At 46.6% G+C, this 141,259-nt stretch overlaps 5 protein-coding genes and 1 long non-coding RNA gene across 13 annotated transcripts in view; 3 read left to right on the top strand and 3 right to left on the bottom strand.

Moving 5' to 3' along the window:
- GRHPR (glyoxylate and hydroxypyruvate reductase) overlaps nt 1–9,155 on the top strand; it is a 9,558-nt gene extending 403 nt beyond the window's left edge. The window contains exons 2-9 of one of the 2 annotated variants that reach the window (XM_059141354.1): nt 1,355–1,485; nt 2,470–2,542; nt 3,098–3,214; nt 4,467–4,555; nt 5,711–5,815; nt 6,497–6,632; nt 7,912–8,042; nt 8,821–9,155. In XM_059141354.1, the coding sequence (XP_058997337.1) occupies nt 1,355–1,485; nt 2,470–2,542; nt 3,098–3,214; nt 4,467–4,555; nt 5,711–5,815; nt 6,497–6,632; nt 7,912–8,042; nt 8,821–8,942 (904 nt within the window). In that variant the 3' untranslated portion in view covers nt 8,943–9,155. Of the gene's footprint in view, nt 1–1,354; nt 1,486–2,469; nt 2,543–3,097; nt 3,215–4,466; nt 4,556–5,710; nt 5,816–6,496; nt 6,633–7,911; nt 8,043–8,432; nt 8,648–8,820 lie in introns of those variants that run through there. The other variant, XM_059141353.1, reaches the window with a different exon arrangement.
- An 846-nt stretch (nt 9,156–10,001) lies between these two features.
- ZBTB5 (zinc finger and BTB domain containing 5) lies at nt 10,002–24,034 on the bottom strand. Of its 4 annotated transcripts, none has more exons than XM_059141349.1 (2): nt 23,849–24,034; nt 10,002–14,483 (listed from the first exon to the last, which is right to left on the bottom strand). In XM_059141349.1, exon 2 carries the CDS (start codon nt 14,477–14,479, stop codon nt 12,446–12,448), a length of 2,034 nt encoding a protein of 677 aa, XP_058997332.1. In that variant the 5' UTR covers nt 14,480–14,483; nt 23,849–24,034; the 3' UTR covers nt 10,002–12,445. The 4 variants fall into 4 exon arrangements, with proteins under 4 accessions (XP_058997332.1, XP_058997335.1, XP_058997334.1 ...); XM_059141352.1 differs by lacking the exon at nt 23,849–24,034 and adding an exon at nt 23,782–23,836; XM_059141351.1 differs by lacking the exon at nt 23,849–24,034 and adding an exon at nt 23,674–23,756.
- Nucleotides 24,035–24,111: 77 nt separating this feature from the next.
- LOC131812207 (uncharacterized) lies at nt 24,112–30,426 on the top strand. Its single transcript, XR_009346282.1, has 2 exons — nt 24,112–24,417; nt 30,213–30,426. It is a non-coding gene; the product is annotated as an uncharacterized LOC131812207 (long non-coding RNA).
- A 3,948-nt stretch (nt 30,427–34,374) lies between these two features.
- Nucleotides 34,375–52,875, top strand: POLR1E (RNA polymerase I subunit E). The gene is made up of 12 exons (XM_059142293.1): nt 34,375–34,559; nt 35,129–35,232; nt 36,827–36,903; nt 38,828–38,913; nt 41,338–41,396; nt 42,160–42,304; nt 45,294–45,401; nt 46,001–46,097; nt 48,070–48,203; nt 49,121–49,202; nt 49,967–50,098; nt 51,299–52,875. The coding sequence occupies exons 1-12, from the start codon at nt 34,484–34,486 to the stop codon at nt 51,456–51,458; spliced, it is 1,260 nt and encodes a 419-aa protein (XP_058998276.1). The 5' UTR covers nt 34,375–34,483; the 3' UTR covers nt 51,459–52,875.
- A 15,327-nt stretch (nt 52,876–68,202) lies between these two features.
- Nucleotides 68,203–136,668, bottom strand: FBXO10 (F-box protein 10). 3 transcript variants are annotated; one of them, XM_059142019.1, is made up of 12 exons: nt 123,704–123,819; nt 120,986–121,104; nt 94,034–94,624; nt 90,275–91,108; nt 85,848–85,997; nt 83,462–83,598; nt 79,313–79,383; nt 76,928–77,080; nt 75,490–75,759; nt 73,477–73,790; nt 72,203–72,384; nt 68,203–70,026 (listed from the first exon to the last, which is right to left on the bottom strand). In XM_059142019.1, the coding sequence occupies exons 2-12, from the start codon at nt 121,058–121,060 to the stop codon at nt 69,852–69,854; spliced, it is 2,952 nt and encodes a 983-aa protein (XP_058998002.1). In that variant the 5' UTR covers nt 121,061–121,104; nt 123,704–123,819; the 3' UTR covers nt 68,203–69,851. The 3 variants fall into 3 exon arrangements, with proteins under 3 accessions (XP_058998002.1, XP_058998003.1, XP_058998004.1); XM_059142020.1 differs by lacking the exons at nt 120,986–121,104; nt 123,704–123,819 and adding an exon at nt 136,551–136,668; XM_059142021.1 differs by lacking the exon at nt 120,986–121,104 and having other exon boundaries at nt 123,704–123,979.
- On the bottom strand, nt 130,705–141,029 carry TOMM5 (translocase of outer mitochondrial membrane 5). Of its 2 annotated transcripts, XR_009346362.1 has the most exons (3): nt 140,812–141,029; nt 136,551–136,846; nt 130,705–130,947 (listed from the first exon to the last, which is right to left on the bottom strand). XR_009346362.1 is itself a non-coding variant. In XM_059142022.1 (2 exons), exons 1-2 carry the CDS (start codon nt 140,930–140,932, stop codon nt 136,812–136,814), a joined length of 156 nt encoding a protein of 51 aa, XP_058998005.1. In that variant the 5' UTR covers nt 140,933–141,029; the 3' UTR covers nt 136,217–136,811. The 2 variants fall into 2 exon arrangements, 1 of the variants encoding a protein (XP_058998005.1); XM_059142022.1 differs by lacking the exon at nt 130,705–130,947 and having other exon boundaries at nt 136,217–136,846.
- Nucleotides 141,030–141,259: the final 230 nt, after the last annotated feature.

Below are 141,259 nucleotides of genomic sequence, written 5' to 3'. Positions count from 1 at the left end.
GTCTTAGCCGGCCTTGCCAAGTCGTGCCTGGCCTGGACGGTTATGGAGTTTGGGAAGGCTTAAAGAAAGTTCTCTGTGGCCTAGCCTTGTCCAATCCTGTTGCAGTGACACAACTTTTTGCGGGCACTTTTTGCAGGGCCCGCAACTCCCCTGGGCACGTGCAGTGCAGTGCGGGTGAATGGAAAGGCCTGGGGAGAGGGGAGGCGGAGGGTGATGCAAGATCCAGACTGTTAATCCTTTACCCTAGAGCTCACTTTTGGCAGGGTCAGGGACCTTCGCAGTCACTGGCCTGGTCCCTTTGGACAGTTGGCAGGGGCTTCTTGTGACCCTTAAACTGAAGATCATATGCTAGGTTTTCAAGTGCTTCTTAGACATAAATGCTTAATCCTTGCAACACTCTGAAGTTGGTCCTATAATTCCCATTTTACAGATGAGCAAACTGGGAGAGGTTAAGTGCCTTGCCCAGAGTCACAGCTGCAGTGTGGCCGAGCTGGGATTTAAACTCAGCTCTGTCTGACCGCGGCGGAAGCACTGTGTCCTCCAGGTCTGCACTGCCAGTGTCCGGCAGCGAGAATGCAGAACCCAGGCTCAGAAACCAGGGCCATGCAAAGAGATTTGTTTGTTTTGTTCAATGTAACGAAACCTTTGCTGCCGGCCTGCCAAGTTGCAGGCACTGAGGAGGAAGGGAGAGGGCAGAAGGCAGCTGTAGCATTGAGTGCTGTGCCCATGGGAAGGAGGCTACATGGAGGCCTGTGCCCAGGCTTGGTCTGCCAGGTGCTGCAGCAAGGGCCTCTGGGAGGCACTAGCTGCCGTCCCGTGTGTTGCCACATGTGATGCTGCACTGATTTACATGGCAAGGACTGGGAGGCTGGGCAGCTCCTCTGGAAGCACCTCCACGGCTCATGAACTGTGGCAGAAGTGGCCTTCCTGGCAGGGTGCAAGTCGGAGATTTTCCCGTTGCATGGACTCCCAAGGACAGGACATTCAAGCCTCAGCTGGTGCAGGAATGGCCCACCTCAAACCGGGGCTCCCCACTGGCCATGAGGCCTCCTGTGAGGGAGATCAGGTTCTTCCTTGCTTTGAGCTGAGAGCTGTCCCCATGACTTTCTCCTTTTAGTCCAGGCTCTTGTCAGGCCTTGGTGACCTCCACTCTGTGACAGCCCTTTACAGCCACCCTCTTGAGTCAGTTCTGAGGCCGCCCGTGCCTGACCGTGACCCAGGGGTCCTGAGGCGGGAGCAAGCAGAAGGCAGTGGTTCTCACTCTGAGAGGGAGTGTAGTCCCAGGGGGTCTCTGGAAGTCTGGGGGCATCTGTGGCGCTGCCCTGCTTTTGAGTGATCTTTCTTGTGTCTTCAGCTGTGAGGTAGAGCACTGGGATTCGGATGAGCCAATCCCCGCCAAGGAGCTGGAGCGAGGTGTGGCGGGGGCCCATGGCCTGCTTTGCCTCCTCACTGATCGAGTGGACAAGAGGCTTCTGGATGCTGCAGGTATGTGCTGGGCAGGGCTGGGGAGGGTTCCGAGGGCGTCTTGGCCCCATAGGGCATATCAGTCCGCTACAGCTGGCTCCTCACACACCCCTGCAGGGACCTGTCTGAGTTCCGAAGGCATTCACTGCCAAACTAGTCCTGAGGAAGCAAGTGTGTGCAGCTCCGTGTGGCACAGGCATTGCTCCCCTCCTGGCCACAAAGCCCTGGAGGGAGCTAGGAGGGCAAAGACTGTGGTGTGGAGGGAGCGCGTGAGTCCCTAGGCCCTCATCCAGCCCTGCCCCAGCCTTGCTTTATGACCTGGAGAAAGTCCCCGTCCCTTCTGGGCTCATTTGTATCGTGCAGGAGGGCCCAGCTTAGGGCCAGGCACCAGCAGGCACCCAGAATGTTAGCTCCAGCCATGGGGCCCAGCCCTGGGCCAGGGCAAATGTCACCCTAGAAAGCTCTTGGGAGGAAAGGCTCAGACATCGAGGCTGCTGGATGGGGAGGGCCTGCGTGAGTCCGTGCCGAGCCAGTCCATGCCCCAGCCTTGGCCCTGGAGCTTTCCACGCCCGGCCCTGTGGAGAGTGTGTGTAAGGGTCGCACCCCCAGCCAAATCTCAGTGGACACTTCAGTGTGTCCACAGCAAGGCCCCAGGGGGCGGTCATAGGAGGCTGGAGGCTCACTGAGGGACAGTCCCGTGGGTGAGCGTGGAGGTCTGAGTGTCTGAGGCCTCAAGGCGAACCGCAGCTCTGTCACTCGGCAGCCTGTGACTGGGGGCCGGCCACCTCCGCTCCCTGAGCTGCAGAGTCTGCCCACAGAGGAGTCACGTTGGATTGTTGAGTCTGTCAGGTAGGGTTGCTTAGGATTCTAGCCCAGGAACAGAGATGTCAGCCTTTCCTCTTGTTCTCAAAAAATAAAAATAAGCAGATGGCCCTGTGATATCCCTGGGGGTATGGGCTGGACTCCAGGAGGAGAGATACAAACAATGCTCTCTCTGCACCACAGGATCCAATCTCAGAGTCATCAGCACCATGTCTGTCGGCGTTGACCACTTGGCTTTGGAGGAAATCAAGAAGCGGTAAAAGCAGCTTACGCTCTGGAAGGGTCAGGGGAGAGGGCCGGCCCGCAGAGTGGGAAAGGGCACTGAGTATTCATTTGCTCGTACCCTCCTCCGCCCCCCAGTGAGACTGTGAGGGGCCTGCCCGTTCGCTCTGTCCGCATGAGCACAGGGCAGTTACGACAGGCCGCGAACGGTCGGACGCTGTGGGTAACTACATCTGTCAGGTAGCCCCCTTGCCCGTTCAGCCTGGTGGCTGATCTTGACCACAACCCCTTGAAGTAGGAAAGGTTCGTATTATTATTAATTCTCCCATTAAGTGAGGAGATTCAGAAAGGGCGAGTAGTAATTTGCCCCAGACTTGGGGCCCTGATCTTTCATCTTTGTGTCCTGCGCCAGGCGGGAGATAAGCGAACCGGAAGGAGGGCAGTCAGTTCCTGAGTGCTCCTTTACAGCTCGGAGCTTCCCGGTGGGCAGTGCAAAGAGGGAGGAGAGTGGCGGCATGGAGAGGTCCCAGAGGTAGAAACTGGTGAAGGTGCCTGAGGCCTGTGTTGCCACCAGATCTTTGCTTCGTAGCGGCATCCGTGTGGGCTACACCCCAGATGTCTTGACAGACACCACGGCAGAACTTGCCATGTCCTTGCTGCTCACCACCTGTCGCCGCTTGCCAGAAGCCATGGAGGAGGTGAAGAAGTGAGTGAACCCCAATGGGAAAGTTGGCTGTGCTTGGCAGCTGTGTGCCTGAGGCCCTGGCGTCCCCCTGGCCTGGATGTGATCCCTGTCCACAGGGGGGCCTCTTCTAGTGAGCAGGGACAGACCCAGCCAGACTGATGAGGGGCAGAGCTGAGCTAAAGACACGTGTGTGTGAATGGTGGCTTTGAGGGGAAATCGTGAGGGAGAAGGATAGGGAGAGACAGATCAGTCTTGTCCGGTTGGGGAGGAAGTAGGGGCAGGGGCAGGAGCATGGAGTGTAGGCTTCCCCTGAGAAGTAGCTGGTGGGCATCATCGCTCAATGCCAGTAGCTCGGAAAGCTGACAGTGGTTTCACAAATCCTTTGGTAGTGAGACCTGGCCAGAAATGACAGGAGGCCATCGAAGGCCTTTATTTCTCTCCCTCTGTGTGAATGTTCATGCTTTGCCGCCGGTAAACCCATGTGTTTGATAACAGGCAGCACCCTAGATGCTGCCGAGGGTATGGGATAGAACAGACAATATGCACCAGGAAACCTTTCTGAAATCGGAAAATTGCAATGCCTGGCCTGAGGGTTTCGGATCAGGGGTTTGGGTCTGTGCATCCAGGCTTAGAAAGGCACTACAGCTGCTGGGAGGTGGGCAGATGGGCCAGTGCAGGCCCTCGGGGCTTGTGGACCAGGGTTTGAGGCCCCGGGCCGGGGCCGGGGCTGAGGCAGACACTGAGAGCATCATATCCTGCTCACCCTGCTGCCCCAGGAGTCGGCACCCTTCTCAGAGGTGGCTTAAGGCAGCTCTGTCCCCCTGGTGTGCACGCAGGGCCGTGGGGTGGGCCTGGGGCTTTGTGTTGCTTCCCTGGGGCACTGGGAATATTGGTTTTGGAATCCCAGATCCTGAGTTCACAGCCTGCTGCTCCCACCTCTGCCCTGGCTGGGTGTGACCTCAGGGAGGCCACCCTTGCTGGTCTCAGTTTCCCCATCTGCAAAATGGGATGAGAACTTCAAAGGCCACTCCCAGCCCTCAGAGGCTGTGCCGTCCAGTGCCATTAAGGGAAGAGTCATTCGAGAGCTGCTCATCCACAGCGCTCAGTGGCTGTGGTGTAACTCGTGCTATGGGCTGTCCTGTAGGCTGGAGAGCAGAGTCTTCTACCTCTTGGGCCCCAGCCCCTGCCTGGGGGTCCTGGGTCTGTGTGTTCACAGAGAGCCTTCATCTTTGCCTGAGGCCGGGCTCTGACCTCCCCCATCCTCTCCCCACAGCGGTGGCTGGAGCTCGTGGAAACCCCTGTGGATGTGTGGCTATGGACTCACGCAGAGCACCGTGGGCATCATCGGGCTGGGGCGCATCGGTGAGGCCCCCAACTTCCCACTGGCCCGCCCCAGCAACCTTGGTGTCGCCTGTGTCTCTGGTGCCTGGGGTCTGGGTGTTGACCATCCTTTGGAAAGAGTGGCCACCCTGGGCTGTTCCCAGTGCACTTTGCATGCAGTAGGGACATCTAATGGACAGACCCCGCTTCCTAAAACACAGGCAAAAGCAAAAAATAAAAGAAATGAAAGCAAGAGTTCCTTAAGAACTTGCTAGGTGATGGAAGCATGTTGAGTCGGGATTCTTTATGGTCACAGCTCCATACAGAATGGAGGAAAGCAGTAATGGCTGGGTTGGGGCCTTGAGGAGGGCTTCCTCAAGGCTCGAGCTCCCCCAAGCCTGCCGGAAGGCATTTTGCTTGTAAAGCTTTAACTTGGGAACCAGAGGATCTGGGGGCAGAGCTTACCTGTGATTCTGCAGACGGGCCAGAGCTAGTTTTCTCCCAGGGGTCCCTGCTTGGAGAAGTCTGGCCTGAAGGCTTGAGCTCAGCCAGGCAGCTGTCTGGTTCTCCGGCATCTTCCTGGTCCAGAGGCGAGGGTGAGGGTGGAGAGGTTGGACAGTCCGGCCAGCTAGCAGTGCCTCTCCCGCTGGAGAGTTGCTCGGAGGAACCCACCAGCTTTGGGGCACATTCTGATTCTGGAAACCCAGCAACCCAAGCCTGTCTTTCGAGCAGGACATGTGACAATGTCTTAAAAGCTTTGGGGTGAGTTGGCATGCCACTGGAAAGTCCTAAGTCCTAAGAAGAAGTCCTAAGAAGTCCTGGGCTGCGTTAATAAAAGCAAACAGTCCAGAAGGAAGGAGGGGACTGCTTTGTCAGACTACTCTTGGGGTGCCAGGTCCAGTTCTCAGGGATGGTTAGCAAATGGCTCTCATGGTACCCAGGGCCAAGTCATAGCCACAGAGGAGCTCTGGTGCTGTCTCCAGGTCTCTGAAGGGCTGTCACATGGCCCCCCAAGGGCAGCATGGGTCTCTGGGGGGCTGGCTACACTGGGACAGGACCAGTTAAAGTCAGAAGTGTGCTGATGGAAGGACACCCCCCACCACCACCACCCCAGGGACTCTCTGTCCCTGGAGCTGCTGAGTTCTGCTCCTGCCCTCTGAGGGGTTAGGGACAAGCCAGGACTCTCTTTGCCTCCAGGCCAGGCCATTGCTCGGCGCCTGAAGCCATTTGGCGTCCAAAGATTCCTGTACACGGGGCGCCAGCCCAGGCCTCAGGAAGCTGCAGAATTCCAGGCCGAGTTTGGTAAGTAAAACCTTTATTTCCGCAGGAGCCCCATCTGAGCCCAGTAGAGGGGTGTCTGTTTCCGTAGCGGCAGCATCTTGGGCAGGTGTAGCTGGGGCCCGTGGTTCGCTCAGGTACTAGCTAACCTAGCTAACTGGGGCCTGGTCAGAGAGTGCAGGGATACACCCAGGCCACACAGGGAGTTCTCACTGTGCCTGAGGGCTCTCCAGGCTTCCTGTCTCTCAGAGTTCCTTGTCACCACTGTCCCTGCCTGGGCAGAGCACCAGGGATGGTGACAGATATAAGGGATTGCTGGGAGCTTTGACACCCAGTTTCTCTAATAAACCGGTGAGCACTGTTCCCCAGCCTTGTGTCCCATGGATCTAGCCCCCTGTCAGGGGGCATAGTGTTGTGAGCAGAGGGCAGCTGGATTTTAGCCATTCCTCACCCCCTTGGCACACTGGGGCCTTCCCGTCCCTCTCTGGCCTTAGTTTCCCCATCTGTAAGACCAGAAGGCTGGATAAATGATGCAGTATACCAGAAGCCCACCAGGAGGGATAGTTATCAGAGGTTTTGCGGGGACGCAAGGCCTTCAGGAAGCATCTTGGGAGTTTGGCAGGGGGAGGCGAGGGTCTGGTCTCCCATCCTTTTGCTGTCTCCATCCTGGGACTTGGCGTCTCATGGAGCCCTGCCCTTCCCCAGTGTCCACCCCCAGGCTGGCTGCTGAGTCTGATTTCATCATCGTGGCCTGCTCCTTAACCCCTGCAACCAAGGGGCTCTGCAACAAGGACTTCTTCCAGCAGATGAAGAGCACAGCCGTGTTTGTCAACATCAGCAGGTTCACTGCGGCCGCCCAAGCTCCCTGGGGCCCCGAGAAAGCATAGAGGGGGGCTGTCCCTGCTGCCGTGATCCCCGTGGGTTGTCCGTGACACCTTGGGTGGAGCCTCCCCCTCTCTAAACCGACCCATCAGCTAGACCCAGCTCAGAAGTCCAGTAAAGGCCACCAGAGAGTGCCCTGGGCTGGGAGGAGTCGCCACAGAGCAGGTGTGGCTTGTCGGTCTGGCAGTAGCACGTGGCAGACGTGGTTCAGGGAGTGGAGGCATGATAGCAACGAGTTACCAGCCAACCTCGGGCAGTCTGTGTTCTCTACTGCGAAGAGTTGGGTGTAACGATCTTAGCAGCCCTTTGGAGGCCAACCACCTATACACTAAGTCTGGGCCCGAGTTAGTGACAGCTTGAACCTTGGTGCTTCTGGAAAGATAGACTCAAACCCAACTTAATTCGGTTTACCACAGTGTCCCCAGGGTGCCTTCAGGCCACTGGGCATGTTACGGAGGCAGACCTCCCCTTTCTGCCGCTCCAGACACAGCCTGGTTAGTGCCCTTTGAACCTGCTTAAGTCAGTTTGGAGGCAAGTAAAGGCAAATGAAGGGATTTCTTGGGGTCCCCCTCATGTCACTCCAGAGGCCCCTGTATTTATGAATGTCTAGCCACAAAGGAGGTGACCTGGAGGGGGCGTGAAACATGCAGGGGTGCAGGGCTCGTGCTGACTGAGCATGTCTCAGTCTCCGTGTGCAGAGCACCTGCATGAACCCAGGACTGGGCGGGGTCCTGTGCATTGTTGCTGATTGCACAAATATTACTTTGGGTGCAGCATGAAGTCTTGAGCCAATCGTTAGTGACAATTCAGTGACTCAGTCACAGGAGGGAGGGCTGCTGACTCGGATGTAGGACAACTCGATGCCATGGTTCCTGCACGTTCTCAGGCAGACACCCCTGGACAGGGCCCCACACTGATGCAGATCGGAGGCCCTGTTCCAGCACTAGTGGGTCGGTAAGCTCTCATCCTCCCAGCACGCCTAGGAGTGGGGTGTATTCTCCCCGTCTTACAGAGGCAGGTTACACCCTGGCCCAAGGTCACATAGTTACCGAGTGGTAGGGCTGGGCTTCTCAGTGTTTCTGTACAGACTTACTGTAAAGAAGTAGCTTATCAGACTTTCTGCTTTAAGAGTCAGTGCCTGGTCCCGTGGGGAAATCCATTCCGTGGGTGGTTCTGCCGTAGAGGCAGCCTGCGGGGAGGGAGCTTGGGGGCAGCCAAGGCACCACTGTCCTTCCCAGGGGAGAAGTGGTGAACCAGGACGACCTGTACGAGGCCTTGACTAGTGGGCAGATTGCGGCTGCTGGGCTGGATGTGACGACCCCGGAACCGCTGCCCACAGACCACCCGCTCCTGACCCTGAAGAACTGCGGTGAGAACTGTGATTTCCCGATGCGGAGTCACCCGGGCCCGAGGGAGTTAGAGGTGGTCTGGAGGTGCTGGGTGCAGAGCTGCCGTGAGCGGCACCAAGCACGGGGACACAGGCGGACGGGAGATACTGAGGCTGTTAGTGACACCGGACACGGGGCGGGGCATCCTAAGCACTGATGCTGTGGGGCTGAGGATCACACCTGGATGCTTCTTAGCCTCCCCAGCTACTCTACCTGGTTAACAGCTCTTTATATTAAGTTTTGTCTCCCCAGGGAGCTAGTGTGCCGTCTCCAGACTCATATAGGGGCTGAGCCAGATCCTGTCTTTTGTGTACACTCTGGGATGGAGGTCCTTAGCTGCCTGTCCATGGGGAATGCCCCCATTATTGTAGCCCTTGGAAATTCCACTGTCCCCACCGTCCTCACCAGGCTGAAAGGAGGAACATTGGCGCTCACGTCTGGGCTGTTGCCCACAGCTGGGAAAACCATCCCATCCCCGCAGGCCCAGCACTTCAGCTCAGTGCCCTGGATACTGCTTTTGAAAGGTGCTCTTTGGGGACAAGTGACCTCACTCGTATCTGGGTTTCAGTAGCCCCAAGTCCCTGTATAATTCCCCTGACCCTCAGCCCCATAGGAGTGGAGCGCATAAGGACAGTGGCCAAATCAAAGAGCACTAAGCAGGTTCTCTTTATTCTCACTGACAACCCCTGGTCAGGAAAACAGGGCCCACTTTAAGACTCTGGAAACACCCTTACCTCCCTCTGTTCCTCCCCTTTCCAGTGATCCTGCCCCACATTGGTAGCGCCACCTATGGAACCCGAAATACCATGTCCTTGTTGGCAGCTAACAACTTGCTGGCTGGCCTGCGAGGGGAGCCGATGCCCAGGGAGCTCAAGCTATAGGACAGGAGCCGCTGAGGGTCAGGAGGCCCACTGTGTCCCTGGAGTCTGTCAGCGGAAGCTTGATCTGGACCCACAGGATGGGAGCCAAGGGAAAAGTCTGATCTGTTCTGATCCTGCAGAAGGAAGACTGGTGCTGATACACAGGCTTGCTGCTTTTGTGGTTGGAAACATCTGAGCCAAAAGTATGTGATCCTATTAAATAATTCTCTGAGACAGTGTGGGCCCGTAACTGGGAGAAGCTAACAAGGGCATCTGCTTACCTTTCTAAAATCAGGGCATCTGGTGATGTGTGGGCTCTGCTCTGCCCCCAACCCTCCCCCGCAACCCCTGCCAGCATGTGAGCTATCAGAACCCATCCAAACCACCTTACCCCTCATGTCCTCCTCGACTCCTTCACTTGTCCCTCACCGGCGATGGGACAACCGTGGCCCAGTGGTGACCATGGCACTTGCTATCTAGACCATCCAATTAATATACATGGCCAAGAGAACCAGGTAAGGTCACAGTACTCTTACTGTTTTGGCCAAGAATAATTGGCAGTAGGGGAGTTTAATTTTTATTTAAAACCCGTTTCAGCACCTTCACACTTTGCTCTCTTTGTCCATCCCCTCCGCCCCTGCCCCCAGGTGGATGCCCTTGTTCAGATCACCACCTGGCTTACTGCTTTACTCCTCCTGAGGCCAGGCCTCCTGCATGGCCAGAGCCCTGCTCCTGCCGAGGGATTCAGGTTCCGGCTCCTCCCCATGGCCAAGCCCCGCCAGCAGATGGAGCTTTCAGGCAGGTATGGGAGCAGCAGAAAGCGCAGGGTGAAGCAGGCTGTCCAAGAGGAGGACTGGGTGTGCTGAGAACACCCGTGGCTTCGGGCCAAAGACAGTGCAGGGAGAGCAGAGGGACTGAATTGAGGGCAGTGACAATAATTGTGATGGACACCATTAAGACTGTTTTGGAGGAGGTTTGGTTTTTTTAAAAAAGTACTGGTCAAAGCAGAGTTAGGGGAGAAAGCCATACTTCCCTTTTTTCTTTCAACCTTAATAACCTAAGCAAAGAAAAAACACGTAGTTAGTTAGAGGCATGAATGTGACAAATTTTTTATTTCAAAATCTCGAATTTTGACCAGCATAGCACCACTGACTTGGGTGCCCTGATAGAACCTTGTGACTTGCCCACCAGAAATGACCATGCCAGGCTATAATTAAGGCTAACCAATCAAAATTCAGGTACCCAAAACCAGTTCTAATTCAGGTAGAAACTATGGATCACAGGAACCCTGAGACTGGTTTTGCAGGGAACCTCTGAATTATTTTTAAGTTTTATAGCATGTATGAGGACACTGGCCCAAAAGCTTGCTTCTCACATGTAGAGACCGATCAACTAAGAGGTAGATGAGAGATTCCAGAATCCATCTAGCAGTGGAGAGACGGGGCTCCAGGCGCTGTATCAGAGACAGTCCCGAAAGCCAGGACCACTGAGGCTGAACTGAGGTGAGGCGCAGCCGCCTGGCCTCTCCCCGCCAAGATGGAAGGGAAGGAAGGAGAGTACCCCTGCTCTTCCCGCTGCCACTGGCTCCTCTCCCCAGGCCCAGGCAGGGACTCTCTTGTGTTCCATGTTGACCCACCTGCCTCCCAAGATTAATCTTCCCATAAGACGCTGGTCCCCACATCTAGTATAGGTGTGGATAAGGAACACCCCCACATCCAATCAGAACACGACTCTAACAACAGCCGCACGCACAACTGCATTTCACACGTGATCCCGTTATCCTCCAGCAGTCTCTTTCCCACGTCTGCTGGAAAGGAGAGGAATCACAGAAGTTTCCTTTTTGGCTTTCCTCCCTGGGAATCCGTTCACAGGAGATGCTAAGCCTGACTATGAACAATGTGAATTTATCCACAGACAGATGTGTAAATGCACACACTAGATTAAGGGAAGAAAACGCATGCTGATTGTTTTGGGCTACACGTATTTTGCTTTCTAAACAGTTCTAAGTAAGAACCGAAGGACTTCTTTTGATTACGCACAGTGGTTTGGTGTCTCTGAAAGAGCTGTGTAAAACATGAACTCAAGTTCGCATGAATTAGGCGGAATCCATGAGCTCTCCAGAGACCCCCGGATGCACACAAGCCCAGGCTGGGCTTTGCACAGGTGCCACTGGCAGCCCTGAGAAGCGAGGCAGTGGAACCCACGGAGGCCCCGGGCAGCAGCCCAACTGTGTCCTCCATCTCGGGTGCTACTCGGTGACTTCCATGCTCTGGGCTCCCAAACTTTCTTATAAAGTCTGGAAAATATTTATCTGGGAATAACACTACTATGTTTGGATTTTAAACAATTTGAAACATTCTCGGTCTTAGGTTGGGGCAACAATGATAAAAGCTCAGGGTCTAGACTTTAAGACTACAGTATATAAAAGTGATAAACCCACGGTGGAAAGAGATTAGCATCATTTTTGGTTAGTTTGCAATAGAAACAGTTAATGCAGGCCTGGACAAGAATGCCACGTGGGGCAGGGAGCGCGGAGAAGCGGAGAAGCAAAGCAGAGAGCGGGCCTGTCGCAGGTGAGATGTGTCAGGCTGGATGGGACCCCAAAGCCTGGACGCAGCCAAGGGTGAATGCACCATGAAAAGATCCCACAAAACAGGACTCCACATTATTAGAACAAAGACAAACACTAGCTCTTCTCTGACTTCCAAACATGGAACTGTAACATATGTAATACAAGTTGGGTAAAATACCGCTAAAACAGCACAACAGAAACAACACCTTACTTGCCACTCCCTACAGTCCATACTCAATTTACAACTGTGTTTTTAAAACCAGGAAAAACTATTAAAACATCTAGCCAGCAGTAGTGTTTTCAAAAGTATGTACACCTAACAGTCCAGAGAATGCTCGCTCTGGACCCAGTGTCAGCACCATCAAAGTGCAGTGCCTGTGACTGCAGTGGAGACGAAAATTAAAAATACAGTACTGAGGCCTAGGCCTAGCTCATGATATACTTTAAAGCATTCGTGGCGGACAGGCATGTCCTTAAGGGCCTTCCTTTCAGACAGGCACAAGCTCGCCACTGGTTACACGTAAGTGCGTTCTGCATCGCTGTACAGGTATATAATATTCCCTTCAGAGGATATAGGAAAGTTACTTAATGCTTCAGAGTTTTACAAAAATTGCTAAAAAAATTTTTTTGCACTTCCATTTTTAATTTTTTAAATGTGCCACTTTTAACGCCATGAATTACAAACTACTTTCTGACTGCTTTACTCAGCCCTAAGGAAGAACTCGGTTTCAGGGATCACGTCCCTCCAAAAGCCTGCATCTCGTTCCGAGAAGCAGCAGCGGCACAAGTGCTCCGCATGTGAATTCTCCACTTACTAGTCACCGGAATTTGCACGAGCCGTCGGGGGGGGGGGGGGCCGGAAGCCTCAAACCCGATGGCGTTCACCACCAACCAGAAGAGCCGTCCGCTTCAGTCGGACAACAGGCACCGGCCCGACATCGAGGGGTGGGGGTTAGAGCAAAGTGCTGGGGAGGTTGCTGCTCTGCCAGCGCAGACACGTGGTCTTTGAGTGTTTATACAGGTGGCTGGACTGACTGAACCTCTTGCCGCACTTGAGGCAGGCGTAGGGCTTTTCCCCTGTGTGAACTCGGATGTGCTTCTTGCAATCCGTCAGGGTCAGAAAAGTCTTGCAGCAGATTTTGCAGGCGTACTTGCGAGCGCCCTCTACAACCAAGACGTTGTGCTCTGACAAGGCCTTCTTGCACTTAGACAGGACATCGGCGGATGCCCTGGTCAACTGTGGAGGGCCAGGCTGCGAAGGATGGCCATTTTCAAAGGAGGACGTGGCTGCGTTCATCATTAGCTGGGAACTGGCTGAGTTTTCTGGGATCTGTGAGCTCCTGACAGACGTTACGACTGGCATTTTGGGAGCTATGCGTCGGTAGTATGGAAAGTTACTGGCTCCTCCTCTCGGGGAGCCCATCATGACCCTGGAGAAGGAGGAGTGGAGACCCAAACCAGACCTGGAAAAGTCCATCCCAAACTGTTCTCCTCCTTGGTAGCCTGAGGTCTGCACGCAGGGCAGGCCCATCACTTCTTGCATAGGCCTGACGAAATGGGAGTCTGCAGGCTCGCTGAACGGGTTCTCCACGTGAGAGCCAGGGGCCGAAGAGGGCCCGCCCGCAGGCCCAGCCTCTGGACTCAACAGGTAAGGGGCCTCCCCCTCCAGCCTACAGTCACTAGTAGTGTTTGGGATATTATCATCATTGTTCTGACTTGCACTAAAGTTACTCCCTCTGCTCTTGTTAAGAAAATTTGAAATGCTGAAAGTGGATTTATGCTCCAGGTTATTCGTGACTTCCAAAATATGGATGTCACCTACCCTGTCCGTGCTAGACTGGGGATCTGAAAAACTCCGATCACTACTTTCAGGGCTGAGGTCTATCTTCTCGGCACTGACCACAACCCCTTCCACTTCCACGGATTCACTGCCTTCTGCTTGGGAGGTCACATCGCTCACTTCATCCTGAGGCTCAGGAGAGCTCAGGGGCTCAGACTTAACCACCACTCTCATGTGCTCCTTCTCTCCAAGGCCAACCTCGGGATTTTCACATTGAAAACCACTTTTCTCGGCGGCAGCTTCCTGCTCAAAACTAGTCTCAACCTGAGTTGCACGAGAGGCCATGGACAACTGGGCCATGTTGCCAGCAGTATTGTCGGACTGGCTGGGCACCTGGGCGTCTTCTTGAGCACCAAAAGACTGGTCAAACATGATGGCACTGTCTTCCTGGTTGTCGGCCATTCCGTCAGCCTTAGGGTTGTCCACGATTTTCAGGGAATCGGGTGAAAAGAACTCCTCCCGAGAGTGAACCCCCGATGGCCCATTCTCTGGCGTGACGTCAGCAATGGAAGACTCATCCATGGCAGGCCGGAGGCGCTGCCTGGCCCGCTCCTCTGCGGACTGCTTGCGCTTATGAAGGCGTCTCATGGGGAAGGGCGTCCGTTGGTCCAGGTTACTGCGCAGTGAGGAGCTCATGGGGGCCGGCTGCTCCTCGCCACTCTGGCTGGAATTGAGGGCTGAGCTCACGATGCTTAGCCCCAGCTGCTGCAGCATAAAGGAGCGCTGCATGCGAGCACTCTGCTCCTGGACGCGCTCGCTGGGGGGAGACATGGGCAGCGTCCTTGTCGTTAAGTAATGTTTACATGCCTTAACAACAGAGTTCAAATGCAGGTGAGAGGCTGCCAATAAGACATCCATAACATTGCTCTCCCCCAGCATGAGCGTGGAGGTGTACATCATGTCAATCAGTGCGGCAAAGGCCTCCGCTGTCACTACCTCGCTGTCCAGCTGGATCATGTTCATGGTCTGATCTCCCTCTGCCACTGAGAAGAGGGCTCGGAAATGCGTGCTGCATGCCGCCAGTACCGAGCGGTGGGCTTTAAAATGTCTGTTCCCCACGACAATGACACAATCACAGAGCTGCCCGTGAAGTCTCTGGTAGTTCAGCTGCTGGAAGATCTGTTCAAAGTGTCCAGGAAAATCCATGATCCTATAGAAAGAACAAAGAAAGAAAGCATTAAGACCTTAGAAATGCTGAAGCCAAAGTCAGAGCACAGAGGATGTGATGAAAAGAGACGTGGACAGCCAAGCTTGGACCTTTTTTTTTTTTTTTTTTTTTTTAAAGATTTTATTTATTTGACAGAGCGAGATCACAAGCAGGCAGAGAGGCAGGCAGAGAGAGAGAGGAGGAAGCAGGCTCCCTGCCAAGCAGAGAGCCCGATGCGGGATTCGATCCCAGGACCCTGAAATCATGACCTGAGCCGAAGGCAGAGGCTTAACCCACTGAGCCACCCAGGCGCCCAAGCTTGGGCCTTTTAAAGCTTTTGATATTTCTCATGATGGCACACAGACTAAAAACCTGTCAAATAAGGAACAAATGCCAATTCAGCTAACAAGCCCAGAAGCAAGAAGACACATGGTATCAGCTACTGGCTATTTACAGGCTCCCCTTCACTCTTCGCAGGACCCACTTTTAACACTTAGGGACCCATGTTAGAAAAGACCAAAGTGTAAGTGGTGGAATGGCTATCCTATGGACGTGAATTACAATTCTGCACTCCCTAAGGACAGTGAATAACCTCCATGAAATTCCAGTCTTCTAGCAACCTTAAGAGTGAGAGAGGCAGATCAGTATTAGTGGGTAAGGTTTCCAGTTACAGAAGACGGTAGATTGCACACATGCATTTGCCCTCATTAAAAGGACTAAAGTTTTTGGATTTGCTGTTTTTTCAAAGATACAATCCCACAAGGAAGAGCAACAGTAGCATTTTGGTAGCAGGTGACCAGGTAAAGGAATGAGTCCGAACTGACTCAGCATACCCAGAGAGCTAAATGCAAACCTGGCAGTGGAGAAAAACCACCTGACTTACATAGAAGCCCCCTACCCACCCAAAGGCTCAGGAATTGGCTGCAGGGGTGCCAGGGAAGCAGACTAAAGGTAGGGCCAAGACAGAAGGACTGGCTGGAAATCTAATAAACAACCTATTGGAAGGGCGCCTGGGTGGCTCAGTGGGTTAGGCCGCTGCCTTCGGCTCGGGTCATGATCTCAGAGTCCTGGGATCGAGTCCCACATCGGGCTCCCTGCTCAGCAGAGAGCCTGCTTCCCTCTCTCTCTCTTTGCCTGCCTCTCCATCTACTTGTGATTTCTCTCTGTCAAATAAATAAATAAAGTCTTTAAAAAAAAAAAAAAAAAAAAAAAAAAACAACCTATTGGAAGCTCTAGGAGAGCTCTTATGTGCTGGGCTTAGGGACCTACCTGCATCCCCACGACTGTTTTAGGGAAGCAAAGAAGGAGGATTTTGTTTTGTTTTTTTCTGTTTTTCTATTCTCTATTGACAGGCTAGATGCTGATTTATCCACCTAACATGATTATGCATAAAGTGGGTTGAGATAATTCACAAACGGGAAATGAGACTGCTATCAGAAAAGGAGAAAAGACAGAGAGCCTACATGAGACACTAGGCAACAAAGTGATCTGGTCAGTATAAAGGACAACCCACACCTAATTCATGTTTCATGTTCTTTATAAAAACTAGTCGCTCGAAATAAGGCAATGTGTAAGGCAGACTGTACTTTCCAAGAGGCCTGGCCATATACTAAGATCACGCATCAGCATGCTTTCTTGCAGTGTGACACTGGCACTCCTCTCATCCAGAGGTGGGGTCCGTGTTCATTTGCCTTGAAGCCAGACAAATCTAGGACCACAGCAGAAATTACAGTGTTTTTCTTCCATTCCCACTGACTTGGGAGCTGGGTCGTAAAAGGCAACAGAGCTTTTGTCTGCTCTTTCTGGCTTGCTCTTGGAACTCAGCTGCCCATGCCGCGAGGAAGCCTAGCTGAAGCCTAGGTGACAGCTGGCACTCACTCCTAGGCAGGAGTGTGCCTTCAAGGTGACTTCAGCCCCAGTCACGGTCTGACTTCAACCCCAAGACAGACCCTAAGAGAGAGTCATCTAGCTGAGCCCAGGCAACCCCTAGAACTGTTCAAGGTAGTAATAAAATGATTTTTGTCTCAAGCCATGGAACGCTGAATGGAAGTGAGCTGTTACACAGCACCAAGTGACTACAGTAACATGAAGCTTGTTAATGCTTCCTCACAGATAAAGAGGCAAACACTTTAAATACTACCTCCAAAGGACACTTTTTCTTGTGGGTGGGGGACGGTCAGCCTACTACGTCTTTGGGGGAAATCACTTCTCACCCATTTTTAGTGCTTGTGGTGCAGACCAGACTGCCCTGAACCTTTGAGTTTCAGGAGTGAACAAATAATCCAGGGAGATCTGGCCCCATGACTCCGGTGATTATTTTAGAGATGGGTATGTGACCCCAGCCATGCCAACTAGCATCTGCCCTGGGACTCTCTTCACCCAGCTTGCAAGTTACAAGATAGATGTGAGTCTAGCACTGATGGTGGCCACTGTTGCCTGTCTAAAAAGGAAGCCAATACAAAAGAAAGCAATACCCCCAAAACAATGTCCTGATGACAGCAAGACCCTGGGATCCAGCCATGACTGTAAGGGCCATCACCCTAGAATTTCCTATTTCATGAGCCAGTGAATTCCCCTTTTATCTTAACCTGGTCAAGATAAACATAAGGTTTAACACAATTTCAGAAAAACCTAAGTAACATGGCTATCTTAAAACCTTTGTGGATCTAGAAGGGGTATTTTTAAAAAAAATTCTGTTAGTTTGGGAGATATAAAATGTGTTACTTTCAGCTCTGATGGAAGAGAATCGTGAATCAAGATCATGGTTATTCAAAACTCCCAAGCATATGTAGCCAACTCAGAGGTCCAATGTAAAAGCCATAAAAAAAAGAGCTCGAGCTGGAAAAATATGTGCTTTACCAAGAGCTATTGTCTGAAGCCTTCATGCCAAGGAAAAAAGCTTCAGGTCTCTCTAAAAGATTTCAAAATGTGACAATCTGAGTCTATAGAGTTGGAAGAGATACAGCAAGTAATCTGCCAATTTGTATATGTCTGACTCATAGCAAATATACAGTACAATATTTGTTATCTGCAGGAACAGATTTTTAGTAATTTCCAAACTAAATATAATTAAGAAAATATACTTATACCACTCTCATTTTATTAACATGAATAATCAAGAGGTGACTGTTTTCTCAATAGATTTACTTTCCTAATAATGCTTTACTTAGACTAATAAAAAAGTTCATTTGTGTTTGAGGAGAATAAACCAATTAATAGCACATTTTAAACTATTTGACTTATATATTGATTTATCCACATGCTTTTCAATAATATACTGACTTGGTAAGGAAAAGCACACCTACACTCAAATACCATCTATATAATACCGTATCGAGTGATTTGCTGCCTGAATGCCAGGCAGGCCCTGCAAAGTTGCCACCTGCAGGAAGTGTCTTAACAGTCTAAGGGATTCTTAACATTCAATATCCCTAATCTAGATAAGACCCTAGCAGAAAAGAATAACCAAAAAGAACTTTTCCTCCACTTTTAGAGATGATATAAACAAAAATAAGTGTAAGCGAGCAAAACTAGGCAAGGTCCCAGACAAGCAGTCTAGGATTTTTGACAGAGCTCCAAGTCCTGGAATCCTGGCACGTTTGCCCATTGTTCTGATTTGACTAAGTGGAAGTAGGGAATGGCCAGGACTAGGTGGGCACATAGGTGCCAGCGTCAACCCCAGAACTCGATCTGTCAGCATTGGCTCATTTTATCATCTCTGTTGCCGCTCTGTCAGGGCTGGCTCAGAAACTGGACAGATCAGGTCTAGGGAAAAGGGACTGTATCAAGGACTAAAAAGCATGAACTCAAGCCAGAGCCCGATCCCTTACCATCTCCCCTACCCTCCAACTCTCCCTGCTCTGCCACCTTGTTTTCCAGTTCAAAATTCCTGACGATTAGCTGACCTAGAACTTCATGATTCTGTTTGAATAAGGAAATGTTTTAGTGCCCTACTTACATTCCTAGTGCAAACTCAAATGCTGTTTCTACTAAAACAGCTTTTTGAGGGCAGGGATTGCATTTTCTCTCTCCCCCTGCAAAGTGTCTGATACACAGCTCATTAAATTATTTACTGAACGAGCACGGACTGTATAATGATGAACGACACCACCATATTGCCCAACAGTCATTTTCCTGAGAGTCCCAACTACTCTAAAATCAGCCAAAACTCAGAAAGTCTCTGAATATCCAAAATAAAGATCAAAGTCTACGTATAAAGAGTTCCTCATAGGAAAGCCCCTCAAGCGTTTACATAGTCTTTTGTCTTAGAAACAAAAAAAATTCAAGTTTTTCTAGTTTCCTAACTGATTAAAGATGAGCAACAGCAATTCCAGAATGAGGGCAAGAGGCGGCTCCGCGTTGACAGCTGCAAAAAAAGGGCGACAGCTGACCCACTAAAGGAGAAAAGCCCAGCAACTTGGGAGCCCTGTACTGGAGGCGCTACACAACTCTAGAGATCACAGCAGCCCATGAAGATGCTTGTGTAACTGGTATACAAATTCATTCATTCCATGTTTGGAAGTGCTTGCTTTGCTCAAGGTTAAGTGCTATGGAACAGAGACTGATATAGCATAGTCCTGTCACGGGTGCTTACTGGAAACACGACACCTACAAATAACTATTACCAAGTGGAGAGCACTAAGTGCCACCTAAGTTGAAGTGTGCTCAGTGGCTCAGAGAAGGCAGACGTTATTTCCAGCTTCTTGGTGGCCCTGACAACAGAACTGGGTACAAGTATGCACTTGGATAAAAGGAGCTATAAAATACATTCCAAACGGAGGCAAAAGTGGGTAGAGGTTTGAGGTGGGGGAGGCAGCGCATCTGTTCTGGCTGGAGAGCAGGTAAGGCTAGAAAGGCAGGTATTGGATAGCGAATGCTCATAACTGATATTAACGATCACCACATGTTGTCGGAAAAGTTAAGAAAGAGGCATATAACTTTCAACTGAAGACTATCATCACTTTTCAGGTAACTTTTGTAAAAAAAAATTTGTTTAAATTCCATTTTTGATGGCTTGAGCACAATAAGAATCAGGGTTCTTGGTTGCAACAACAGTTTCTAGCTAACCTAAGCATAACAGTAAGCTGCTGAAAGAACTGATGGCAAGACTGGACACCTGAGCTTGAACTGCGCAGCAGGAACAATCTGGCCAGAATGCTGTCTTTGCGTGTGGCCACAGCCACTTCTACAAGAATGCTTACGCTACAGGGGACCAAATCTCCCCTTCCCTTCATATTGTTTCAGTTCTCGAATACGTGTCTTTTTTAACATTATGTGAGATGAAATGGAAAGTACACGCGAAGTAATTGCGCTGCACACTAAAATGCAATGCAGGGAAAAGTCCTTGTGCAGTTTCTGAGTTGTAAGCTAAACTAATTGCCTTTTTAATGGAGCACCATTATAACTTGGAAGAAGAACGATAAATTATGGTTATTTAGACATTTAGACTTGGGTATTTGCCAGACATTCTTTAAGGAGGAGTGAAATGAGCTTGTCATTTCAAGGAAAACAACTTACATTTTATTATAGATATAATAATACATTATAGTATTTGTTGCCTATGATAAAATTTCAGCTTTCAGGGGCGCCTGGGTGGCTCAGTGGGTTAAGCCGCTGCCTTCGGCTCAGGTCATGATCTCAGGGTCCTGGGATCGAGTCCCACATCGGGCTCTCTGCTCAGCAGGGAGCCTGTTTCCTCCTCTCTCTCTCTGCCTGCCTCTCTGCCTACTTGTGATCTCTCTCTGTCAAATAAATAAATAAAATCTTTAAAAAAAAAAAAAAATTCAGCTTTCAGGTAAAAATTGGAAATTTGGGAAATTTATGTCACTGAGAGTTTCCCAGTTTCCCAGTGCTCAAACCCAGTGAGATCACTGGTGATATTAATAGAAGGTGATTTTTTTTTTAATATTATAAATGCATCAACATTTGGAAGATCTGCATAAGCCAGTGAATGAGTATGTTCCAAATGACCAATGTTATAAAGTGTGATGTTAAAAAATAAGTTATGGATTAAAAAAATTCAAAGTGCAAGATACAAACGAATGTATTTCAATGTAACAGAATATGAAAAGTTTGTTGACATGGTTTCAGATTACACACTGCTACTAACCAAGCACTTAAGAAAATACCATTTGCTAAGCTCTGTTACAGTACCAAAACATCCAGAGTTATTTGAAAAAGCTACGAAAATACTCTTCCCTTTTCCAAGTACATATCTGTGTGACTCTGGGTGTTTTTTGGTATACTTTAATCAAGACTGTATCACAACAAATTGAATACAAAAGCAGGTAAGAGAATCCACCTGTCTTCTTTTAACCTAGACATGGAAGAGATTTTCAAAGAAATGTAAATCAATACCACTGAAAATCCTGGTGTCCAGATCTTGGATTCAAAGACAATTTTCTAACAAAAGGAGTTAGTGCTCTTTGGAGAAATGGCTGATTCTAGTACTGGGGCTGAAAATATACAAGATAAGCCTGCAGTATCTTACAGTGTCAAAAACTCAGGAGATGCTTCAAACAAACATGAAAATGGAAGTATTTGAAAGGGACATGGGACCCAAAAGAAGCGCTCCCAAAGGCCAAAACTGGAACAACATGAGCAAAAAGATAAATAAAATAGCATTGGATTATACCCCAATATATAAATATCCATAGATCCATACTGATATAGACTGCTTACAAAAATAAATGGGAGAGAAGTGTCAAATCTCCTGTGCAGAAAAATCCCAAGTAAATTACATAAATACTCTACCCTCAAAGAGATGGATGGAGCCCAAGTCCCAGCTCCTTGATATGAGCCGTGCATAGAGCCTTCCTTCCAGGGTACAGCACAATATGCCTATTACAGTACAAAAAAGTCAGTACTCCAACACAATTCCTAATCTGTTGGAGCTGTCAGAAAGATAAATCAAAGCTTTTAGCATATATAACTAATCAAATGAAAGGCTCCCCCCCAAATTGGACCTTGAGATGAAAAGCCACTATTCAGTGATGAAAATGATGAAAACAACTGTAAGAACCACAGTTCACTCAGAAACAGCTGGTCTGTTAGCATATGAGAAGTTCACTTCATACTCAGACAAAAGGTGCAGTGTAGTGTTACATTGCAGCCCACCTGCTACACTAACAAAATTTGGCTCCTACTGTTCAATGTCCATATTTGAGAAATGTTCAGTACAGTAAAAGAGAAATATGTTTAAAACTGACAGAGGAGAGAAGTATTTGTTCACAACAAATATACATTTAAAAAATACAAGTTGAAAGCTAACACTGACCCAATATCTTAAATTTTCTTTTTCCCTTTCCAAGGAGAAACAGGAAAATTCAAGATACTGTGTGGGCACTACAGCAAGCTTTATCTCACTCTACGTAATACAGTTTTAAGTTGCACCCCCACCGAAGAATTCCAATTCAATATAATTTATGTTAACTACTTTATTTTTTTAAATATTTTTAATTTTATTATTATTATTTTAGGGGAGGGAAAGGCAGAGGGAGAGAGAGAATCTTAAGCAGGCTGCACCCCACCCAGGCTCAATCTCACTGCACCTAGTCTGAGATCATGACCTGAGCCTAAATCAAGTTGGGCACTTATCCGAGCCACCCAGGTACCTCAGTGCTCAGTACTTTAAGTATTAAAATATTCGGATGCATCTTTTTATCAAAGTGATTTTTTAAAATGACTTCACCTTCTTGTAACAATATTTCAACAGTCTCTTTTGAGAGCACTGATCTCTAAATTTAGGAAAACACCTATTTTTAGATGCTTTTCTTCCAAATCTTATCATATTAAGAATTTTGCTAGACCTACCTCAATTAACCAGAATACAGTTTGCCAGCATCCCCAGCTAACTACGTTTTGACAATTTTTAGAACAAAAAGGAGCACATCAAAAACAAGACTTCAGAACTCTAAAAAGTCTGGGTTCATTTATTCAGCAAAACACAAAGGCCCAGAACAGGTCCCCAACGAGTTAGTCTCACCTGGCAGGTCACCAAGCTGGCAGTGGTGCCCAGGCCAGTCTTCCCAAGTTTGCTGGAATTTCCAGCTAGAGTTAAAGCAATAGCAGCAGGCCTTCCCTTGGTTTAGGAGCCATTCTCTAAAAACTTTTTTTTTTCTGCGCAACTGGTCTCTTCCCCCACCTCGGCTCTTTTAGCTTGCTGCCAACCACCCTCCTCTCGGAAATCGCAGGATTAGCAAATGAAAGCAAGCCCTGGAGGACAAACAAGGCGGCCAGCACACCTATTTTAGCGATCTAGGGCTCAAGAGTCTGCACAAGAATAACAAATCATCAATGACTAACGCATAGCAGTCTCTTCAACCTCTAAAGATCCCAGTATCTTCTACGTACTACAACCAAAAAGTATATGAATGTATTAGGGGAAAAGTTTTGTCTTCAATTTTGAAGGCGAAGGGTTCCTTCTATTCATTCAAATTAACCAGAACCGAAGCACATTCCTTACTGATCAAGACTTTACTGTTCTTTTCCGTAAACATTTTTCTCCGAATAAACACTTAGGATTTGTCTCCTATAGAGAACTTAGTTCCTTACAATACTCTCCACCAGGGCAGAATGCAGACTGACTTTATAACAACCTTTTTTTCCCCGTTTTTTTGTTTTTGTAAGGCAAAAGACTGACCTTCCCCCCTCCCCCCTCCCCTTTAATTCACTGCCCGATGTTAACATTTACGTCCAAATCCGTCCTTCAAACAAGGGGAAGAGGGGGAACGGCTGTTTTTACCGCTCCAACCCCCACAGCTCCTAGCACGAAGCCTGGAAAAAGTGGACATTCAATAAATGCCCAGAAACAGTTCAGTTCTCAGATAACAAGCTGGGGCATTCCAAAAGGCTGGCTCCACCCCTGCAGGGTCAACCGCCGGTCCCGATTCCAGACCGCCTTGGTCTCGCTCGGGTGAAAGAAAACCTCGACGCTCACAGACCCAGAAGAGGGCAACGAAGCCACCCGACCCCATCCCGCTGGGCGGCAGATCCTCTGTTAACCCGCCGGCCTGTAGGTCCTGGGCCTTGTCCACCCCATCCCGGCAACCAACGCCGCCAGCCCGCGTCTCCGTGGGGGCAAGAGCCCCCGCCCCACCCGGCAGACAGCCTGGCGTCGGGACCTGGGGGACGCCTGCGCAGAAGAACCCGCCTCCCACCCGCCTGGCCCCTCGGCTCCGAGGGGTAACAATACCCCTTCAGAAAGACCGGCAGGGTAGGCGGGGGTCACCGGTCCGCGTCTGCGCGCGCCCCGACGCCTAGGAGCGAGCCGGCTCGCGCCGCCCGCCTAGCTCTCCCGGACCTCAACGGTCTCCACGTGAGCGCGCCCGCGCGCTCCACCGCCGCCGGTGCTGACAGGGTCGCCTCACCTGAGCCGGGCTCCGCCCCCCTGCTCGCTGGAGGAGGCGGTGACCCTTCTCCGATCCGGCCTGACAGAGTCGGAGGAGGCGGGAACGTCCAGGCCGGCGTCTCCGCAATGGGATTTCCTCCCCCTTCCGCCCACCCCGCCTCTCGTCCCTCAGCTCCTTCAGCCCGTTCGCCGCCGCACTCTGAGAACACCGCGGCGGCGGCCGACAGTAAACGGAAGTGACGCCCGCGAAAGAGCCTACTCCGCTCCATTCCTCCAGCCCCCGGCCGAGCTGCAGCCAATGAGAAGGGGCGGGGGCGGGGCCGGGGCAGAAGGGCAGCCCGCCGGCGCGCGGAATCCGGAGGAATTTACTCGGCCCCCCGGAACGCCGACCAATCGACGGCCCCAGGAGCTCGCTGTGTTTACTACCGACCGAATCCGTGAGCGCTGTGACCAATCACCATTTTCCTTACAACACGCAAAACTGTATCAAACGCCTTTTAAGGCGGGATTTATCACTAAGCGGCTCTAGGTTTGGACTGTGGAAAAGAGACCGTGGGCTGCAGCCAATCGAGAGCCGTTATGGTTGAGGTAAGCGGGTTTTCCGCCTCATTGTGCCAATCTCAGTCGCGGCTGCCAGCGGTCTGCGCGAGCCGGGAGGCCAGGCCGCCGGGCAGTGTGTCCCACCATTGGCTGGACCTGAAGGATTTCCCCACCCTCTCGGCGGCTGGCCGCTCCGTGACCACCCGCTCGCTCCCCGAAGCCCGCAGCCGCAGCGGGCCGGGGCTCGATACCCTCCCATCTCGCAGGCTTTGGGAAAAATAAAATCCCGAGACGCTGTGTGGTGGAATTAGGCCAAAATCCAGGCTAAAATCGCTGACCCAAAAATACGGTCCGTCTGACAGCACTTGGGTGCGATCCCGCCCCACGTCCGGTCCCGGCGGCGGCGTCTCCCACCGCGGGTGCCCGAGGAGTCCGGCGGGGGTCCCTTCGCTCCGCAGTCCGTGCTGCTGGTGGGATCCGCCTGCCGGCTCCAGAACCGATGTGCAAGGCTCGCGCGGACTTACGCGGGACGCTGTCAGAAGAGAGCCGGCTCCGGGGCGGCTCCCGAGCTCCCCGGCAAGCTCGGATGCAGAGCCCGAGCAGCGTCCCGGGGTCGCCGGGCCCTGGGCGGGGAGGAAGCCCTCCTTCCTCTGTGAAGAGAGAAGCAAGCCCGTGAGGGGCCTTCCGGCGGGAGCTGTGCGTGGCTCGGGAGACAAAGGCAGGCTGGCGATCGCCGCTGGGTTCTTTTTGGGGTGGGGTGGGGCGGGGGTAGGGGGAGACTTTTAAAAATGGAGCACCCCATTTCTTAAGAACTTAATACCTAAGTACCATTATGGCCGATCCATCCATTCGGGCCTTATGGGTTGGAAAAGTTGCCCTTTGGATTTATTTCTTTAAGGCCTCAATGAAGTCTGATGATAAATTGCCTGACGTTTTAGAGCCTCCACACGTATTTTACTGCAGATTGAGCAGCAAAATTATATGTATGGAATTCTGACAATAACCTAGGCCATGTGAGAGGTCTTTTCATATACAGGATTCTTATAAAAATGCTGTGAGCTAGGTACCTCGGATTTACAAACTGGAAAAAATTAAAAAGATCTATGTATTTATAATTTAGGAAAGCGTGAAAAGGCCCCTGCTGTGTTGTTGGTGGGAGTATCATTAATGTTCTAATTGAAAATTGGTAGTATCTCTCAAAATTTAAAATACGCGTTCATTCCCTTTTAGCTAGCAATTCCTTCTAGAAATGTATTCTGAAATATACAAATGTGGAAATATATACAAGAGGTTTTTGATCACAGCTGCTGGTAGAAGGAAAAAGAAAACAATCTGAGTATGCATCTACAGAGGATTACAGAAAATTGATCTATACATATTATTGCTCCTTCATCTCTAATGATCCCAATACATATAAAACAAAATTAATAAAAACCTGCCTGTGGAGGTACACATAAAAGTTTGTAAAGATACGGCTAAGTATCAAGGATTCAATCAAACTGTTCACAGTAGTTACCTCAGCGAAGGAGGAAGTGATAAGGAAATGTTTGTGTTTAATTCTTAGTCCTTATGTACTTCTGTATTAATTTATTTTTTTAAAGATTTATTTATTTATTTTTTTAGACACACACAGAGAAAATGAGAGAGCACAGGCAGGGAGAGCTGCAGAGGGAGAGGGAGAAGCAGGCTCCCTGCTGAGCAGGGAGCAGGACTTGATCCCAGGACCCCTAGATCAAGACCTGAGCCCCAGGCTGACACTACCCATGGGCCCTGATTTAATTTTTTTTTTAAGTGGGGTCTGTGGTGGGCTTGAACTCACAAGCCTGAGATCAAGACCTGAGCTGAAATCAAGAGTCAGATGCTTAACTGACTGAGTGACCCAGGCACCCTGTATTAATTTAATTTTTATAATAATCTTTATTATTTTAATAGTATTTATGAAATCCAGGAATTTCAGGTTGTTCTGGTTTTTAAATCATTGACAATATATTTTTTAAATTAAGATACAATTTTTTCAATGGAAGTATCAAGATTCTTTTTGAAAGTAGACACTTGATTCTGAGATCATAAGAGAAGACTCATAAGGAAGATTAGCTATGAAAATTCTGGAAAAAATTTATAAGACAGGTATAGCCCTAACAATTACAAATATATTTCATAATGCATTATTTTATAAGGAAAAAAAAAAGGAACTTGAAAAATGGATTCTGAGAAGATGACAGGGAAGGAAGCACCAAGAATCTGTTTCCTCACCCAGACAGTAATTGCACTGCAGAATCTGTCTGATGTAACTATTTTGGAACTCTGGAATCTATTGAAGGCAACCTCTAGGGTAAGGCTTGGATGATAAATTGCAGTCAATTTTGGTCAGTTTTGGCTCTTAGCACAGTAGAAGCTACCCATCCCTCTCCCCTCAGTCACATGTCAGGCACTGTGCATTGGTTCCTGGAGACCCTTGCATCAGCTTGTGGGAACCAAGACGGGCAAAAGAGGACTCTGTCCTCCAAATCTTTGGCATCACTAATTGCTGCTTTTGATACAGAGGAGCAGAAGAAGAGACGGGCACCCGTTGTTGTACCATAACCCCCCTCCTCCATTGTTGCAAGCCCTCCAGCTGGAGCAACTTCCAGGGGATTTGAAGCAAAAACTGACAAAATTGGAGGGAGAAACAGTTCTACAATAATAGTTAAAGATTACAGTATCCCTTTCTCAATAATGGATAGGACAGTGAGACAGAAGTAAGGAAATAGAAGACTTAACACAATTAACCAACCACGTCTAATAGACACGTTCTCTAATAGAGAACACTCTACCCAACAAACACACACACACATTCTTCTCAAGTGCACCTGGGACATTTTCCAGGATAGAACATTTGTTAGGCTACAAGTTAAGTCTCAGTAGATTTTATTATTATTTTTAAAGATTTTATTTATCCAAGATAGAGCGAGAGCAACAGAGAGAGATAACCTAGATGAAATGGACAAATTCCTAGAAATACAAAACCTGCCAAGACTAAATCACAAAGAAATAGAAAAGTCCAGGGGCACCTGGGTGGCTCAGAGGATTAAGCCTCTGCCTTCAGCTCGGTCATGATCTCAGGGTCCTGGGATTGAGCCCTTCATTGGGCTTCCTGCTCAGCGGGGAGCCTGTTTCCCCCTCTCTGCCTGCCTTTCTGCCTACTTGTGATCTCTCTCTCTGTGGCAGATAAATAAGTAAAATCTTTTAAAAAAGAAAAAGAAATAGAAAAGTCTGAGTAGACCTATAACTAGTGGGATGCCTTTGTGGCTCTATCTGTTCAGGTCATGACCCCAGGGTTCTGGGATTGAGACCGGCTTTGGGGTTCCTGCAGGGAGCCTTCTTCTCCCTCTCCCTCTGCCTGCCGCTCCCCCTTCTTGTGCTCTTTCTCTATGTCAAATAAATAAATAAAGCCTTTAAAAAAATTAACTCAAAATTGATCTAAGACTTAAATATAAGACCTAAAACTATAAAACTACCAATAGAAAAACGTAGGAATAGGACAAAAGCCTCATGACCTTGGATTTTGTCAACAATATTTTGGATATAACACCGGGGGCCCAGACCACAAAACAAAATATTAGACAATTGATCTTAATGAAAATTTTAAAAATGTGGTGCACTGAACACTCTATCAACAGAATATACAGGCAACCCACAGAATGGGAGAAAATATTTGCAAATCATATATCTGATAAAGGACTAATGTCTGGAATACAGAGAAGTAAAACTCAACAACCCCAAAACAAAATAAAACAAAAAACACAATTTAAAAGTGGGCAAAAGACTTCAATATACATTTCTCCAAAGAAGATACACAAATGGCCAATAAGCACATGAAAAGATGCTCAACATCTCTGCTTATTAGAGAAATGCAAAACAATGCTATGAGATACCACTTCATACCCATACCCATTGGCTACCGCCCCAAAAATAAAAAATAACATGTGAGGATGTGGAAAACTGGAATCCTTGCACCCTACTGGTAAGAAGGTAAATTGCTGCAGCCAATATGGAAAACAGTAGTGCAGTTCTTGGAAAATTAAAAATAGAATTACCATATGTTCCAGAAATTCTGCTTCTGGATATATACCCCCAAAGAACTGAAAACTGTCTTACAGAGATATTTGTACACCCATATTCATAGCAGCATTATTCATAATAGCTAAATCATGAGAGGAGCCCAGTGGATGAATAGATAAGCAAAATGTGGTATATACATGCAATAGAATATTATTTGGCTTTGAAAAGGAAGGAAATTCTGACTTGTGCTATAACATGGATGAGCCTGGAGAACATTATGCTAAGCAAAATAAAACAGTTACAAGAAGACAAATACTGGGGCACCTGGGTTGCTCAGTGGGTTGAGCCTCTGCCTTCGGCTTGGGTCCTGATCTCAGGGTACTGAGATCGAGCCCCACATCAGGCTCTCTGCTCAGCTGGGAGCCTGCTTCCCCCTCTTTCTCTGCCTGCCTCTTTGCCTACTTGTGATCTCTCTCTCTGTGTCAAATAAATAAATAAACATCTTAAAAAAAATAAAGACAAATACTGTATAATTGATTCCACTTATATGGGGTAATTAGAATGGTCAAAATCATAGAAATGGAAAGTTAGAATGGTGTTTGCCAGGATTTGGGAGGAAAGTCAGTTGGAGAATTACTGTTCAATGGGTATAGAGTTTAAGTTTTTCAAGATGAAAAGAGCTCTGGAGGTGGATGGTGGTGATGGTTGCACACCGTAATGACTGTTTAAGACCACTGAACTGTGCACTTAGAAATGTTTATGATGGCAGCGCCTTGGTAGCTCAGTCTGTTAAGTGTCTGACTTCAGCTCAGGTCCTGATATCAGGCCCCACATGGGTCTCCGTGCTCACTGGGGAGTCCTGTTTCTCCCTCTCTTTGCCCTTCCCCCAGCTCATGCTCTCTCTCTCTCAAATAAATAAAATCTTTTTTAAAAAAGATTTTAGGGGCACCTGGGTGGCTCAGTGGGTTGGGCCTCTGCCTTCAGCTCGGCTCGGGTCATGATCCCAGTGTCCTGAGATCGAGCCCCGCATCGGGCTCTCTGCTCGGCGGGGAGCCTGCTTCCTCCTCTCTCTCTGCCTGCCTCTCTGCCTACTTGTGACCTCTCTCTCTCTGTCAAATAAATAAATAAAATCTTTAAAAAATAAATAAATAAAATAAAAAATAAAATAGATTTTAAATCTTTTCGGAGTGATTATATTAATGATTTTAAATTATACTAATGATATTTAAATATAATTTAAATGTAATTTATATTATGAATATATTTATAAATATTTATATATTTATAGGGATTATATTAATGATTTTTGAGTGATTATATAAATGATTTTAAATATATTAAAGCTGGAATGATTATATTAATGCAGCTATAGTGGACTCTAGGACAAGATATAAGAGATAAAGCAGGACAATTCAAATGATAAAAGGGTTAATTTGGGGTGCCTGCGTGGCTCAGTCGTTAAGCATCTGCCTTTGGCTCAGGTCATGATCCCAGAGTCCTGGGATCAAGCCCCGCATCGGGCTCCCTGCTCAGCAGGAAATCTGTTTCTCCCACTCCCACTCCCCCTGCTTGTGTTCCCTCTCTCACTCACTGTGTCTCTCTCTGTCAAATAAATAAAATCCTTTTTTTTAAAAAAAGGGTTAATTCATCAAAAAGAGATAACAAGAATGAATATGATACTAGGAACAAAGCTTCATAAGAAAGGCAATAAAACTGACAGAACTAAAAAGAGAAGTTCCAAAGACTTTTAATAGCACCCACCGTTGAGTATCCTTTTCTTTCCATTTTTGTGTTCCTCCTAGGTAATTAAGTCCTAAGGGCAAGAATGGTGTATTTTCATTATCATCTCCCAAAGTGCCTTGATGAAGATTTTAAAAGATCTGAAAAATGATTGGAGGAAAATTTGACAGTGTGTATTAAGGATTTTTTTTTAATTTTGTCTTAATTATTTTTAGCTTAAAGAACAAAATGAAGAAGGTAATATTTTACATTTATTAAAACATTTACTATTTCTGATGTTCTTAATTTGTTTTCATTTCTTTATTTTTTTTAAGGTTTTTCTTTAAATTCCAGTATCGTTAGCATACAGCATTATATTAGTTTCAGGTTTACGATATAGTGATTCAATACCTTCACATGACACCCACTGCTCATCATCACAAGAACAGTCTTAAGGATTTTTTTTAAATGCCCATGCTCTAGTATATATTAATTTAAATCCTAGGACTCCTTCCAAAGGAAAACCTCAAAAAAAAAGCAAGACAATTTTATGCTTAAAAAGTACATCACCTAGAGAGAACACAGTAAGTTGTGGCAAGCGTTTTCAGGTCCTCTAGCCATATCCTGAACCGCCAGCAGGTGGAGATATCACCCAAGGAAAAGACAGCCTCCCACGACCACCGCACCCAGCCGCAGGCCTTATTCTTTTACTTACTTTCTAAACATTGGTTCCCCCGCCTGAAAAATGAAGCTAAGAGAGAACTCCAGAAGTCTCTGAATTTCCAAACTAGGCTTATAAACAAACATTTTATGGCTTATAAACAAACATTTGATGTCACCTGTGATTATCCCCGATTCTAATTTAGAAGGGGCTTTTGTAGTTTTTCACATTTTGGTCACTGCCAGAGTAGGGCTCCCTTCGCCCTGCCTCATCTGTTATATACACATGCATTTATACATATATGGTGTACACGTGTTTTGAATCATTTTAAAATAATTAAACAACATAGGGGCATACTACAGTCCCCTTCCCAGTCACCCTGCCATTAACACTTTGCTTCCCCAAATAGAGGTGCTGTCACTTTGAATTCTTAACTGTAATTCTAGGAGTCTTTGCTCTCAATCCATGGGTGCTTTCTTCATTCTTCTACCTAGCGATAAAAGCAGCCAATTCTGAGGACTTTCACAAACTTCATCTGACTGCTAAAGATATGCCTTAGAGGGAAATAGTCTTTTACAACAGTGCACAATAATCACCCGGAGATCTTGTTAAGTGCAGATTCTGACTCAGAAGATCTGGTAGGGCTGGAGATTCCACACTGCTCATGAGTTCCCAGATAACATTGCTGCTGCTGGCTACACTTTGAGTAGCAGGGCTATACATAGGTATGTTCCTGTATCAGGAGGGGGCAGGATACCTCTCAACTACAGTGGATTCCTTATAAGTAACCCTTTAACTTTGACTTAACTGTTAATATTTTCATGCCACCAATCAACATTTAGAGAGAATCTACTCTGTGTAAATCCAATGCCAGTTAATTTTAAGCACCATTAGTAAGGATCTTGGAGCTCCAGTCTCGAGGTTCCTAGGATTAGTGATGATTCAGATTCATTCCTTGCCCTGTCACTCATTCATTCAACATTTATTGAGGATCTACTTATGTACCAGACACTGCTCCAGGAGCTGGAGATGCAGCAGTAAAGAAAACCATAAATTAGGGTGCCTGGGTGACACAGTTGGTTGGGCATCTGATTCTTGGTTTTGGCTGAGGTTGTGATCTCAGTGTCCTGATCTCAGGGTCATGGGATTGAGCCCCATGTCTGGCTCTGTGCTCAGCACAGAGTTTACTTGAGATTCTCTCTCCCTTTCCCTGCCCTCTCACTTGTGTGCTCTCTCTTTCTCTCTCAGATAAATAAATAAATCTTTAAAACAAAATAACCCATAAATGAGTTTATTGCTTAACTCCCAACTTGTTAATTGTTAACTTCAAGTAAGTCTGTCTCCAGTAGGGGAGACAAGTAAATAATTAGGCAATTAAGCTCCTTTCCCACCTCCCCCTTTTTCCTTTTCTTTTCTGGAACAACTCAATCCAAAAGCCATTTAGGGGATCAAGCAAAGTAGCTTTCCACTCAGAGAAATATGGGAATCTGCAGTAATCGAGAACAGAGGTGGTAGAGCCCAAGCAAGACGAGCAGGTTATCCATATGGAAAGTGTAGCCTGGTACAAACTGTCTGAGCCTGAGAGAGTGAGGAGGGTATCTGGGCAGGGGGACACCCTGGTGAGGGTTATCAGAGTCTGAGCAGAGTAAGGAGGGAGCATCTGTGACGGTCAGTTTCATGTGTCAACTTGACTGGCTTCTAGGTACCAGTTAGATTAAACATTATTTCTGTGTGTGTTTATGATGGTATTTCTGGATGAGATTAGCATTCTAATTAGCATTTAATTTAGTTAGTGGACTCAGTAAAGTAGACTGCCCTTAGCAATGTAGGTGAGGATGATCCATTCCTTTGAGGTCCTGAATAGACAAAAGGTGGAGAAAGGAGTTTTCCCATTTTTTTCTTGCTCTATCTGTGAGTTAGGACATCTCATCTTCTCTGGTTATTGGGCTTGAAGTTCCACCATTGGTTTCCCTAGTTCTCAGGCCTTTGGACTTACACCAGCAGCTCTCCTACCAGTGTACACATGACAAATTGTGGAACCTCTCATCCTTCATAATTGTGTGAGCCAATTACTCAACAAAACTCTCTCTGTGTGTTTCTAAATATATAGATAGATATAGATCGTCTACTGGTTCCACTCCTCTGGAGAAATCTAAACTAACACAGTATCCATGCAGAAGCCTGGGCTTGGTTTAAAGTGTTCGAGCCTGAATGGTCTACTAGGCCTCCATGTCAGGTGATGGTGGTGGTAGTGATGGGGGATGTGTTACTTGCAGGAGGACTGATCAAATAAGTGTATTCATATATCATCAGATAAGCATATTAAGGCTAATGGAAACCAGGTTTCTCAGTGTCAGCAAAGGAAGTTACAAAAATGGGAGGAAGGAAAATCAGAATAAACCCTGTGGTGCTCAGTTGGAATTAGAAGTCAGTATGATCTCAGGGCTTTCAATATGGATTTAGAAATCCTAAATTTTAGAAATACATGGGTTTAGACATCCTAAATTTATAAATTAATCACTGGTAGTTGTAAAAGTGTGCTTACTTATCTATATTCCCTAATTCAGTTCATTCAAGCCTAGGAGCCCTGACATCCCCAAAGCAGTCCCTACCTACTGCGCAGATCTTGGTTTTTTAAAATACCATTCCCTGGGCCACCTGGGTGGCTCAGTGGGTTAAGCCTCTGTTTTCGGCTCAGGTCATGATCTCGGGGTGCTGGGATTGAGCCCTGCATCAGGCTCTCTGCTTGGCAGGGAGCCTGCTTCCCCCTCTTTGTCTGCTGCTCTGCCTACTTGTGATCTCTCTCTCTGTGTCAAATAAATAAAATATATTTTTTTAAATACCACTCCCTACCAAAAGAAACCAGAATTCCTTGGAGAAAGGGGTGATTCAAGGGTTGGGACAGGGAAACTCCAAGACCAGTGGAATTACCTTGTGCCAGAAAGTAAGGACTTGTTCAAAAAAAGGATGTGGACATGCTAAAAGTACCCAGAAGCCAACTTAATGGGGTTCCCACCGGCTCAATCTGATAAAACTTGAACTTGAAAATAAATGATAGTAGCAGATTCTAATCTGTTGAATAAAATGGGAATCTACAAGTCTTGACTGATGTAAATAAATGAGTAAGTTGGTAGTGTGATGAACAGGGTCTTTATCTAGTTTTGAAGTATCTGCCCACAAAATAAGGGCCAGGTACAAAGGTTCTTTCTGCTGTAAAAACTTTATAGGGACAACTGGTAACGTCATTTGTAGAGTCCTGAAAGAAGACAATGTGGGTAGCAGAGATGAAAGGACCTGAGCTCTTGTCCTTCAAAAATACCCTGCTTCGAGTCCACGTTCTAGGGTCCTGCTTTGGCCTTTCTGCTGTCGTCACTGCCCTGATGTCACAGAACCCTTTCTGCGCAGGCGAGCTGCGGCGTATCAGAGAAGCCGGCAGAGGAGAGAACCCGGGCCCCCACCGCCTCTCCCAGCGGAGGGGCGGGGCGAAGAGTGGGCGGAGATGGCACGCCTCCGTGCTCTGGGGAAGAGGGAAAAGGGCGGTGTCGGGTGGGGCGGGGCCACGCCGTCTCCGCACGCGCAGGGCGGGGCTGATGAGGCCACGCCTCTTCCGCCTCGCCGTTCTGCCACAGCGCGTGGAGGGTTGACAGGCCCCGGGCCGGGTTTGTCTAAACTCGCGGCGTCGGAACTGGCGAGATGGCGGCTGAAGTGTTGCCGAGTGCGAGGTGGCTGTACTGTGGGGATCCCGTCGAGAGCCAGAGAGCAGTACTGGGTAAAGACTGCGGAGCCGGAGCAGAGTTCCCCGGAACTCCCTCCCTTTGGGTCTGGATGCCTCTACAGGCCTCCTGCCTCTGTCTTGCCCCTTTCCCAGCTGCGCCAAGACCCCCTCCAGTCTCCTCCACTCCTTGGGACTTGGCCAGGGCTCCTTTGCCATCCCACCAGCTTTCTGTCACCACCTCCCAGCTGGATGAGGACATTCCCAGACACCCTCCTCCCCAGGGCTGTACTAGTCACCCCGTCACTCACTCGCACCTGCCCAGCTTCATTCTCCACCTGGCAGAGATTTCCCCGTTTCTCTAGGTCTGGGCCAGGCCTCAGCTCCATTCCCTTAGTTATTTCCTTCCGTCCGTCGCAGCCCTTTGGCAGCAGTGGCTTCACTTCCCCATCACGTCTTCCCAGCTGAACCAGGACCTCCTTCAGTCCCTATTTAGGTCAGGACTTGGACTTCCTTACCATTCCCATTCCTTCAGTCACTCCCTCCCAATAAACAGCCCAGCTCCTCCCCACCATATACCGTGGGTCCATCTACTCTCATCTCATTCTTGGGCTGCCATCTTACAGTCCAGTTCTCCAATGGGAAGTTGCAGAATCCAGGCAACATGCGTTTTACTTTGTACAAGAGCAGTGACTCCACAAACCCCAGGAAGAAGAGTCAGCGCATCCTGGTAAGTGCTGCAGTAACTAGCTGTCTCCCCTGGGCTGGTCTTGGCCCAGAGGGCCCTGGGTGTGGATGGATGCAGGAGGGAGGGAGGGGAGTGGAGAGATAGCAGATGAGCCTTTAAAGAACTCCTGTGAGTCCCCAGCAGGTTAGGGTATGGGATAGGCTCCATTCAGTTACATACTTTTGGTGAAGTGGTGCCCTTTCCTTGATTTGTTCGTTCAGCAAGCTTTTTTTGAGCCCCCACTGTGGCCCGGTGCTGTAAGGTGCAAAGGGAACCGCTGAATCGAACCGGGCCACACTCCGGAGGAGCTCTTACTCTAGAGCAGGGTTTCTCAGCCTCAGCACTATTGTCCTTCTGACCGAGAGAATTCTCTGTTGTGGGCCAGACTGGTGCCTCACAGGATGTTCAGCACCTCTTCTTTGTGACACCTAGAATGTCACACGTTCCCAGATGCCCCCCAAGGGGATTTGCTGGGTTCAAAATGGCTGCTTTAGAGAGGTGAGAACTGGTTTTAAGCTCAGCAACTCATACAAGCAGACAAGCCAAGAGCTGAGGGAGGGAAGGTGAGTTTGAAGAAGTCTCCGCTTTCCAGTAGGCCTTCCTGGGGGAGGGACGCGGCAGAGCTGAGCTCTGAAGGATGGAGGACGGTTTGACAGCTGAGGTTTCGCAGTCCAAGTGAAGAGAGTAGCAAGGATAAACACAGGGAAGCAGGAAAGCTTGGCTGTGATTGAGATGGTGAATCGCCAGTTGGCGTAGTGCAGCCAGCGTGGATGGGAGCAGTCATGGGAGAGATGGGCGAAGAAATTCAGGAAGGGCTTGGACTTTGGGTCCAGGAGGTAGTTGACAGAACCGTTTTTTTGTTTTGTTTTGTTTTAAAGATTTTATTTATTTATTTGACAGATAGAGATCACAAGTAGGCAGAGAGGCAGGCAGAGAGCGAGAGAGGAGGAAGCAGGCTCCCTGCCAAGCAAAGAGCCTGATATTGGGCTCGATCCCAGGACCCTGGGATCATAACCTGAGCCGAAGGCAGAGGCTTTAACCCACTGAGCCACCCAGGCATCCCAACAGAACTGTTTTATTGCAAACCTCTAAGTGCTGGGAGCTGAGGACCTCTCTCCTAAGGCCTGAGGTACAGCTCCCCCAAGAACTTTTAAAACCAGCTAGAACCCAGCATTATCTGTGCCTTCCCTTTCAAAAGTCCTCTTGCCTTTCTCCCAGAGATGCCCCAGATTCACTTGGAGAGCGGGGCTGGATCATCTCCCAGAGGCTCTCTAGGTTTTTTGTTTGTTTTGTTTTTTTAAAGATTTTATTTATTTATTTGACAGAGATCACAAGTAGGCAGAGAGGCAGACAGAGATAGAGAGGAGGAAGCAGGCTCCCAGCTGAGCAGAGAGCCCGATGCGGGGCTCAATCCCAGGACCCGGGATCATGACCCGAGCCGAATTAGAGGCTTTAACCCACTGAGCCACCCAGGCTCTCTAGTTCTAATCCACTTCGGTTTGGATTCTAAAGCTTTTGCCAATGTGGGAAGAGGGGACAAGATGCGTAATACGTTTCAACATTGGTTCTAGTGGTGCTTTTTCCCTTTTCATTTTAGGCTGCTGAAACAGACAGACTGTCCTACATAGGAAACAATTTTGGGACTGGAGCTCTCAAGTGCAACACTCTGTGCAGGTAGGAGAAGGGATGGGAGAAGGGGAGGAGAGTGATGGTGAGCCTGGCACTGCTGGTTTTGGTCTTTATTTTAGGGGCAGTGGGGGAAATCTGGAGAGGTTTACCATGTCCTGTGTTCCCAGAATCAGGGGCCTTCACACCAGCATGCGGACATGCCTGAAAAGAAAAAAATGAGTTACATTTGTAGGATTTCCTAAAATCTCATTTATTTGTAGTTTTCTTTAAGATAATTTTTTAGGGGGCACCTGAGTGGGTCAGTGGGTTGGTCCTCTGCCTTTGGCTTGGGTCTTGATCCCAGGGTCCTGGGAACGAGCCCCACATCGAGCTGTCTGCTCAAGCAGGGAGCCTGCTTCCCCCTCTCTCTCTGCCTGCCTCTCTGCCTACTTGTGATCTCTCTGTCAAATAAAGAAAAATCTTTTTAAAAAAAAAGATAATTTTTTAGGGGTGCCTGCCTGGCTCAGTCAGTGTGAGCATCCAACTCTTGATCTCAGGGCTGTGAGTTTGAGTCCCACATTGGGAGCAGAGATTATTATTATTTTTTAAAAAGATTTTATTTATTTATTTGATAGACAGAGATCACAAGTAGGCAGAGAGACAGGCAGAGAGAGAGAGAAGAGGATACAGGCTCCCCACTGAGCAGAGAGCCTGACACGGGGCTTGATCCCAGTACCCTGGGATCATGACCCGAGCCAAAGGCAGAGGCTTTAACCCACTGAGCCACCCAGGCACCCCGGGAGCAGAGATTACTTAAAAAAATTCTGAATAATAAACATTTTAATTGAGACATAATATAACATGACATTAGTTTCAGGTGTACAGCATAACCATTAGTTATTCATATATGTTGCAAAATGGTCATCACAATAAGCAGTTATCCATTACCACACAGAGTCTATTTTTTCTTATGATGAGAACTTTTAAGATTTATTCTCTTAGCAACTTTCACATATGTAATATTGTTAACTTTCACATATATGATATTATTCATTTATATATAATAAATATATATATATAATATAATATTGTTAAATACAGTATTGTTAATTACATCCCCTTATTTATTTTGAACTGAAAGTACCTTTTGATCACCTTCATCACTTTGCAATATTCTTTATAACTGTTTGGTTCCCAAAAGGCGGCCTAATTAATAGACCAAAGCTTGCCAGAAGTTTCTGCTGGAACTAACAGGAAAAGGACCTGGTAGTGTCAAAGGCTCCAGGGTTTCCATACAGCTCTGCCACTGATCACCTGCTTTGGGCAACTCTGCCTTCCCTAAGCCCCAGGCTCCCCATCGGTGCAGTGATGATTGTCCACCCCAGCAGCCTGTGACTGTCAGGCACTGGTGTAACGCAGACAGTGTCCCTCTCATAGTACCCAGCAGTGAACCACAAAACAGACCCTTTCAAAGCCCCCATGGAACCACCCTGATAGAAGTCAGATTAATTTGTATATACTTAAAACTGTTTTAACACCACATCATGCCTTTCCAAAGATTCTCTAGTTCAGACTTGTCTCCCCATAATTCCCAAAGTTTTACTTGTCTTTGCCTCCATAAAATTTATGTGTGCAATAAATGTTAGTGTAATTCTAGATTCTTATATTTAAAAACCCCAAAGGGTTTCCCACTACGGCAGTGAGCCCAAGTATAATTGACTACCAGAATCACCTCAGAGCTTTTTTTTTTCCCCTCTTTTTCCTTCCAGAACCACCTCGTGAGCTCCCTCATTCATTCTCTTCTTTCCCTCTCATGCTACGAATTGCTGCTGTAGGGGATTACTGTTCCTCAGCAGCAAGTGGTGTGTTCCTCAAGTGTATTGATTGGGGCAGAAGGACCAGTGAGAACTTTTAAATAGGAAAAAGGAAGTTGTATAAGCAGTATGTTTGAATAACCGATTGTCACTGATATTATTTCTACTTTATTCAGGCACTTTGTGGGAATTCTGAACAAGACTTCTGGCCAGATGGAGGTGTATGATGCTGAGTTGTTCAACATGCAGCCACTGTTTTCAGGTAGGGCCCAGTCATGAAGGCTCACAAAAACACTGCATGTTTTAGGTTTGTTAGATGAGTTAGTTTTTGATTTGTAAAACATATTTTGTAGTTATTTTTTAAAGGGTGCCTTCCTGCAAATATTTACTGGTGGCTTACTATGCTCCAGGCACAAGTTAGGGGTTGGAGACATCGCAAAACAGTCACAGGTCCTGTCTGTACAGCATTTACAGATTTGAGATCAGAAAATAGTCTTCTGGAAGCATTCTCATTCTTGATCTCCTAAAGCACTTTTCTCTTGACTGCTGTGATGCAGTGACCCCTTACACGTGGCTTTCTCTGTTGTGTGCATCTGCTTACCTTTTCAATGATGTTTTAGTCACTTTTGTATCTCCCTAGCTGCTCAATACATATTTCAGTGAATCAAAAAAAAAAGGTGTTTTGTTTTGTTTTTTTAGATTTTATTTATTTATTTGGCAGACAGAGATCACAAGTAGTCAGAGAGGCAGGCAGAGAGAGAGAGGAGGAAGCAGGCTCCCTGCCAAGCAGAGAGCCCGATGCGGGGCTCGATCCCAGGATCCTGGGATCATGACCTGAGCCGAAGGCAGAGGCTTTAACCCACTGAGCCACCCAGGCGCCCCCCACAAAAAATGTTTTAGTTAAAGCTGCTTGAACAGGTAAGCCTGACGATTCACAGACCTGTACCCCTGGGGCTAATAATTCATTATATGTTAATTTTTTTAAAAAACTACTTGAACAGTGATCAGAGCAGAATATTGGAGGGCATGTCTGATATTTTTTTCATTCAAAGGCCTTTCTTAACCCTTTGCTGTTCTAGTTGGAGTAGAGGTCTTAGGGTCTCTATCAGGTGATGGAAGTTACTTACAAGTTGGATAGTAATTTTCATGTTGATGAGAAGTCTCTATACTTTCTGTTTAGGAGAGAATCCATTTTTCCCCTAATTCAGTGGGAGAACTTGTACTGCTTCTCTGCTTTGGCATCTGAGAATGCTCAGGTAGAGTGGAATCTTCCAGAATGATAGGTCAGAGGGTCAGACCCAAGGAACTCCTGTTCCCTAAACCTTAAATACTGAGAACCACAGTGGGGTGGGGGGTGTGGATGAGGAAGGATTGTTTATTGTCATGGTAGATCTACCTAATACCTTCTGAGGTAGTAATTCAGCTTTATTCCCTCAGCGCAATGGTGCCAGTCCTTTTAAGAATCTCAAAGACATGGACCTACTTCCCGGAAACTTATATAATATTTAAGAACATATATATGAGATTTTGCATATGATTGTAAAGGGCTCTTGAGTCCTGAAACCCATCTGTGACTTTCCTAGGGGTCCAGAATCTATAGGTTAAGAATTCCTTGCTTTTTTAATACAACTACATTTAAATTAATTCTCCAAATCCTTTTCTGACTTCTAAGGAGGCAGAGGAAATTATTCATTAACCTGTTGATCAAACAGATTTTTGTTTTTACATGTAAAAAAATTGTAAGTAATGGTTTATTTTAGCGAGCATAAATATATACACATACATACACAAATGCAACATTATTGATCCTTACTATGTGCTAGGCACTGTTCTAAGCACTTTCAGTGCATGTCATCATTTACTTCATGTAATAACCCTCTGGTGGTTTTATTGATGATGAAACTGGCACAGTTTGAAGGGGACATACTGCTGATATATATATGTATGTTATAATACAATATAATATAACTTATGTTATAATTATAATATCTTAGTACAAATAGTATAATTATATATTAGTAATAATATAATTATACAACTGTAATTATACATTATTAATATTAATATAATGTATATTATAATTACATTATGTTAAGTTATAATTATATATATATATATATATATATATATATATATATATATCTCATATATATGAACTGGCAGTGCAATTCAGATAAGGTCACTCTGGAGCTTATGCTCCTATCCACTACTGTGTCCTGCCCCTGTGTGAGTAGTTTATGGGAGATCAGAGAGAGCTTCATGTAAGTAACACATACCTCACATTTATATCTGCCTTTAGGTCTTTTGTAAGGAAGGCAAAACTATTTACTGGAAAGAGCTGAGGACTTGATTTCTAATCCTGTCTAGGCCACTGCCTGGTGAACTGACCTGGGACACATCATTTCATTGGGAGGCTTTTTCCTTATTTGTAAAACGAAGAGGTTGGATTAGATGACCTTTCATTTGACTCCTTAATTTATTCTCCATATCCTCTAACTGTATACTAAAGGCACAGACTAAATGTTCACAGAATCCATCATGTTAAACTCTGGGAAATCCTGCAGTAAAGAAATCTGATATTCTTAGTTTCACCCTGAAGTAAATATTAATCACTGTTATAATCCGTGGTTCTTACAGCTTGCTTTTTATCCCCCTCTCTGTTTTTGCTTGTTTTGTGTTTTGACAGATGAATCAATTGAGAGTGAATTGACACAAGAGAGTCAGACCAAAAGTTTTAGAGAAAAGGTAAGTGTGACAGAACTGAGACATGGGAGCTGAAGCACGTTCCTTCTAGGACCGTGTTTCTCCGTGCAAAATGAGCTGGCTGAGCAGAGGACTGCTCCCAGCTCATTGGGTCTGTGGTTCCCCAGACAGTCTACCTGCAGAGACCTCTCAGACTCACGGAGCACTGTCATTCCGTCTGGGGAAGCTAGACACAGCTCCATGCCGGTGTTCAGAACTGGGTCACTGGGCTGACATAGGTGTAGTGTAACACTTGATTTTGGATTTAATGCAAGTTGCAGAAAATACTGGTTGTAGCCTGGAAGCTCTCACATTAAAATAAAGTAAACTTCAGGATTTACAGCGTGGGTGATCTCACCCCAGATGGCAAGTCAGCTGAGGCTTCAGCACTGCCTGGAGCACTGTATTGAGAAGGACGTGAGACTGTCCTCAGGCTCAGTGGGAGAGAGTGAGTGATAAGCAACATCTGCTGTGAGTGTAGGGCTGGAAGATGGTAGGCTGTGCGTGGAATTTACCAATCCTCAGTCTAGTCCAGGCCTTCGCCGTGCAAATGGACACCATTGATTTATAAATAGCCCATGACAGTTTACAAAGCGAGTACTTGGATCTGTTAATACAAGCCTTTGCGATAGAAAGGTATGAGTCCCCCCAGTTCACAGGTGAGGGAGTCCTGGCTCAGAAAGGTGGAGAGTTTCCCCACAGCCACACAGCTAGGAGCAGTAGTGCCCAGCCTGTCCCCCGACAAACCAGATTTGTCGCTGCACAGATGGATTCTTGTATCGAAGCCTTTGGAACCACCAAACAGAAGCGGGCTTTGAACTCCAGAAGAATGAACAAAGTTGGCAGTGAATCTCTCAACTGTGCAGTCGCTAAAGCTGCGGAGAATATTATTGATGCAAAGGGTGTGACCGGTAAGCGGCTGGGACTCGGAATAAGAGTCTGCTCACAGAGCCTGCTTCCTCTTCTCTTGAGATCTTTTACCTGCCCCACAGATGGAAATAATGGGCATCAGGGCTGGATTCCTTCCTGCCTCTCCCTGCGTGCCTCCTTGGGGAACAGACTCTGGATATAGTAAGACACGTCTGCCTGTAGGGAGGTCACAGGTAGAGGAGACCAGTGCAGGGACGGGTGTGTGTGCGCTGTGTCTTGGGCACCAGGGTTCCAGTTGGCAGGGTGCAGAGGGAGAAGACCTCGGTCTCGGGGTGGTCACAGGGAGGTTTGGGGCAAGAAAACTGGTGTGAGGATGATGAACTGAGATAGTGCTTCACTATGGGATCAGCGGATCTTTTTCTATTCCTAAACTAATGAGCAGCTTGAGCATTTAATTACATTATTTAAAAATGTATTTATTGCTCAGATGCATTGTAAGAACATAAAAGAAAGTTTACATAAGAGCAGTTTTTCTATTAAAATGGGATTTTAGGGGCGCCTGGGTGGCTCAGTGGTTAGGCCTCTGCTTTTGGCTCAGGTCATGATCTCTAGTCCTGGGATCGAGCTCTGAATCGGGCTCTCTGCTCAGCAGGGAGCCTACTTCCCCCTCTCTCTCTCTCTGCCTGCCTCTCTGCCTACTTGTGATCTCTCTCTGTCAAATAAATAAATAAAACCTTTAAAAAAATAAGTAAAGTAAAACGGGATTTTAGGGGTGCCTGGATGATTCATTTGGTTAAGTGGATGACTCTTGATCTCAGCTCAGGTCTTCATCTCAGGGTTGTGAGTTCAAGCCCTGTGCTAGGCTCTTGTGCTGGGCGAGGAGCCTACCTAAAAATAAATAATAAAATAAAATAAAATGGAATTTTAGTAGTTTTTGACAATCTTTTTAAACCCTGAGATTATATAAATATTTCCCTATGTTTTCTTTCAGTATTTTCACAATTTTACTTTTAACATTTAAATCTTAATGAAGTCTTTTTGGCATATGGTACAGACCTAATTTTATATCTTCCAAAGGATTAGCCAGCTGTCCCCAGCTCCTTTTTTGGTAGATGATTTAAAAAGTCATCCTTCTCACTTGAGCACATTCTGTCTGTTCTGTTCAATTGTCCTTTCTGTTCCTAGGGCAGCACCAGGCTCTGGATTTCAGTAGCCTCATCTTCCAGCTTGTTTTCTGATGGGACAAATTCCTCCATCCCTCCTTATTTTTGACAAACATTGGTTAGAGTAGCATGCCTTTTTTTCCCAGGTGATCTTAAGAATTACTTTGTCAAATTGCCTCAAAATTCCATTGAGAATAATATGGAGAGAATCAACATCTTCTTTACAATATTATATTTTCTTATCTGGAACATAGAAGTATGTGTCTCTACTTATTTGAAAGCATAAATAAACTTTTGAATTTTTTTGTTCAGTTGACTCTCAGCTGTCAAAGGACATTTAAAAAGAAAAGAAAAAGGAGCACCTGGGTGGCTCAGTTGGTTGAGCATCATGATTTAAGCCCAGGTCATGACCCCATGATCCTTGTATCGAGCCCCACATGGGTCCCTGCTCAGTGGGGAGTCTGCTTCTCCCTCTCCCTCTGCCCTTTCCCCTACCTGTGCTCTGTCTCCCAAATAAATAAAATAAAATAAAAACAGGGGCACCTGGGTGGCTCAGTCATTGGGCATCTGCCATCACCTTGGGTCATGATCCCAGAGTCCTGGGATTGAGCCCAGCATCCGTCTCCCTGCTCCATGGGAAGCCTGCTTCACCCTCTCCCACTCTCCCTGCTTCTGTTCCCTCTCTCGCTGTTGTCTATGTCAAATAAATAGATAGAATCTTTAAAAAAAAAAAAAAAAAACCCATGGGGTGCCTGAGTGGCTCAGTGGGTTAAGCCTCCGCTTTCAGCTCAGGTCATGATCTCAGGGTCCTGGGATCAAGCCCCACATTGGGCTCTCTGCTCAGCAGGGAGCCTGCTTCTCCCTCTCTCTGCCTGCCTCTCTGCCTACTTATGATCTCTCTCTGTCAAATAAATGAATAATATCTTTTAAAAAAAAACACATCTTAAAAAACAAAAGAATTCACTCATTTCTCATCATTTTACCAGATGAACTATTAGAATGTTCCTGTATTCCTCTCTTTCCATGTTTATATGGACTTGCTTAATTCTTTTTTTAATACAATTTTTTTCTTTCTTAAATTTTTAAAATTTATTTGACAGAGAGAGACAACAGTGAGAGAGGGAACATAAGCAAGGGGAGTGGGAGAGGGTGAAGCAGGCTTTCTGCTGAGCAGGGAGCCCAGTATGGGGCTCGATCGCAGGCCCCTGGGATCATGACCAGAGCTGAAGGCAGGCACTCAATGACTGAGCCACACAGATGCCCAAATAATTCTTTTTTTTTTTTTTAACAATTTCATTTATTTATTAGAGAGAGAGGGACAGCACAAGCAGGGGAAGCAGCAGGCAGAGAGAAGCAGGCTTCCTGCTGAGCAGGGAGCCCGATATGAGGCCCAATCCTAGGACCCTGGGATCATGACCCAGGCTGAAGTCAGATACTTAACTGACTGAGCCACCCAGGCACCCTGGCTTACTTAGTCCTTATGTGGTTTTTCTTATAGGGTCGTTCACGGTTTTATATTTTGATTTTTCGTTTTTACTCACAGTTTGTGGGGTTTTCTAGACGTTAAGCCATGGATGGCTCTCTTCCTCACTTTTAGCTTCTCTTATATTGTAAATATTTATTAGCTCACCTGTCCCTGCCAGCTATTGTGCGGGCTGCTTGAGGGGAGCCGTGCTGCGTGTGCCTTCTCCAGGGCCTGGTTAGGTTTGTGTTATGAGTGGATGTCAGCCTGGTCAAGCCGCATTGGCAGAAGCATCCCGATTGGGAGTTTCTGGGCCAATTAATCTTGAGTACATGAGTTATAGAGTACTGGGGAGCCTGAACCCAAACAGCATGATACAGCACCATCTCTTCCTTTATTGAAAAGCTCTGGTCAATGACGCCATCCATGACGACCTGCAGGATGATTCCCTCTACCTTCCTCCCTGCCACGCTGATGCCGCCAAGCCTGAAGACGTGTATAAGTTTGAAGACCGTATCCTTGTTGCAGTAGAAATGCTGCTTTATTTCCCAAGTTGAGAGGCACACACATGAGTGGGCAGACAGGCTCTCTGAGGACGTTGCTGGTCCCATCACGCTCACAGAAGTACTCGCCCTGGCGCCATTGCTGGGAAGTCAGCTAGGCTTCCTCACCAGCTCTGGGACCGGCCCTCAGCCCCTGGGAGTCCAGCCCATTCCTCAGCAAAGTGCCAGATACCCTCAAGCTCAGCCTTGGTGGATGAGGGGGGCCCTCTCTGTGGGTGGTCAAAATAAGACTTTCACATCAGCCCTAAGTCTAGGGCAAACGGATCTGTAAAAGGTAGAGCATAGAATTTTCCTACTGGTCGGTCTAGTCGGGGAAAATAACTGCAGTGGCTTTGTAATCAGCTGAGGAGGCAGAAAAGCCCCAGCAGGGAATGGACTCTGGGCTAGGAGTCTGGAGAACCGATTCCCTGCGCTCAGCCCCCTCATACTGTGTGGTCTTCCCCAGTCTGGGCCTCAACTTTCCCATCTCTAACATGGGGCCACTCTGAGGTGAGCAAGCTCGTTAGATGTTTCCTTTTTGGTCAGTTTATGATCTTGACCTGTCACTAGTTCTGTCCACTGCGGAGTATGAAGCTCTTCAGAGCCCCTCCGAAGCTTTCAGGAATGTCTCCTCAGAGGAAATACTGAAGATGATTGAAGAGAACAGGTACGCTGGGGTAGATGGAGTGTCTGAGGCAGTGATGTCAGAACACGACAGTAGTCAGACATGAAGCGGACCTTTAGGGATGTCCGTTGGTAGGGGTGTATGTCTTTTCAACATTTGAACATGAATGAGCCAGTGTTTTCTCGAAAATGTTTCAGGCCTCTGTCCCAAAGCTGTGGGTGGCATTCAGTGGGGAGAGAGGTAGCTTCTGAGTGCATGGTGCCTTTGGCTGAGCAGAGGGTGGTGAGGCCTTGTGGTGTGGGGCTTGGAGCCGGAGCTGGCCTGGTGTCCCCAGTGTTATGTTGACAGTGATTGTCCCTGGCAGGGCCCAGGTGCCAACCTGTGACTAGGTGCCAGTGGACACTTCATACATAAAGTCACTTTTTTTTTTTTTTTTTAATTTTTAAACTTTTTTTTTTTTAAAGATTTTATTTATTTATTTGACAGAGATCACAAGTAGGCAGAGAAGCAGGCAGAGAGATAGAGGAGGAAGCAGGCTCCCCGCTGAGCAGAGAGCACAATTCGGGGCTCAATCCCAGGACCCTGAGATCATGACCTGAGCCAAAGGCAGAGGCTCTAACCCACTGAGCTACCCAGGCGCCCCATAAAGTCACTTTATACACAAGTCACTTTACACACTTTATACATAAAGTCAAATTTATGGGGGCACCCTGATGGCTCAGTTGGCTAAGGGTCTGACTCTTGATTTCAGCTCAGGTCACGATCTCAGGGTCGTGAGATCAAGCCCCCGCTTCCAACCCTGCACTTACCAGGGAGTCTGCTGCTTTCCCTCTCTCTCCCTCTGCCCTTCCCCCGTTTGTGTGCGTGCTCGCCCTCTAAAAGAAATAAATAAATCTTTTAAAAAAGTTAACTAATTTAAGTAGTGTGTATTTTAAAATACTCAGATTATCTCCCCTGTCTCCTTTAGTCCTTCAAGCAGCTTTTCTTTTATAATGACAGTGGAATTTTCTTACTTTTTGCGTTTTTTTCTTTTAATAATTTCATCTTGAGAAAATGAAAAATTGTCAACCCTGAGTTGGTTCCCAAGTTTTCAAGAGTGCTTTTTTTGGTTTTTGTTCCAAAGATACATGTGTAGAAAAGCTTATTCCTGGTTCTTGGTTGTCTTCGTGTAACTGTGGCTGCACAGCAGGTGTAGGAATGAGCTCTCGGGTGAGAGTCTGGAGAACAGAGTCCCTGAGCTCTGCCGGAGGTACTGCGTGATCTTTCCTCTCAGAGCCTCAGTTTTCTTATCTGTGAAATGAGGTTGCTGTAAGATGACCTTGAAGAGCCTTCTCACCTCTGAGTCCAGGATCCTCCCGGTGGTGGAACAGTACATAAAAATAACGGCTAACACTGAAGGAGCTCTTACATGTGCCAAGTACTATTCTAAACACTCTCCTTGCATTGTCTCGTTCAAAGCACCAAAAAATCCTAGGAGGAGGCTACTATCTTTATCCTAAATTTTTAGGCGGAGATGGTGTACAGAGATGTATAGAATATAGAGACTTGTCTAAGCCACTAAATGGCAGAGAGGGGGTTCAAACCCGGGCAGTCTAACTCAAGAGCCTGGGCCCCCAAGCACAACATCAGGATGGGGTGGACTGTCTGGCAGTCGACTGTGTTGGCGGACTGTGCCAAGTCTGTTCTGCTGCCTACGAATAAAGTTCTATTGGAACACAGCCGTGGCCATTCATTTGTGTATGATTAATGGCTGCTCTCGCACTACAGGGGCAGCTCTGAGAAGATGCAGTAGAGACCATAGGGCCCACAGAGGCTGGAATATTTATTGTCTAGCCCTTTAGTGCCCTAGCCCTGTGCTTGCCGTGTTACAAGGAACATTAGCAGAATGGCCCTTCCTCGACTGTTGTGTATCAGCTGTGGCAGATGCCCGCTGTTTTCATTGTGAGAGCAGGAGTGGCTCCTGACAGCTGGTCTTAATTTTCCTCCCTTGCCCCCCGCACCGTCCTTCTTTTAGTCACTGCTCCTTTGTCATAGAAGCGTTGAAGTCTTTGCCATCAGATGAGGAGAGGCGAGACCGCCAGGCCCGATGCATATGGTTTCTGGACACGCTCATCAAATTTCGGGCACAGAAAGTGATTAAGCGGAAAAGTAAGTAGACATTTTATTCTAGTTATTTCCAGCCTGTTACTTGTCTCTTAGACCGGCTCTGATGAGAGAAGAAAATGCCTGTGCTTGTGCCAATCTTTAGTTCTGTGTAACGGGTTCCTGTGGGTGCCACCAGCATGCCGAGACGATTGCCCTGGCTCTTTCCTCATCTGAAAGTGGGGGCAGGCTGGGTTGTACAAGTGTTCAGAGCTCACATTGACTGCTCTTTCTTCTGCATTGGGAAAAGTATGTATCCAGTCAAATCAGATGAAAATTTTAAGAGACGGTTGGACAAATGTCAATCCTGTGGGGAGAAAAATCGGCTTTGTTCACATGAAGGCCAGTGGCAAGGGCTGTGTTGTGTCAGCTAATTTCCGACTGAGAAAGAAGAGAGTCCATTTCTCCCTGGTGATCTGTGTCACCTACAGTGAGGGCCACAGCAGGCGTGGGGGGGTGCCCCACAATCCTATCTCCCCCGAGTTGGAAAACCACCTGTGGTTTCAGGCCCAAGCTGGTGCTGTCTCATTACAGTGCTGGAGCTCCCAAGAGTCTGTATGTTGTCGGTACTTGGCTGTTGCTCATTTGCATGTTCCAGTCGCCCTTCTTTCCCTCTCCCTGGGCTTTTGCCACAGTCTGTGTTGCATCTTATGAATTCTGTGACTTCAGGCCTCATCAGAGTCTGTTCCTCCTTCTCACCACTGCCCCGTCACAGATGTCTGTCACGCGCAGGCGGCCTGCAGGCTGAAGTATCCTGAGCACATTTGCATTGGCAGGTGGCTGTCCTGGTTCACGGGCCCCTGCTTCTCTTCCCACATGGTTCTGTTCCTTGTGGTGGCGCAGCTGTTGTCCTCTTGTCCCAGCTCACGGAGGAGGTGTGGTACGAGGGTTTGGAAATGCACAAACTCACCTTTGTGTTGCAGGTGCCCTGGGACCTGGAGTCCCCCACATCATCAACAGCAAACTGCTGAAGCACTTCACTTGCTTGACCTACAACAATGGCAGGTCAGTGCTTGACTTCCGGGGCTTCTGCCTGTAGAGGAGAAAGCAGGCCAGAAGGGTTGGGCAGGAGCACTAGAGCATGCATTGGCTTCCTTGCCACAGACACTGCTGAGGGGAGCACTCATGGCCATTTGCCCGGGCCGGGGGTCAAGGTAGTTGAGGAAACCCTACATATTACATGCTTTGTGCCCCCTTGGAGAAGTTCCCGTGAGCAGCTCTAGGAAGTCCTGCCATGGAGACTTCTTTCGAGGAATCCTTCCTCATACCCCACAGAACCAGTGTTCCATGGGAAGGCAGTGGAGCAGAAAAGCATAGGCCAGTGTGATGAGTTTGGGGAAAGGACTCAGAGCAGCATATCTGGTGCTCTTTCCTGCCCTTGGCTCGGAATGTGTTTCCTGCTCTGAGTGTGCTTGGAAACATCAGCAACTGGGTTTGGGATGACTGTTTTCCCAGCAACCTAGCTGAGCAGTGGGGTCAGGCTCTGAGGGTCCGTCCTTACCACTGCAAGACTCTAACTCTGCCTGGGGAAAGTATACATGTGGCTTTCTTTGTCCCACCTGGAGGGGATGCTGGGTTGCCTCACTGCTCCACTGTGTGTGACGGCGTGGGCACCATGACAGGACCTCGAATGGTGCTCAACTTTCTTTTCTTCTCCCCAAGATGGGAAGACATCGCGTGTGTATGAGAACAGGCTTGGGTGTTTTTATTTTGCTCTCAGAATAGTCATCTCAAGCAATGTCTCTCCTTTACTGCCACTGCCTTTGCAGCCTGCGGAACTTGATTTCAGATTCTATGAAGGCAAAGATCACTGCATATGTCATCATACTTGCCTTGCACATAAGCAACTTCCAGATTGACCTGACAGTGTTACAGAGAGACTTGAAGCTCAGTGAGAGAAGGTGAGTGGCACGGAATTACAATCCCTGCGGGGGCTTGATGTATTTCTAGTACTACCGGAAAGCAGGATGTGCCATCGAGGGAACTGGGGATGTGTTGTATGGGCAGGATTTGGGACCAGGGGACAGTTGTCAGTGCCCGAGTGAGTAAACAGATGAGCAACCAGACATTTTGGAGTAAGCCTTGTCTTGTGAGGTGTAGTGTTAAGTGTGTGATGATCTCAGTGATTTCCCTACAAAACAACAGGAGAACCCTCAGTTAGAGAAGTCGGTGACTTTCCCAGGCTCACACAGCCAAGAAGGGGAATAGTTGGCCTTCAGGCCTGAGGCTTCCCATAGCATTCTGTCCCTGTATACACAAGCAATCTCGGAATTACTGTCACTGGGGAGAGGAGGCCTATATGGTCCAAGGGGTGGAGCCCAGGGCTGGGCGTTGTAAGAGAACCCAATCTCAGCTTAGCAAAAAGAACTTTCTCTGAGTCAGATGCAAGGGGCTGCCAGGCGCGGTGTGGGAAGCACAGTGGGGCTGCCATTTGCCAGGGGCGTCACACAGCTTCTGTGACCCGGCAGCCCTGCTGAGCAGCAGGGACAGACTGGGAGGGTCCTGGAAGAGTTGGCAGAGTTGTGGTTTTGGGCCCTTTCCAGCCCTGCCAGGAGGAATTCAGACTAAGTAGGAGGCCGAACTTCCAGGATCATGAACTGCGAGTATGTTGGCCTCTGTCGGTGGTTTCGGGGCATCTGGCATCCAAGGCTGCCAGTGTTCCAGGAGAGCCTCTGAGAACACCTCTGTCTGGACTCTTGTAGCAGTCCCTGGCGGGATTCTCCTGAGGGCTGTCCATAGAAGGCATTCTCACAGGCAGTGAGTTTGAAAATAAAAGAGAAAAAAGGTACTTGGAGCCTGTAAAAGCTCTACCAAAATTCTAGCAAATGCTCGGTCCTGGTTATCAGAAGTAAACAGAGTTGTTAATGGTGTCAGGATAGCCTGGTTTTCCATCACATATATGGATATTTTCTAATGACGAGACATCAAATTGAAATTGTCTTTCTGATGACTCTGGATCTTGTTTCCTTCTCTGCTTTGCTCTGGGGGCCATGTTGGGGATTCTTCGTGGCCAGGAGCATGATGTGCTGCTCCCTCCTGTCAAGCCTCCCTGAGCAGACCTGAGGACGTTCTCCCCCATTTGTTCTGTGTTTGTTCCTTAGGATGATGGAGATCGCGAAAGCCATGAGACTGAAGATCTCTAAAAGAAGGGTGTCTCTAGCAGCTGGCAGGGAGGAGGATCACAAAATGGGCACCCTGTCCATGCCACTGCCTCCAGCCCAGACCTCGGAACGCCAGTCCAAGCGGAGGAGAATCACCTAGACGCTTGCTTTCTGCATGGAGCATTTTGGCCACACACAGCCACTACTTCTTTTCATTTCCATTTTTATTTTTAAAATGAAAAGAAAAAGAAGCCTTGCCTTGGCGTGGGTATGAAGCCAGAAGGCAGCATCTCAAGTTGTGCTGTGTACAGTGATGGCCCTGTTGGACTTGACCTCTCTTTGGTGCGGCTGTGATTGTGAATGGCAGCCAGTTCAGTGGGAGGGTGGGGCCTGGGGAGGTCAGAGTTGGCAGATCTTACCGGCTGCACCCTGGGGCACATCTAATGGATAATGTTAATAAAGAGAAATGTGAAGGGCCCCTGGAGTGCATAGTGAGGAGGTTACAGCCCAGCTGGGCTGGGAAGAGGCCTTAGGCATTAGTAGCTAAGCATGGGCCGCCCCCGCCATGGGGCTGCCAAAAGGGCCCCGTGAACTTGAGGCTGCCATCAGAAGTGGAGCCAAATCAGAGGATGTGATCAGCCCCTTCGGTCGCTCTGCCTGGCTCAGGCCACACAGAGGCAGGGGGCAGCTCTGAAAGCTCCTTCCTGAGAGAAATGAATCAGAGTGAAGGATGGAAAACACATTATTCTAGCTCTCCTTCAAAGGGGGTTTAATGTGTGGACAGAAAGCTATAGGATTATGAAAGGCTGCACGTGTGGGAGTCAGGCGGCGGCCTCTGGAGCTGTGAGGTTTGAGGGCGCACAGCTGCAGCTGCTCCCTCAGGCAGGCGTGGACACCCACTGTTCCCCCACACTGCCGCTGGGCCTCCTGAGGCTGGTGACTGGGCCCCACAGTGCTGAGGGCAACCTCCCCTACTTTCAACACCGCATTTCCACTCTTGGGCTGCTCAGCACAAACAGCCCAAAGACCGGGAAGCTGGTCTCCATCTTGCTTCCTCCTGTGAACGTTTGACTGTCGAACAACCCAGGGTGAGGGGCGCCATCCCTTCGCAGAGTCAATCTTTATGTCGTTTTGACACCCCCACCCCCAACTTTGGTAAACAGTTAGCACATACTTTGAATGTTACACGGATTACATCCTGTGTTCTTAAAGTAAGATAGAAGAAAGAAGATGGTAGGAAAATACAGTGCTTTTATTTATTGGAAAAAAAACTTCACTTGTTCAGTGGGCCCATGCTGTTCAAGAGTCAGCCGTAATTTCATGATTTTCTACCAGGCACATGTGTGATTTCCCTAATTCGCAGGAGTAAATGAGTTTTATTTAAGAAGAAGAGAGAAGCTACTGGAGGATATTGTTGGGAGTGTCAGGGCATTGAGAGCAAGATGGGCGCATCGTTTATCTTGCAAATACCAGAGAGGTAGTGTTTTCATAAGGAAGAGTGGTCTTGGGTCCCTTCGTGTGAGTGTATTTATAGATGTTTTGGGGGAAGGAAATAGACTTCTTTTTTCTCTCCTGAACTTTTGAAGTTATTCTTTCTACTCCATCTGTAATTGAGCCCGTGGAGGTATTCTTACTTCTTCCTCTCTCAGGCACTGCGTCAGACCTAAAAATGTTAACTGGTGTAGGATGTGGGTTTTGCTAAAGTGACCCCCCTTGAAGTCTTCACGGGACTCTCTTGAGAGCTTAAAAAATGGGATCCTGAGGAAGAGCACCTTCCGAAATCTGTCTTGCTCTTCTGCCTGGTTTCACCCCTGTGCTCTGGCAACCCCGGATAACAGGTTAGAAACCAGCCTGGCATCATTGGGATCGAGGTCCCCATCAGCCCCAGGTAAGGGGCTCAGGGAGAGGCACGTGCATCAGGCGCTGTCTGTTGGAAAGGTTTATGTGGAGGCCAATCTGGCATCACCTTATCCTGGAGACATAATAGTCTGCAGAAAAAGAGATGAGAGCTGGGTAGAGTCTCTTTAAATATTGATAATAGTGATGCCTTTTGCCACACATCTCCAAAGATCTCAGAGCAGTGCAGACATTACCTCATCGTTAACTTTCAGTGTTCTTGGGTGAGAAGCTGATGGCGTATTATGGTCTCCATTTGGGGCAGAACGTAGCAAACGCTTCAGATAGTGGAGCTGAAGTCAGGAGTGGTTCTGACCAGACACTGACTGATAAGATTCGAGACATTTTGGGTCAATATAATATTCTTCTACAGTTGTACATTTCACACACATGAACTTGCCTTCCTACATTTTGCTTCATGGCATTAATGAGGGTCTATTGTGAGCAAGGTGCAGTGCTAAGCACTGTCATTGGAGGTGAAGTTTAATCTCCTTATTCCCATGCTTTAGGCCTTCAGTGATTGGGCTTCTACCTGCCGGTCCCACCCTAAGTCCCTCAACCCTTGGTCTCCCACATTCCTCTTCCTGGTCTTCAGGGTTGCCTTGTGCTTTCTCCACTTCTGTGCACTTATCTGTGCCCTTCTCCCCAGCCCTGCTGGTGTCCCTGTCCTATCCTTCATGGCCTATCCCCTGCCCACAAAGCCTGCCCTGACACCACCTCACTGTATCCACAGCCGGATGTGAGCTCCAACACCAAATATGGCCAGCTCCTCTGCTGTGGCCCTTACTAATCTCTCCTTGGTATTTTTTTTTTTTAAAGATTTTATTTATTTGACAGTTATCACAAGTAGGCAGAGAGGAGTAAGCAGGCTCCCTGCCAGGCAGAGAGCCTGATGTGGGGCTTGATTCCAGGACCCCGGGATCATAACCCAAGCCGAAGGCAGAGGCTTTAACCCACTGAGCCACCCAGGTGCCCCTCTCCTTGGTATTTTAGTGATTTCCTGCTCATCATGGACATTCATGACAACCAGAGATGGTCCGGTTCATCCTTGTGTCTCTCTTAGTGACTTGCCCCCATTAGATATGCAAGTATTCGTTGGACAAAGGAGTGAAACTGGCGGGGGTGGGGGAGGTGCAGAGGACCAGGGGCAACGAAGGAACCCTGCTGGGCCTGCCCCCTCCTCTGGTGCTGATCCCTGAGGCTCCTGGTGGCCTACAGGCCTGGTCTGTCCTCTCAGCACCCACACCTTGTTCCACCCCATCCTTACGTTGAAAGTCATTCTCTCCATGGCATCTGGAGAAACGGGAGAAAAGAGAGACGGGAAGTGTTCTCGATCTTCGTGGACCTCTGTTGTGCAAGGCCTCCTCTGGCTGGGAGGGCTCTCTCCAGAGTCTTCTCCATTCCTGAGCCAGCTCCAGGCTGGGACCGCCACGTGTTCCACCTGTGGCAGGTTGTGCGAGGCCGGGCAGTTCATTTAATCTTCTCGTGGTGTCATTCCCCCATCTGTTGAGGGGGGATGATGTGTTTGAGGGTGACCTACCTCTGCGGGAGGCTTATCGACTTAATGCCAAGCTATTCACTCAGACCCGGCAGACCAGACTGGCCGGTGCAGACTCAGCGCTACAGCCTTGCACTGGCCCGTGGCCACCTCGGGACACCTCAGGTGTCACGTTCTCTGTGGCCCGTGGCCCAGTGGCAGCCAGGTTGCTATCAGCGACGTGTAGGCTCTCCTCCCTGGGCCGGTTCAGGTGGCCGAGGTGGGGAGATGAGAGTGGCATCTGGAGGGCTTCTGGAGCTGTGCTGCTGAAGGGGGAGAAGCCAGACCCCCGTCGGGGGCACAGCTGGGGCTGCCCAGGATCCGCAGGAGAGGGGGTGCCGGGTCACTGGGGGACCGTCCGACCTGGCCATGTGGCCCAGCGATTTGCTTTACTTGGTGTCATTGACAAGCGATGGGAAGGTCATTGGATACTCACCTTGTGGCTATGATCTCCCAGAAGGGGCTTTTTCTCTTTAAAAAGAACCGGCTGGGGAGGAGCAGCGTGGGGAAGAGGGGAGGTGCCAGCTCCAGGAAGGGCAGCGGCTGATTTCTCTCCTTGGACGATTCCCCTCAGCTCTGCTCCACTGGTAAGTTGTGTTCTCCTTCTGGAACACATCCTGCTTTCTGTAGATTATTCTCAGTAAGGGAGCTGGGCTTTTAAAAATTGTAGCGTTTTAAAAATTAAGTTTGTGATTCCAGTCACCATACAGTGCTGTATGAGCTTCAGGTGTGCAACCGAGTGACTCAGCACTTCCCTTCGACACCCTGTGCCCTCCTTAATCCCCGTCACCATCCCTCCACCCTCTCTGGAAACCATCATTTTGTGGTCTATAATTAAGAGTCTGTTCTTGGTTTCTTTTTTTTTTCTTTGCTTATTTGTTTTGTTCCTTTAATTCTTAAACTTCTTTAATTCTTAAATATGAATAGAATTATATGGTATTTGTCTTTATCTGATTTATTTCACTTAGCCCATACTCTGTAGCTCCATCCACATCATTGCGAAGGGCAAGATTTCATTGGTTTCATGGGCGAGTAATATTACTAACTTTAGTGTTTTTCCTATAGATTTAAAAATCTGTTTCCATGGTATATTCTTGAGCTCTTATTCTGTGAAACCTGTTTAAGTGAAGGTTCCTTCAGTTTTCATAATTACAACAATTTATTGCAATTATCTTCTCCAGCTTAACTTACTTATTTCTCATGTTTTCAGTTTCCAAATCGTGGTATCTTTGAGCATTTTTTATAGAAATGCATAATACTCAGTTTTAGAACTAAATTGCCAACAGGGTTTCAAAATGATGAAATCATAGGTTGTAAGACCTGGCCCTGGACATCGTTCAGACTGAGCCTCTCTGAGGTTTTGGTGGGGCAGTGATGTTCTGAGATGGTAAGGAGCGCTCATGGTTACCCATAACCAGTGACAGAATCAGGACTCGAACCCTGGTCTCCTAACTCCCTTGTCTACCCTATAGGATTTAGTGTCTGAATTACAAGTGAGAATGAAAAATCACGTTATGATTTTGCTTTTCCATGTGCCTTAATCTGATTAAAAATGAGTTATTTAGCTTTAGAAATGCCTGTATCTTGTACCACAGTTCGTCCTCCTACCTGGATTGATTTGCCCACCTAGAACGAGGATCTTTAAAGTGTGGTCCCGATCAGCATTACCTGGAGCTTGGTAGAAATGCAAAAGCTGAGCCCCATCCCAACCTACAGACACAGAAACTCCAGGCCTGGGGCCCATCTGTGTTGTAACAAGCTCCTCAGCTCCTTGGTAAAGTCAGAACCCCCACCTGGCAGGACTTAAACCCGCCCCCTCCTCACCCCGGTGTTTGACACTAGTGCAGGGACGTGGGGGGCTCTTGTAGATTTTGCGCTGTCCTCACTGAAGAAGGAGATTCTCTCTTGCTGCTGCCAGTTTTTTTTTGTTGTTTGTTTTTTTGCTGCTGCCAGTTTTTGCTGATCGTTCCCCTTCATCTCCTCTGCTTTCTTCCTTCTGCTCACGCTCACCCGCACACACCCCGCAGGAGTGAGTGAAAGATCCGTGGGTAAATAATGATAGCAAATAGGAGATTTCAGTAGAAATGGGTTTGTTGACCAAACGTCCCAAACACTGGATGGAGTTCGTATGTTTCCTACTTGCTAGCCCTCTAAGCACCCTGATAAATTTGGCTGCTGCTGACCGTATTGTACTGTTTTCTGCCATTTGTTACTTTAGTGCCTTCCGTTTGCATGACATATGTTTGGTGTGAGGGGAGAATGTATTTGGGTTTAGAGTTTACCAGGAGGTAGAGAGTATGTTCAGAAATAGCGGTAAGACAAGCCAGCTGGGGATAAATACATGCGAATCATCTGTAGTGAAAAGTGGAAGCCTAGAGATGGTGGGCAGGTGTGGTGGAGGAGGGCATCATGGAAGACTTCATGGAGGAGGTAGCATTGGAGTGAGTCTCACAGGGAGGTGGGGGTTTGATGTGGGGAGTTTGGGGGTAGGTAAAGGGCATTCTGGGCAGAGATGGGAAAAGATAAAGGCATGGCAGGGGCTCTCAGTACATTTTGTTGGGACCAGGGGTTATTTGAAGGTGATTCGAAGGAAATGAGGCTATTCAAGTAGGTCAGTGCCTAAAGGAGAAGGATCTTCAAACACGCACTTAGGAGTTTGTTCTTTATCCTGAAGGCAATGGGGAGCCATTGAAGGGTTTTGAATGAGGGCAAGGCATGAGCAGACCTATGCTTTTAGTAACATTAATCTGCCATCAGAGTAGGAGTTAGGAGGTGAAGGGGAAGTGGGGAGGCTTTGTTTTTATTTTGTAACTGTTTTGCGGCAGTATGTTGATACATTGAACCATCATCTTAATGTTTAATTAGGAGGTAATTGCTTTTCTTGTGGTGATCATTGGATTTTGATATAAGCTTCCAGGGCCTAGATTATTGTCCAGGGGAACACAGTTCTAATTCCATAATGAGGAATCTGCAAGAAAATAGAAATGGCTTCATGGAAGGGCTTTATAGAAACTTCCAGAACTAACTCCTTGTTCCTTGCTTTTCGTTTCTAACATTTCTTTCAAACAAAAAGTGTTTGTATTCATTTTACTCAGTAATGGCCTGGTAATGTCAGGTCACATAAAATCTAAACAGCAAGCACCTGCAATGTAGCTCCTTCCTCCTCTGCCTCCAAAGCTGTTTTTCCCTCTCAGTTGTGGACTGATTTTGTCAAAGCACCTGAACCTCGCTCATTTCCCAAGGATCTGCCTTCTTCTGGTGGTGGTTCCAGTGGGAATAGTTGTAGCAAACTGGGATGTCGTGAAGTTACAGACATGTGGTGAAGTTACAGACGTGCCATGATTTCTAGGATTTGTCTTGTAGAGAAGTCTCTGTTGCCAGTTTCAGAAGGGCGGTATTTCTGCGGCCTGGGCTTTGGCTGGTCTGCTCGGTTGGTTTCAGTCATTGAGCCAGTATTCATGAAACATCGATTAAATACTGAAGACTCCTGGTGACTCAGACCCCCCAGGCCCTGCTCGCAAGGATGTTCCATTCCCGCAAGCAACATCCATAAATAGTTGAAGATAGTTTTGGAAGAGGGAAACTATGGACAAGCAGACAAGCTGTGGAGGCAAGAACTTCCTGGCAATGACAGCGACATGAGCAAAGCCTCAGTGGCAAGAACAAGAGGGAAGAGGGTCCACGGGGCCGGAGCTCCCTGGAGGTAGAGCTCAGGGAGCTGGAGGACAGTAAAGAGGCTGGAGAGCCGAGTGGGGCAGCCTTGAAGGTCTCTAAAAAAGCACCAATCTGTGAAAATAGTTGCTACCATTTAGAGAATCCTTCTCACCAGGCACTGTGGTAAGTGGTTTCCACGCATTAACTCAGTCCTCACAACAAGCTTGTTCCCTGCTGGGAAGACTGAGGTACCAAGGGGTTGAGGAATAGATCTAGTAAGTGAGAGATTGGCGATCTGAGCCAGCGGGACTGGCTCCAGAGTTGCACTGCAGACCCTAATCAGTTATCCTAAAAGTTACGGGGTGACATCATAGGGTTTGAGGCAGCGGCAGAATTGCATCTTAGAAAAATTTTGTGGGACACCTGGGTGGCTTCATTGGTTAAAGTAGCCACCTCTTGGTTTAGGTTCAGGTCATAATCTCAGGGTCCTGGGATCTAGCCCCGAGTCAGGCTCCTGCTCAGTCTGCCTGAGGATTCTTTCTCTCTCTTCCTCTGCCCCTCCCTCATTCATGCTCACTTGCTCTTTCTCTCTCTCTCTGAAATAATTATATCTTTTTTGAAAGGATTTTATAGATTTATTTGACAGAGATCACAAGTGGGCAGAGAGGCAGGCAGAGAGAGGAGGAAGCAGGCTCCCTGCTGAGCAGAGAGCCGGATACGGGGTTCCATCCCAAGACCCTGGGATCATGACCTGAGCAGAAGGCAGAGGCTTTTACCCACTGAGCCACCTAGGCACACCTGAAATAAATAAAGTTTAAAAAGAGATTGTGCTGTGGTGTGGAGATGGTTTGGCAGGAGAACAAGACGGAAGCAGGGAGAGCATGTGCTCCGTGACCCATGTAAGAGACCACGTAAGAGCCCGAATGCGTATGATGGCAGCAGAGGTGGCAGAAGTGGAAATGCGGGAGATGTGGTGGGGGGTGGGGGGGGTCACAGCAGCAGGGGCTGTAGAGTGGTTGGGTTTGGAGAGATAGTACAGTGGCTCTCAGACCAACAATGCCCTGATTTCGGGCTGGGCAACTGCATGAACATGTTCATCCTGTTCTGATCAGATGAGCCCCAAGGTGGGCTGGTTTGTGGCCATCCCAGGAGAACCGATCTGACCTCAGAGCTCTCTGCCAGACGGAGCATGGAGCCGAGGTGCAGACCTTTGACCCCATCCAGGTCTGCAGAGGGGAGAAGAGGGGGTAGAAGGGGAAGGGGCAGGGCTGCTGGTGGGCGCCGGCTCACCCAGTGCCATTCCCCTGGGAGCCCATGTTCTGTCCTGGGGCTTTGATTCTCTTCTTAGAGACCCTCTGATCCTAAGACAGGTGTCATTGTGTGCAAATAGTAATAACGAAGATTTTAAAGAAAATGAGTCCTTACTGCCCATAGCCAGCATCCAGATCAAAGTTGTTTTACGTCTCCTGCCTGCTCTGCCCAGTGTCACTTTACAGTTGTACCCAGAGCATAGATGTGGCCTTTTCGCCTGTGGTTCACACCATACATTAAAGTAACTGCTGTTTCTGGAATGTTTTACAGTTTCTTGATGTTTTTTGGCGCATCATCCCCCAGGATGAGCGGTGACTTACCCATTCTCTGTAGTCAGTGTTTAGTTTCTCGTCCTTCGAGATGGTGCCTCACTGAGCTCCTGTGGCCTCGGCTTTTCCTCCCTTCTTTTGGCAGAATTCCAGCCACGGCAGTTTCCCTGTCCTTTCAGAGAGGGGTGACCCCAACTGTGCACTTCCCTGTGTGGGAAGAGCCAGAAGGTAGAAGGCTTCCTGAGTGCTGCTCTCCGGTTTCTGGGCTCTGTGGTTTCAGAGCTGGGGTGGCACTCACTGACCATTGTCGGCACTGCTGCCAACGGCTGCCGTCGCCCAACAGCTGATGTGGTTTCCTGTGTGGTTTGCTCTAAGGCGGGCAGTTGTACAGGAGAGAGAAGAGGGTTCTGGGCAGAATGTTTAATTAGGGCTTAATTAAGCCCACCAGAGTGGCCTGTTGAACCCTCACACGGGATCCCGAGGGACAGGCGGCACCTGGCGCTCTGGGCTGTGTGACAGCCATCAGCCATTCCCAAGCCCTGGGTGGTGATGGGCAGGACACACGCCATCCCACTGGTGAGCAGGAGCTGTTCCGTAGGCTCCCCAGAACATTCTAGATGTCCTTGTTTTGTGGGCCCCACCCCCTGCCTGGTCCTGGCTAGGAGTTACTTATCTGGGTGTCTCGTGGGCTCTGTCACAGTGGGGACTGTCTGATGAACCTGTCTCCTTGACTGCGGCCAGCACGAGGCCCAGCTGCAGGCGGTACTGGATGAGTCGAACGAAAGGCGTAGATTTGGGACCCAATCCCTTGACTGGCTGCAGACGGGAATCTGAAGACTCAGGACTAGACTTGCAGAGCCTAGGGCCCCCAGTCCACGGCCAGAGCTGACTCTGTGGGAGGATGAGAGACCTCTCCAGCCAGGACAGAGCCCCATGTCGCAGGTCGCAGAGGCTGGAGCTCTGTGGATAGGGTGAGGCCCGGTTCTGGAAGCAGTTCTGTTTCTGGGCTGCACCGTGTGTCAGCTGATGGATTTGGGATCCTGCCTTCCTTGGAGCAGCAGTGGCGCCCTGGGTCTGAATTTCCCGGGCAGTATACTTGCTGTGGGTTTCGATTTGGGGACCTGCGCTCTCAAATGCGCCCAGAAGCTACTCAGCATTGGTTGGCATGTAAGGATGTTTGATGACTCGGTGGATAGTGAAAAACAAGTCTGGGCTTGGAGGTTAAGCTCCACCCGTTTGTGAATTACATCCAGGTGGTTGTCAAGAGAATTTTTCTGAACCAGAGGAGGGCGTCTGCAAAAACCGACAAGTCTACAGGGAGGTAAAGAACTTCATACTGAATGTCAAGGGCGCACCAAAGACTCTGGGATCTGCTGGTGTCTGAGCTGGAAAGGCCCTCCCTGGGATGGAGCCTTCCCTGATCCTCTGTGGCTGTGCAGCAGCAGGGGACAGCTGTTATCACCAGAGTCCCAGTCGCCAGGTGTGTGGCCCCTTTCAGGGTGGATCTTTTGGCTGTCTTGGCTGTGTTTGGCATGGGTTGGTCACGTATTCTTTTGGTAAAATAGATACACATAAACTTTACCTTTAAAAAACCATTTAAGGGTGCCTGGGTGGCTCAGAGGGTTAAGCCTCTACCTTCGGCTCAGGTCATGATCTCAGGGTCCTGGGATCGAGTCCCACATCGGGCTCTCTGCTCAGCAGGGAGCCTGCTTCCTCCTCTCTCTCTCTCTGCCTGACTCTCTACCTGCTTGTGATCTCTGTCTGTCAAATAAATAAATAAAATCTTAAATGGTTTTTTATTTTTTTATTTTTTTTTAAGAATACACCATTCAGGGGAATGAAGTACGTTCACAACGTTGTGCCACCATCACTGCGATCTGGTTCCTGAACGTTCTCATCACCCCAAAGCAAACCCTGTACCAGTCAAGCAGAAACACCCTGTTCTGACCTCCCCTGAGTCCCTGGCAGCCAGTCATCTGTGTTCTGTCCCTGTGGACTTGCCTAGATGTTTCATGTGAACACAATCACACAGAATGTGGCCCTCTGTGTGGCTTCTTTCACTTAGACTACATGTTTGAGGTTCACCTGGTCACGTGACTATACACCTGACCTTTGAACAACGTGGAAGTTTGGGGTGCCCACCCCCTGTGCAGTCTAAAGCCGGTCCCTCCCAAACTTCTCGTATCCTACTGTTGACTCGAAGCCCAAACAGCTGATTGACACATATATTGTGAACACACAATGTATGTATTATGTAGCGTACTGTTACAGTAAAGTAAGCAAGAGAAAAAATGTTATCATGAAAATCATATTAAAGCACATTTAAAATATTGCACTGTATTTCTTGAAAAAAAAAAAAAAAACATATGAGTGGACCTGTGCAGCTCAGACCCAGGTTGTTCAAGGCTTGACTGTGTATGTAGGTAGGAACCCGATTTGTACCTAGAACCCTAAGCAAGGCACTCTGGTAATCAGTGTGGCTCCCCAGCCTCTAGTGACAGGAAGGGGCCCTCAGGAGATGGCAGTGAACACTGACTGTCACCCAACCTTACCTGCCACTGGGGCGACAGGGAAGTCTGTGTCTGGAGGGATGCTGTGAGGAGCAGGAATGAGCCTGGAGAGACAGGTACAGGGTTAGCACTCAAAGTGACATCTTCAGGGTGCTTTTGAGGCAGTGGGAGTGGCCGAGGTCTGTGCTCTGCAGCACTGAGGAGCCAGAACCAGGACCCAAGGGAAGAGAAAATTCAGTTCTTTGCGACAATGCAACGGGAGGAAGTTCACACAGCAGCTGGGCCCACCGTGAAAGAAGACTTGGTGGAGATGAGTCTTGGAATAACTCATTCGGGACAGGTTGTCATTGAATTTCTTTGTGCTCTGGGATTGGTTAGTGTGCTGCTTCCGAGCCGAGGTCATGCCTCCTGCATGTGTTTTCCAGGCTCTGCTCTGATGTGTGTCATTTGTGTCTGATCCAGGGTAGGGGCATCAATACATCCTTTGTCTCCCTCCAACAGAGGTGTGAGCAGGAGATCGAAATACCCTGTTTTCCTTTAAGCGGGGGTGAAAATCAAGTATGTGTGCATCGGAAAAGAGATATCCTGATCTGTCTCCGGGAAGAGAACTCCTGGTGGGCTCACAGGGCAGAATGTGTTTCCGTGAATACTTGTAGATTCTGATGGGTGTGACACCGTGAGACTTAATTTCTAGGAATGATGGCATCATAGCGTGTGAGCAGGACTCTGAACCACCTCTGTGCCGGTGGGGAGGCAGCCTGTCTTCAGTCGCTCCCACAGAGGTGTGGGACTGATGGGCCAATGTCTAGGATGGCAAATATATCCTCGTGTGGGCCCACCGCAGGGGGCCTTGCCAAATGCAGGGGGCATGTTCTCGGGGGTTGATGCTGTTGACAGTGATGAGGTCAGAGAAGTTATATATAACACATTTACAGGAGCCCTGACTTGGAAAGAGCTAATTAGATAAAATTCTTCAAAGTGTCCCCTCTAGGGATTCCTGGGTGGCTCTGTCATTTTATCTGACTTCAGCTCAGGTCATGATCCCAGAATCCTGGGATCAAGCCCTGCATCAGGCTCCCTGCTCAGCGAGAAGCCTGCTTCTCCCTCTCCCACTCCCCCTGCTTGTGTTCCCTTTCTCGCTGTATCTCTGTCACATAAATAAACAAAATCTTAAAAAAACAAAAACAAGGGCGCCTTGGTGGCTCAGTGGGTTAAGCCGCTGCCTTCGGCTTGGGTCATGATCTCAGGGTCCTGGGATGGAGTCCTGCATCTGGCTCTCTGCTCAGCAGGGAGCCTGCTTCCCTTCCTCTCTCTCTGCCTGCCTCTTGCCTGCTTGTGATCTCTCTCTGTCAAATAAATAAAATCTTTTAAAAAAATATAAAAAAAAAAACTTTTATTTTTACATAATGTCCTGATTAGAAAACAGTTGCAACCTTGATGTTTTGAAGACTAAGGTCAGTTAGTGTGACCCCACATTGTGTGGGGTGTCCCTCAAGTTGGGTTTGTCTGGGGTTTCCTTGCGTTTAGATTCAGGATGTACATTTCTGGCAGGAAAACTAGACCTGCTGCTGTGTTCCAGGGGCGTGGTGTCCCTGTAGAGGCACGTGCTGTTTGTCCTGTACTTGTGGTGTGAACTTTTGTGACTTGGTTAGGTTATGTTCTCTCCATCATGAAGTCACCATGAGTTTTAGCCTCCATTGAGGATTCTTGGTGAATCAATTACCAGGATGGTTGCAAAATTATTTTCTCTTATACAGAGGAAACCCTCTTTTCTCTCCTGTTAAAATAGTTTTTGTTCATTCAGTGATCAGGATAGACTTAGATTCTCATTTTAGTCTATGAACGTTGGTACTATTATTTAGTTTGATGTTCAGACTGTACCACACTTGGCCATTCTTAGTTCCTTCAAACTAGCTCCTGTATCCCCATCATTTTGAGGGTTCTTCCTTTCTGGCCCAAGATATTCCAGCCATCCTGTACTTTTCCTGCTGTAACCCTGGAATCAGGAGGCCGAGAAGATACCACAAACGATGGGCCAAAACCAGGAAGTGAAACACCATCCTGACAATTAGAAGGAATCTTTAGCTGTGCTCAGGCAAGCATAGTGTTCAAAGCAGATGCTGATGGCTGTGTTGTGAGTGGCTGAGACTGCACCAGGGGGGCCATGCTAGGCTCAACTTCACTTAAAAATGATGCTAATCACAGTGGGTTGGTTCTGGAGCCCCACGGCCGTAACTGCACCTTGCAAAATTCTTGACAAGGGAGAAAGAGCTAATGGGATGAGCATGTTCGAATCGGGAGAAACTGCTTAGGGCTGGAACAGGTCTATCAGGGCCCATAGGAGCCTACTATGAGGTACCATTTGGAGAGGAGGCTTTCTTTGTGTTGGAAGGAATGGGCCCCAGGCTGCTGAGGACCGGGTAGGGTCATGTGCTATTCTAAGACACAATGCTGGCTTGTATCTAGTCTGGCCATACCCTGTCCACCACTCCCTGTACTCAGGACCTCCTCAGGCCACTAGGGTAGGGGCCTCAACAGGATTTGGAGACCTGGACAAAGCTGTGTTGCTCTTTGTTGTGCTCGTACACTCACACCAGTAGGCATCAATGTTTGGGCCTAACTGGCCAGCAGGAAAGGCCAGGGAAGCCACAGTTTAAGCGGTTTGGGTGTGGGGGGGGGGGCAGCTGAGACCTATTGGGTGCTGGGCCAGGATTAAGCCTTCACCTGTGACAGCCCAGTGGAGGGGGACCCTTACTACTGCAGTCTGAAAGCAGATGACCCAGGGAAACACAGTACCCTTGGAGAATCCTATCTTCAGATCTGTAATTGCTACCCAGAGAGCTGGGAGGTCCATCCTGAGATGCAGGACAGGACTCCTCCACTCTGCCTTTGGGCTCTCCTAGACACAGCCAGAGCACTGGAGTGGGTCTCGAGCAGTGACCAGGGTGGTGCGATGGTCTGCAAAGTGGCACATACAAGAGGAGGCCGGGAGCAGGGCAGCCCCAGCAGGCATACGGCTGCTGTCTGCAAATCTTTAGAGGGTTGTCACACAGGGAAGACGGTCCTCCAGAGGCTCCAGAAGGTAGAGATGCTGGGAGTGGGGGTGGGTTTATTTCTTCATCCATCCCTCCATTCATTCATCCATCTACCCACATATCCAACACTTAGTGAGTCTTGGTCTGTGCTGGGCGTAGAGGATCAACAGGGCTTAATTTCACAGGGCATGGGGTAGGGGATCAGACAAATCAACTGATTTTTGCAGTATGTAGGGTTCAGTGCCATCATGGGGTAACATGGGGAGAGGGGGACTATCGAGATTTGAAGGGATCAGGAATGGACTGATACTGAAGTAAGATCCTGAAATATGGGTATGGTTTAGCTAGGGAGATAGATTTTGGCTCACTTGAGGAGACAAAAGAAATTAGAACAGGTTCTCTTGGGCAGGTGTGGGCTGCTGTGTGGGATGGCTAGCCCCGCCCACTCGTGCAGGCCGCTGCAGGGCAGGTTCGCTCCCACACTGCTCTCCCCACCCCCCACCCCAGGGAAGAGCAAGGATGGGTGTCCCACCACCACATCACTTGGGAGGAGATGGCACCATGCGTGTCTCTGCTGTTCTTTTTTTTGTTGCCAAAGCTTTAGCTAACAGCTCTACCCACCCCTCTCCTGCCTACAAGCTCTGAACATTGGGCAGTGAACTTTTACCTGCTGGGCCTTAACAAGCATTACCATTCAGAGCCTTAGTTCCTTCGGTAAAAAATAGGGCAATGACCTCACCCAGTCAGCATTTGGCATGCTGTTGATACTTGATTTTTTTTCTAAAGATTTTATTTATTTATTTGACAGACAGAGATCACAAGTAGGCAGAGAGGCAGGCAGAGAAAGGAGGAAGCAGGCTCCCCACTGAGCAGAGAGCCCAATGTGGGGCTTGATCCCAGGACCCTGAGATCATGACCTGAGCTGAAGGCAGAGGTTTTAACCCACTGAGCCACCCGGGCGCCCCGATATTTGATATTTCAATGCATCAAAATACACGAGGTTTTGCCGGTTAGGATAAACTGCACTAACATATTTCCCCCAAATGTCTGGTTTCCATGCAGGTTTTTTTTTTTTTCTTTTTTTTTAAAAGACTTTATTTACTTATAGATTGATTTTCTGCTTGGATGATCTGTTACTGATGTGTTAAGATCTCCTATAATTAATGTATTCATATCAATATGACTATTTTGATTAACAATTGGCTTATGTAGTTGGGGGCTCCCATTATTTACAATTGTTAGATCTTCTTGGTGGAGAGTCCCTTTAAGAATGATGTAGTGTCCTTCTGTATCTCTGACTATAGTCTTTAGCTTAAAATCTAGTTTGTCTGATATGAGAATCACTACCCCAGCTTTCTTTTGAGGCCTGTTGACATAAAAGATGTTTCTCCATCCCTTTACTTTCAGTTTGGATGTAACTTTAGGCTCCAAATGGGTCTCTTGTAGACAGCATATGGACGGGTCCTGTCATTTTATCCAGGCTGCGACCCTGTGCCGTTTCATGGGAGCATTTAGGCTGTTCACGGTGATTTTTATTGGTGTCATGTTGCCTGTGAAGTCCTTGTTTCTATAGATTGTCTCTGTAAATCTTTGTCCTTGGTCACTCTTGGGTTCTTTCTTCTTTTATAGAACTCCCCCGCCTTAATATTTCTTGTAGTGCCTGGCTGGTGGTCACATACTCTTTTAAACCTTGCCAGTCTTGGAAGCTCGTTACATCTCCATCCATTTTGAATGTCAGCCTTGCTGGATGAAGTATTCTTGGCTGCATGTTCTTCTCACTTAGTGCCCTGAATATGTCTTGCCAGCCCTTTCTGGCTTGCCAGGTTTCTGTTAAGATTTTACTTACTTATTGAGAGAGAGTGAGAGAGAGCATGAGAGAGGAAAAGGTCAGGAGGAGGAGCAGACTCCCCGCGGAGCTGGGAGCCTGATGCTGGACTCGATCCCGAAACTCCAGGATCATGACTGGAGCTGAAGGCAGTCGCCCTCCATAAAGGTTTTTATGCTTGTGGCATTATATTTTCATTTTAATAGTTTGTTTTATGTGTGCATTAGAAAACAGTAACTTTGCATTTAATAGTGATGTAAACATTTTAGTTCAGCGAAGAAATTCTTGGCTAGGATCCTGGATGGGAAAAGGACATTAGGGAACAAGTACTTTAACTTCAGGTAATAACGAGTCCGTATCAGTTGATTTTGACAGACACCACGTGAGACTGTAAGATGGTAAAGCAGGGAAATGCCGGGTGGGGGAGGGTAATACGGGGACTCTGTACTACCTGTCTGCTCACTTGTTCTGTAAATCCAAAATTCTTCTAAAAAAGTTAATTTAAAAAGAGGATTTGAAGAAAAATATTAAGTACCACCTTTCCCCTTAGGTGGCATGCAGAGACGGGGAAAAAGGAGTTCATGATCTCAGAACGTTCTGTACGCTGTCAAGTCCTCTCCTCCAGGTACTGTTTCTGCTCATCTCCACACAGTCCACGGCGCAGGGGGGCACAGTGCCATCCCTGACACGTGGCCATCCAGATCCTGGGACCCAGAAGCGTGGGCACGAGCTGAAGGGACAGGAGACTGTGGGCCTCGGTCTCCTTCAGCCACAGGAGCAGCGCCTCAGGAAGGCCGAGCAGGTGCCTGCACCCAGCCGCCCAGGAACTCTAGCACATACCCAGACCAAGAAAAGTCCCCGAGAGGGTTTCTTTTAAAATATAGAACTTTATTTTGGTTGCAGAGATTTTCATAAGCATAAGTTTACAGAAGAGTCATTACAAAATAACAAAGGCAGCATTTTGTACAGCGACTCACATTGGGGCCACCAGAGAAGTGCAAAGGACCGTGCTGGGACAGTGCGGGGATCGGTGCTCGCGTGCCCACAGTCCTCAGGGGGAAGCCAGTGCTTCTGGCTCCCTCCAGCCACCCCCCCCCACCCCACCCAGGAGAGCAGCACCGAGGGCCTGGCAGAACCAGCCTGGGAAGCCACTGGCAAGGTGCACAACAGTGCCCCCAGCAGGCTGGTGAAGGCCCCGCATGAAAGGCCGAGTGGGAGGGGGGTTGTTCCCTCTGAGCCAGTCCTGCAGTCAGTCCCCATCCTCAGGCAGGTGCCTTCTGAGCCCACCTGGCTCTGGAACCCTCACACATTCACAGTATGGTTCAGTAAAGCCCATCTGACTCAGGCTACTGACCCTACCCCAACCCTGGACTGGGAACCCTGATCCTACTCTCTGGGAGTTTACAGGCAAGTAGGTGGGACAGGGATGGACTTAGAAAACCCCGAAGCAAGGCAGAAAGTGCTCAGTACCTGAGAGGAGGGCAGAGAAAGGGCAACAGAGCCTCAGCGGGGAAGAGCATGGTCGCTGCAGGGAGGGGGCTCTGTGGAGGTGATGTCTCCGCTAAAGCTCAAAGACTAGGCAGGACGTGACATGTGCAGACGGCGAGAAGAGCATGCCAAGAAGAGGACAGTGTGTGGGCCAAGGCACAGAGTGGGGAACCGTAGTGGGGTCAGTAAAGGCAGACAGTTACCCATGTGAGAACACGGACACAGACAAGGGGCCCCGGGCACCTTCATCTCCACCAGTGTGGGGCCAAGAGGGGCAGCCGGTGAGGGTGTGCGCAGGACCTGAACCCTTGCCCGGCATGCCCCGAGCCAGCATCCCCGAGTGTGGGAGCTCCCTGAGGGCAGAGTGGAGTCTCCTGCGTCTCCGCCCCGCCCAGCGCAGTGCCTGGGCTGCTCAAAGGAAGCCTGTGTTTTCAGCATGTCTCTTGTCATCCCTGGGGCAGCTCTTCCAGAGAGGCTCCCTCCCCATCACAGTTCAAGTTGAAGGGAACCAAACTCAACTCCTGCAGCCTCTGCAGTCAGCTGGGAGGGTGTGGCCCAGCACAGATCAAGAGAGGCCTGGGAAAGGGGACAATTCTGGGGCTCTTTCCACCTCACTAGGCTCACCTCCTCCCTCAGGAGTCAATCTGCTCTTCCTTGACTCGAGTCAGGGTTTGGTGTGTAAAACCACATTTCCCTGTCAGTCACACAGAAAGACCTGACTGCAGCTTTAGTATCAATTTTCCCCAAACCTTCATCACCTCTATGAGAGCTCAAGTGACAGGAAGCCCACCAATCTGTATCTTTTTCTCAGTCCCCAGGAAGTCTGGAAGCCTGTTTTCTCTGGGCTATGGTGAGTAGGAGGACCGAGACGGGGCCCAGAGCCCCTCAGATGCTGCTTCTTCCATCCCAATGTTGCCTTTACCTCTCAGCTCAGCTGAACACCCATCGGAGCCTGAGCGCAGGGTACGGGGTTGCTGCTCTGGGAGTCTGGACAGCCCTCCAGCCGCCCCATGCCACAGCTCCCATCCTTACAGAATGGTGCAGAAGACGCTGCGGTTGCTGTGGTAACCACCTTCCACGCGGGCTGTGATCCTAGTCGCCATGGCTGTCCCCTTCTGCCCACTGTGGGCTGCAGAGGGGCCTCGGAGAGAGCTCTCAAGGTGAGGCCGTGCCGGTGGGTTCACCAGGCGCCACGTGTCAGACCTGGAGGTGCAAAAGGACAGTCCATGAACTGAGGGCCTGGGGCGTTTGCTGAATGCCCCACACAATCTCACCTCTGGTTCAGGATCACTGGATCCAGGTGTAGGTGGTGGGACACGTGTGACGCTAAGAGACAAAAGTCCTGGATTCTAGTTCCAGCTATACTTGCGATTCTGCACAAAAGTCTGGAGCAGTTCCCTCTAGAAGCCTGAATTTCCCCATCTCTGTCAGGACGTAGAGAACATCAGTGACTTCTCTTCTTTTTCATACCAACCCCCTGCCCAAATGTATGACATGCATATATACAGAAGCTTTATTCCTAATCACCCAAAACTTCAGCTGGTGAGCAGATAAATGGTGTTGTACATCCACATAATGGAATGCCATTTGGCAACAAAAAGAGTGACATGTGACACCATAGGCACATGTCAGGTACACTAGGGTAAGTGAGAGAAGCCAGACCAGAAAGACCACATTCTGTATGATTTTTTTCCCATGACATTCTGGAGCCTGTAAATCTATAGGGGACAGAAGCTGGAGAGTTTCCAGTCCCCCAAGTTCTTATGGAGATTATGAAGGGTCGGGGAAAGCTTTGCTCAGGGCTTCCTGTCATCTGAGTTACAAGGAACGACCTCTTAACACCATATTGTATTTGTTTTAGCCAGTGACCATGCCTTCTGTGCATTTTTATGACGATTTGCAATGAGCAGAACTGTAAAGGCATGGAGAGCTGGAAGCTGGCTGCTGTGGGTGAGCAAGAAGCCTGCAGGTGTGCTCCAGGAGCTGCTGGCATTGGAGTGTGGCCGCAGCCAGGAAGCCTGGAAAGAAAAATCAGGGCCCAACAGTGCCTGGGGGATAATGGCCGGCTGACAGCTCTGTGCTTTCTGTATCCTGGGGTCCCCAAAGGGGCAGGAGGAAGCAGACCTCAAGGAGTCCACAATATGATCTGCTGGGACGTAGGTAAAAAAGATTAGAACTTCTATTTTTTTCCTACGTCATAAGTTAAGAATATATAAAACATACATATATGGCGTTTCCTCAAAAACTATTTTTATAGAAAATGTATAATTAAAAAAGGAACAGAGGAAAAAGGGGCTCCATCAGAGGATTCTGACCATGGACGTGGCAGGACCAGAGCTGACAGACAGAATAACCTGGTAGGATGCACAGGACAGCCTGCGGAGGCGGGGCAAGGACACAAGGCAGGAAGCTGGTGCTGCAGGCCAGGGCCATCAGAGTGCAGGAGTGAGGCCTACAGCAATGGCTGCCTTCTGAACCAGCACGGCAGCCAAGCAAGCAGAACACGGTCCATCCATAGACCAGTGCGACAGCACCCTGGCAGCAGGGCCACAGGGTCAGGGTGATGGGTGCTGAGACGAGAACAGGGGTGATGGCAGTTGGGAAGAGGAGGGGACCTAGTAACTGACTGACTGAACTGAGATGTTAGGGAGAAGTTGGTCGCAGAGGTTTTGCTGCCACAACAGAGTGGAGGGATGGTGAGGTCACTGAAATGGGCGCAGGGAAGGACAAGGAAGATTAGGGCAGAAGAGTGTGAAGAGTGCTACATGGAGGCAGAGGTATTAAAAATAAGTGACAGCAGCAGTCACAGCAGTTAACATTTCGGGACTACCTCCAGCTGTTAGGTCATGTGACCTGAGTTTCTCTCAATTTGGTGCTACACTGCAGACATTGCTAACTGGATTTTTTTTTTTTTAAGATTTTATTTATTCATTTGACAGAGATCACAGAAAGGCAGAGAGGCAGGCAGAGAGAAAGGGGGAAGCAGGCTCCCCGCTGAGCAGAGAGCCCAATGTGGGGCTCGATCCCAGGACCCTGAGATCATGACCTGAGCAAAGGTAGAGGCTTTAACCCACTGAGCCACCCAAGTGCCCCATAACTGGATTTTATTAAGGCTCCAGGTGCCGAGTAACTTGCCCAAGGTTCCACAGCCAGTGACCGGCGGAGCTGAGATCTGCACCCCCATACCATGGACTCTTAAAGCCTCTTCCCTCCCAGGGAGGCGGGTGCGGGGCCTCAGCATCGGCCTGAATAACCCGACCAGGGCTGAGAGCTGGCAGGACTGAGGGGAGCAGGGGCTGCCACAGTCACGGGGCCTGGCTCCTCCCGTGACCTCACTGTGGTTCTGGAAGATGGGTGTCCGCAGACGGCAGACACTTACTTTTTCTTGAACACCAAGAACTTGTTGTTTTGCAGGACACATTCCCTGTTGTTGGAGATCTGCTGAAAGATGGTCTTGCTGGTCTTGCCCTGGAAGATGATGTTCTCCTGCACCAGGGCCTTGGCGCGGCCCCGCACTGCAATGCCGTAGGCCCGGAACGAATGGATCCGGTTCTTGATTACCTGGGAGAGACCATCAGAGCCTGTCATACCTTGGGGACTCCCTGACTGGTGAGGGGGCCAGGTAAGGGCAACAGCAGTTCTAAAACGGAGTGGTAAGAGCATGCTCGGGCAGCACTGCGCCATGGGAGCTCAGGGAATGGCGATCGAGATCCAAGTGGGGAGAATCAGGGAAGGCTTCCTGAAGGGGATAACAGGTAAGCTGTCGGAGCTTACCAGATGCAGAGCAGGGGACAGCTGTTCCAGGAAGAAGGAACAACATGCAAAGGCCTGGCACAGAGGGGAGGTTGTACCAGAGGCAAGAACCATTGGCAACCTGAGGCCACAGCGTGTCTCCCCAACCCCTCTTCCTCTGTTTCCACAGTTTTCAGATGTAGAGCCAAGGAATTCTTTCCTCCTTGCCCAAGTCACTACTCAAGAAGCTGCAGAGCCAAAAAAAGAAAAGGCTTTGGGATGGTAATTTCATGAGTGCAGGGACTGAGTCAGTTCGGCTCAACACTGAAACCCTAGCACCCAGCGCAGTGCTTTGCAGACAATTCTGGGGGAGACAGATAGGCAGAAGAGCAGGTGCAAAGCATTGTGGGAAGTGCTCTGTGAGGTGGGGGTGAGCATAAGCACCCCTGATGTCCAGAAAAGGGGTACCTCAGACAGCCTGGGGGAATTAGGGGAAGCTTCCTGAAGGAAGTGATAGCCCAGGTGCAGGACTGAGGAGAGAAGGGGAGAAGGGTATGCAGGATATACAGGAAATAGTGTGTACATAGGCTCTCCACATTAAGCACCTACTGCACACTCAGTCCTGTGAGAGGCAGTTCTGTGAGTGGAAGGGCTGAAAGAGCTCTAAGCTTGACCTGGAGACCACAAGATGCCCCCAGTGGCACCCCCACCCCAGCTTTTGGCTGGCAGCTCCTGTCCCTCCTTCAGGGCTCAGTCCACCTGCCCCCTCCCGTGGGAAGCCTCACTTGTGTCTGGGCAGGAGGAAGGATGTCCCTGATGGTACCGAATGCTTTGGGCTTCTCAGTGGACAGAGTGTGAGGACTGTCCTAGGGTTGAGCCCTGTGCGGCCACCATGAGTCAGACACACGTACACATACACACCTTTGTGTCGGACCTGGGCAAGAGCTGCAGCCCGCTGCCCCGGTTGCCAATGATGTCATTTTCGATGACGACGCTGCTGTCACCCTTGGTGATGATGCCATGGCCTCTGTTGTCATAGATACCATTGCCCCGGAGCTCCACCTTGCACTGGGCCTCGACCTTGACCCCACTCTGGCGGTTGCAGGAGATGCTATTGTTGGCTACACGGGTGAGCTGGCTGCTCTGGGCCACCGTGATACCTCTGTCCCCATTAGCATGGATCACGTTGGTGAGGACGTGCAGCGCCTCACTGCTCTGGACGTAGAGGCCTGAGGCTACGGGTAGAGGGGTTGGGAGTAGGGTCAGCCCTGACAACACCAGTCAGGAAAAACCTCCATGCAACTGTGCTGTGCACCCTGGGAGAGAGGTGAGGAAGAAGAGGCACCCACACTCAGAACCAGCCCCTGGGAGTTCCATCTTTTAAGATGTAGACAAACTGAGTAGGCGGAAACCCAGGAACATCAAGGAAGCTCTGTTCCTTCTAAACTAAGTGCTCAGTAAACAGGGAAAGGTGACACAAGACTCCCTGAGCTCAGGGGCTCACAAGACCCAGGCTCTCCTTCCCTGCTCACATGTGTCCCCTGTCACCATCTTACTGCTGTGCATACCTCCTGTGACGGGGTGCACACTACCTGTTACACCTGCCCATTCCACCTCCACACAGAGCTACCAGCTGGACAGTTGCTCAGTTTTTCTAAGCCTCTCTATTGTTTTGGGACATTTCCTTCACAAGGGAAATCCCGTAATTTTTGAATAGAAAAATTTACAAGCTAAATATCTAAAATATGTTAGAAATTTTGGAAAGAAAATAGTGTTTGGGGTTGTATATACTTAGAGACACTACATACTTTTAGAAAAAAAGTATAAAACTCAGCAGGTGTAGAGCCACATGACTTGGTCAGGAAGAGATAGCAGGGCAGGGGGACCTGGGGATGATGAGGAGAGGACCCCCCAGTGGTGACATCTGCCCACCACAAGAGCAAGAGAGACACCAGCAGTGCAGGGAGGAGGGTGGGCGGAGGCCAACAGGGGCCACAGTGGGCCGGGAGTCTGCAGGTTCCAGCTTCTTGGTGCCACATGCCTGCTGCTTCTCCTGGCCTGGTGGGAAGGGCGAACATAAATCAAGGATCTGTGAATTTATGTGGCTTTGCCTGTCCTACAGACAGCAGGGCCACATGGAGAAAGCCCTGAACTGGGAGGGGACAGAACTCATTTTTGGTTGGCTCCCACGCTCCTTGCCCTCTGCTAGTCCCAGGGCGAGAGCTCGCCTGTGCCCAGGAGCCTCCTTTTAACAAGACTGCCTCCATCAGCCGCCACAGTGGTCCTGACGGTCAGCCAGGTTTAGGAACCCTGGACTTAGATCAACTTCATATGCTTCTCAATTCAATAAACACTGAGTATTTATCAGTTGTTATCCAGTTTAAGATAACCAGTGGATTTAAAACACACTTATTCTCGACATAAGAAAGAAAAATCAACAATTAAACCATGATATGCCATCAACTACAAATGCATGTCCTTAGATGTTAAAATGTGGATAATGTATCTCAGAATGGATTAGAAACCTGATGCCGGGTGTGGGATTTGGTGGGGCAGCGGTGCTGACAGGAGTGGGGTTTGGCTCCTTGTCTCGCATTCATACCCTGTCCTAGTTGCTGCAACAGCCACAGAAACAGATCCCATCCGAGGCCCTGTAAGTGCCGGTGGGACGAGAGTAAGGGAGAGAGAGCACATTCAGAGTGGGCTTTGAACTTCAAGTTCTTTGGGATGTGTGGATAAGGGGAAAGGGAATTTCAGGGAAGAGAAACAGCATGAGTTAGTGGAGCTGGGGGCAGGACAGAATGGATTTAAGTTCAGGGAAGATGATGTCCCGAGGGCTGGGGGAGTGGCTGAAAGTAGGCCACAAAGCGAGAAGAGTGCCTCCTAAGGCAGGCGGTGGGAGCACGGAAGGCTCTGGAGTGGGCAGGCACTCACCTCCATTGTGATTAATACTGTTAGACTCAACAAGAGCTGTGGTGACCGGCCGGCGCAGGGGGTCTTCATCCTTCTCCAGCTCTGTCTCCCAAAGGACGGCATCTCCGTCCTCGCTGAAGTTCTCCTGCGCCCCGTGCCCTCCAGGCAACTCCCCAGAACCGTCCTTCTGGCTAAACACTGCCACTCCGTACAGGCCGTTGTAGCTGACGTGGTTGCTGGTGACGTGGGGCAGGCTGGATGACATCATCCACACGCCACAGCCCTTATTAGCTGGGACAGGGAAAGGAGCTGGTCACGGACACTGAGCCGCAGAGAGGCAGCACCCAGTTTCTCCCCGAGGGGGTAAGTACTGGCCTGGGAGACGGAGGCCCTGATGTGCTAATGGCCTCAGACAAGCTTCTGTATGGCTGGAGGCCTTTCCTTCATACAAGAGGGATAACTATCAGGTCAGTTTCACAACCAGGATCATACCATAGGGTTTAAAAGTGCTTGGGGCACCTGGGTGGCTCAGTGGGTTAAAGCCTCTGCCTTCAGCTCAGGTCATAATCCCAGGGTCCTGGGATCGAGCCCCATATTGGGCCCTCTGCTCAGCAGGGAGCCTGCTCCCCCCCACCCCGCTTTGCCTGCCTCTCTGCCTACTTGTGATCGCTGTCAAATAAACAAAATCTTAAAAAAAAAAAAAGAAAGTGCTCTGAGAACTGTGTAGGCCACACTTCCAGGTTGGAAGACACAAACCCAGAGGGACAGCACCAAAGGGTCCTCAGAGTTCATCCAGCACAACCCTGTCCTGCAGAGAGAGGGAGGTGGCCTCTGTCTGAGTCCCAGCCGTACCCCTTCCTAGCTGCGTAACCTTGAGTGGGTTACTAAACCTCTCTGTGTCTCGGTTTCCTCATCTTTAAAATGGAGTTAATAACCGTATCTACCTCAGCAGGCAGTCATGATGACGGAATGTGCAGCTAAAGCACCTAGCTGAGAACCCACGTTAGCTCTCGTGACTATTAGAGATGCAATCCAGAGAGTAAGGTTTGCTCAAAGGCACAGCATGAGTGAGAACAGTTTCCTTTCCAGGGCTATCCTAGTTCTCCCATTAGATTTCTAGTTCTCGGGAGCAGAACAAAGGGTAAGAGGTAGATGCCCACGTGTCAGAGCCTACATGGCCCTGTCCTCACACAACCCCCACCTTTTGCTATTTTAAATCAAGATGAAGCTCCCTGCTTGGCTGACCCCATGCGTCACAAGGGGGCTTAGGAGAGGCTTCTGCATTCTGAGAGGGGCTGTGTGTCTGTGGCCTGAGACTGACACTGTCCTTCAGGGCATCTTTGAGGCCCAGGGACAGGCAGTGACTTTCTCAGGATCCACCAGCTAGAGATGGAACCTGGGCTTCCTGCCTCCCTGCCTGGGCCGGACTCCGGACCCACCCCCCGGGAACGTGCCTCACCATAGATGGTGTTTCCTTCTATCAGTCCTTTGCCTTCATCCCCCACGACCACACCGTCTGAGTAGCCAAAGCAGATGAGGTTGCTCCTGAGGACCGGGACTCCTCCACGGCGAATGTCTACGCCTCCCCACTGGTTCTCACGGATGACGTTTTCTAGGAGAGGCAGAAGAGAGATCAAGACCAAGGGCCACCCACACTGGCCAGGAAGACTGGGACAGCTGAGAGAAAGGACCTTCTGAACCAGGACACCCAGGCTGCACTGTCAGCAGTCACCACTCTGAATCTTGCCTGTTGTGTGACTTTTCAGGGACCCAAGCACTATGGGCTTTCCTCAAGGGCAACGTCTCTAACTATCTTGTGCTCTCTTATATCTCTAGGTTCCACTGTATCTAGTGGCCTTCAGGACCAATGACTAAAAATAAACTGGCTTTAGAGCCCCTGGACCAAGGCCAGGCAGGGTTGCCTGTCCTGGGGGCTGTTTCTGGGAGGGCTGAGGCAGACTCCAGCCATTTCCCCCACCAGCCTGGGGAGGCACAAGCTGGTCCTTCTCAGTCTCAGCTCTGGACTGACCACAGCTTTCTTCTCCTCTCCTCATCCACCACTTCTCTGGGAGTCACAAGTCGGGGGGCTTGTGCTGGGACCTTGACGCCCCTGGCACGATGGCTGGGCAGACTCTCAGGCTCTTGGGACTGGAGTGCAATGGCCCAGGAGACCCTGTGTGACTGGTCCCTTCCTGCCTCTGTGACCCCATCCCACCCCTTGCCCCCTTCACCATACCCAGTCACACGAGCGATCTCCCTGCTCCCCAGGCGTGCTGACGGTGTTCCACAGGCAGCCCTGCATGGAATTCTGATTCTCTCCCTAGGCTTTGTCCCATCACTCAGGTCTGGCTTACATGTCACCTTCTCAGGTCAGGCCTGCCCTGACCACACAATCTTAAATACCCACATCACCTTATTTTAATTAATTTTAATAAATTATATATAGCTTACATATTATATATTTATAAATAAAATATATATAACATAGATTTATGTAAATATATAAAGTTAATTATATAGAGATTTAATCTCTAAAGCACTTATCACTCAGATATGTTTTTTGTGTGTGTGTATGTGTGTGTTGTTTTGTTTGTTTTCCCCTCCTAAAATATCAGTTCCTGACAGCAGGAACCCAAAGGCAGCAGTTTCACAGATTCTGTTTTGTTCATTGCTGTATCCCCAGCTCCTGCATACAGTGTGTGCTCAATGAATGTCTGATGAATGAAGGACATATGGGTGCAGTCAGAGGGATTCACTGGACCGGTCTCTCATGCCCCAGGTATGCCTATGCTCTGTGCGGAGCCTATGGTCATGTACCACATAGACCTGATCCTGGTCATAGAGAATTTGCTGCCTTACAGAAGAGGAGACTGACCTTACACAGACCACAAATAAAGTAAGATGTCCTACAGAGCATGCCTGCTGGGTACAGTGAGTGTGTGCACAACGGGAGGGCAGGGCAGGCTTCCTCGAGGAAGGGACATTTAGGCTGAGACCTGAAGGAGTTAGCCCGGCAGCAGGGAAAAGGGGCTGGGGCTCCAGAGCAGGCACAAGTCCATAGAAAAGACAAGAAGAAGGGTTCGGTCTGTGTGTCCTAAGTGTTTCTGACCGTGTTATGTGAGCCATCCAGGGAGATCTGTAAGCAGTGGGCCTGACAAAGAGCAGACAGATACCCCCTCTCTGGGACAAGTGGGGCCAGTGCATGGGGCCAGCGTCCCAGAGTGCTCGTTCACTAGCCAGAGGCAGCGGCCAGTCTGTCAAGGGGAAGGACTGGCTGGCAGCAAGGTCAGGGATGTTGGCTTGGCTGTAGTGGGCCTGACAAAGAGCAGACAGATACCCCCTCTCTGGGACAAGTGGGGCCAGTGCATGGGGCCAGCATCCCAGAGTGCTCGTTCACTAGCCAGAGGCAGCGGCCAGTCTGTCAAGGGGAAGGACTGGCTGGCAGCAAGGTCAGGGATGTTGGCTTGGCTGTAGTGGGCCTGACAAAGAGCAGACAGATACCCCCTCTCTGGGACAAGTGGGGCCAGTGCATGGGGCCAGCGTCCCAGAGTGCTCGTTCACTAGCCAGAGGCAGCGGCCAGTCTGTCAAGGGGAAGGACTGGCTGGCAGCAAGGTCAGGGATGTTGGCTTGGCTGTAGTGGGCCTGACAAAGAGCAGACAGATACCCCCTCTCTGGGACAAGTGGGGCCAGTGCATGGGGCCAGCGTCCCAGAGTGCTCGTTCACTAGCCAGAGGCAGCGGCCAGTCTGTCAAGGGGAAGGACTGGCTGGCAGCAAGGTCAGGGATGTTGGCTTGGCTGTTGGTTGCTCAGCTGGCTACAGCTCTAGGCAGTTCCCACTCCTACCTGTGATGAGGCCTTTGCCGTTCTCATTCACTGCTATGCCAGCTGCACGGCCCTTGAAAATGTGGTTCCCACTAAAATGGAAGAAGAAGAAGAGAGTAAGGCCAGATCGATGTCATGTGTCAAAGCCAATGCCTGCCCAAGGGGACTTCTCTCTCTTTTTTATTAAAGGTTTTATTTATTTGATTGACAGAGAGAGAGCACAAGTAGGCAGAGTGGCAGGCAGAGGGAGAGGGAGAAGCAGGCTCCCACTGAGCAGAGAGCATAATGGGGGACTTGATCCCACTGGGATCATGATCTGAGCCGAAGGCAGAGGCTTAACTGACTGAGCCACCCAGGCAACCCTAAGGTGACTTCTTTCTTTTGTGGCTTTCCCCAGATGACTCAAGTCCACAGGGGCATAAAGCATTTTCTCAAGTCCTAAAAGCCAGGCATTTAAAAAATTGTCAGTTATCCTAGAGACAACCTGATCCAGAACTAAACCTACAACTAGGCGATACAAGCACAATGATATTCACGTTTCTGTGGCCTCTCCTGACTATCACTCACATTTAAACACCAGTTGAAACACAGGTCATTGTGGTGCACAGGCGACAAGTCGTGGTAGTGTCATCAAAAATTCCTAGGAGACTGTGTTAAGCTTCTCTGGGCATGATTTGTGTCCAAAGCCTGAATCTGTTCTCTGCGTATAGAGACCCTACCATCTTCTGTTTATATCCAACAGCTACTCGTGACCTTTCCCGTTACCTTAACCATCACCTCTATGCACCAAATGACAACATAAAATGATAACATGCCTTAAAAGAAGAAAAGCAGGATTTAAAAAAATGGGGTTTTAAGAATACTGGACAATGTGCGAAAATAAAAAAATAAAAAAGAATGTGTAACCAACATGAAACCTCATGGGCTGGCTCCACATGAGGAAGATACAGGAAAACACGCTCCTGTTCAGAGAAACGCAGAGCCATGGAAAGGCCTTGTGAATGAAAAACCCGAGCATCTGAAGGACATGCACTGCTTCCCAGTCTCTGCAACTTGAGTTTCCTATTAAAACAAGGCCGGTCACACCCAGACATCAGCACAGTTGGGTTATCCTTGGAGAACACACATTTGCTCTGTTATTTTTACTGACAGGAATGCTGTGACCTCTTTTCTTCCTGGAAGGGTACCTGCCTCCTGTCTTGGGAGGCAACCCTCCCAACTCCTGTCATGTGGCTGGATTTCGGTCCAAGAATTCACCTGGCTCTTTAGAGCCTGATACAGGGCCTGGCACCCCACAGAACTTCATGGAGCAGGATTTAGCTAAGCTTTCCATTTCTGAGGGCAGAATCCAAATGGTTTATGTCCTTGGGAAAAATACCCAGCAAATTATGTTGATGCTGGGTAAGCCAAATGTCAACTGCCCACACCATGCATTTGAGTTGAACAAGTGAAATCCTCTGTTAAAAACATCGCCATTTTTGCCCTTAGATCTGGAGTGTACTTTGATCTGGTTACAATTCAATCAGCAGATGGTTACTGTGGGCTTCTGGAATTCATAGTCAGAGACTGTCCCAAAGGGTAGGGCATGCCTCATCCATATTTCTGCAAGCTGTGCCTTAGAAGCAAATGCATGGGCGGTGGGTTCTCACTATAACTCTCACTTACCTTTAGAAAGACCCCATGGCCACTTGGAGAAACAGGTATGTGTGTGTACACAGGGAGGACAAAATAAAGATAAAAGAGGTATCAGAAAACGTTTAGGAAAAGGGGACAGATGATTGTTCTAAGAACCAAGGATGGGATATTTACTGAGGATGAGCCCTACTGAGCCCTGAGCTTCCTTGCAGCCAAAGCAAAAAGAGAAACATAAGAGGTAACACAACTGTCGCAGGCAAAGAAACTCCTGTGGTTTGCCTTATCCAGGCCACTTCAGGGATCTCAAACTTGATTCTTACCCTCCCCCAGACCCCCACCCTCTATCACAAAAAAACAAACGTATTCTCTCAAAAAGATTCTGTCATTGTTGCTGTTATTTTTTTAAAAGATCTCATTTTTACTTTTAAGTGTTCTCTATACCCAGGGTGGGGCTGGAGCTCACAGCTGTAAGACTGAGATCACACTCTCCCACCATCCCGCCAGCCAGGCGCCCCTCACACAGATTCTGTCTGAAAAACCAGGACACCAATCTGACTGTAACCAGTCCTTACTCAAAATTCTTCAACTGTTACCAGCACCCACAAGGTCAAGTCCAAACTCCCCAGATTGGTGTAGGGATGCTATAACAAATTACCACAAATGTAGTGTCTTAAAACAACACTGATTCATTACCTTCTTGTTTAGGAGGTCAGAAGTCCAAAATGGGTCCTACAGGGCTAAATCAAGGTGTCAGCAGACGTGTGTTCCTTTTGGAAGGTCTAGGGAAATCCATTTCTCGTCTTTCCCAGCTTTCTTGGCCTCAAGCCTCATCCCTCTGACTTCTGCTTCTGTTGTCCCACCTCCTCCTCCCAGCTCATTCTCCTGCTTCCCTCTAAGGATCCTGAGGATTACGCTGGGCCCACCTGGATAATCCATGATACGCTCCTGATTTCAAGGTCCTTGATGAACACATTTGCAACCTCTCTTTTACCACGTAAGAGCACATGTTCACAGGCTCCACGGATCAGGAAATGGATGATCTGGAAAGCCATTATGCTGCATATCCTACTCGATATCTGAGGTTCTGTGTTCCAGGAGGAGCCTGTTTTGTAGGCTGATCTACTCACCCCCCCCACCCGCATCTTGTGGAAGACACACATTTGTTCCCATTTTTCCAGGACACACGCTAAATTTCACTGCCGCTGGGCCCAGAATACCATCTCCCTGGCCACAAAATCCAACTTACCCACAGCTCAGTGTCAGCTCCCCTCATGCCCTTCCCCGACTCGCCTAGCTGGAATTGTGCCGGGTTCCTCTGGTACTTACACGAAGGCCTAGTGAAGCACCCATTTTGGTGAGTCTCCCCTCCTGGTTATTCGTATGTTTGTCTTCAGCATGAGACTAAATTCTATGGAGCAGAGACTGTTCTTACACACTACGTCACTGTCCCCTTACATAGAGAGTAAACACTTAAATGTGTGTTAAAGGAATAACAACAGACAAACACATACACCTACACATGCAAAGATGGGAAAAGGGCTCTGGGACCACTAACTGTTTTTAGAAGCTGCTGTAACAGTGGTGAAAATAGCTGCCTAACAGTACTAGGACTGGTCCAAAAAATAATGGAATGTCAAAACAATGGAATGTTCTGAAACTTTCTAAAACTGATGGAGCCCACACAACAATATGGAAGAATGCATATGGAATAATCAAGGGAAAAAAACCCACTTCAGAATATATTTGCTGCACACCTGAGCCAGTTATTTTCCTAAAGCAAGACCTAACACGTCGTGTCAGACGTGTTCTCAAGCCACAGTGGACGGTTAGCTAAGCCCTGAATCTGGTCTCATTGCTTGTGTGGTTTACTTTAGTAGGAATGTCCACTCCCCACTTCCGTGACGGTCCATGTGCTACCCAGATGTCAGAGTCCAACTCTCATGCACTCCTGGAAACGAGGCCAGCCCACACCCCCAGGTAGAAGGATTCCCTTGATAGCATCTGTCACAGTCTGCCGCATGCGAGAGCTGGGATGGCAGCTCCCTGGTGCCGGCGGTGCCCCTGCCCCTCGCACCTACAGCTCGCCCCGCTGGTCAGTCACAGCATGCTTCTGTGCTGAGGCCGGATCTTAACAAAACATCCTAGGTGGCCACTTTCAACCCAACAGACTTGTCAGTCTGAAAGCTCAAACCTTTATGCCATCTCTATCTTAGAGTTATGTCTGGTCCCACGTGTCCCCCATGCTAGAGTAAGCTCTGGGGGAGGGGGACACCTTCGTTACCATTATCAGAGGTGCTCAGTAATGTCTGCTGAATGGAATGGCTACACCATGAACTGGAAGGGAACGCAAATGAAAGCACTTGCGTTACTACAGTGGGATGAGGGTGGGGTCTGGTCTTCGCTTGTTCTCCTAGACAGCCATATTCATAAACAGAAATGTTTTCAAATGGAGGAAAGCCAGGAAGCAGGAAAGAGAGAGACAGGAGAGGAAAGAAGGGACCACGGGTGAGGATGGCCCAGGTACAGCACACATACCTCACGACTGGATTTCCATGGTACAGGATATAAATGCCAGCCTCCTTATTTGAAAAGATTTGATTGTTCCGGATGATACCTTTCCCATTGCCGAGGACGACAATGCCAGAACGAAGGCCGTGGTGGATCTGGTTACACTGCAAGGGAACACGAGACAGTAGAGAAGACAGATCAGACAAGTCGGCAAGAAGCTGAGTGCCCAAGCGCCGCCCCTCAGCTGGGCCAGGGTGAACACACACTACAGAGAGGACAGCGCTGCTGAAGACCCCTTGTTAATGTGGGACTAAGTGAACGGACCATGCTGCTGGCCCCTGCACACACGCACAGCTGTAAGGGACAATCTGGACACAGGCGCCTTCACCAACCAGCCCCTTGCTCTGTACCCGCAAAGCATGCCACTGAACTCTGCTGAGCCTCCAGAGCACCCTCCACCAGCATTGCCTCCTCCCATCATCTGGCCAGCCTGGACCACCCCGGGGCCAGGGAGCCCACCTCTCAGGGAAGGGAGCACCCCACTACATGACAATGTTGGCCATGTGTCATCCCAAGTGGGCCACCTTCAAGGAAAGGGGAGAGCCATGGCTCCTATGCCTCACTTCCCATTCAGGGAGCCTGTGGAATGGCGCGGCTCTGGGGAGCTCACTGTTCCATGGGGCATGAGATCACAGAGGGTGTATGCACTACAAAGACCCTTAGATTTATTTCAAATATCTCTTTGTACGAATGGGGAAGCAGGCCCGGGGTCACACAGTGTGCAGCAGAGCCAGATATGAGACTTAGCTTCCCAGTTACCTGCTTCTGCACAGGGACAAAATTTTAGATCATAAAAAATGATAACAAAATGCTAATTTACAGCCTAAATACATTCCTGTACTTAAACCAGGAAGTTAGCGGTTTCTCTTCCAAAATGATTTCACAAAAACATAGTTCTAGCTTGCTTGAAAACGTTCCACACCGTAAGCTCTCCTATTCTTACTCACTTTCCAGATTTTCTCCTGAAGGATTTGGCAGACTCAACCCAGGCAACCACTGTCTAACAGAAATCCCTCACAGGGTTGGAAAGCTCGGAGAGGGAAGCGTAAGCAGTGGCATTTCCATCCCCCACACCCTTTCTCTTTCTCGAAGCCAGGGCAGAAACAGAACGCCCCCTTCCCCCGGCTAAACCTGCCTGTCCCCTCTGTCCCTAGGAGGCAAGCTCCTCTCATCTCTCTGGCAACAGTGGCAATAACCTCAGCCAAGGCTGTGCATCAGACGCCAGCTGCACAGCAGAAGCGCAGTGAGAGGAGGGGCTGAAAGAGGACACTGGCTAGGCATGTCTTTAAATATAGTTAGGAATTTCCTTCATCTGCATTTTGCAAGGGCAGTCTGATACAATGGGTCAAGAACATCAGCCCTGAGTCAGACCGACTGTCAGCTCTGTCATTTGTTGTATGATTTGGGGCAACATCCTTAGTCTCTTTGTGCCTCAGTATCTTCATTTGTAAGGTGGGGATAACAGCAATTCTACCACAAGGCGTTGTGAAAAGATTAAGCCATAAATAAGTAAATATATACAAAGTGCTTAGAGCAGTATATGGCAAACAATAAGCACTACGCATAGGGTGGCTATTATTTTTTCAAGCCCATGAGAAGTAGGACACATCTCCTAGTTCCTAGGAAATGTGTCTCTCAGGGAAGCCCAGAGTAGAAAAAGGGGCTGTTCTCTCATATCACTGGCCCCATATTCTACCATCTTAAGTGGCTTTCGCGATGGTGTAAAATCAAACTTACATGACCTCACAGTACCCATGAAACAAAGAATCTTCAGAACTAAGTATCTTAAATGTCCTTCTTATAATGAAAAATGACCTAACTTGGTGCTTGACTTTTGATCCACATGTCTGGTGGGGCAGATATATCTTTATTTTCATCAAACTCAAAGCCAACCAGAGCCTGTCAGGGCTGAGAACGTGCTCTGTGAAATTTCCCTGTCTACCCAGTCCTGTTTCTTACTGACAAGGAGACTGAAGAGAGGTGACATATTCAAAGCCATTCCTAATACAGAAAGAGCGAGGCACAGAGTCACAAAGACACGTAGAGAAAAAGGTATGAGCCACTTGAAAAGAGGAAGCAATATAAATTCAAGATAGTGGGGCCCCAGGTGGCTCAGTCAGTTGAGCATCTGCCTTCGGCTCAGGTCATGGTTCCAGAGTCCGGGCATCAGGCTCCCTGCGCTCCCTGCTCAGCGGGGAGTCTGCATCCCCCTCTGACCCTCGCCCCTTTTGCACTCTCTCAAAGTCTTTAAAAATAAATAAGTTCAAGATGGCAACATTTATTTAAATAATTTTAGAAAAGGTTTGAGAACCAAGCGCCACTCTGAAAAGAGCATGAAGACAGAGAGGAGTACCAGTATGAGTGGGTTAGACTTTTTCCGGATGTCTACGCCTGCCTCCGCATTGTGGTAAATGTTGTTCCCAGCGATCAAGCCTCCGCCCTCCAAGCGAAGAAAGATGCCTGACGCTCGGCAGCGGTGAATGTCATTCCTGAGCATGACGATCTAAGCAGAAACGAGAAAGTCATTTGTTTTCTTGTCATAGGTTTTTTTAAAAAACCCACTTGGGGAACACTTGAGTCCTTTTCTTACCATCTGCTGTTCCGCCCGCAGGCAAGGACTGCCTCTTCCCACCTTGTGTGTTCCCAGGAGCAGAGTGAGCTCTGTGCCCTGCTTAGCTTTGCCCGGCAGGCTCCTTACCAACCACAGAGCTGTGTGCTTGTTTGTTTTTTAGGAAAACCTGGACTGAAGGTTGGCCTGTGCCCTGTATTCACAACTTGCAAGCAGAATAATTGAATGATGGGATGGAAGGGGCCCTCAGAGAAGAAGGGATTTGGTGGGCTTCAAACTCTATGTGGATTGGGGTTACATGAAGATCTCCCCAGTTTCCAAGGGCACAATGAATGGAATCAAGTTCCCACATGTGTCTTTGCTGAAACTCACGTGCCTGAGAAAACACTGAGAATAACCTCCTACCTTCTCTTCCACTCTGTAAGACAGAGTCCTACTCTTGTCCACTCTGAATCTTTCTTGGGTGTATGATCCAGGGGTGGAAAAACCACCGATACTCTAAACTACAAGACATTAGGAGTATTGGTATAGGGAGGCCTCCCTTAAATAAAGTACCACAACCCAGCATACAGCTCATTTAAGGGCATGTACTGCCACTTGCATTTCCTTGCCCTATTTAATAAGCATATTAAAAGAATAAATTTGTATTATTTTAAGCAACTGTGTATTCATAGTAAAAATATATCATATTAGGATAAACCATGTGCTACTAACGATAGATTACACTAGAATAAAAGACTGGGAGAGATAAAGTAGAACGGAAGTGTGATTCAAGAGAAGCCTTCTATTTAGGATAGAGAAAGGCGGTAGAGCATTCACTGCTCCCACACTTCCAAGGATAGAATCAGATAATGTACAACAGCACATACTTTCTGGAACCCATCAGAGAACTGAGGTGGCAGGACAACCAACGAGCCTGAAATCCAAGGACCACAGGCCCCTCCTGGGAGACGAGCTGTGAGCCCGTGCTCGCCTTCGCAGATGCAGGTGCCCCAGGAACCAGTAAGAATCCAGCCACGCGTCTTAGCGAACTAGACCAAGTGTGAACTAGAGTGAGGGTGCGGAAACTCTGTGAGTAGGTAGGTCTGTTCACTTCTCCAAGGGGTCTTGCTAGGTGCTCACGGGGAAAGACTGGGGACAGCCTCCCTCATGGTGCAGGCATGGGGAAAACTAGCACAGCCACTGTGGAAAGAGCACTAAGCCCCCCTTGGAGTTTTCTCCCCAAGCTTCCTGCCCAACAAGGCTGAAGCGGCTGGGGGAAGGGCACCAAACCCTGCTACTCTCAAAGAAGGGAAAGAAAAAACCCCCACCTCAGCCCTTATCATTAGAGGCCCCTTCACTAGACATAGCACAGCAGTACAGGACAGCAAGCCTACCACTGGCATAGAGCCACAACTGAAAGCAGTCTGCTGCAGGGGGGCAAGGCCATGGAGGCGGCCCTCTCTGAGGAGCAGAGCAAAGCCTCCTGGCAAACTGGCAGAAGATGAAGAACATGAAGCCTATGGTAGGCGGAGGATAATGAAAGCAAAACATAAACCAGTGCAATCCTCACTAGACTGACCCCAAACCTGGTCCTCTGAAGGCCTGGCAAAAGAAGAGGTATGTTCATCTCCACATATAAGTGCTACTGACTTCAGTCTCTATACAGGACACACAAAACAGCAAGAAAAACACTAGGTTTCTTTTTGGTGCCCAAAGCAACTGGGCTCTTTCTGCCAGTCTTACTCTTAAACCAGAGATGCATGAATTTTTCGTCAAAAATTCTGAATATCAGTTTCTTAGGTGCTTTTCTAGAAACTCACTAGGAATTTATAGGCTGCACAATTCCTGCCAAAAGCCGCTGGAGACAATAGTTTAAAAATGCTACAAGTAAGGCTCTATAACTTTGCATTTCTCCTTTTCGATGACTTCCAACTACCATCTGCTCCCAATTCTGCCTGGCATGGCATTTCCCTCCCCAAAGCTCCAGAACCAGGTAACCAGACAGCATCTCTGCTAGATGCTGGAAATGCCCCAAACTCAGCATCTCTGTCTCCATACCCTAACCTCCTATGTTCCTGCTGTTGCCTCTGCCACACAGGCCAGAAACCTAGGCCTCATGCCTTTGACCACTCCCTCCTAAAACCCTCGTTTCTACCTTTCCAGAATGTCCTGTCCCTTCCTCTCCATCTCTGGACCACAATTTTCCACTGCCTCTCACCGATCTTGCCCCCGGTCTCGTTCTCCTCCATTCCGTCCCCCAGAAAGCTGACAGATAAGCTTTCCAAATACAGATCTGACCACAGATCTCCTCTGCCTAAAACCTGTGGGCTTCCCTTGCCTTCACGGCAGACTCCAGTCTCTGTGGCGAGAAGTCAGTGCTTCAGCTGGCTGACCCTGCTGGCTCCCCGGTCTCCTGCAGCAGCCCTCAGCTCATGCTGCGGCTGCGTGAACGTGTGGTGTCCTTTCCTTCGTCTGGCCTTCAGGCACACCTCCGCTGTCTCACAGCCTCACCTTGCCCAGGCACTGCTCCTCCAGGAAACCTTTCCTTGAGGCTGGGCTCCTACGCCACCCACAGCACCTCTCACACGGGACTGTAATAACGCTTTTAAAAAATAAACAGAAACATCTGTTGAGCACTTGCTCTGTGCCAGAAACACTTTCTGTGACCCCAGTTAATCCCTACCCCTCCTTGAAGGCAGATAGTACCGTTCGTCCGAAGGACACACAGCTAACAAGGGGCAGAGCCAGAATTGGACTTGGAAGCCACACTCCTAGTAACTATGTAAGAGGGAAGACCCTTCTGGGGGCTCAGACCAGATCCTATCATAGTGGTACCTGAGGGCAAAACGGTCACCCGTCCTCTGATCTGACCGTTCTCTTTATTTTCCAAGTAGCACTCCACTGTTCTTTCAGGGCGACACCTCCTCAGACCCTCTTTGGAAGCGGCTGGGCAAACGCAATGAAATGTGACTGCTGTCAGCCGTCCCAGCCTCCGGAGATCTGCAAGCCTCCCGTGACACGTGCCCGACGCCCTGGAGCTTACTAGGCGCTTCACCAGTATTACGGCATTGGACCCTCACAATGCCCCAGCGAGAGACGCAAGACTGGGAGGCTTCTTTCCATTTGACAGAAGAGGATGGTGATGCTCGTGGTGAGTCAGTGGAGAGGTAAGACTCAAACCCAGGAGCTAGACCATGCTTTCTTCTAAAAGACCATGTCTTTCCTTCCAGAAGCCTTTCCTGTGTCGACTGTCCTGCAGCACTCCAAAGAGCCCGCAGGATCATGATGGCACCAGCGGCAGCCCGGACCGCTCTCAGCATCAAGTCCCAGTGCCTCTCAAATGGGCTTTCCAGGCCCGGGGCAAGGTGGGTTCTGCTCACCTCCCCTGCCTCATTTTCAACCACTCCTTCATCCTCAGCATACAGCCGCACACCCAGGCCCCAGCACAGAACGTTCTGGCTGTCTGGAATGCCCGCACTCCACATCCTCTCACCCCATGCACACTATTGTCCTCAGCCGTCCTCTACTCATCCTACAAAGCTTGGATACCTCTCTGGGAAGCTTCTCCAGTGTGGATCAAAGCCCGTGATCATGTGCCCCTCAATTTTCTCTCATCCAGGCTCAAGAGTCCTTGTTCCTTCTACGAGGCCTTGGGGACACATTTGAGAAGCATCATGACATAGTGAAAGGAGCTGGAAGACCTGGGTTCTAGTCCCAATTCTGTTACTAACTAGCTATGTGACCCTGACTGAGTCACATTTCCCCTCTGGGCCCGTTTCCTTTTCTGTAAAATGGGAAGAATAGTTTCTGCTCTGTCCAAATCAAAAGACGGTTGGAAGGTAAGAGTGTGTTGTAGAATGAAGAAGACTTAAAAAAAATGCAAAACAGGGCGCCTGGGTGGCTCAGTGGGTTAAGCCGCTGCCTTTGGCTCAGGTCATGATCTCGGGGTCCTGGGATCGAGTCCCGCATCGGGTTCTCTGCTCAGCAGGGAGTCTGCTTCCCTCTCTCTCTCTCTGCCTGCCTCTTTGCCTCCTTGTGATCTCTGTCTGTCAAATAAATAAATAAATAAATAAATAAATAAATAAAATCTTAAAAAAAAAAAAAAGCGAAACAGCCCCACCAAAGCCTTCCTCTGTATAGCCACAGGAACCTTCTCTCATTAATCAAAATCATATTCCTAGTGACCCAGGAAGGCCTCACGGTCTGTAGAGTAAACCTTAGGATGGCACCTTGCTGTTATGTATACACCGCACTGCATAAGTCAGGTTCCGGAAGACGTTCCCTTCCATCTTGGCTCGGCCATAGGAGCAAACGAAGACGCCTCCCTTTCCGTCCCGGAAGAGGCACTTGCGGATGAGGCAGCCCTGCACAGAGCTGGCCAGTGCCATGGCCTCCTTGTCCTTCTGCAGCTCCTGCTGCAGTGAGTTCAGCACGAGGCAGCTGGGCAGCTGAATGGATGCCCCTGGAAGTGGTGGGCCGAGAAAGGAGCCCCCCAGGACAGGGCGTGGGCCCTGTACTTGGTAGGACAGTCTGTATGTGAGCTGGTCCTCGTCCTCATCCTCACCACTAGGACTCAGGCCTCCATCGCTGCTGTCTGGAGTCTGGGCCACCCTCTCCCCATCACTGCCCACCTCTGCCTCCTGTGAGCCAGCCTTGGAGCCTGGCTTTGGGGAGGTAGAAGCTGGGCTGGTCGGGCTTTGGCTGCCCTCAATGACAATGTCACAGGTCCTTGGACTCCAAGCCTGGTCCCTGCTCTCCAGGTCTAGGGACATTAAAGAGTCTGAGTCCTCTGTGGGGAGTATGCTGGGGGAGGACTTGATAAGCCCTACTAGATACTTGTAGGCCCAGTTCTTGTCTGCAGATGGGTGGCCCTCAACAGTCACAGAGTTGTTTTCACTGCCCACAAATTCACAGTTTTCCAGGACACACAGAGGCACATTGTGCAGGAAAACATGGGTGTTTTTGAAGGTGCAAAACTTCACTTGGCAGGTACCTGGGCCATGGACCTGGATGTGCCCATTCTCGAAGTTGCAGTTGTCAAACTGGACATGACCCGAGGTTGTCTGAGGAATAGAAAAGAGAAAGCAGATGAAACAGGGTAAGAACTGTTTTGCTAGTCAGTACTCTGTGCTTTAAGGAGGGTGGAGCCTGGAGAGGCCATTCATCTGGCTGATCCTGTTCTCCTCCTCCCTAAGGGCATGTGTCAGCCCAGGCATAGGGGTCAGGGACAGGAAGCGGCTCAGAATCAGAGGGAGGAGAATTAGGAGTTGCCTGTTTTTCCCTCCGTCCAATCGCAAAGGGACTGGAAATAGATAAAGGCAGGAAAGTTCACGCTCTGCAACAGGGCCCTTCCTAAAGACCTCAAGTCTCAGGTAAATTCCCCTAATATTCAGTGAGTGTCTAGTGAGAATATAAGCTTTGAGGGGTGAAGATGGGGAGGAGGGAAGAAGCTGAATGCTCAGAGGGATGCTGGGTGAGATGGAGTTAACACGGTAACACAGGAGGTGAACCAGCAGAGCAAGCATCACTCAAGGGAGATCAGGAAGGACAGGAACTGGCTGGAATTGAGCGCAACTTTCCTGTGTCCCATGAAGGGCGAGGGAGTCCCGGTTTGGTGTCTTGGTTACATGAAGAAAGTGTGAGATCATGAGGGCCCTCACCAGGTCTCACCTCTTCAGCACAGCTTCCCTTCACCACCCTCTCTCAGCCCTGCAGCACCCCACAGAACACCGGCTGGGCATCTGAAAACTCAGGACAGGGCCAGGAAGAAGCCTGAGAGCTGATAGGAGACAGACCACAAGGAGCTGAGCCCTACCTGGGCTGGGGCAGGCAGGTGTGGAAGCCCACCCACAGGTTCTGGGAAAAAGTCCTACCTGTGTGGCAATTGGCCCATATGTGTATGGGGGAGGGGCAGAACAAAGGAAGCAGGCTGTGTCCCTAAAGATGGGGACAAGGTGTGCTGCCACAGCCGGGCAGTACTGAGCAGTAGGTAAGACGGGCTCTGGAGTCTGGCTGCACAGGAGAACTCCTAGCTTGGCTTCTTTCAAGTGTGTTACTTCTGACAGGACTTCATCTCTCTGAGGCTGTTTGTATGTAATACGGGGCTTGGCGGCTAACACAGAGCGAGGGAGAGAGCCAGGTGACTGAACATTAGCTACCGGGACCTGGGGTCAGAGACACAAAGAGCAGAGGCTCAGCTGAAGTGGGGAGGTGCTGAATCCCACGTACCACTCAGCCGGGCCCCTTAGCTCCCAAGCCTGGCTGAGAAGCCCAGTTACTCTATATTCCTAAAAAAGAACTGTTTCCAGATTTCACCCTAAATTCCATCAGAAGGATATGAACCATAAAATGAGGGAGTGTTTTTTGATCCCACTGAGTAATCCAGACACATCCGCCCCTGAACCGTTTTTACATTCTCTAGCAGTGAGCACCCTGGAGAGCTTGGCCCAGAACTTACTCATCTCAACCCCTATAAGCTTCCTTATGGCTGACTTAATTTTTTCCTGCTGCAATTTAAATCCATTTTCCTCTTACTGGGTCCTCTTTGTAGATGAACACCAGCTCTCTGGAGATGCAGAGCCATTGCTGGGGTTTTCCTCAGAAGTCCCTGAAAACCGCTGTGAAATCACCCTGGCCTTTGAGTTCTACAGGCAAGGTCATCCTAGCCCCTTGTCCTGTTTTCAGTTAAAAGATGATCACGGACGGAGCACTACTGTATGCCAGGCCCCACCCCCGAGCATCTGCAGCTGTGATTCTGAGGGAGAAGAAGAGGCTGAACCAAACATATTCCTCTAAGAGTGAATGTCGTAGGAAAATCGAAGGGTCTTGAATCAAACTCTTCTTCAGGGTCTGCAGACCAGCGCAGGAGTTGTTCATCAGTCCTTCTGAACATTCTAGGCCTAAAAAACAGGCTTTTAAGTTTCCAAGGAACCCAGCATTATGTTAATTTCAAAAGTACTTAGAATTTGAGTTCTAACCTCACTAATTATCCACCTGAGAAAGTTACTTAGCGTCTCTGATCTTTAGTGCCCTGATCAGCAAAATGGGGATACCAAGTGTACTGTCTACCACCACTGTTTGTTGTGGGGAACAATAGAGGTCACAGATGGAAAGTCACCTAGATTATGAGTATAGGCTTGGGTCCTAGTTCTGTCCCTTACTAAGTCTGAGACCCGGGTATGTCACTTAGTTGTGCTGAGCCTCAGTTTGCTCATCTAGAAAACCAGATGGCACGACCCCTCTCTCTCATGGCTGGAAAGCAGACATCAGGCACATGGTAAGTGCACCGTGGTCATATGATGATTACTAACCCGAGAGACCATGTGTTGTGACTGGTAGTCATAGTGGCAATATACTTATTACAACAGGTTAGAAGTCCAGATGCTATAATGTTTCCAGTCAATGTAAAGCTGTAGACTATTCTGCTGGGATCTACCCACATGTCAATAAATACTTGGCTTTGAATACAGCTATGCTCTGTGTTCCTAGAAGATAAGTGTAGGCTGGTATTTCCTGACCCTCTCCCCAGTCACCCCTGGTAAAAGTCTGACCTTCCCTAACCTTCCTTCACAGGGTGGGGCCAACGGGCTAAAGGTCACTGGTCCTGCATAGCCTCCCCTGGCTTTGGCCGTCTCTGGGCACGAAGTGTTCTCTGCTTCCTGTCACCATGTGGCACACTCGAGGACCTGGATTTCCCACCTAGCTACTCCACCCACGGAGCCAGTTTGTCCAGTGTGGAAGGAAAGAAGGTCAAAGCAGTTTGGGTCTTGAGTCCTTGGCTTATTTTTTAATACAGTTTTTCCAAAAATAAAGCAGAATGTTGATCATTACTGATCCCTTACCCATTTCTCATCTGGTGCAGAACTCAGAGGAGTGGGTTATAGGAACAATAACAAAACCCTCAATTCCAAAAAAATGGGGTCATAAACCCATGTGAAGAGGCCCAAGTCAGGCCCAGAGAGGCCACCCATCTGGATGCGGGCACCCACCTTAAACATGAAGGGGGAGAACCAGGCTGGCATGAAGACAAGGTTGCACAGGCGTGTGGTGGAGCAGTGCTGATCGATGCTGGCGAGCAGGGCCACCTCTCCCAGCTTGCCGTGCCCTATGATCTCCACAGGCACCTTCAGGATGATTTCACCCTGCTCTTCGTACACACCTGGAAACAGCACGATTCGGTCATACAGGCTGGCCATGGCCAAGGCACTGCCCAGGCTGTCAAACTCATGGCCTGGCCCAACGCTCAGGGTACGGCGTTCCCTCCTCCGGCGAAATAGAGAAAAGCAGACGGAGGACTCCAAGTCCAAGGCGTTCTTGGTCCAGGTCTTGGAGGCAAGGTAATGCTGCTTGAAGGCCTCCCTCCAAGACTCGGGCTCCACGTCAGGCTGATTGGGCCAGTTGGGGTGGCGGCATTCGGTGCATCCCAGACACAGCTGCCGCCAGCGGGTGCTGTCGAGACTGAGGATCAGCTCATACCAGGCCCTGCACACCAGGCTGCAGCGGCCCAGGTCGGGCAGGTGCAGGTAGGCTAGGATCATGCGCCACAGCTCCAGGGGGAGGCCACCGGCCTCCATGGTCACCTGCGAGACAGACACAAAACAACGGAGGTTTTTGCTGACCCTGCTTACAGCTCTCTTTCTTATAATATTCCCTGCCTTCTCCTGACCCCAAGGGTATGCAAGGGAAAAAGGCTTAGCCAGTCATAGGACTCCAACCCCTCAAACAGAATTCTCCCCTGGGATTTTTCTAGCTGGAGTGAACAGGGAAGACTCTCTTTTCTCTTGGCCAGACACTCTGTTGGTATGACCCTGACCTGCTGTCAGCCATGTTCCCCACTTGTGGAGAAAACTTTGTGGTACTAGAGCCAAGTAGAAATGAGGACATGAAAGATGAAACGTGAAAAAGAGAAAGAAAAATGTGATCACAAGTGAACACAAATCACAAGATCTGGTGGTACAGATTCCAGATTCCTGAAGCTGCCCTGGAATCTTCAGTTCTTTCTTCAATTCTGAGGTATCTAATGACCTTCTAATAAATACCCTTTTTTGCTTAAGCTGGTTTGATTTGGGTTTCTGTAACTCGTCACTAAGATTTTGGACTAATACAGAGGGAACCCACCTTTGGCTGTTACAGTCCTAGAGCTCTGGATTTCCTAGACTCTCAAGGAAGGAATCTCTATTTCTTCACACCAATAGGAATAAGAACTGAGCAGTGAATGTCCATCTGTCTGCCTCTCCTGTTACCAGATCAAATAATTTCCACTGTCAATAAAAAAAAAAAAAAAAAAAAAAAATTCCACTGCCTCCCATGTAAGGCAGCCTTAGGAAAGACTGATGCTGGATCACAGGCTGTGGGTTTTGGTCTTGGCTCTGCTATTAGATACTGATGCAACCCTACTGTCAGCATCTAAACACCTACCCTACTGGCTGCCCAGCCATCTGCCCCCTTGCTCTCTCCCCCTTCCAACCAACAATTCACCCCACATATTTGGAGATGCAGGGCTCCCTGGGCTATGTCTGTAGAATACTATACCCCAGACCCTTGGCAGCAAATAGCTGGACTCTGGTTGACTCCAAATGGGCCACTGAGGTCTCCAGGGGAATAGGAATTGCAATTTTAGAATCAAGTCAACTTCTGGGGCACCTGGATGGCTCAATAGTTAAGTGCCTTCAGCTCAGGGCATGATCCCAGAGTCCTGAGATTGAGCCCTGCATCAAGTTCCTTGAAGCAGAGGCCTGCTTCTCTCTCTCCCAATATCCCTGATTGTGTTCCTGCTCCCGCTGTTCCTCTCTCTGTCAAATAAATAAATAAAATCTTAAAAAAAAAGAAAAAAGAATCAGGTTGTCTTCTTTCCTGAATAGAAGAGAATGAATGACTTCTTTTCTAAGCTATAAACTCAGGAAAAGTTGCTAGTGACCATTCTCTCTGCCAGGGTGAGAGTGGGGGTGGGGCAGAAGAAGTTAGTCTACATTGAGAGAAGAATGAATCAGAGACAGTAACAGAGAAAAGGGCAGAAACCAGGGGCATCCCAGTTTCTCTTCAGCACTCCAGGTCATGACTCCAGCCTCTGCCCAAAACTCAGCTTTAGCTTTGCCTTTTGAATTCCATCAGCTAGCTCCGTATTCTTTTCTTTTTTTTTTTTTTTAAAGATTTTATTTATTTATTTGTCAGAGACAGAGGGGGAGAGAGCGAGCGAGTACAGGCAGATAAAGAGGCAGTCAGAGGGAGAAGCAGGCTCCCCGCCGAGCAAGGAGCCCGATGTGGGACTCAATCCCAGGACCCTGTGATCATGACCCGAGCTGAAGGCAGCTGCCTAACCAACCGAGCCACCCAGGTGTCCCTAGCTCCGTATTCTTGTGATAAATTCTTTTTGCTCAAGTTGGCTTCTTTGAATTCCTGTTATTTAAACCTAGCCAAAGCCCCTCTAATTTATGAGTGTCCATTTCCCCACCTAAACACAAGGGGACTGTGTTAGATGACCTAGAGCAACTTCCAAGTATGAAACCCTATAAAGTCTCTAGACAAGTAGGAACTAAACTTGGAAATAGGCAGACTTCACAACAGACTGTAATCAAGTTGTTAACCTCTTAAAGGCCTTGGTTTTCCTCTCCGTTTTATGAACATGATGATCATACCTGTCAGCTATCTAGGCTCAGGAAGGCTGGAAGCACAAATGTGTGACTATGTCTACAAGAATTCTGAGCTTCATTGTAACAGGTCTGGCTTTAACTCTACAGATTAGTATTAGGGCCTGGGTATGTAGGTTTCTCTATAATGATCACCTAGTAAGACTTTCCAAAGTCCTTGACAGTGCTGAAGAAAAGCCTCGTTCTGGACTGGTAAACATCACAGAACAAAGGCTGGGCTTCTGGTAGCTGTGACTTCCTCACAGGAACACTGCTTTATTCACAGCAGTCTCCGTGATACCCGTGTCTCCTGTTCTTCACCTCCTTCTTTAGCCATACCTTTTCAGACTTTTTCAGAGAAAACTTGTGGGATCGAGCCCCTGATCAGACTCTATGCCCAGCAGGGAGTCTGCTTGAGATTCTCCCTTTCCCTTTGCCCCTCCCCTTCCCCGGGGAGACACAAACTCTCTCTAAAATAAATAAATGAATCTTAAAAAAAGAAAAAAAAAAAAAAAAAAGAAAACCTAAGAAAATATGCAACCTCAGGATAGGCAAAGATTTCTGAGAACACAAAAGGTACTAATCATAAAAGACAAAAAATAATGAATTGGTCTCTCAAAATTAAAATTTTCTGCTCATCAAAAGATGCCATTAAGAAAATGAAAAGGCATTTGAAAGAATGGGAGTAAATCTTTGCAATGTACATACAAGACAGAGGGCTCATATTCAGAATGTATCAAGAAATCCTACAACTTAGTAATTTAAAAAATCCAACAAAAAATAGGCAAAGGTTTGAACAGAAACCACACACGCACACACACACACACACAAACAAGCAGGCAACAAGTTCAAGAGATGTTCAAGATCATTAGTATTCATTACCTGATTTGTATCAAAACCATAACAAGAGGGATGTGTGTCACACTCACTACAATGGCTGAAACAAAGAACACTGAAGGCATCAAAGCATCGAGATGTTCATGAAGCACCCAGAATTCTCATACATTGCTGGTAGGAGCATAAAACACCACAATCACTTTAGAAAACTGTTCAGTAGCTTCTTCTGCAATTAAACACACACCTATGCTATGACCCACTCCTAGGTGATTCCACTCCTAGGTGATTCCACTCCTAGGTATTTACCCAAGATAAATGAAAATAGACATCTACACAATGGTTTATATGAGAATGTTTACAGAGGCTTTATTCTTAATAGTAAAACAAACAAAAAATGTGAAACCACCCAAATGTCCATCACCAGAAGAGCGGATAAATAAAGCATGGTGTACACATGCAATGCTACATTATTCGGCAGTAAAAGGGGATGAACTACTGATATATATAACAGACAGCTAAGCCACAACAATAATGTTAAGCAAAAGAAACCAGTTGCAGAAGACAACATATTGTATGATTCCATACAGGTGAAGTTCAAAAAGAGACAAAATCATCTACACTGAGAAAAATGAGAACAGCACTTCAAGGGGTCACATGGAAACTTCGGGAGTGAAGGAAATGTTCACATCTTCACTGCTGTGTTAGTCACACACATGCAAATATCTGAAAAAACTCACTGGACTGCAGGCTTCTGTTCTGTGCATCTTATTGTATGTAAACTGTATCTCAGTTTACAAAATAGTATAGATTATCATCTCTCCAGGCCTGCTCTACATGTCCCAGTTAATGGGACCATCACCTTCCACCTTGCCACCCCAGTCAGTAACTAAGGAAACCTCCCTGATTTCTTCTCTGTCTACTTCTCTCCTGCTCTCTCCCAGATATTCTCTCACATTATGTGTTTCCACCTCCTTAAGCACTCTCAAATCAGTCCTTTCCTCTCTCCTTTCTCTGTCACAGAGTTGTTGCTGGCCTCACCATCTTTGGTTTGGATTCTCAGCCAGTCTCCCTGCAACGAGTCCTGCCTCGTCCATCTAATCCACTTCACATCCAGCCACCAAGGGAAGCTTTCTCAAATGTAAATATGGGTTCGCCACTTGTCAGCCTAGAATTCCTCAATAGCTCCCCATGGCTTCCAGGATAAAAGCTAGCACAGACGACAGCTATGAGCTGGTCTATTTCTCTAGTTTCATCACTAATCTTCATCCCACCTACCATCACTCTCCCAACAGCACCTTGCTCACAGGGCCTTTCTTCATCCTCTCTCCTTGGACATCAAGTGCCACTTTTGGCCTCCCAGAGCTACCTGAGAATAGTTCTACCACAGCTTGCTTGCTTGCTTGCTTTCTTTCTTTCTTTCTTTGACAGACAGAGATCACAAGTAGGCAGAGAGGCAGGCAGAGAGAGAGAGAGAGAGGGAAGCAGGCTTCCTGCGGAGCAGGGAGCCCGATGCGGGGCTCGATCCCAGGACCCTGAGTTCATGACCCGAGCCGAAGGCAGCAGCCCAAACCACTGAGCCACCCAGGCGCCCCTACCACAGACTTCTTAAAGTGTGAATCAAAAAGAGTACATGGTGATTTGTATAGTGATTGGTTTTATGAGGGAAACACCCTGCTAACCACTACCGAAATCAGAAAACAGAATTTTGTCAGCTACTCTAGCAGCTTCCCCGTGTGCCCCATTCCAGTTCTCCCCACAAAGGTAAACATGCTCCTGATTCCATAGTATCACTTCCTTAGGTCTTTGTGGTTTCACCACCTAAGTATACATCTTTAGTCTCTACAGTTTTACTTTTGTCCTCAGGTTTTTAGTTCAGTATGTGTTTGGTTCTCATTCCACCCACAGGGTCCCCTTCCATCCCTTTCTTTTCAAGTTGCCTGTTGAAGCTCAACCATCTGACCACTCTCCGTCTTAATTTTGCTGACTGCATGCTTTCTCATGGGGGAGTTCACCTTGTTGCCCTGGCTTCTGTATTCTCTGCACATTGGCAGATGGATCCAGAGGCTTGATCAGACTCAGGTGCAATCCCTTTAGCAAGGGTACAAGTGGTATTGCATGTTCTTATCATCAAATGTCCACAAGTCTAGTTGCTCTTTTTTTTGATGTTAGGTGTCCACTGATGCTCAATACCTAGATCCATGAATTCCCTGGAGGTAACAAAATGGTGAGAATTCTAACTGTATCATTTGGTTGATTTCTTTGGTGAAGCAATTATATTAGGAGATGCTTCTCCTCAAATACCATTTGGTTACCCCACTGTACTGTACCCTTAGGAAAGGCCTCTTTCATTTTCCAGGTGTCAAGACAATGAATTGGTTCCATGAATCCATTATTCTTTGAAGGTAACCCAATCTCTGTGTGTTTAAACGATTATGATGAATTCATGGATTTTTTTTTTTTTTAAAGATTTTATTTATTTATTTGACAGAGAGAGATCACAAGCAGGCAGAGAGGCAGGCAGAGAGAGAGAGAGAAGGAAGCAGGCTCCCGGCTGAGCAGAGGGCCCGATGCGGGGCTCGATCCCAGGACCCTGGGATCATGACCTGAGCCAAAGGCAGTGGCTTAACCCACTGAGCCACCCAGGCGCCCCTAAGATCTTTTTTAAAAAAGAAAAGAAATGGAAGACAGAGCCTGATGCAGGACTCGATTCCCAAGGACCCTCGGACCATGACCTAAGCTGAAGGCAGCCGCTAAATCAACTGAGCCACCCAGGCATCCCCTGTCTTCCATTTCTAAAACACTGTCACTTCCAAGATGTCACATAAATGGAATCATACAGTACATAATCTCTTGGGACTGGCTTTTTTTTTTTCGCTCAGCATAGTTCCTTAGAGATTCATTCAAGTTGTGCGCATCACTAGTCCTTTTCTTTATAAAGCTGAGGAGCATTCCATGGTACAGACGTGCCACAGTGTGCATCTGCAGAATCTCGACAAAGTCATTCACATGTGTAACTCCAACCCATATCAAAAATAGGATATTACCATCACCCCAGAAGATTCCCTCATGACTTTTCTGTCAATTCCTACCCCAAATCCCAAAGGGCAAACACTGTTGTGAATTTTCCAGCATACGTTAGTTTTGTTTGTTCCAGAATTTCATATAAATGGAAACATGCAGTACATATTCTTTTGTGCTAAGGCTTCCTTCACTTAGTATTACCTTTCTGAGAGTCATCTATTTTGTTACATGTATCAGTAGTTCATCCCTTTTTATTGCTGAGCAATTATTTCATTGTATACTATATTGATATATTGCAGGCTTAAAAATCAATTCTCCTACAGACAGAAGACTGAACTGTTTCCAATTTGGGGCTATTATGAATACTGCTGCTAGGAGTATTCTTACACAAATGCTTTGTGCACATATATTTCAATTTCCCTTTGAGTGTGTTCACATCTTCTATTTTTTTTTAATTGGGTAATCTTTTTACTATTCAATATAGGACTTTCTAATACATCCTTTGCCAAATATATGTTCTGTGAATATTTTCTCCCAGCCTGTAGCTTATCTTTTCATTTTCTTGATGGTGTCTTTTGATGAGAAGTTTTAAATATTGCTGAAGTCTAACTCACCTTTTTCAAATGACTGAGCCCTTTTAACCGAGAAGGTTTTGCTAAATTCCCTTGTTGTGAAGATATTCTCCTATATTTTCTTCTAAACGTGTTGTGATTTAACTTTTATATTTTGATCTATGATCCATCATGATTTAATTTTTGTTATGGTATGAAGTAGTGGTTGAAATTAAGTTATTCCAGCACCATTTGTGGAAAAGAATCTCCTCTCCCCAGTTGGGTTGCTTTGGTGCCTTTGTTCAAAATCGAATGACAGTAGTGTGGGTCTATTTCTGGATGATTTATTCAATTTCATGGATCGATTTGTTAATCCTTATGCTAGCACCAAATTAGCACTACATTTCTGACACTTTTCCTTTCATGAATTGTACTTCTGGTGTCAAGTCTAAGAACTCTACCTCATTCTGGATCCTGAAGACTTTCTCCTATGTTTTTTTCTTAAAGTTTTATAATTTTACATGCAGGTCTGTGACCACATGTTAATGTGGTCATGTTAACTGCGGCCACACAGTTAATTTTTGATTAAGGTGCAAGGCTTAGTTTGAAGTTCATTTTTGGGGGCTTATGGTTGTCCAAAAGTCCCAGCACCATTTGTAGAAAAGCCTATCCTTTCTCCATTGAATTGCTTTTGCACTTTTGTCAAAAATCAGTTGAGTGATAGTACTTGGCAAGATGGTGGAAGAGTAGGAGACCTAAATATTATTAGGTCTCAGGAGTTCAGCTAGATACACCTACAAACTCAATAGGAGATAGAAAAGAAGAGCAGCAATTCTAGGAACAGAAAATCGACCACTTTCTGGAAGGTAGGACGGATGGAGAAGTGATTCCGAGGCAATACATGAGAAGATAAAATGTTGGGGGAAGGGGTAGGCTCCTGGCAAGTGAGTGAGCTGCAAAACACAAAATCGGAGCTTTTCGAAGTGAGGGATGTTGTTCTAGAGGCTAACTAGGGGGCGGAGCCCTCATGGGGACAATGTGGTCTCAGGACCTATGGGGTCACAAAAAGACCAGGGGTGTCTGAGTGTGGCAGAGCTCCCAGGCATTGGAGCAGGGAGGCCGGCTACAGAGACTGAGCCAAGGAGGGTCTCTTGGCTCGGGGTTACCTTAAACCATGATCTGAGGCACAGTCGGGCCACTACTCTTCGAGCAGGGACCCCACAAGTGGCAGATCCAGAGAGACCCCCTCCTTCTCCTCCAGGAGGAACGACGCGGGAGTGCGTGGGGAATCTGCTAGGTTTGGAGACTCCAAACAGGGCTGTGCACCAGAGATAGAAACGCTTGGTCACAGGCCAGGTGAGCATGGAGTGCAGCCAGAGATCAGGGAAACGGGAGTGACTGACTGCTTTTCTCTAAGGGCGCACTGAGGGGTGGGGCCCTGAGCTCCCAGTTCCTGTGTGGGGTTCCTGTTCTCCAAAGCTCTACAGAAAGCATTCAGGAAAAAAGCTCTCGAGAATGAACCCAAGCAGATTACTTAGCCTGTCCCCTGGGAAGGGTGGTGCAATTCTGCCTCCTGCAAAGACATTTGAGAATCATGGGGCAAGAGGACCCACCCCCAGAAGATTAGCAAGAATATCCACACAAGACCAAGTTCACCAATCAATGAGAACTACGGAACTCCAGAGTTAGGGGAAAGCAACACATAGAATTCATGGCTTTTCCCCCATGATTCTTTAGTCTTTCTTTTCTTTTCTTTTTTTTTTTTTTTTTAAAGATTTTATTTATTTATTTGACAGAGAGGGATCACAAGTAGGGAGAGAGAGAGAGAGAGAGAGAGAGAGAGAGGAGGAAGTAGGCTCCCCACTGAGCAGAAAGCCCGATGCGGGGCTCGATCCCAGGACCTCGGGATCATGACCTGAGCCAAAGGCAGAGGCTTTAACCCACTGAGCCACCCAGGTGCCCTGATTCTTTAGTTTTTCAAAGTTACATTTTTAAAATTTTGTTTTCTTTTTCTTTTTTTTTTTTTTTTTTTTTAAAGATTTTATTTATTTATTTGACAGAGAGAAATCACAAGTAGGTAGAGAGGCAGGCAGAGAGAGAGAGGAGGAAGCAGGCTCCCTGCCGAGCAGAGAGCCCGATGCGGGACTCGATCCCAGGACCCTGAGATCATGACCTGAGCCGAAGGCAGCGGCTTAACCACTGAGCCACCCAGGCGCCCCTGTTTTCTTTTTCTTATTCTATTTTTTAAAAATCTTCCTCTTTCCTATTTTAATGTTTTTAAACTATTTTATCTTATCAATATCTTTTAAAAAATTTTTCATTGTTATAGTCATATTTTATCCCTTCATTGTACTTAACCTTATTTTTGTATAGATATAGGTTTTTTTTTCTTTAAAAATTTGAGATACAGTTTCTTCTAGTAGATCAAAATATACCTGAAATATAGCACATGGCTTTGTTTTAGTCTCCAGCCTGATCACATTTTTTCCACTTTTTTCAACCAACTTCTTATCAATTCCTTTTTAAGCATCTTTTTAAAATTTTCATCTTTACAGTCATATTCCATCCCTTCATCATGTTTATCCTTATTTTTGTATATACATAATTTTTCTTTCTTTAAAATTTTGGGAGGTATGATCTCAGGGTCCTGAGATCGAGTCCTGTATCGGGCTCTCTGCTCAGCAGGGAGCCTGCTTCCCTCTCACTCTCTCTGCCTGCCTCTCTGCCTACTTGTGACCTCTGTCAAATAAATAAATAAATAAATAAATTTGGGGAGGTAGTTTCTTCTAACAGACCAAAATACACTCAAAATCAAGTGTGTGGGGTCGCCTGGGTGGCTCAGTGGGTTAAAGCTTCTGCCTTTGGCTCAGGACATGATCCCAGGATCCTGGGATCGAGCCCCACATCAGGCTCTCTGCTCAGCGGGAAGCCTGCTTCCCCTCCTCTCTCTCTGCCTGCTTCTCTGCTTGCTTGTACTCTCTTTCTCTGTCAAATAAATAAATAAAATCTTTAAAAAAAACAAATCAAGTGTGTGGCTCTGTTCTATTCACCAGTCTAAAATATATATTGTTTTTCTTTTTTTTTTCTTTTTCTTCCCCCTTTCTTCTCTCCCTGGTATTGGGTCTCTTCGGATTTGGTTAGTTATATTTTTCTGGGCTCATTGTTACCTTTTTAGTATTCTGTTCTCTCATTCATCTATTCTTATCTGGATAAAATGACAAGGCAGAAAAACTCACCACAGAAAACCCCCAAAACAAACAAACAAACAAACAAACAAGAAAACACCAAGAGATAGTACCAATGGCTAGGGACCTAATCAATATGGACATTAGTGATATGTCAGAACCAGAGTTCAGAATGATGATTACCAAGGTGCTATCTGGGCTCAAGAAAAGCATGGAAAATACTAGAGAATCCCCTCCAGTAGAAAAAAGATCCCTTTCTGGAGAAATAAAAGAACAAAAATCTAACCAAGTTGATATTTAAAAAGCTATTAATGAGGTGTGATGGAAAATGGAGGCTCTTACTGCTATGATAAATGAGGCAGAAGAGAGAATTAGTGATATAGAAGACTAAATGATGGAGAATAAAGAAGCTGAGCAAGAGAGAGACAAACAACTAATGGACCACAAGGGGATAATTTGAGAGATAAGTGATACCGTAAAATGAAACAATATTAGAATAATTGGGATCTCAGAAGAAAAAGAAAGAGAGAGGGGGCAGAAGGTATATTGGAGCAAATTATAGCAGAGGATTATTCTAATTTGGTGAAGGGAACAAGCATCAAAATCCAGGAGGCACAGATAATGCCCCCTCAAAATCAATAAAAATAGGTCCACAACCCATCATCTAATAGTAAAACTTACAACAAGTCTCAGTGACAAAAGGAAAATCTTGAAAGCAGCTCAGGACAAGAGTCTGTAACATACAATGGTAGAAATATTAGATTGGCAGCAAACCTATCCACAGAGACCCAGGAGGCCAGAATGGCATGATACATTCAGAGCACTAAATGAGAAAAACATGCAGCCAAGAATACTATATCCAGCTAGACTGTCTTTGAAAATAGAAGGAGAGATAAAGCTTCCAGGACAAGCAGAAACTAAATGAATTTGCAAACACAAACCACCCCTACAGGATATAGTGAAAGGAGTCCTCTAAGGAAAGAAAGAGCCTAAAAGTAACACACCAGAAAGGAACAGAGACAATATACAATAATAGTCACCTTACAGGCAATGCAATGGTACTAAATTAATATCTTTCAATAGTTACCCTGAATGTAAATGAGCTAAATGCCCCAATCAAAAGATACAGGGTATCAGAAGGGATAAAAAAAAAAAAAAAGACCCAGTGATATGTTGTCTACAGGAAACTCATTTTTAGACCCAAAGACACCTCCAGATTTAAAGCAAGGGGGTGGAAAACAATTTATCATGCTAGTGGACATCAAAAGCAAGCTGGGGTGGCAATCCTTATATCAGATAAATTAGATTTTTAAGCCAAAGACCGTAATAAGAGATAAGGAAGGACACTATATACTTAAAGGGTCTGTCCTACAAGAAGATCTAACAACATTAAATATTTTTGCCCCTAACATGAGGACAGCCAATTATATAAACCAATTAATAAAAAAAAATCAAAGAAACACATCGACAATAATATAATAATAGTAGGGGACTTTAACACCCCCCTCAATGAAAATAGATCATCTATGAAATAAAAGGCTTTAAATAACACACAGGACCAGATTAACATCACAGATATATTCAGAACATTTCATCCCAAAGCAAAAGAATACACATTCTTCTCCAGTGCAAATGGAACATTCTCCAGAACATATCACATCCTGGGTCACAAACCAGGTCTCAACCAGTACCAAAAGACTGGGATCATTCCCTGCATATTTTCAGACTACAATGCTCTGAAACTACAACTCAATCACAAGAGGAAAGTTGGAAAGAACTCAAATACATGAAGACTAAAGAGCATCCTACTAAGAATGAATGGGTCAAACAGGAAATGAAAGAAGAATTTAAAAAAATTCATAGAAACAAATGAAAATGAAAACACAACTGTTCAAAATCTTTGGGATACAGCAAAGGCAGTCCTGAGAGGAAAATATATAGCAATACAAGCCTTCCTCAAGAAACAAGAAAGGCCTCAAGTACACGACCTAACTCTATACCTAAAGGAGCTGGAGAAAGAACAGCAAATAAAGTCTAAACTCAGAAGAAGAGAAATAATAAAGATGAGAGCAGAAATCAATGAAATAGAAGCCAAAAGAATAGAACAGAACAACAAAACTAGGAACTGGTTCTTTGAAATAATTAATAAGATTGATAAGCTCCTGGTCAGATTTATCAAAAAGAAAAGAGAAAGGACCCAAATTAATAAAATCATGAATGAAAGAGGAGAGATCACAACCAACAACAAACAACTATAAGAACATATTAGGAAGAACTATAACAGGCAAATTTGACAATCTGGAAGAAATGGAAGCAATCCTAGAGTCATACAAACTACCAAAACTCAACCAGGAAGAAATACAATACCTGAACAGACCCATAACCATTAAGGAGATTAAAGCAGTCATTAAAAATCTAGAATCAAAAAAACAAGAGCCCAGGGCCAGAGAGCTTCCCAGGGGAATTTTACCAAACATTTAAAGAAGAATTGATACCTCTTCTCCTTAAACTGTTCCAAAAACTAGAAATAGAAGGAAAACTTCTAAACTCATTTTATGAGGCTAGCATTATCTTGATCCCAAAACCAGATAAAGACCCCATCAAAAAGGAGAATTACATTGTAATATCCTTGATGAACATGGATGCAAAAATTCTCACCAAAATACTAGCCAACAGGATCCCACAGTACATTAAAATGATTATTCACCACGACCAAGTGGGATTTATTCCTGGGCTGCAAGGCTAGCTCAACATCCGCCAATCAATCAATGTGATCAAACACATTAATAAAAGAAAGAACAAGAACCATATGATACTCTCAGTTGCTGAAAAAGCATTTGACAAAATACAGCATCCTTTCTTGATCAAAACTCTTCACAGTGTAGGGAAAGAGAGTACATACCTCATTATCATCAAAGCCATCTATGAAAAACCCACAGTGAGTATCATTCTCAACAGGGAAAAACTGAGAGCTCTTCCCCTAAAGTAGGAACAAGGCAGTATGTCCACTATCACCACTGCTGTTCAACATAGTACTAGAAGTCCCAGCCTCAGCAATCAGACAACAAAAAGAAATAAAAGGGATCCGAAAAGGCAAAGAAGTCGAACTCTCACTCTTTGCAGATGATATGATACTTTAAATGGAAAACCCAAAAGGCTCCACTCCAAAACTGCTAGAACTCATACAGGAATTCAGGAAAGTGTCAAGATATAAAATCAATGCGCAGGAATCAGTTGCATTTCCATACACCAACAGCAAGACAGAAGAAAGAGAAATTAAGGAGTTGATCCCATTTACAATTACACCCACAACCATAAAATACCTAGGAATAAATCTAACCAAAGAGGCAAAGAATCTGTACTCATTAAACTATAAAGTACTCATGAAAGGAATTGAGGAAGACACAAAGAAATGGGAAAATGTTCCATGCTCATGGATTGGAAGAATATCATGAAAATGTCTGTGCTACCTAGAGCAATCTACATGTTTAATGCAATTCCTATCAAAATACCATCAACTTTTTTCAAAGAAATGGAACAAATAATCCTAAAATTTATATGGAACCAGAAAAGACCCTGACTAGCCAGAAGGATGTAGAAAAAGAAAGCCAAAGTTGGTGGCATCACAATTCCAGACTTCAAGCTCTATTACAAAGCTGTTATCATCAAGACAGTATAGTACTGGCACAAAAACAGACACATAGATCAATGAAACAGAATAGAGAGCCCAGAAATGGACCCTCAACTCCATAGTCAACTAATCTTTGACAAAGCAGGAAAGAATGTCCAATGGAAAAAAAAACAAATGGTGTTGGGAAAATTGGACAGCCCACATGCAGAAGAGTGAAACTGGACCATTTCCTTATACCACACACAAAAATAAACTCAAAATGGATGAAAGACCTCAATGTGAAACAGGAATCCATCAAAATCCTTGAGGAGCAACCTCTTCGACTTCAGCTGCAGCAACAGAAATATAGCCGCAGGCAAGGGAAGCAAGGGCAAAAATCAACTATTGGGACTTCATCAAGATCAAAAGCTTTTGCAGAGCAAAGGAAACAGTCAACAAAACCAAAAGAGAACTAACAGAATGGGAAAAGATATTTGCAAATGACATATCATTTGGCTAGTATCCAAAGGGCTAGTATCCAAAATCTATAATGAACTTATCAAACTCAACACCCCGAGACCAAATAATCTAATCAAGAAACGGGCAGAAGACATGAACAGACATTTCTGCAAAGAAGACATCCAGATGGTCAACAGACACAAGAAAAAGTGCTCAACATAACTCGATCAAGATCATCCAGAGTTCTCTTTTTCTCGGGCAGCACAATTGGCAACATTTGAGACCATGGCTACTCTGGGAGGACAACCAGCACCACCATGCTAACCTGAAACAGACACACATCATGCATAAAACATAATCCTCTGTTTTGGGTTAAGACACTGAGAATTTAGGGACTGTTACCACAATATAACAAAGGCCTTCCTGACAGAGCATGTGAAACTCCGAACAGCACTAGTAGGAAGCTCCCAGATACCCTGAGATGCCCATTCCATGGTTTGTCTGAAGCTACTTTTAGTGAACTTCCCAAGACTGAGCCAAAACCTAGCTCTTAGTTACTCCTTCAGGTGGTCTCAGTTCTGTTCCCCTGGAGCCACTGGAGTTCTGCTCTCTTATACATGTTGCATGTTGGTATAGGCCTTGGATGCCAAACCTGGAAGCTTGTACTCTGTCTACTATAGGTTCCTCAGGAGAAGAGTGGCCTGATCAGAGCTCTAGTTCAAGGAGATCCATCCATGAGAGGTAGGTCGGATAGAACAGTGATAGCAGAAATTTACAACTTAGCAAATACTAAATGATGGTTTCTTTCTTTCAGGATTATATGAGGGCCTCCAGAGGATTTGGGGCAAAGCTGCCTGGCATGGAAACTACTGGAGCTTCAGTTTTCTTAGGATTCCAAGAAGCCCACCCCACAGTGAAAGCTATGGGTCTTGCAGCAGGCCTGTCAAGGGAAGGAAGATATGCCAGCAGAGGATTTCCCACCCTTCAGCACATGCCTTCCTCTAAACTTGGCCATGTCCCCAACTCTAGCAACACCCCACAGGCTGAATCTAAAATGAGGCTGATAATTCTACCCTGAATACCTCTGAACTCAAAGAGGATTTCCCTTTATTCAGCTGTCACACTCCCTATTGTTCCATTGGCTTTATCTACTGTACCTTTACACTAATCCGTGGGGATCCATGCAGCAACAGGGATTTCTATAACCAGGTAACAGTTAAAAAAAATGTATTCAAGTTTTGCCCTTCCTTTTTGCCAGTGGGGCCTCTGAGCTATGGAATTAAAAGTAACGAATGTCCCCTAGGGCTTGTGCACCTGGAGTGTGAGCCTGGAAAGAGCTGGAGAAACAACAGTGGGAACTTGTTTGGGATGGGAGGGAACAAGGCCTGAGGTAAGCCTCAAGTTGTTCCCTTTGCGTGTTCCCAAGAGTGTAAGAACTCAGGGCTTCTATGTGACATCCTCCTAACTCTCTGAGTCACCGGGTGCCCCCAGCCTCAGCGGGTGGGGCAGAGTGTACCCTCTTGGGATGTGAGCCCCATAAGACTTGGCTCTCAACAAGCAAGCTCTACTGCTTCCCAGTGTTGTGACTTGAGCAAATCCTTTAATCTCTCCGAACCTCTGTCCTCATCTGTAAACAGGCTCATGACGGCTGTCCTACTACACTTCATGAGCATTTTGAGAATTTCCAAAGAAAATCATTTATTCAATGAAGATTCATATATTGCTCACTGTCTCATTAGGCATTGCTCTAAGCACTGACAAGCAGTAAACAAGTTGAAGCCCTACCTTTAGACATAGACAATAAATTTAAAAAACAGTAACAAATGCTATGAGGAGAAAATAAAGCAGACTTAGGGGCATGCGTGTGTGTGCCATTTTAGATACAGTTGTCAAGGAACAGGTCCCTGAGGAAGTGACTTTTGAAGAGAGACCTGAATGACATTTGAAGTCATGGGATGGGATGAGCTCACTAGAGAGAAAGAGAGAGAAGTCTGATGACTGAGTCCTTGCCAGGCTAACATCTAAAGGGCATGTAATGGAAAAGGACTCTCTGCAAAGGAGAAATCGGGAGTGAATATGCTTACAGAAGCGTGCAGGACTCTGGTCAACAGCAGGCACTGGAAGAGAAGCTTTGCTTTGTTCTGCTGTCTAGGCTCCCACTGCTTTCGAGAGAATGGGTCTGTCGGCCAGTCTGCTGAGCATCATGATGCACAGGCAAGGTAGGGTCAGGACTAAAACCTCTTACATCTTACTAGATGTCTAGTGACATCTCCATAGTTCACTTGGGTTTGTGTGGGTGGGTTTGTGCGGCGTGTGGGAGGGACATGCAGAAGTGCCCAGTTACAAGGACTGCTCATGTGACTCGTGAGACAGTGTGTGCAGATGTACAGTGATACCTACTATGAGGAAATTCATGGTGATGAATTATACACATTCCCTGCCCTCAAGAAGTTTATCTTTCTATAAATAATGTTTTTTTCTTTATTTATTGCCTGGCTCCACGAGCAAGTCCTGAAAAGCAGAAACTTCCTATCATTGCTTTGTATTATGTGTAGAACTCTGCCTTGTCCATGGTAGGTGTTCCATAAACATTTATCAAAGGAATGAATCATCATCATCATCATCACTATTTGGTATATTAGAATAGCTGAGACTGTTTAATCCATTAGCCACGGAATTTGTACTGTGACAAAGATCCCGGTGGAATAAAAAAAGAAACCTGAGTATGTAGTCCACACTATAAGGGAATCAGGAATAAGACGAAGACCCTATCCTCAAGTCTGGTAGGAGACAAATCTATCTCTACTTCCCCAAAGTCCCCAAATCATAATATATCTTTAAGTGAAAAAGTGCTTAGGAGTGCCATAAGAGGGAAAGCCTTTGTTTAAAGACTATAAATGGCACCTCCAGGTAGGGAAATCAGCCCGTAGTAATAGAAGACAACAAAACCAGCAGCAGCTACCACTTACTCAGCACAAATATCTGAAAGACACCATATTGAGCACTTTTCATGCATAATTTCATTCTATTCTCTCAAAATCCCTCCACAAAGCTTTGCAACTCAGAGTGCTGTTCCTAGGACCAAGGAGTTGGTTAGAAACATCAGTTCTTGGGCACCACCCCATACCCAGTGGATCAGAATTGGAATTTTAACAAGATCACCAGGGATCTTGTGTGTTTGTATGTTTGAAAAGCACCGATCTAAAGTATCCCTGTCTTCATTTTACAAATGAAGAAACTAAGTCTGGGAGAAACTAATGTGGCAAATGACTTACCCCAAGTCACTCTGCTAGAAAACAAAAGAACCCCCCTGTGAACCAGGTCTGACCCCAAAGACTAGGTTTTTGTTTGTTTGTTTTTTTAAAAGATTTTATTTATTTATTTGACAGAGATTACAAGTAGGCAGAGAGGTAGGCAAAGAGAGGGAAGGAAGGGAAGCAGGCTCCCTGCTGAGCAGAGAGCCCGATGTGGGGCTCCATCCCAGAACCCTAGGATCACAACCCGAGCTGAAGGCAGAGGATTCAACCCACTGAGCCACCCAGGCGCCCCACCAAAGACTAGGTTTTTTAACCATTAACCCAAGCTTCATGGATAAGGGGGCCTTTCAAGAGCGGCACTCTGAGATATGGGTGGGGCTGGGGCATGCAGAGAATCCAGGAAAGGGGACTGCAGACAGAGGAGAGTGTCAGCAAAGTCGCAGGGTAAAGAAACCTCTAGCCAGGCTGAGGACACAGTAAGAAGCTCAGTCTGGCAGCAGCTCCAGGAGTTTGAAAGGGTCAGGAAGAAAGGCCAGCTGGATTGATTCACAGAGCTCTCACTAATTTTGCAGGCAGGGGGAACTGCCTTGAATCCCAGTATAAAAAGGCCCTATCCCTTATCTGAGAGGACTCAGATGAAAGGGATTCAGCAGGCTTTTAGTCTGGGTTCTGCCTCTCCCTCACTGGGTAATCTTGAGGGCGGGGCACTTCATAACTGCTGTGTACATTATACAATGAGCTGCCATGTTCTTCATTGTTTACTAAAGAAAATACACGTACATCCTACTTATGGGAGGCCACATCAGTATCAAAGTGGCAGGAATTTTAATTTAAAAAAAGGGGGGGGTAGGGGAGATTCTAGGACAGCTCAGAACCCTATCTAGAGGGGCCCTTGGGTGGCTCGGCCATTAAGCATCTATCTGCCTTTGGCTCAAGTCATGATCCCAGCATCCTGGGATCAAGCCCCGCATCTGGCTCCCTGCTCAGCCTGTAGCCTGCTTCTCCCTCTCCCTCTTCCCCTGCTGGTGTTCCCTTTCGGGCTGTGTTTCCCTCTGTCATATAAACAAATAAAATCTTAAAACAAAACAAAACAAAACCCTCTATTTAGAATTGATGAAGGGAAAAAAAATACAACCTCCCATGTTATGAAGCACACTAAACACCAGTGTAAATTACTACAAACTGAATTAATGAAGCAACTGTAACAGGTTAATTTTAGATCTTTCTTCAAATCAAAGTTAATGTCTCTTAAGTTTTGTGGATTTTATTTTGAAAGTACACAGAATAAATTACTGTAAATCAAGAAAGAGCCCTGGGGGCACCTGGGTGGCTCAGTGGGTTAAAGCCTCTGCCTTCAGCTCGGGTCATGATCCCGGGGTCCTGGGATCGAACCCCGAGTCGGGCTCTCTGCTCAGCAGGGAGCCTGTTTCCCCCTCTCTCTGCTGCCTCTGCCTACTTGTGATCTGTCAAATAAATAAACCTTAAAAAGAAAGAAAGGAAGAAAGAAAGAACCCTGTATACATACCTACACACATACTATTGGAAATGAGACAAAATTTAAAACTTTGAAAATGACAAAAATCTCAGCTGGGCTTTTCATAATTTCTTTAAGGCTCAGCCCTCCTCAGCCTGAAAAATAACTAGCTGTTTCTTATTTTAGCTTTGAAATTTGATGGCATAGACCAGAAGGCTGTGTTCTGATGCATGTTTAGTGCCGAGTGTGGTCGGGAGCAGTGAGGGCTCTCTCTCCCTCCTTCAACACCCTGTCCATTCATGGTAGTTTACCTATAGAGTGTACTGGGTTGGGAATTCCAAAACCTGGGTTTTAGTCCAGATTCTCATCAGCTGGGTGACCTGGAGAGGGCAGGGAATGGTGTGTTGAGGGCTTACTAAATGTCAAGTACCTCTTATATGTCATCTCAGTGAGCAATTACAGCAATGTAAGAGGCAGGAGTCTTCTTATCCCCAATTCCAGGAATAAAGTTACTCCTTTTATTGAGTTAGTAAGCTGTGGTTCCTCACCTGGACTGAGTGTGGAGCCTCTGTTCTTTCTGCTGCAGCAGCCTCCCTCCTAGCTCCCTTCCTGAGCTTCTGAGGTTCCTAAACTTGTGAAAAGATGGAGGAGGACCTTCTAACCTCACCACACAGACACATAAACTCACAGATCATGAAATAAGGATGAATTTAATCCTGCAATTATGCATTAGTGCATGAGATTGCTGGGGCTCCTCCCAGGCATGGTCTGTGGAGAGAACACCTGATCAGAACCTTTCCCACTACCTCCTGACTCCCACGCCACCACACACAGCTCTCATATTTCTCCTTAATTGCTCTCAGCTTGAGGCAATTCCACACCAAGTGATTGTTATTTTACACCCAAAATTACACATTCAATGGAGTCAGACCATCCTGTGTCTGAGCTTTATCTATAAAAGTGGGGATAATAATACCTTAGGGAGTTGTTGTGAGGCTGAAATGAGAGAATGGATGGAAATCACTTAACATTGCGCCTGACACATAGTAAACACACAATAAATGGTGATGAATTTCTTCTCTCCTAGGACCTTTCCCTGTCCCTAAGTTCCTTTCTTTCATTGTAATGCATTTGAACCAAACCTCCAATATCTCAGAAAAAAAATTAATTATAGGCAATAATTTAGGGTTTTCTGTTGTGAGGTAAGAACAAGGAGACCACAGAGGGAAAGGAGCTCACTGCCAAGCCCACTGCCCTGCTCCATGGCCAACAATGCAGATACTGACAGCCGGCCAAGCAGTGGGTGTATTATTTATTGTCCTCAAGCCGACAAGTTTTGTAGCTGCTGACCATCCGATGACAAGAAGAGTGAGATTTCTTTTCACAGCAATCATTAGCAGTAACAGAAATTCACCCACGTGGGCACTGACCCCAACTTCTGAATATCTGTTCTAGTGAGTCTTCTGATCTCAGCAAGTGCAAAGGAAGGGCTTAGCATATAAACCTATGTGGGCTAGTGAGGATATTATGGAATAGGATCACAGTAGGGTTGGATCTTCCAGAGTGTAGGATGAAAGGTTTGGATCCACAGCAGCCCCATGGGGTTGCCTGTGGGGGCTCATCACGTGACTCAGCCATTCCTCATGGGTCAGCTCCATTCTCCTTTTACCTGGAGTCTATAAACACTTTCTCTTTCTCAGTGCTTCTGTTTCCCCATAACACCAGCTAGCCAGAACTCTTCAAAAGCCTGACTTTACATATCATTTCAGCCTCAATTTCTGTAGTTAAGCGCTCTTCCACAATCCCCAGTTCAAATTTCTACAAACATGCATCTTTGTTTTCCAGTAGTTCATATCACAGGTCGTTGGTAAGCCTATGAATTGGCTGTTCTTGGGTCTGACATTCGGCTCTGGCCCACGAAATTCTGACTAGGGAGTAGGAATAGAGCAAGATCTTATGGGAGAAAACATGGTTATGTGGGACTGACATGAACAGGAGTTGTGGAAGTAGAAGCTGCTCTGAGAAAGGCCTGTGGGAATAGCCAGCACCACAGCTGACATGCTGACTACACGCCCACATACTAGACAGCCCATACTAGCTCTCCCTTTTCTCTGCTACTGTGGACCAAAAACAATGACAAAGCACTGCCATTGGCATTGGTTGGTGGGTGAAGGAACTGCCTGGCCAGATTCCTCCTTCCCTATCAATGGGCTCATGAAGAGGTGATGTCTTCTCCCTTTTTCTTGTACAGATTAACTGAGTTAATTCCAATCACACCCTCTTCCTTCTGTGTGTTACTCTTCCAAGTCACTACTCGGCACAGTGGACTGAGGTAGCTATTATTTTTGTCTGTCCAGCACACCTTTCCTCTTCTGGTTCCTCATAGGAACTCTGCTCCCACTCCAGTTAGTCCATTTAGAGGTGGGACTATCATATATAGTGCCTCAACCCTCTATCTCATACTTGACCCAAAGCAGAATCAGAAGATCCCATCAGTCCTGCCAGTGGTGGGGACAACCTGGAAGCATTCATTTGAGGAATGAAGGAATTAAGACACGCAAGGCTGAATGACTGAGAGAGACGGAGCAGGAGATACTCTTAAAAAATCCTAAAAAGATTTTTTGAACCCTTGGATCTACTATGCAGTTTTATTTTTTATTTTTTAAATATTTTATTTATTTATTTGACAGAGAGATCACAAGGAGGCAGAGAGGCAGGCAGAGAGAGAGGGGGAAGCAGGCTCCCTGCTGAGCAGAGAGCCCAACTCGGGTCTCAATCCCAGGACCCCGAGACCATGACCCGAGCTGAAGGCAGAGGCCCAACCTACTGAGCCACCCAGGCGCCCCACTGTGTAGTTTTATAAGCAAACAGATTTTCTTTTTAAAGTCCAGAGAGTCTAATAATGTGATTACTTGCAACCAAAAGAGTCCTGACAAAATCATATTGTTTTCTCAAATTCTTCGTTCTCTCACCTTTTTCCTCCCTCATTACATTTATTCTATCTGTTGGTCCTTAACTGACTCTAATCAAAGCTAACACACTGTGTTACAACTAGTCTACCACTAAGCAAGATGGAAAAAATAAGAGATCAAGTGGTCTAAGGTCCCGTACTGTCCAAAAGAAGAGTGGGATATTTATCCATATTTATTTATCCATAAATTTATTTATTTATTTATTATTTATCCATAATATATTTATCCATAACTTATCAACTTCGGTTAAATTAAAATTTCAAAGGTAACTATTCAAGAAGAGCAAGTGCATAATATCCAAACTAGAAGGAAAAGAGCAAATGACTAAAAATATTCCAAAAGGAGGGAAGAGCTAAAGCAAAATGGAGTACTAACAAGACAAATATATTGAAAGGATAAAATATTAAGGCAAGCGTAACCCTAAGTACATCAGTGGTGACATTAATAAGGACCAAATTTTCCAATGAAGAGATTAGAAACAGGTGATAAAAAAGCAAAATGTGGGGTGCCTGGGTGGCTCAGTGGGTTAAAGTCTCTGCCTTCAGCTCAGGTTATGATCCCGGGGTCCTGGAATCGAGCTCCGTATGGGGCTCTCTGCTCAGCAAGGAGCCTGCTTCCCCCCCTCTCTCTCTGTCTGCCTCTCTGCCTACTTGTGATCTCTGTCTGTCAAATAAATAAAATCTTTAAAAAAAAAAAAAAAGCACATGCTATTTATAAAAGACATATTTAAAACACACAGCACAAAAAGAATAAAACTGAAAGGATGGGAGAAAATATACCTAGCACAGATTAACCAAAAATGAATGGTGTAGTCACATTGGTATCAGATAAAATAGAGTTTAAGGCCTCCCCCAACTCCCTAAATCAACCAACCAAACAAAAAAAAATCCACCATTCTTTAGAGATGAAAAGGGCAACCTTATAATGATAAAAGATTAATTCACCAGGAAAATATAACAAGTTTATATTTGTATACACTTAATATGGCTCAAAGATAGCAAAAAAACAGAAGGTGAAATAAGCAAATTCATAAACTTAGGATATTTTAACACATTTCTCTTTGTAATAGCAAGAATAGGCAAAAATAAACCCAGAAGATGTGAATTAATAAATCTGACCTAATGGAATACAGAACACTGAATCCAGTAACTGCAGAAGTCACATTATTTTCAAGCACACATGCAACATTTATTAAAATGGACCATAAACAAAGTCTTAATAAAAATTTCAACAAATTTCAAAAGATTAAAATTATAGAGAACAAGCTCATGGACCATAATAAAAGATAACCAGGAAATACTCATATATTTGAAAATTAAACACACTTCTAAGATAGCTATGAGTCAAAGAGGAAATCACAATGGAAATTAGAAAATATTTAGAAATAAATGACTAAAATATCACAGATCAAAACTTATAAGCACCTACTAAGCAGTGTTTGCAGGAAAATGTGTAGCTTTTTTTTTTTTTTTAAAGATTATTTATTTATTTGATAGATAAAGATCAGAAGTAGGCAAAGAAGCAGGCAGAGAGAGGAAGTGAAGCAGGCTCCCCACTGAGCAGAGAGCCAGATTCCAGATTCGGGGCTCCATCCCAGGACTCTGGGATCATGACCTGAACTGAAGGCAGAGGCTTTAACCCACTGAGCCACCTAGGCGCCCCAAAAATGTGTAGCCTTAAATGGAAAGAATCAAAAGGATACAAATGAGGGGCACCTGGGTGGCCTAGTGGGTTAATTAATAAGTCCTTAGCTCAGGTCATGACCCCATGGTCCTGGGATGGAGCCACACAACAGGCTCCCTGCTGAGAAGGGGACCTGCTTCTCTTTCGACCTACAGCTCCCCTGCTCCTGCTTTCTCTCTTGCTCACTCTCTCAAATAAGTAAATAAATTATAATTTATATAATAAATACTTTATTTATTTATTTGAGAGAGTGAGACAGAGAGGGAACACAGGGAGGAGGGGCAGAGGGATAGGGAGAAGCAGAGCCCCCACTGAGCAGGGAGCCCAATGTGAGGCTCGATCCCTGGTGCCTGGAATTATAACCTGAGCCGAAGGCAGAGGCCCAGCACGCTGAGCCACTCAGGTGCTCCTAAATAAATAAAATCTTAAAAATAAATAAATAAATAAATAAATATAAATAAAAATATTTTTAAGAAAAAAAATTTTTAAGAAAAGTAGAATGAAAAAATAAAAGAGCAGATCTTAATGAAATAGAAAACCAGCTTACTATGGAGAATATCAATGAAGACAAAAGTTGTTTCGGTGAAAGGAAATGCTACTGAAACTAAGGAAGAGTAAAAGGGAGAAAACGTAAAAATGAAACTAACGAAAAGGGGCACATCACTACAGATGTCGCAGACATTATAATAACAAGGAATATTACAAACAATTTTATATAAATAAATGTGAAACCTTTAAAGGGGCCAACTCCTGGAAAAATATCACTTAGTAAAACTAAAGAAGAAATTAAAAACCTTCAGAACCATTAAAAGTATTGAATCTGTCATCAAAAATAACACAACAAAACACAACGAACTTCCAGAACCAGGTGGCTTTATCACTGCACTCTCTGAACATTAAAGGGACAAAGAAAGGAAACTAGAATAGACGGCAGATGAAGAAGGTAATGAGCAGTAGTTACATTTTTTTGCACTGGCTGTGGCAGCAGGATTGTAGAGTTGTTCCACTACCCTTCCTCTTGTAAATTTTCCTAAAAATTGTGACCAACCAGAATCCTGGAGCTGTATCTGGGTGGAGTGAAAAGAAAAGAATGTATCTCAGGGCACCTGGGTGGCTTAGTCGTTAAGCAACTGCCTTCCTGCCTTTGGCTCAGGTCATGATCTCATGGTCCTGGGATTGCACCTGCATCAGGGCTGTCTGCTCAGTGGGAAGCCTGCTTCTCCCTCTCCCACTCCCCCTGCTTGTGTTCCCTCTCTCGCTGTGTTTTTTTCTGTCAAATAAATAAATAAAATCTTAAACAACAACAAAAAAGAATGTATCTCAATGGAATGTAGAGAATACTATTAGTAACCCAACCAGAGTCTCCACTAGCCAGTACACCCAACCTTCTCATAGGAATGTCAGTTGATAACCCACAAATGTCCCTTCTCTGGAAAACTGCCACCTCACCTGGTTATACCAGTCTTCCCCTCCTCCCCCCACCCTGCTTCCCTCATTCTCCTTTTCCTGAGCACATCCACAATATACCACATGAACAAGAATCCCTATTTCAGGTCCTGCCTCTACAGAACAGGATCTAAGACATCACTATTTAGGACGGTAAAAGAGAATCGCAGAGTAGAAGATATTCTTAAAACATGTAATTGACAAGGGACTACTAATCAAAATACATAAAGAACTCCAACAAATCAATAAGAAAAACTGATAAACAGGCAAAAGACTGAATAGGCAATTTGGGAAAAGAGGATATCCAATTAATCAATTAGTGCCCAACATTAGTAGTAACCAAGGAAAAGAAAAGTAAAATCACAAAAGCTACTACAGACCCATGAGAAGAGTTTAAATGGATAATATTGAGTATTTGCAAGGATGTAAAGCAACTGGAACTCTGACATACCGCTGGTAGGAGAGTAAATGGTTACAATCACTCAGAAAACTGGCATTATCTAGCAAAGCAATTCCACTCCGGCACTTATTACCTACAGAAGTTTCACAAAAACAACAGAAAATGTCTAAGGATGTTCTCTGCTGTTCTGTTCTTGGTAGTCAGAAGCTATAAGCAACACAATTATCTGTAAACTATGGGACAAATAAGTATATTGTGACATATATCATGAAACAGCAATGAAAATAAGCATGGTAACCTCATGGATGCAGCACACAAAGCAAAAGAAAGCCAACACAAAATGCACACAGTATGATTCTATGTATGAAGTTAAAAAAAAACTAGTAAAATTATACTCTTTAGGGATGCAAATATAGGTGACAAAACTACAAAGAGAAACAAATGATTATCATGTAAGTCAAGGTAGTGGCTTCTGGGAAGGAGGGTTGCTACTGAGTACTGGCAATGCTCCACTTCTTGACATGGTGGTGGTTCCATGTATATTTCTCTTAGAATTGTTAAACTATGCAACCATTTGTGAGGTTTCGTTGCATGCACTGTTATACCTCATATTTTGAAAGTTTAAATTAAAGACAATGAGGGGGCGGCTCGGTGGCTCAGGTCATGATTCTGGGTTCCTGGGATAGCCTTGTGTCAGGCTTCCCTGCTCAGGGGGAAGTCTACTTCTCCATCTGCCCCTCCCCCGACTTGTGCTGTGGGGAGGGGGGAGGGAGGGTAGGGTAGGGTGGGGGGTGGCGGCGGCTCATGCTCCAGCTCGTGCTCGTGCTCCAACTCTCCAGCACTATATCAAATAAACAAAGTCTTAAATAAATAAAGACAATGAAATACACATACCAACTATTGTTTGATTCTTAAAAAAGTTGAGGGAACTTCATTTTAAAATTAAAACCTAGCCCTATATCCCTAACAGAGTACATGCCATTTAAATTTGCAATAGTGCCTACTTTTCCTGGGATTATGGGTGGAGAAAGTCTCCTGGGAACAGTGCTTTGCCAAGAGACACCAGAGGATCCTTCTTCTATATGAAAAGCTCAATAGGCATCCAAAGTTCTAGGGTAGCTATCTGCCATTTGAGAATTCTTGGTAGGCAGAATCTTGGAGAGGAAGTAGAACAAATTTGCCAAAATACCTTGGGTTAGGGTCAGGAATGGATTGAGCCTCCAAACCCTGATGAAAGGTATGACAATAGGGTAATCTCCTGAGGGGTCTGCAGTGACCCTGACCAAGGCTACTAGCACAAAAGACCCCCAAATACCCCCAAAGAGTACTTACTGGAGGACAAGCTCAACACACTGCCCAGAGTGCGGTGCTTTAGGGGAAAATGGCTAAGCATGGGAGCACAAACTAAAAAAGCTCTAACCTTGGAATCCAAGCATGGGATCAAGCTGGCAGGAACCTGGTCCAATAAGGGCGCTGAGCAGCAGAGACCGCACATCCTTGGAGCGTGCAGGATAGCTCTTCAATAGTGATACCATGTAGCTGTGTCAGAAATAACAATGTGGGTGGACTGCCCAGACCCTGGAGTTCTCTCTCCTTTGGAGAGTGGAAGTCAGATTGACTTCTTTGGATTGTTTAAGCCCCAGGGGAGCTTGGAAGCGGGAGACACTGGAATTCTCACCAAAGAGGGCATTAAAGGACTTGGGAGATTACTTGGAAAAGTAAAGAAGTCTCTGACTACATTAGACCCAACTGGTGAAATGAGACATACAGGTTAAACATCTGAAATAGACAAAATCTTAATCAAATGTCTCTACTATCTACCTTTATACACACAACACCACGTTTATGAGTAGGAAAGTAATACAACACCCTAAGCTAACAGAAGGAGGGTACTGAGAGAAATTAGCAGTCATTTAAAAGCCCATGATAGGTGACTTAAGAGGAGGTTCATTCATTAAGGCAAACTGAAAGAACATATGCTTCTTGTACCATCTATTACTACTATGTGACTGAGACATGCCCAGGACCCTCCCTCCCACCTCTGAGTGCTCTCCCTGGATCCTTGTCTACACCTTTATCAGAAGCTCAGATCTGCTCTTGCAGATGTAATGCCCTGACTATCCCTCCAAAGATTCCGAGTTCCCTAAACCAGGGTCTTTGTCTTTATCTGTTTCTACTTGGCCCCACTCCTCTTGGCTATGGCATGAATATACGTTTGTTAAAGGAAAGAATGAAGGAGGGGAAAAGGAGGAAGGAATAGTACGAATGCACTGCACTGAAGAAAAAAACAACAACAACCCCAAAGAACAGAGGACCACCACCAGAAACAGAAATCCACAGTGAACTGGGGACTGCTTGACCATGTATTACTTAACAGCTACTTGTGCTATCATAAAAACAATTCATCTGATAACCATGGAAACCAAAACGAAGGCAGTGTGGCGAGGGTGGCTCTTTTCGGAAATCTAAAAACAATAAGAGGCCTGAAACCAGAAAGACAAAGAAATCCAAGTACTCCAGGCCAGAAGGAAATCCTTTCCTAAAAGCCCTGACAAAGCAGCATTTTCTTCAGTTTCTAGAGGCTTCAACAAGGGCTCAGGGACCTCCAGTGACTGATCGTAAAATAATTCAGACCTCTCTGTGTGGTTCTGTCCCTTGGGGCCAGCTGCTAAGAGGAAAGCTCACTGGGAGACATAACTTATTATTATTATAAAATGTACTGAGAACCAGCAGAGGGAGATAAATAGATTTCTCCTCTTGCTCCTAGTAGGTGTACAAGCACACAGTAGGTCTCCATAAATACTTGCTGAATAAATGAATTAACAAAGAAATCAGGGAAAGCACAGAGTCTGGTTAACAGTATGTGTTCTTTCTACCACCCAGTGCCAACATTCTGTCCAGCACTGAGAATTCAAGTCCTGTCCTCATTCTGGGTCCAGTTTCTCCATGTGCAAAATGAGACAGCTGGATTAGACAGTTTCCCAGGCGTCTTCCTACTCGAACAGTCAATCACTGTACTGTGCTTTTCTTGGTGGCAGCACATGCCTGGCACTTTTCTTTCCCCTCAGAGGGAATCTGATACCCATCTGCTCCAGTACATGAATGTTCCCATCCTGCCTGACTCATTTGGTAGGAACAACAGGTTCACATGCCAGTTGTAAATGAGAAGGCAAAGGGGGCCCAAAAAGAGAAGAGGGAAAACGATCCCACTTGGCCTCTTTCGTGGGGAACCCAAACAGTACTCTTTTTAGGACTAAATATATACAAACTGCAGTGTGATTATTCTAAACACCCCTCATGCGAAGCTCTCTCTAGCTTACCAAATAAATTGAACGGTATATGAATAATTGAGCACTTTGGTGCCAGAGACTGTGCTAAGCCCTTTGCAGTGAACCTCACAGCAACCTCATGAGCTAAGTACTATTATTATCTACTTTTAACAGATGAGGGTTTTGTGTGGCTCAAGGTCACACAGCTGGCAAGTGGCAGAACTAGGACTTGAACCCAGGTCTAACTGACTCCAGAGTTCGGCTCTTCAAATGGCTTTCCCCCTTGAACTCCAGTGCAGTCTGATGAGGGAGGCAAGGCAGGTGTTAACACTCTCCAGGTGTTACTACCTGGAGAAACAGACTCAGAGACTTGGGATTTGCACAGAATACACAGGGCGCTTACTAGTAGGTGCCCGGCCCCAGATGCCCCTGCCTTTCTGGGCGAAGGCTCTTCCCACCCCCAGAAATCTGCTTCCTCCTCTGTGACTTCACTTGCACACTCGTAAAACCTCAAGGCTGACGGCAAACGCGGAGCTCCACTTTCCTGGCAGGCTCGTTCTACGGGCTGGGAAAACGAGGCACAGCTCTCCACCGGCGCGGCAGAGGCTCCAGGTGCCAGGAGAGTGCGGGAGCGCCGGGCCGCGGGCGACCTGAGGGCACCCTCTCCCGGTCCCGCCAGAGCCAGGTGCTCAGCCTCCGCCAGGACCGAGAGGCGCCTCTTCGGCGAGTGGCCTCGGAAAGCGCCCCACGTCCCCCCCCACAGGCAGCCTCCAGGCGCCCAGGCCGCCCCCTGCTCGGGGCCCCGGGCATCCCGCGGACGCGAGCGGAATAACTTCGCCGTCAGCCTCCGGTAGCCGACCGCCGCTTACCTCTCCGGGGGCTCTCCGGGGCGCTCGCCCACAACGGTCCGGGGCCGCGAGAGAGGGAGCCGAAGCGCAGCCGAGCGGAGACGCGAGGACTGCGGCGCACAGCCAGGGGGCGGGCGGACGCGCCGCGAGCCCCGCCCGGGGGCGGACAGCTGCGGGGCTCTTGCGGGCGGGCGCCGTCACGTGACGCGCGAGGCGTGGGATGCCGGGAGCCGGGGCCCGCGGCCGGGGCGACGCTCCCAGACCACCGCAGAGGGAAGAGGAACCCGGAGTCTCTGCAGGGAGGGAGCAGGGAGGGGAGCGAGAGGGAGACGCCAGGGAAACGCTTCGGATGCTGCCAAGTCGAGCTTGTGGAAAGGACGGTTACGGCTTCCAGTGCGTGCGTGGCCCCAGAAGGGCAGAAATAGAATCAGTGGGCGGAATTTGCAGGGAGGTATGCGGGGGTCAATACCAAGAAGACTCTTCCAGTCACCAGTTATCTGTGAGGGTAATGGGCTGCCCCAGGAGGTGGTGAGCAACTCGTGGGTGTGCACGCAGGAGCACATTCAACAAACTGACCGCTGGCTGTAGGCCAGGCAATCTATTGGGAGTTTATATTAAATTATTATATGTGGGGCGCCTGGTTGTTCTGTCGGTTAAGCGTCTCCCTTCTGCTCAGGTCATGATCCCAGGGTCCTGGGATCCAGTCCCCTTGGGCTCCCTGCTCTGCGGGGCGGGTTGGGGGGGGCTGCTTCTGCCTCTCTCATGAATAAATAAAAAAATCTTTAAAAAATAAATTATTATTTGTATAATGTTTAACGCAATGCCTGGCACACAGTAAATGTTGCACAGGTGTTAGTTGTTGGTGCCAGTGTTGATTATTATGGGCACAGAAATGAATGAAACTTCTATGGTTCCTGTCCTCCTAAAGTTAATTCTTGAGTTCTTGAGTGGATAAGGTAGTCATTAATCACTATCATTTTTAAAAAGTGTATTTAAAATAATGGTAAGTTCACCAAAGGAACCCTAATTTTAAATTATGGGGCAAGATGAGGTTGGTCAGGAAAGATTTCTCAGAGGAAGGTTAAGGAGTGAGCCAGATGTAAAAGAGGCACAGAAAGCCTGAGTGAAGGTTTTTACCGGGGAGGTGGGGGTGGGGGTGGGAGGGTGAGTGAGGCAAGGCAAGGCAGGGCAGAGGAAAGAAGATTGCTTTTTGGGCAAATTGAAGATGTCCAGTTTGTCTGAAGCTTATTGTATTAAGAGAACACTGTAAGTGAAGTTAAAGAGGTAGGTAGGTGCCAGATCATGCAGCACTTAGTAGGCCATGATAAGGATTTTAAAATTTTATGTAAAAGGAAGCCATTGAAGTGGTGGAGAGGGGTTTGATAACTTTTTTTAAAAAACGGCCAGCTACTGTGTGGATAATAGACAAAAGAGCGGAAGCAGGGTTAAGACCTGGACCGGGGTATTGGTAGTGAAGATAGAGAAATGAATCTGAGATACTTTTTTTGAGGTAGAATCAAACCGGTTTGATGTGGGCCCATGGAGCTGCTATTTATTGAAATGGTTAACTACTGTAAGGAGAACGTATTTGGAGGTGGGAGATCCAGAAATCAATTTTGCATTTGTTAAATATAAGATACCTGGATCACCAAAATGAAGTGATCAAACAAGCAGTTGGATATAGACCCTTGGATTTTAATTAATTTTTTAACGCAGGGCTTGAACTGACGGCCCTGAAATCACGACCCAAGCTAATATCAAGAGTCAAATACTTAATGGACTGAGCCACCCAGGCTCCCCATAGACCCCTGGATTTTGTAGGAGAATGTTAGCTATAGAAATCTAACATGAGAATCCTGTGAAAACAAAATTTTTGCACTGGACTGAGCTGACTCTTTGGTCCCATTGATTTCTCTCCTGGTTCTATAAAATGTATTTCATAAAAATGTGTTCCATCTGTTATTACCACATGATGAATTTGGTATTACAGATTCTGGATGAGGTCCAAGTGACCATGCAGCCGCTTTTCTTTATAAATTGAAACAAAACAAAAACCACCCTAAACCTAAAGCCAACAATTTCTTTTGAGCAGAGACACAAAGCTGTACACATAGTAGCCAGATAGAGTAGAAAGAGCACTCTGACTTGGGTCAGATCAGAACAGGGGTGGTTCCCGCTACAGTGAGCTGGATGATTTATCTTATTGATGACTGGCGAAGCTATGACACATTTAATCCTTTGAAAATTGTCCATTGTATGAAACTGGCAGTCTAGATATATGTCAATAAGCAATCAAAAAGCCTGACTTTCTGCATTTGTGCCAGCCAACATTGTTTTGGTGTTTCTATAGAACAGCTAAGCCCTTCAAGAGTGCAAGAGCAGCTCTCTCCAAGAGTGTGCTATCCACCATTAATGGCACAAGACTCACCTGTAATGTGGAAAATGATTTTAAATTGAAGTACTTAAATAAAAGAACATCATTTGTAAACTGCAGTTGGGCTCTCCCTTCTTTCTGCCTGCACCTCTTTTGTGTATGCCTCTGTCCTCGCACTTGCTGGTCTCCTGACTTCTCTCCTCCGTTAGACTAGAGAGGATGTGTTCACCTTTGCAGCCCAGCATAGTTGGTAATTATTGTAAAATGAATAGGTAAACATATAGCATTTCCTCAGCCATGTGAACTTCACTGACCTTACTTTACAGAAAAGTAAGGCTGTGTGATTTGTCCAGGGTCAATGTAGTAGATGTATCCTCCTTTTCGGACGCCCGGTTATCTGAACTCCCTACACTTGGGAATTCCCCATCCTCAAGCTTGCTGGGTAGGAATCAGAGCATGCCTTTCACTATAAAGGCTGAGATCCAGGTATTTTCTCTGCTTCTCCACGTGACCCTGACACTACAAATATTCCCTGGACTATGAATGGGGTGCCAGAGACAGCAAAGTGGAGACCTGGCATAATTCTCTTTGGTAAGCATGGCAAACACAGCAAGATGAAGTTCTTACAGCAGCACTGGTTGTCGTAAAACAACAGGGTTCTGGGCCTGTGGCTTTGGTTAGGTGGTGGCAGCTAATCCTCAGCAGAGACGGTGGCATCTTCACTGCACCAGACTGTGTTGAGTGACCAAGTAACCATGGGTGATGTTCCAGGTGCCTAGTCTCTGAGACCGATTCTCCAGGCCTCCTGATGATGCTAAATATCTATAATCCTTTCATTGAGTTCTTTTTCTCTCCAAATCTACCTAAACTGGATTTGGGTGTTTCAAGTTAAAAAAAAAAAAAAATCTGTCTCATATAGTCATATAATTAAGAGCAGAACTGAAGCTATTACCTAGGACTTTTAACTCCTGATGCTAGTGCTTCTTCCTAACACATAAATCCTTACCCTCCAACAACCCGTTTTTACGTTACATATTGATATCGTTCAATCACCATTTGGTTCACCAAGTTTATCCTTTTTTTTTTTTTTTAAAGATTTTATTTATTTATTTGACAGAGAGAGATCACAAGTAGGCAGAGAGGCAGAGAGCCTAATGTGGGACTCGATCCCAGGACCCTGAGATCATGACCTGAGCCGAAGGCAGCGGCTTAACCCACTGAGCCACCCAGGCACCCACCAAGTTTATCCTTTTTAATGCCAGTTGATTAATGGACATTTCAAACGACTGCGTGGTGAGCCAGCTGCCAGCACAAGTTTGAAATGCAGCAGTATCATTGTCAGTACAGCTGCTTATGTAATATTGGTTTTATTTGTGTGTGTTTTTGTCCTTTATAGACATAAGTGGAAAATGAACACACTATTACTAATGTGGCTGGGAAAAAAATGAAAATTATCAGACACGCTTAAAGCACATCTTTAGCCTTAGAATGCTTACTGCATTAAAGCCAGCTGTGTTTTATTTGTGAAGATAACAGTTTGAGAATGTTTCATAAACCATTTCATCAGATAGTGGGTTTATAAGACAAGGTGATTTTGTAATGTTTTTTCGTCTCTATATACATGATTTCTATGTGTTCGTGAACTTGTACAAGGCAAGTGGCACCACCTTTGTGTATCCATAATACTGAGTTCATGCAAGTAGACTGTAAATCACAACTGTGTTGTCTCCTATATGATGTCCATAATGCAGAACAGGGAAAAGACGTGGTGCTTTATTTTCATTTCTTACTGTAGACTTCAAGAAAATAGGTTAATGATGGTTGTTCTGGTGTAATTTGCAACTGCAGTATATACATTAGCCAGCAGATGTCAGGGTGTGATCTCTCTTAAGACTAAAGTGTGAGAATAAAATAAACAGGATTTTCTTGAAAGGACTGCAGGTTTTCTGGCTCCTCTATGCTCAACACACTTGGGTCACACTGGCCTTCTTTCTTCCTTAAATAGGCTTTAATACTTTTTCGAAGTCTCCCCATTCTTTTATCTGGCCAATTGCTAGTCATCCAATCTTACTTGATGAATCACTTCCTCAGGGAGCACTCCCGGCCTCCTCCCCAGGCCAACAGGTCAGGGCTCCCCTATTTCAAGTTCTCACAATTACCGCCGCATCAGCCTGCAGCAGTTTATAAAATATGCAATTATTGATGAAATTAGGTTATGTCTGCTTCCCCTGCTAGACTGTAAGCTTCTTCTTCTTTTTTTTTTTTTTAAAGATTTTATTTATTTATTTGACAAAGAGAGATCACAAGTAGATGGAGAGGCAGGCAGAGAGAGAGATAGAGGGAAGCAGGCTCCCTGCTGAGCAGAGAGCCCCATGCGGGACTTGATTCCAGGACCCTGAGATCATGACCTGAGCTGAAGGCAGCGGCTTAACCCACTGAGCCACCCAGGCGCCCCTAGACTGTAAGCTTCTTAAGGACATGTACCATGACTGAATTCCCTTCTTCATCACTCAGCAACCAGTGCCTGCCTGCTCCTCTGTAGTCACTGAATAAAATCTGTGCATGTGAACACCTCCACCAAACAGAATGGGAATTATTTTTCTGAGGCCTATACAAGAGGTATTGCCCAGAAAGCTCCTAATTTTTCCACCTCCAATCCAGCAGTCATTTATTCAGTCCCTTCTTTGTAAAGATTCTATGTGGGACAGAAAAACGTGAGATAGCTCTTGTATTCAAGTAGTCTTTCAGGAAGAGAGAAAAAGACAACAGAAACCTTATTTCCCCATAATAGCAATTCCTGCTATAGAGTATCCACGTTCAAATTCTTACTCGCTTCCAGTGAAGAGTCCCATCTGTGACTCAGCCCACCTTGGTCACAGTAGCTGTTAGGGACTTCAAGAAAGAATCCTTCTTAGTTTCCAAACCTTTATCCTAATCTGCCTGCCCAAACAAGTCTTTTAACAATACACTTTTCGTTTAAAAGAACAGCAATCAGACTCCCCGTTAGGTCTTCTCAAGGCTAAATACCTATAGTTCTTTCAACCGCTTCTCTCATGGCAGGCTTTCTAGTCATCTCTAGTACTCTACCAAACTCGACTCTGGCAAGCTGGCAACTCTTGAAGCTTCTGTCAGATCTGGAGACCTTAATGTTGTCATTTACAAATGCAACCTAAAATTGATTTTGTTTTCAGTTTTGACTCTTATTCCTAAATCAGTCCAGAATTTCAGAATTGGAAGAGGCCTTAAGGTCAACTCACTATGTGTTACCCAAAGCAGATCCTGGACCAATGAAATCACCTGAATGCTTTAAAAAAAATAGATTCTTGGGCTCCATCCACAGCCAATTCTAATTCAGTAGATTTTTTTTTTTTTTTTTAAGCTTCCCATGTGATTTGGTATGGAGCTTGTTTTGGAAAGCACCTCTGTACACAATGCCTGGCATTGCCTTACAGAACATACTCACTACCAGTGTTCTTTCCTGTTATACTTGAGCCTCTCCTGTGGCAGGAAGCCCACCACCAAGAGGTACCTGTGTATGAAAATCCTTCCAAACATTCTTAGTATGCATCCTTTGATTCCCAGGTATCTGACACCCCGCACACATTTACTCTTAAAACTGCACGTGAACAGATCAGTTCCTCATGAACAGGAAGACACATTTACCTTAGAGTCCCAACACACAAGTATTAAAAATGTGTTACTTTACCATCTTTTTTAGACACGAATCAGGAAGAAGGAAATAAATAATATTTGATCTGTATTAGCTAACACATAGTTTAGTTAAGAGTGCTTGCTGGGACACGTGGGTGGCTCAGTGGGTTAAGCCGCTGCCTTCGGCTCAGGTCACGATCCCAGGATCCTGGGATCTAGTCCCGCATTGGTTTCCTTGCTCCACAGGTAGCCTGCCTCTCTCTCTCCGCCTCTGCCTGCCTCTCTGCCTGCTTGTGTGCTTTCTCTCTTTCTCTTCCTGACAAATAAATAAATAAATAAATAAAATCTTAAAAAAAAAAAAAAAAAAAAGAAAAAGAAAAAGAAAAAAAAGAGTGCTTGCTAAGAGAAGTGTAGGCTAACATAAAGAAAAATATGTTGAACTCAATGCCTTTTCCCTCAACATTTTAATAGCAATCATTATTTCACTAAGCTAGTAACAATATTTTATTAGTAACTTTTTAGATTCAGTAGGCTTAAAATCTTACTTGCACTTTCATGTTCAGTGAAGATTCTTATTTGCTTGAAACCAATGAAAACAATGGTTATTATGAAAATTGAGTATAAATTTTAACTGATGTAAAGATGTAATAGTAAGCCTATTAAATTGTACTCAGAAGTATACTGAAGTTATATAAAAGCTGAAGTTTACAAATATGAAGATGAGCAATTCATTTGATCATTTCCTACATTCCCCTGCTCTAATTCTAATTTTTTTAAAGATTTTATTTATTTGTCAGAGAGAGAGAGGGAGAGCGAGCGAGCACAGGCAGACAGAATGGCAGGCAGAGGGAGAGGGAGAAGCAGGCTCCCTGCCGAGCAAGGAGCCCGATGTGGGACTCGATCCCAGGACGCTGGGATCATGACCTGAGCTGAAGGCAGCTGCTTAACCAATTGAGCCACCCAGGCACCCCCCCTGCTCTAATTCTTATCTACCACATTTCTTAAAACATTTTTGCAATATTTTTATTATTTTAAATTATCTATGTATTGCTTCTCTCCCATCGGCTCAAATGATTACAGGCAACGCAATTTGATTTCTGTGAAGAAAAGCATCTTATAAACTCCCCACTGCTGTAACACACACAGTAGGAGTCTCCATGTTTCCGCACTGTCCCATAAAAATTAGTCTTCAGTCTCCTGGTATCATGAACATATCTGCAATTGGAGATTTTCTTTCCTCCTAAATGAACATATAAATTGGGGGAGAGTAAGTTGTGGTAGTATGTCAGATGTGGTCCTAGTCAGACCATGCCATACATACTTAGTCGTGAAACCAACAAACTCTAATGTACCATCTCTTGCGCCAGCAGCCTGAAAAGCCACACACTGGTGAGATTTCTCCCTTCAGAAAACAAACAAAAACAAAATGAAAGGATCTTATTTTACAGAACAGGACCCTTTACCTCCATGGAAAGTAGAGGAAAAACATCTGGGGCATACAGAGGGCTTTAGAGCTACTGCTCTGCCACTCCCACTTTTGCAGTTGAACTCAGCAGCACTATTTTTCTTCTGTCCATCAGCTCCTTCCCGCTGTTTCCTCCTGATCCCTTTAGATGTTCTTGTGCATTATTTCAATCCCTCCCTGACCCTGTCATTTCACCTCAGCCATGTGGCGAGCCCCAAACCTGGACGAACCCACCTCTCCACCTTCTCCAAGCCTGCCTCCCTATCCTTACCAAACATATATTAAATGAAGGGAGACAGAGAACTAACAAAATAAATAAGGAAAAATACGTTAAGTGCCATTAAGAAAAATAAAGGAGGGGCTACGGAGCCTGTTTCTCCCTCTGCCTCTGCCTGCTGCTTTGTCTGCCTGTGCTTGCGCCTGCGCTCTCTCTCTAACAAATAAATAAAATCTTAAAAATAAATAAATAAATAAAGTTTTTGAAATAGTAACTATGGAAAAATCACATATCTTAAATATACAACTTGCTGGATTTTCACAAGATGAAACATCCTGTAATTTATAAAGGAGTTGGGAAAGGTCTCACTGAAAAAAAAATGCCATTAAGCAGAGACCTGAAAGAGAGGGAGTGAGACACTTGAAAATCTAAGGGAAGAGCACTCCAGACAGAGAAAATAGTGCAAAGGCCCAGAGGCAGCATGTCTAGTTTGTTTGAGGAAGCAAGGCCAGTATAGCTGGAATGCAGTGAAAGAGGGAAGAGTCATTAAAGATGATTTCAGAGATACAATGAGGACCAGATTGTACAGAACCTGTGGACACCCAGAACGACTGTGGCTTTTACTCTGAGTGAGATAGAAAGCCATTAGAGAATTTTAAGCAGGAAATACAGTTTAAAAAAAAAAAAGAGAGAGAGAAAGAATTCTGAGGAATGAAGCCTAGGGTCCTTTATGTTAGACATAAAGAGGTCCTACAAAAGAATCTGAAGAAGAGAGGTTAAGTGGGATAGAAAGGGGGGAGAGAGGAAAAATGAGGAAACTAGTGTTCTGGAAGGTCTGCAAGGCGGTTACAATAACAAAACAGTGTGTTGTGTGCTACAGACAGAGTGAGACAGGTCAGTGTTAACCTTGACAAGAGCAGTTTCAGAGGATCACTGGAGATGTAAACCTACTGGGATTGGGTTCAAGAGATCACCAGAGAAAGGATATGAAAATAAACCACTTTACTGAGGCCATTTAAATATGAAAGACAGCAGAGAAATGGCATGGTAGGTGGGGAGGGGTGAGGATTCAAGAAGACTACAGTGGATGTTGTGGTAAATGACCCAGATCTCAGCTTTAGGACCAAGGTACTCATTCCCCCAGCAACTAAGAGATTTGGCTGCTGACAGTGCAAAGCTGCACTGGTTTACATATTGTCTATGGCTGCCTTCACACTGCAGGAAGAGTTGACAGAGTGCAGAGCTCACAAAGTCTGAAGTGTTTACCATCTGACCTTTCACAGAAGGTCAAAATGTCTAGCTGTCCTATCTACAACACTCTGGTGCCTGATCTTATAGGTAAAGAGATATGCTTAGTCGAGCAAAGGAGGGGGGAAGTTCACATTCCCCCCGCTTTTTTTAAAGTTGTTTTTGGGCGCCTGGGTGGCTCAGTGGTTAGGCCGCTGCCTTCGGCTCAGGTCATGATCTCAGGGTCCTGGGATCGAGTCCCGCATCGGGCTCTCTGCTCAGCAGGGAGCCTGCTTCCTCCTCTCTCTCTCTCTGCCTGCCTCTCTGCCTACTTGTGATTTCTCTCTGTCAAATAAATAAATAAATAAATCTTTAAAAAAAAAAAAAAAAGTTGTTTTTTAAAGGATTTTATTTATTTTTCAGACAGAGAGAGAAAAAGAGTGAGCGAGCGCGCACAAGGAAAGGGAGCAACAGAAGAGCAGGCAGAGGGAGAAGCAGGCTCTCCGCCAAGCAAGGAGCCTGAAGCAGAACTCAATCCCAGGACCCTGGGATCATGACCTGCGCTGAAGACAGATGCCCAACTGAGACACCCAGGCATCCCTAAACGTTCACGCTCCTATACTTGTTCTTCCTTCCAAATCTAGCCCAAGTTTGCCCAGCTGTAAACTACTGAATATACTGTAACTGAAATGCAAGCTTACTTCTCCGAAGAACTTCAAAGAACAATGATTAAGCAGTTTAAAAAATGAAACTCAGGGTGCTTGGGTGGCTCAGTGCATTAAGCCTCTGCCTTCGGCTCAGGTCACTATCTGAGGGACCTGGGATCGAACCCTGAATTGGGTTCTGCCCAATTGGGCCTGCTGCCCCCCACCCCTACCTGCCTCTCTGACTACTTGTGATCTCTCTCTCTCACTCAAATAAATAAATAAAATCTTAAAAAAAAAAAAAAAGAAGAAGAAGAAAGAAACTCAGTGGTAGCAGGAAGAACACTAACCTAATTGAGGAGCAAGATTCTAAGATCAGACCCCTCTACAAAACCTGTTTGTGGGTTAGCATTTTCTCAATTATCTGCATTTCTTTCTATGCTCCATTTTAAGTTTACAAACCTCAAATCTGCTATGGTTCTTTACTATTTCACATCACACATTCAAACCAAATATATACACAAGGCCAAATGTTTTCTGATGTACTGTGTCCAAATTGTTTATTACAAGTATTAGATACCCCCCTACCGAATTTTAAAAAGTCAGCAATAAAAACTGCACCATCACATTTTCCCTTATTCTAGCCTGAACATATGCTAGAATCCAGGATAACAATCATACAACCCAAGAAAAGCACTTAAAGATAGGATACAATAAATAAAAAATTAAAAGCCCCTAAATCTTGGACAGCTACTATTTATTAGCTACCAAATCTTCCAGAGTCTCAAACTCCTCATCTGGAAAATTAACAATTATTAGTGAGTTTAAGTGTTTGCTAATGTTGAAGTCTGTATACAATTAGAATATAAACATGCTATCTCACAACATCTGAAAATATAAATGAAACCTACTAATGCAGTGAATGCTAGCACAAATCACTTCTAATCACCTTCTACCAAACACTAACCATTAACAATAAATAGCATTTGGGGCGCCTCAGTGGCTCAGTGTGTTAAAGCTTCTGCCTTTGGTTCAGGTCATGATCCCAGGGTCCTGGGTTCGAGCCCCACATTGGGCTCTCTGCTCAGAGGGGATCAGGTTTCCCCCTCTCTCTGTCTCTGCCTGCCTCTCTGCCTACTTATGATCTCTGTCGAATAAATAAATAAAACCTTAAAAAAAAACCCACAATAAATAGCATTTACCAAATGTCAGGCACTGCACTCATGGCTCCACTTGTATTCTTTTACTTTATCCTTACACATTCTGAAGTACACAAATGTTCCCCCCACGCTAATTTTACAGGTGAAGAAAATGAGATACAGAGGTTCGGTTGCTAAAAGTCCTCCATCTCCTACGTGTTGGAATCAAGACACAAAATCACATCTGCTTGTCTTTAGAGCCAGTAACTGTGACCATGGTGCTATATAACACACCTCCTTAGGGCAGGAATGAATATAAATTACCAAAATGAAATACAGCATCACAGGGTAAAAATACATGCTATTTGGGTAAAGATGGGTAGATCACCTGCTTCCACTGCCTCCTGAAATTCCATTAAATGACAGCAAAGATTTTCATCTTTTTTTTTAAATATTTTATTTATTTATTTGACAGACAGAGATCATAAGTAGGCAGAGAGGCAGGCAGAAAGAGGAGGAAGCAGGCTCCCTGCTGAGCAGAGAGCCCGATCCGGGGCTCGATCCCAGGTCCCTGGGATCATGACCTGAGCCGAAGGCAGAAGCTTTAACCCACTGAGCCACCCAGGCGCCCCAAAGATTTTCGTCTTAAGGCATAAATCTAAAAGAACGGAAAAAGAAAGGAGATAATAGCAGCAAAAAGCTAGAAGCTGGAAAGCAGATGGACAATTAAATAACATGGTAGCTCCAAGAAAACATCTGGAGTCAGCAGTAGAAAAGCAAAACAAACAACCCAACTTACATCAGAGAATCCCTATAAGGTTCAGGAACTGGTGTCTTCCACTACCTTTGGAAGTAGGAGCAAAGGGGTAGACACTACAATAAGGACTGGTGGAAGATTTAAGTACTCATAATGCTCTCTGCAACTCTATGTAGCTAACTAAGCAGCCTCTTTTGCCCACCTCCCTCCCCAAATTAGACATTTGTTTTCTGAAAAGGGTAAAATAGAGGGTTCTCTGGATTGGGGATGCTAGGCAGTTATGAGCAGAGGTACTGTACTCAATACAGAGACTCAAATGCATTCCGGATGTGAGATAAAGTAAACAAGATACAGAAAAAGAGATCCAACATGGGAGAAGAGCAAAAGGAATTCCTGGAATTGCCAGTGAGTGGAGATCACAGAACACAGCAGTACACCTAAGGCACAGGAGACCACAGTCCAGACTGGGACAGGTCAGAAAGCTCCAGGAAAGACTTATGTGCCAAGATGAAATAGGATGCCTAGTGAAACTGAACACTGAGATCAATTTAGATATATGGCAAAGGGTCTAGTTGATTTAGTTTAAGCTTATAGAAAACAAAGCCGAGGAAAAATAAAACTACGTACAGGAAAAAAGAAAACAAACAGCATTTAGAGTCATCATGAAATTGATCCACACAAAAGCACACTAAGTACATCGGAAGGAAGAAGAAATGAGAAACGGTAAGAATGACGTAGGTAAGGAAAGAGTCCTAATCCCTCCACACATGGAGAAATCAGTAGACAATGTCTAAAAAGAAAAATCATAAAATAACAATACAATCATGCTATTCAGAGACATGAAGGTAAATACCGACACAATTAGCTAAAAAGAGGTGACTGCAGTTGTATCCGGGAAGAATGTTAAGGACTGTCCTCTTCCCCCAATAACTTTAGAGAATGGACATAAAACAACATTTTTTCCTTTGGTGGTGGTACAGATGGATTCCCAGCATCACGGAGCAATGCTGCCTTTCACAAAGACTGCTTAACAATAAAATAATGTCAGTCAACCCTTCAGTCCAAAACAAGAGGAACTCAATTTAATGTAGTTTGTAATAGTTACAATATTAAAGAGGTCTGCAGCAAAAAGCAGGTTAAGAGAAATAAAATCCCAGTTTTTTCCTTAGTCGCTATTTTAATTAAAAATATAGACTGATGGTCCTGTGCTCAAGTGTTGTTGGGGCTGTGTGCTGGCTTCTGTAAAACAAAACTAATCATAAGGAATTCTTCAACATACATACTCCAGGCAGAAGTAAAAAGGTAAACAGAAATGACTAACAAGACAGTGCTATTGTACACATAATTCCCTTATAATTAATACTTGCTAGAAAATGGACTTTGACATTACTTACAATTATATCAACATTCACAGAGGCTGAACATCACAGGCATATGGGTGTTTTATGACCCAAGATGTCTTTACTTCCCAAGTAGTTTTAAATTTTAGCTATGAAGGTCAGTCACCAGAGCCGAACTTGTTCTTAACAAGTAGAATTTTTATGTCCGTTCAATCCAAGAGTCTCTTACATATTTCTGGGCCTATTCATTTGAAGATAGGAGTAGAAATTGTAGCTGGGTTCCTCATATCATGCATTCACATGGGGTGCCCATCTTCATATGCTGTCCAATTTCTTTAGGATAAAAGGTGCTGAAAGAAAAATAAACCCAGAATTTCAGATCTATTAGCCCACAAGTTACATTACGGAATTTATAAGACGGGGGAGGAGGGGTGTCTTACAGGTTTAGTTCACTACATTTTTAAAATGACTCCAAATTATGGCCAAGCCTCTCCCTGCATAACTTAGCAAAAGAATAGTCATGAAACTCTGACTATTTTAAGGTTCATTCTTACACCATATACAATCTTTCCTTTAGGTAGTTCTCTCTCTTAGGACCACTAAAAGTAAATTCAATCCTCCTTCAAGAGACCGTACTTTTTACTTTGGGTGATTTAACTGTCAAAGAAACAAAATGCTAGGAGAAACAAACTGGCATTTTTTCACCTTTTTAAATATATTTAAGAGGTGCCTGGGTTCAGGTCAGTAGAATGTCCAACTCCTGATTTCAGCTCAGGTCATGAGCTCAGGGTCATGAGATTGAGCCCTGCATCACACTCCCTGCTCAGCAGAGTCTGCTTGGGATTCTCTCTCCCTCTCCTTCTGCATCCTGCTCCTCAAATAAATAATTAAAAAGAAAAACCCATAATCTCACAAAACAAACTGAGGGTTGCCGGGGGGAAGGGGGTCGGGAGAGGGTGGTGGGGTCATGGATATTGGGGAGGGTATGTGCTATGGTGAGTGCTGTGAAGTGTGTAAGCCTGGCAATTCACAGACCTGTACCCCTGGGGCTAATAATACATTATATGTTTATTAAAAAATTTTTAAAAGAGAAAGAAAAACCCACATATTTGAGAAAAGCAGAGGGTGGGAGAAAACAGCACTGCACTGGGGAAGCAGAAGAGCTAGACACAGATTTTGGTTCTCCCACTAATTAGCTATGTATCACTTATGCAATCCAAATCACATTATGATACAGGCCTACTTTAGTTCTTATAAGGGTCTACTAGGATACAAACCGAAATGGCTAGAAAATAAAAATATAGTCATAGGGATCTAATGAAGTGTTATTATTGTCTGTTTGAAAGTGCTATCACTAATCACTAAGATAATGCAAATTAAAACTACAATGAGATACCACCTAACATCCATTAGGATGGCAACTAACAAACTGTTGGAAAGAATATGGAAAAACTGGAACCCTGGAGCACTGCTAGTGGGAATGTAAAATGGTACACCTGCTACGGATCACAGCATGGTGGGTCCTCAAAAAATAAAAAATAGAGGTATCTGCATATTCATGTTATAGCAGCATTATTCACAGTAGCTAAAATGTAGAAACAATTCGGATCCAAAGATGGATGAATGGAGAAGCAAAATGTGGTATATGATGGAATATTATTCAGCCTTAAAAACGAAGGAGATTCTGACATATGCTACGACATGGATGAACCTCAGGACCCTATGCAAAGTGAAACAAGCCAGTTACAAAAAGACAAATACTATTTGATTTCACTTCTATGAGAGCCTTAAGAGATGTCAAAATCATAAAGTTTCAGAGTTACAAGATAAAGAGCTCTGGAGATGGATGGTGGTGATGGTTGTACAACATTACAAATGTTTTTAATACCACCGAACTGTACACTTAAAATAGTTAAGATAAATTTTGTTCCATGTAGTTTACCACAATTTTAAAAATTAGATAATAAAAGGGGCCGAGACCAAAAAAGCTGCCAGAAGGATCCCCTTTCTCAATACACATACTAAAGTAATGAAACATACTGTTGATATTAAACTGAAGATACTGAGATCTGCTGAAAGCTGACAAAGTAGAAGTATGTCCAGATATTTCTAATTCTTATCAGATGAAAAACGGTAACACCCATCAAATGAATGGATAAACAAAATGTGGCATATCCACACAATGGAATTACTTGGCAATAAAAAGGAAATACTGACACCTTGAAAACATAATGCAAAGTGAAACAAGCTAGACATAGAAGGTCATATATTCTACAATTCCTTTTACATGAAAAGTCCAGAATAGGCAAATCCATAAAGAAAAAGTAGATTAGTGGTTGCCAAGGGAAAGTGAAGGGGAAAATGGGGAATGATAGCTAATGGGCATGGTGTCCACTTTGTAGGTAAAGAAAATGTTCTGAAATGCATTAACTCTGACTATACTAAGAATCACTAAATTACATGCTCTTCATTTTTAAAATTTTTCTTCTTTATTTAAAAGAACTTTTAATACTTTATTTATATTTATATACTTTATTTAGTACTTTATTTAGAAGTATAATTGACATACAGTATCCTACTAGTTTCAGGTATATGTCCTAGGGATTCAATATTTTTAAAACGATCCCCACAGTAAGTCTAGCTACCACACAAAGTTAATACAGTATTGTCTATATTCTCTATGCTGCACATTGCACTCGTGACTTATTTCTCTCACAACTGGAAGTGTGTACCTTTTAAACCTTTTCCCCTATTTCAATATCCCCCACACTACTCCCCACTGGCAATCACCAGTCTGTCGTCTGTATTTATCACTCTGTTTCTATTTTGTTTTTGAAGATTCCACATATAAGTGGAATCATATGGTATTCATTTCTCTCTGACTTATTTCACTCAGCTTCATAGCCTACAGGTTCATCCATGTTGTTGCAAATGGCAAGATTTTTATGCCTAAGTAATATTCCATTGTATATACATACCGCATCTTCTTTGCCCACCTATCAAGAGACACTTAGGTTGAACTGTACACTTTAAATTGGTGAACTGTATACTATGTGAATTACACCGTCATTTAAAAAGTGGTAATGTGGGACAGTATTCTGTATGTTTGGTTTTTTTAAAAGAAAATCAATTCATATGAGATACAAAGATTGAAAAGAAGTAAATATTTTACTGGCAGCTAAGTCAACAAAAAAGGAAGAGGAGAAAGCTGGGAGTTGCAAAAAGCCGTTGAAGGAGGAGAATTGGTGTTTCTGTTCAGCAGGGCTCCCTCTCCTGGGGACGCAGGGTAATACCATAGCCAGGGACAGGGTACCAGGCTTCAGTGAGCTCTGGCCTAGACCCAATTTGAGCCTTCTACGGGATGACCTTGGTATGGCCTTCCTTTATTTCAACCATCCCAGCCTCTCCACCCAGACTTGTCAGCAATACACTGCAAGGTGCAATGAAAAGAGTACTGAAAGGAGAATCGGGGACTGGGGTACAGGTCACTTCTGAGATTCGTATCAGTAAAACTACATAAGTGACCTACAAAGCTGCACCCCTCTCTAATATTCAGTGTCCCTTTAAACTCTGATATTTTGTGTTAAGACCCCCTTTGAAAGGTGAGTTCTCATTCGCAAAAAATGATATACAGAATGCTAAGCCCGGCCTCCCTCAAAGCGTTACCGTCAAGACCAACCAGCTAACTCAAATAAGCTTCTGCCGAACGTAAATTCAAATAAAACTTCAGCTATTATTATTAATCCTACAGCCTACTTCTTTCTTCTCATTCCTTCAAAAAAAATTTTTTTTAAAGTAAGAAACAACTATTTACTTCACCCTCTGTTCAAGTAAGCAAAAGAAGCAAAACCTTGTATTTCAGAGAGATCAGCACTGAAGGAAGGAAACCTGGTATTAAGAGCTCTGGAGTCTAGACCAAGAACATTCACTGAATCGCTGAATGACCTTGAGCCAGCCATTTCTCTACTCTAGCTCTCAGCTTCGGTCGGCAAAACGAGGGAGCTGCTCGGGAGGGGAGCCGAGGGGAGTGCAGGGGAGGGGATAATAAACCCTGAGGCTCTTTCAATTCAAACGCTCTGATCGCAGGGCGAGGCGGGATGATCACCCTCGCAGTCCCGGCCACCGCGTGTACTTCTGACCCTGACCCGCAGACCCTAAGTCGCGCCTGCGCCCGCTGATCTCGATCCCCATCTCCCACTCTCCCCGCGACGACTCAACTAGCTCAGCTCGCGGGCCCCCCGAGAACCAGAGTTGGGTGGGGGGCGTCCGCGAGCTCCCCGCGGGTCTCCTGACCGCAGCCTAGAAGGACACTCACTGACTCGCAGCAGGGCCACATAGATGAGGAAGTTCCGTATGGACGAGAGCACATCCTCGCGCATCTTCCGTTTCATCTCCTCGGGGTCCAACTTCGGCGCAAGGCCCTCGATCCGGAACATCTCGGCTTTGCCTCCCCGGCTTCCAGGTGCCACGCTCCGCTCTCCTCAGAGGCTGCCAGGCACCCGGAACCGGCCCCATCCCATTTCCTGTTCCCGCCCGTCGTTTTCGCGCGCGGCGACGGGGAGCTGCGAGGGACAATCCTCATTCGTCCCAGAGGTTCTGCAGCGGGCTGCCTGAAGGGGGCGTCGTAGTCTCAGCCACGCAGGACTCCGGTTCTTCCAGGCTGTTGAGTAAGCTTTGTCTTGAGCAGGGCGCGGTGCGCTGCAAAATGCTTTTACGCCTTGGACGGGGTGATGCTCGAAGACACCACCATAAATAACAATAGC

Source organism: Mustela lutreola, chromosome 12 (assembly GCF_030435805.1).
Source record: "Mustela lutreola isolate mMusLut2 chromosome 12, mMusLut2.pri, whole genome shotgun sequence".
Classification (NCBI taxonomy): domain Eukaryota; kingdom Metazoa; phylum Chordata; class Mammalia; order Carnivora; family Mustelidae; genus Mustela; species Mustela lutreola.
This window is presented reverse-complemented; position numbering and strand designations above follow the sequence as displayed.

Coding starts and splice junctions, on each gene's coding strand:
- ZBTB5 (XM_059141349.1), bottom strand. CDS start 14,479: ATGGATTTTCCTGGACACTTTGAACAGATCTTCCAGCAGCTGAACTAC.
- POLR1E (XM_059142293.1), top strand. CDS start 34,484: ATGGCGGCTGAAGTGTTGCCGAGTGCGAGGTGGCTGTACTGTGGGGAT. Junction 36,904..38,827: donor AAGTGCAACACTCTGTGCAG/GTAGGAGAAGGG, acceptor TACTTTATTCAG/GCACTTTGTGGGAATTCTGA. Junction 38,914..41,337: donor CATGCAGCCACTGTTTTCAG/GTAGGGCCCAGT, acceptor GTGTTTTGACAG/ATGAATCAATTGAGAGTGAA.
- FBXO10 (XM_059142019.1), bottom strand. CDS start 121,060: ATGTGCGGTCTCTGCTGCTCAGCGCCCTTATTGGACCAGGTTCCTGCC. Junction 77,081..79,312: donor CGGCAAAGGCCTCATCACAG/GTAGGAGTGGGA, acceptor TGCCTCTCCTAG/AAAACGTCATCCGTGAGAAC. Junction 73,791..75,489: donor CAGTATTAATCACAATGGAG/GTGAGTGCCTGC, acceptor CTCTACCCGTAG/CCTCAGGCCTCTACGTCCAG.
- TOMM5 (XM_059142022.1), bottom strand. CDS start 140,932: ATGTTCCGGATCGAGGGCCTTGCGCCGAAGTTGGACCCCGAGGAGATG. Junction 136,847..140,811: donor TGTGGCCCTGCTGCGAGTCA/GTGAGTGTCCTT, acceptor TTTTTCTTTCAG/CACCTTTTATCCTAAAGAAA.